The following is a 127,234-nucleotide window of genomic DNA, read 5'->3' as shown; positions in this document are numbered from 1 at the left end:
GCGGAATCTTAAGAAGTAGCAAGGAGATGCGGCAAGTCCAGTTGCTGGCTTATACCCACCTCCACACTATTTAACTCCCTTCCCCCCCCTTCTCCCTCTTACCACCAATGTCTCCACAATTGCATGCTAATTTACTTTACCACGTTCGACCATTTTTGCAGCTTTTAGATTGTCGTTTTCCGATCTCCTCACTCACAGTTTTTCCCCAGTTCCACCGGGGACTGCTTAAGTGAGATGCCGAGACTTTTTTCGATTTTCGTCGAGCATCCCGCGAGCACCTATTAACGGGACAGAGAACTCAGAAATGTTTTTCTCCCCAGTCCCCATTATCATGGTGCAGAAGCGCTGGGTGTACGACGTAGATGTGTGTCACAACTATCTTCGTGCAATTGGACAAAGAATTTTCAAAGCCACAGCTGTCCTACAGACGCGTTTTTCTTCAGCCGGACAAACGTACAATGGAATTCCTCCTCACCCAGTGCCATGTAAAAGTGCTAAAGAAAAGGCATATCGTCATTTAATAAAAGGAGGGAAAACTAAGAATATTCAGTGTCAGCTATAAATTCATTAGGCTCGTCCAAATCTTATAACGAGTTATTCAATGCTATCTGAAATCTTAATTATTCTTTGGTGCTGTCTTAGGAGTGATGGCCTCATCAGCGCTAGCAAGCTAAAACTTTTCACGCTTGGAAACGTTTTTAGAGGTGCATTAGAGATAGTTGTGTGGAGGTCATGCGTCTATGGAAGCCGAAACTAAAGACGACGTGGGCTTTATCCAGCGTTCACCACGGGGGCTAGACAGTTTTAGCACGTCAGTCCTGCATTTCTCGTCTATGCATAGGGCGGGGAAAGGGAATGGTGCCGTAAAACACGTGGCTGAACTGCCAGGGGATGGACTCGGGTCAACGCGATTGAAAGCGACGCGGTTTTAGGGCTGCAGAACGAGGGCATACTGTAACTAAACGGACGAGTTGTCGAGACTTCGGTTAACCTCCACTGCCTCTAACAGTTTGCCTAGATAAGAGTAATTAATATCCCTTCAGATTCAGTTTTAGTTAAAACTATATTGCTGTACCAGTAAAATCATTATCATGATTTTTTTCATGCAAATATGTTTGATGCATATACGTATATGCAACCAATAAAAAACAAGCTTCGCTTTTAAAACAAGGCGGCAAGTACATAAATCGTTTGGCGTATAAATTATATATTAAAATAAAATATTTCATTTTAAAGAATTAATGAAATCCTAATGCTAAGCAAGTACATACTTTTACTGTGGCAAACGTTAAAATTTCGAAAAAAAAAAAAAGTAACACAAAAAGCTAAGTGAAGTTAAAAAGTTCAGTTTTCGGATTTGCCCGGGCAGGTTCTCTGGCCCCGACAACACCGCCATCTTGTTTTTTTTTGGAAACGGCTGTTGCAATGTTGGTTTGAAATTTTTAACCGCGAGTGAGAGTAACCGGATCTTTTAGTTTTATCGTGCGCGAGTGCAATTATACGGAAAGAGGTTAAACGTCCATCATTTTGCTATTATTGCATAAAAATGGATAGTTTTAATTCAAACGACAGTCACACCCATACTGAGCCTAAAATTCTCTCGATTTAATGTTTTGTATCATTTTTCATTATAAAGCATCAACGCTGTTGACATTGGTATGGTGGGAAGGGTGCTATGCGAATACTACCATTCTTAATAAGTTTATAATGTAAATTTAAGTGAGACTAAAATTTTTATTTCATATACATTTTTCAAGAGTGTTTGTATTGAACGTTAAAAGGTTCACAATAATATCAATTATAAAGACTATACAAAATTCCCAAAAACAGTTAATTTTTCGGGCGTATAAAATGGAATGAACCCTTAATACAGTTAACTCCTTATTAAAAATTAATAATATAATTGATTAAACACGCAAAATACAGTAAATAAAAACATCTGATTGCTACTGATTGTTATTGTGATAATAAACTGAGCAGGAGGCGAAAATAGCCTTGTTGTTAGTTTAGCCAGTATAAAAATTATTCTAATGTTTACTGTAACATACAAATTTAATTGATAAAAAATCATTGCGTATATTCCAGTGGCTGAATTGGGTTATTGAAAGTTTTAAAAAATATTTTCCGAATTTAGGCCAAGTCATGTTGCAGAAAGTACAGTTGTGAGTTATACGCATTTGCTGCTATAAAAATAAAAATATAGTTTATAAGGCCAATTAAAACTATGATTATGAGTAAAAAGTACATTACCTTTAACCATGCAAAGGTAAAAGCTTTAAACGTTCATTCAAAACTAGTATTGAGTTTATATTGCGATATTTATATTGTGATACTTAAATATAGACTTTATTAAAAAATGATGATACTCTTCAAGGCGCATTAAACCTTTCACCGTACTTCAAAGTTCGATATCCTCTTATGGAGTGTGAGTAAAGTTGTAATGAAGAACATAAGACGTTATTCGTTTTCAAAGCACGTTTATGCGAGATTTGCATAAAGTTATAAAATTATTCTGGAAAAAGTTGCAAAGTTCCTAAAGTAACTAGGAACGTAATAGTAAAAAATTTCCGAGAACAAGGGAAGTCCTACTGCTACCAATGCTACAAGAAACTATAATTAGTGAATTTAAATTAAAAACATTGTCTTTGTAAGAAATAAAAATTTAACGAAAACGTGAGTCAATAAAATGTATTTAGATCGTGTTGAGAAGCTCGAAAATAAATTATATAAACTAGTTATACTATATACATTGGGGTGAGAATTGGAGTTCTTGTGAATTGTCACGTAAAGTCCAGCGAATGATATAATTGTAAGCCTGCAGGAAAATCCTACGTATTTACAAGGATTCAGACAGTACTAAAACATATCTGCAGAGAATATCTAATCAGAATTCCAGATAGAGACCACCACATAATTGCCTCTGGTTTCTGCAGATGGATAATAATAAGTAGCAACAGCCAAGGATCTCCAGTTTTCATTTTCCTTACATTTTATGGATCGTAAATATTAGCTCGTAAATGCAGTTTATATAGAAATATATACAAGGGATGAGTCAGAGTATGTGTATGTGTAAAGGGCAGAGAGAGATCCGAGAAAAGTATCAGAAAAATTTGAAATAAAGCTGTCTCCGGGGTACAAGCAAAGGGAGGATTAGCCAGTATCGTGAGTAAACACTTGAAAAGATTAAATACGTCATTACGTGATGGATGAAAACAACGAGAGACCAAATGCATCGGGTATAGGTGTAGGCCATCCGTAAAGTGGCGAATCACACATTTCGCCTATCGATTTTCTGGACGAATGGAAAGCGTGCAAGAAAGACGAGACCGCAAATGTGCCTGGATCCAAACTTACGATACAAATTATCCCGTCACAGGAGAGGTCACTAATCTTGTGGAACCTTCCAGGAATTCCAAAATCCAACCAGATATATATAATATGTATACATACAACACAGTAGATTTATTTATTCCCCTCTCGCGCTTGTGTAAGACCCATAATTAGAATCTGCTACTATTACTTGTAATACTCATCAAACTAAGTTCTAAAACTAAATATTCAACAGCAGCAAAGTTTATAATCACAATATAACTATCCATGGGCAGTAACGAAAATATATTGCAAATACATGTATTGATCCGAGCAAAATTTGTATTTCTTTATAAAATTGTAATAAAATTATGACGAGAAAAGGCATGGAAACGCGCAGGGGAACAATTTCCATGAGAATCATGCACAGGATTGTATCGAGAAAGCCGAATTAAAGAAGTCCCCTGACAATGTTGCAAAGTTTGAACGTTTATTATCGCTTTACATTCGGTTGCTGGTTGGACATGGACCGCGTGGATGACTGGCTTAAAGGCTGGCTCATCAGCATAAATCCATTCGCAAAAGTTATGACTACAATGGAAACTCGAGGCAGGTAGTAACGAAGTAACGCTTTCTTGCTTAGACAGTACTATCGCGCCTTGTGGAAACTTTCTGCTAGAAGTTCACTTTTTATCGGATAAAGTTGACCGCGCCCATGAGGCTTGCAATTTGGTGAAAAAAAAAAAAATGCTCGCGCTTCCTTTGGTTTACAGACACAATCTTCGCCAAACGCATACACAACGTCATGTTGTTTTCGCGCTAATTAAAGTAGCATCAACACTGCAGGTGTAAAAAAAACATGTTAAACAGACCGCGCGTTCGTAAAACAGTCCCTTTAATTATTTCGCAATTGCTCGTCATAATAGAATTATGACTCGTCGCCCCTCATCGTTGAAATGTAGCCGGTTTTCGACATTTATTGAGCTTTTAAGCGAGCTTTATTTCGTTAATTAATTGCGCCCGGAGAAATAAGCATCAAAGAGCGCAAGAAAAATGATGGATATCAATTTGCATGAATTGCGATAAATGGCTAATATAATACGCGTATACTTTGTTGAAGCTCAACTGGATTTAACGGGAATCACATCGAGTCTTTGCACGAGCCGCGTGAATACAACGACAACTGTCACCGAATCTGTTGAACGTCCGACAAAAACATGGAATGCGTGATTCCAGCAGGATGCAATTAGCTTTGCGTTCATGGCCAGTTTAGGATCCCTTCGAATTTGCTGCTAGTATTCCAATATATATATATGAGAGAGAGAGAGAGAGAAGTACGGTCGCAATAAACCTATAGTCCATCCGGGTACGCTACACTTTCTCGCGAAACTTGCGTCTCATTTATGAGAGTTTACTTTGAAATTAACGTTGTTTTTGGCTCTTCCATCTCCATCGCATTAATTATCAGAGTTTCCCTATTTCTCCGTTAATACCTATAATATAATATTTCCCATTTGGTTAATGAGCTATTTATCCTTGACAAATGCTACAAAAAATTTAGCCTTTTTCGAGTTCGTATCCCTCCTCGTCAAGCGAGAAGATTTATCATCGCGTAGAATCAAATGATCATATATCACGGTTATTATTCACGTTACACGAGTTATTCTGCATCTCCGCTATTTTTCCTCGTGTTTCACTTATCTCTCAGCCTTTGCGTCGCACACAGGTGTGTATGTGTGTGCTCCATGTCGGCACTCCATTCTATTCCGACATTTACGTTTTATCTCCGCCTTAACCACGCTATCCATTTATTTGTCTATTTACCTCTCCTTTGCAAACATTGCTTTCATGTTCCGACTGGCATTCATTTTACACTTTAAACCGTGTCAAGTAGACATTCAACAATCTAAAGCTTAACCAAAAGCTACGTACCTCACTAATACGAACAACAGACGTTTCATTCATCACGAAGCAAGGAGATGCTTAATCGTGCTTGCCTATTCTACAATAGAATATTTCACAAAGCGGCTTAAAAACGTCGAAAAGTGTTAAACCGGGGGAAAAAACGGCTTATTAAAATGGCGTGGCGAGGTGATAGAACATTCGAAGCTAACGTTTTTTCTAGGCTTAATCAATCAGGATAAAAGTTTTTGCGACGTTATTATACGAACGCGCGGTGGCAAAGATGGGCGTGGAAGAATAGGAATATATATTTGTATATATACATATATATATATATATATATATGTATACTACATGGAAGAGGGTGTGAGTGAGAGAGACAGCTGAGAGCGGAGAGCAAGCGAAATGTGCTGTGAGCTTTTTATCAGAACGGTGCAGTTGGTGGTCAGTTTCAGCAGCGGTTTGGTGTGGTTCGGGGACAGATATAAATATACGCGCGCAGACTTTATCCCTGGCAATCGACGGAGGACGGTCTGGAAAAAGACTCATTTATCGCCGTCCAGACGGGAAAGGACGACTACACGCTGGAATTTATAGCAGAGGTGGAGAAAGGGACGAAATTTTCGACTACCTTGTCCGAAGTACGCGCTTGTTTGTGTCAGCGAGTGTATGCAAATGATTGCCAACGCTGAAGGTGTAAAAAAGGAGAAACTCGCGTCGATGTCGACTCGGCTGTACGCGACTTGACAATGACGCAGCTGTTAAGCGTTACTAGCCAAGAATATGTTACACTTCAACCATCTCCCCCCGTCGTGCAACACTTTTGCAAATATTCTGTTTCTCTTGCGAATTTACCAGTACCATTTTCCAAAAGCTTCCACGTAAATTCACACTCAGCGATAACGAAATCGTTGATGCTTGTGTAGAGTGGTTTATGCAGATCCCGTGTTCGCTCGAGCAATTCGTTGGTCAAGGTTGGAACGGTACTAATTATTTTACATCGTGGACGCTCGCATTAATAAATGTTGTACAAAGGTACGCTGCAAGGGATGGCGAAATGTGTAGACTGGAGAAAGCTCCTGTATTTTGAGCTTATAGTTTGTAGTTGGTATAGGTTAGAAGGAAAGAGAGCGAGAAGTAGAAGCTCGTATATTTGAAGAGAAGAAGCAGTAGTGCAGGAGCAACTATATAGGGATAGATAAATAGTGTACTATATAGAGAAAATAGAGCAAGTTGGCTGCGGCGAGAGGTCGCGTAGGGCTGCGGAAACAAGTTACATGCGGTCTGCGAGTGACTGCACGGATGCTTGAGAGTAAGCGCAAGTTCATTAAGCAGCTTTATCTAGATCGTTTGAAAATTATGGCGCGAATGTACCGGCTATTAATTGAAGAGACAACGCGAGGCAGAAAGACCATGCACCCCTTGGCCCTTAGAACTTTCTGGGCCTTCGCGCCAGAGAAACATTTATATTTCGTCGGATAATATTAACCTCGGTGTCCTTGACGTTAATAATCTCTGTCGTTGGACTGTAATGAGGTATTTTCAACGTATACAACAGCTTAAATTTATGGATATTATATACGCTACTTAAACATCTGCTGCGTGCACTAAAAAATATCTCATCGTTCATTCATTAAAATAAGGTCTGACGCGCGTGGCTTCGTGATTGTTGCAAGCCTTTTTTTGCTGTTTTACATTTTTTCATCGATGGCAAATTGAAAGATTTTTTTATATAAATCTGAAATTTAGTTGAAATATCTGACTTTGGTCCGAGAGAAACTCTTTGCTTTTGACCGATAATGGAAGTTTATGATCACGATAGCCGGGTAATTCATTACACACACACTTTGCGTAATCAGTCTGAAATGAGTTATGGGGATAATTGTTTCTGGTATTAACTCTCATGTGCAGTAAATTACTAACAATTTTTAAAATTTAAGCAATTACATGGTTTTAATCGGGAATGCTGGCAAATTATTCATTCATTTCTGAACTCACCGTGATCTCTTATTTCTCCTTACTATATTCAAGGTTGATATTTACATTACTCATAAGTCCCAAAATATATATCGTTAAAAATCCCCAAATTCTGCTGTTTTAATAATAGACCAAGCATCATTGATATGCTGTATAACAAAAAATAATTTACCAGCATTTATCGTACAGTTTTCACGACATTTATTCGAACAAATAAAGTACCAGATTATGAAACGATGCAAAGCGATGCCGTGTTTAATGGTAGCTCGTAAAATATATTAATTCATGGCATAATTACATCAACGTTACTTGTGGTGGTAAATGGTTAACGCGCTAATTAAAGGTAACTAATGAGAAATGTGTAGTACCCAACAAAGTATGTTAATTCTTCGATTCATAAAATTTTCATCAAAGTGCAATTAAATATAATTGCATTATGTTTTGTATAAATAATTATAAAATGGATGGATTTCGGTGTACAACATATAGTATATGGGATTATGCAAATTTTTCGTATCGTTACAATTCTGTTTCGGTGTTCAAAGCATTCATTACTATCTTTCTTTCTCTCTCTCTCTCTCTCTCTCTCTCTCTTTCTCTTTCTCTTTCTCTTTCTCTTTCTCTTTCTCTTTCTCTTGGCAAAACCAACGTTTGCCAACGTTTCGTGAAGAGAGCCGAACGCAAATCACTGGCGCGTAAATGTATTCCGCGCCAGTGCATGCAGTATAACAGTCAATCTACTCTACTCGTTCGGGATTTTGGGGAGAGCACGTTTCTCACTTAACTCGAAAAGTGACCATTTAATACCTTTTTTTATAATGGAATTTAGCGTTATTCATCGCTCGTACATATATGTATGATCCCGTCGAATCAACGCATTACAGAATTTTGACGTGAAAACCGAGTAGGTTATTGCCAAGTCTCTTTGGAGTAAATCAATCAAAGTCGAAAAAGAGTATGAAAAATTGGCAGTTGCCGGAGTCGAAGCGGAGTTTAGCTTTTCAATAATAAAGATAAACCTTGTTGGGATTGCTCGGCAGGTGCGCACGCGAGAGCTGTTCGTTGGTTAGCAATATTCTTAAACTGAACGGGGATGACGCGACGCGCATACACGTGTGATCGCTGTGTATGGATAAATCTGTGGTAGCTTTGTTAAGTAAAAGCAGTGATAGAGGAAGGGGGTACGTGGCAAGGATGGGTTTCTCCGTTATTTTTAAAGCACGTATAATGTTTGGAGAGACAACTAGAATCCGTTGGTATACGTTGCAGGCTGCTGTGACGCAAGAAGTTATGGAGCTTGGGTGCAAAGAGTATACGATCCGTGCTATTGGTATCTGCCGGTAGTAGCGTAACTTCGTAGTTTGTTTACCTAGCGATGCGGCTAAAAATTGGATCATACGTGAGCGCAGAAGTGGGGTGTACGGAGGATGGGGCGGGAAAAGGGGATTCGGCTAGCTCTCCGTCGAGCCGAGTAGAACGCGTATCGTCCGCTATGACCTGACACGAACGTTATTACACGACCGGTCGCTCTCCTTCCTTTCCAACAACAGCCCTGTCTCGCCTCATGACTTTTCTCAAAGTCTTAAAAAACTTTGCCAATCGAATCTTATCCAAAGAAAATTCTCTCAACAAATAAGCGTATCTTCGCGTTCTTCTGAGCATAACGCACAAGCAAACAGTTTGCTACGAAAACAAAAATAAAAAATCTAAATATGAATTTTGCTAAACAGGAAAGATGAGACTCTCGAGCATTTATTTGCTTCACCTATGTATACATGAAGCACCGCTGCACTTTTGAAACCTCTCTTTCGCCCTCCCCCCCCCCCCCTCCCTCTCTCCCTCTTCATTTTCGAGAAAGTAAGACTTTCATTTCGCAAGGAACGTGCTCTCGGTTGAAATGGTCGTTGCTAGATATCAAGCGTTGAATCTTGTTATATCGCCTCGTTTCGAAAGTTAGACGTTAAATCGCAAGTGAACGAGCCTTTCTCGAGCAAAATTTCATCTTGGCAGTAGCCACAAAATTTTCTTAGAATTACAGGTGCTGCAGAGGTAGAACCTACTATTTTTGGCATCTCTCTACACAACTGTTTCTTTGCTAATGGTGAACCGTCGTGAATTGCTGTTCGTACTTTAACTATATATTAGGTTGGTCGTTGAAAATAGTGTTTTTTATTTTTACCTAGATACATTTCAAATCTACTAACAAAAATCCCTGAAATCTGCGCGCTAAGAAAAAATTCTAAAATACCCTGCGAGTTGTTTAGTATTTCCTAATTAAATAGAATTTTGATGGACTATGGAAATTGATTTTGGATCTTCTGTATCTGTAGAAATATTTTATGAATTTTCTACAAATACATGCACATCAACTTGACAGTTTTATATGATTAAAACATTATTAAGATAACAAATACGGAAAATCCAAAAGTAATTTCCACAGTTCGTCAAAATCCTATGTTATTGAAATGGGAAGAAGTAAACGGCTCAGGGAGTACTTTAGGATTTTTTCTCAACGCCCAGATTTCAGGGATAGCTCTTTTTATTTATTTGATGTAGATTTGGAGGGTGCCTCGGTCAAAATGAAGAAGCAGCATTTTTAACAATCATCCTAGTATATACATATAGTGTTTTTCTAATAGTGGAAAGTAGGATCGTGTTATTTAAATAATAAGTATAATGAAGCACCTATTGTACCTTATCATGTGTAAAAAAATATATTGGCTATTTTGATTTAATTGCCTCCATATTATTCATTATAAATACACAATTTGTTCTCAAATAATCTCGTTCACTGTACATATTTAATTCTTGAATTGGTAGAAAGTGCCATAGTCAAATAACACAAAATCCCTGTTATTTCGCCATTAGGAAAGAACCTAGTCTATATAAATAACTGTGTCTCTTCTCGATTCTTTTTCCTCGCCAATAATGCAACAATGCAGTCTAATAATAACTGGTAGTTCATCTGGATAGCTAGCAAAGAAAAATAGAGCTTTTTTAGCCTTAACCAATACAGCGTGCAAAAATAATGAGCAATTGGAGTGACATTTTAAATTGACAATACTTCACGCGAAGGTTGGATAATTTAAAATACCACTCGGAGATCTCTGGTCCGACTCGAATACGATATAAGATATAATTGTGACTAGAAATTATTAACGTTTGTGGTAAAGTTTCAAGATATACGAGTCTATATTCGCGAGCGTTGCGAGTCTCGCTGTATCCAAAAGCGTGCCTATATTCAGCACGTGCCTAGGAAACATGAAAGCATCGTTGAGTCATTCAACGAATCACGTGTATGCGAGTTTGACGATAAAGCTGCAGTAACGTAACGACTGCATTCGAGACTCGTGACTGCCATATAGCGCTGTTTCGATTTTAAGCAAAATCACGAGCTTAAATCTTCGTTGTCGTTGAGCTCGGCAGGGGCGAGCATTCGTTCGAGCTTAAACCAAGCCGAATGCAAGTGCTCTAGAGACTCGTTGAATTTCAGAGCATTCCGTCGAGTTGGCTAAGGACACCGACGAAGAGCGAGTTGAAGGAGAAGAAGGAGTACTGGGGTATAGGGTTAGGAAACGTCAGATTGGGTACAGTAGAGGGGAAGAGTCAGAGGCCGAATGAGAGCACTAAGGATACGAGGCGACAAAAATGCCTGGTTACAAGTTGAACACCCTCATTACACGCTTCTCACTGGAACTTCCCACACAGTCCTCGATCCCTCCGGTTTCCCTCTGTAGTATTTTCTTGGTCAAATCGTAGTACTTGGACGAGATGGACAATCCCGCCGAGGCAGCGAAATGAGCTCGATGACAGAAGTGCTCAAAACCGCAGTGCGGATATCGGCGGTGCTCTTAGGGGTCAAGTGGGTCGTCGTTCCTATAAAATAAAGTGATGCGCCATTTTCTAAGAGGACTGCAATCGGCTGAAATAGCAACAGTTTTATGTGTACAAGCAATGTAATTGCGTCCAAATCGAGAGAAGAAGTCGCATTACCGAAGCTAAATCGCATTATACAAACTTGGATGAGTATAGAGAAGAGCAAGCAAATTGAAATTATTTTCACTATATTTTATAAATATTGCAACGGTTCAGTTAGAGTATTTATTTCGTTCTTATGGAACAACAAGCTCGTTTATATGTTTTTTATGTTGTATAAGAAAATGTGAATGATGCTGTGTAGCAGTGCGTAAGTTTAGTTAAACGATGCTGCAAGGTTCAATGGTGCGTTGAGTAACGCAGTCGTTGCGCTGTAATCGTTGACGGAAGTGTTGTTAAGTAGTCTTACTCCCTTCACTGAATATCGGCTTCTACGAGAGACAGGTCGGCCCAAATTTCCAGATCCAATCTGCATTAGCTTTTCAGCAGGATGATATCACACGTAATAAATCAAATGGATGAAGATTCTCAGCTGTGCTTGATAGCAGTAAATCTACGGGACTGTAATCGCTATACGTTTTCTACCAATGGAGTTAGATGAAACTATCTACTGCTGACAGATTAACTTTGACTTAATGGCTCTCAATGAACCTTCATCGTCCTTCAATTAAATTCTGCTAAATGAAAACCAGCGAAAATAATATGTAAAACACGTATAATAGAGCTCGGTTTAATGCATTCATACTAATTTCAATATCAACTCTGAATAAATAAACTGCAAAAATTACAGAAATTTAAGCACGCAACAAATTAAAATAAAAATTTTTATTCACCGGCAGGTATTTCAGATGTAAAATTATTTTTTAATGGAAGTTTATTAATTTGTCTCTATTTATTAGTACTTCCGTCTTAAGAGTAAAAGGCTTAGCGACAATTGTGGTATTTCAAAACAATCGAACGTTTACAACAATTTTTATGTCACATAACTATTTTTTATAGGTATTTAACCTTTTGCACTCTGCTGTTTTCACACAGAAAACATTATGTTCTCTGAGAGGGGACAGCGAAGTCCAAAGGATTAAAAGACAAACATGTGAACATTCAAAATGCTATTTACGCCAAAATCAGAAAGGTATTAATATAGGGGAAAAAAGGTAGCTGAAACCGGATCGCTTATACAGATCCTGAAACCTGTGTCTCTGATCCTCTAGCGGTGTAGCAATAGCACAACCTCTGTTAGTCAAATTTTGATTCCCTGCCCAGTGTCCAGTCTTTGAAGGGGAGAGGGAGGCGTTCACCTTCACGTCACTATACAAATAATACAAAAATATTATTCTATATACTGACTCTATTTTTTGATTTTTAGTCATTATATACCTTTTACATTATTTCTTAGCTTTAAGAAGTCTGGATTGGCTTTTCTCACATATTTTTCCACAATCTGCAAATTATTCAATCACGACTATTAATTTGCCAAGCCGCTTTGTCTGTCCTACTTTGCCCGAGAGTTAACTTTTTAGTTAAATAATTGAAACTTCTAAGAACATTACTAAAAATAATTCTTTCGCGTATCATCTTAAACTTTAATAATACTAATTCGAAATATTACCAAGAATAAAGAAATAGCTGCAACAGCTTTTGAGTTATCAAGATAAACTTACCATCGAAAATTTTACTGACGTCGGTAAAAGTAATTTATTGCAAAAACTTTTATACAATCCAACTTCTCCAACATAATGCAACTAATTTACACTCGTGCATATTGGACTAATGTAACCAAATGAAAATATTGACACTAAATGTTTAAATAAAAGTTTAAGAGCAATGACCTTCCTTAGGCGGAGTATCCTGCACTTTAATAATATTTCCCTAAGTATTTTGTACAATAAAATGTCGGTTGCAATATAATGTTTGAAGCGATGCAACTTTGACTCTTTTAATACAGTAGAGTAATTGTTTCAAGTTCTTCTGTAAATGTAGGATATAAAACGAGAATACAATAAATGGTTGTTTGTTTTTCATTTAATTTATAGAATTTAAATTAAAGTAGTAATTTCGAAAGACCTCTGGCTAAAAGTCGAGAGAATGGATTATAGAGGATGGCGTGTACGTTTGTGAAAAGGTGGATGGCAACAAATAATCATGCTGATGAACCACCGAGCGTACAGAGTAGTGTCACCCTGTCAAACAGTGAGGAATACAGTTGTGTATGTGGATGCACAAGAAATGTATGTATAACGGTACACACATGGTGGAAAGTGCGCGCGCGCGTGCAAATTCTCGTGTCAAGTGGCACAAGTTGTACCAAGCCTTCAATGATGCAACATTAGCAAATGTGCTAATCTGCTTTATGTTGGTTTCGGATTGCGTCGATGCATTCGTACGGACTATCCCACCAGAATACGACGATACAGCCCCATCGTCATTATTTGCCCTAGATAACGACGTCTACGTAGTTACATACAGTAATACGCGATAGCTTCACGTTAGTTTACATTTTAATTTGTTCCTCTACAAACAAATCGCATTTACCTAGAAAAAGAAAAAAATTAATTAAAAAAAATTTAATTATCGAGATTACTTGAATAAAAAGTCAATGTTTCTTGTGTTTATTCAGTATTTTATATTATATATTTAGTTGATGACTACATAGTTTTTAAAAAACGTATAATAGACCGTGTTATGTACATGGGATAATAATAATGAAAGCCTTCCGGCGCAGCGCTTGTTCAAAGATTTCATTATCAAACTACGCTATCACAGCCACTGAAAATTCAAATCACCGTTTAATTGTCATGGTCCATTTAGGAGCTGCTATATGTATTTCAATTAGACTCTTTTAAGCTGGTATGCTATAATATTACCATTAGGCCTAGAGTTTCGAGCTATCGAAAGGAAGAAATGTTTTCAATGAAATGGGACTGATTGTGTGGGAAATAGCAAATGGCCTTTGGCTGAATTTTCAAGGCTTTTTGGAGTGAGTTAGTCGGACAATAACTTCCGAGGCTTATAAATTATGGATGGGAATAAGGGCGAGGTTGCCTGTGGGGATCGCGACAGGATGCTCCATGTTTCTCAACGAGGTCCCTCTCGGCTCGAGCTGGCTAGAGCTCCTTTTGGCCGCCTGGCGCAGCACTTCGCGGGGTTTGCCGAGATGTTTACTCGTTTACTTTGGCTCTCGCCTTTTCTCGCGGTTTCAGAAAAATCGCCGGTCCGCTCCGAAACGGAGCAACGCGCCACTTTCAAATGAATGCGACTCACGGACGACTAACCCGACAAAAACGAAAGTAATAGAAACGCCAAACGATCGGCCGGCACGTTCTTTCTACTTTATTGCACTGCACTTTTTTTATTTTATCCCAACTATGATCCACAGCCGACTATAAACTTGGACTACGCGGTGAACGCTATACATATATATGGATCTGAAAATCGTTCTTGTTCTCAAACGCTTGGGTTCACTTGGCACGCTCCATGAATCAAATTAATTGTTATAAATCCTGCACCAACGGTTTCCCCAAAGCAGAGGGATCTTACGTAAAGAGTATTTGCTTTCTAGAAGCATTTCAACCATTCGTATCGAGTCGACCGAGCGCTTTTGTTTTCCTATACACATTCGATTGTGCAATATACAAGTTTTTAAGAAGCCCACGTTCAACCGCAATACCTACTCATTCGAGCCTAATTAAGTTAGAAATTCTCATTGTTAGCTTGAAGCTTTATGGCTTCTTTGTCCTCTTGAAACTTGAATTCCTAAATATATTGCTATAGCAGCCACTAGCCGAGCTTTTATACCTTCCTTTGCTTCCAGTGATAGCAGCTTCTACCATCTTAAAATTAATTAATCAGCGTTCCGGAAAAGGTAATTAAGTCGTTCTTTCTTCAAGTACGCCCTTAGTTATATGATACTTGTCGCTGACACAAGTTTTTTCGGATTAAAAAATAGCTGGAGAGTTAAATGGAACAATTTTTATCACACTATACCACAATTTCAATGATTCAATCCCACCAAACTGAACTTTCTCGTTTTGATCTTCGCATTTCAGTGGAATAAGTATGAAATAAATCAGACATTCGACTAGGAACGATGAAAAGGTGCTCGAATTTTATGAGAGTCCATTTTACGTGCTTTCCAGCAGGAGCATATCCTAAATTTTTTATAGTTAGTATATATGCTGACGTTTTTGACCGGTAATATAAACCGAAGCACACAGGCCAAACACGAAATGCGTAAATTCACCTATCGACTTCGTCGTAAATTTTATTTCTTCATCGATATTGTAGTGAAGATTGCATGTATATGCAACGAAAAAGGTTAGTAACAGGAGCTATGCACTTATTCCGAAGATTGGCTAAAAGAGCACCGTAATTTTCACGCCACATCTCATATTAATGCATAACTTGTAAGTGTAACCGTATAAACAGTAAAGCTGAAGGGCGTGGGCTATTTTCTTCGAGTACCTACTTTTTCCCTAGCCTTTTTCACCCTTTCCTTCCTTATTACACTTTTCAAGCTGTTTTCCTTTTAACTACTATTACACCATATTACTCTTGTATATCTCACAACGAAATCTAATCCTAATACATTTAAAAAAAAATGAAACCTCTGATGCAAAGCTGCTTTAATTTGTATCTGTATATATATATTAAAGCAAGTTAGCCTTGAGTTTCCTTGACACGATTCTGCTGGTCTGCGCACGAACATTCTTTTTGACCTCGTTAAACCTAGAAGAAAAAAAAACCTGGAGTCTCTTTGGTCACTATGGAAAAATAGAGTAAAGCTGCAGGAAGCAAATGAGGGAAAATATTATGGTATGTGTGCTTGATACAAGTACGCTTATATAAACATATAAAAAGAATGTTTTCCTGAAGACCGCGTACTTACCAAGAACATACAATATCTCTAGCAAGAAGGACAATGTCATAGGACTGCCGTTAGTCTGTGGTAATTTACGTTCCATGGCATGAATAACGATGCGCCTAAGTCTTGGGACTCGACAATTGGTTCTCCCACAATTAATTAATTACTTCAAAGTCCTCCCGACACCTCTAGATTAGGCTCTGCAAGAACTCATCTAACTTTCTACCGATGAGCTTATGGAGATTAGGCATACACATATAACGTAATGTTTCTCAATTTACGTTCATAGTCCTTCTTGTTGACTGATACTACTGTGAATAACTGCGAATGAATCAGCTAAGCTAGCGAGACCTTATCACAACATTGATTTATTTCCTTCGGATATACAATTGGAAGATTCGGAGACTTTGTAAAAGCACATGCCTTCAAAATATTGTGACTTTCCTTGCAGTACTGCAAACAATATTTCTCGAACATTACATTGACCATACAAACGAAAGTTATGACGGGCCTCTTTGGAAAATTGATTATTTGCAAGAATCTTGAGCTTTGGTTCACCCAGTGTGACCTAATTTTCAAAACCACTAACCTTAACGGTGCAACTATATATACCGACCACCACTACAGTCTCCCTGTTAGCCTTATAAAGGTACGTACAAGGCTTGGCTAAAGTGGCCAGCACACAATCACACCGAAGCTCGTGCGAAGGATTGCAGCGATACATCAACGAGAGTATAGTACACATGCACCGAAACATGCACACTATCGACATGTGAAAGATCAGCTCGCTGACAGGGGTGTGTAAGCGCGGCAAACACATGGGACGTAAATACGTCGCGGCCTTAGCTTGGCTTCAATATCCGTGCTAGAACGGCATTTAGGTGGTTAGGCGAGTGCTACGACGGAAATTTGAGGTAGACCAAGCAGTCTCTCAGTAAGCCACATGTAACAGCTCTCAGAATATCCTTCACTCTCACCAGCGACGAGACATCGTTCCTGCTCGAATCACCTGATCCATATCCCCGCTCACTTCCGGCGAACCAACCAAATCGAATCGTAAAATGCGCTATATTGCTCCAGCGGCAAAGTCGGTAAAGTCTGCTGTATTAGTCGATCAGATGCGCGGTCACGATGGAAAACCTGGATACATTTGCCCACTGCCAAGACTTTTATTTCAGCACTTGAGCTCATAACCATGTTCGTGAATCCATCTTGCAAAACGTGACCTTAAGGCACTTTGTTACTGCCATCCGAGAACTGGATTGTGTATCCTGGCCTGGCAAGCAAACTCATCTACCATACACTGGATACTGTACGCGAACGATTTCCTTTCTCGTAGCAGCATCATCCTTGCTGACTTGGACGAAAAACTCCTTCGTTTCCCTTATATCCCATCATACCACTTTTCATAACTCAATATATTTCGTTTTTTATCACTTGGGGCTTGGACTACTATACTGAGAAAAAAAATTGTATTACCAAACAAAACGTAGTTGGCTGAACTACGTCACGAGATTAAATGCAGGGAAACAAATGTGGTGCTTTGCTTTACCGATAAATATAGTTCAGAGATTCCGTTCGCTCAACGCTACGCGAATGAATTAGCAGAATTTATTACGAATTAGTAGATATTCTTTAAAATGTTTGCATGAAATAAAGTTAAAATGATTTGATATTACTTTATAAACGGGTAATTCAAATATAAAGTTTATTAACTTAATTATACGCGAGCTTCGTGTGCTATATGATAATTAGTGCAATTTGTGCAGATTATTGTAAAAATTTTATTAATGCATTTATTATATGTCTGATTGTGAGTTTGGATAAATTATGCGCTGTGCAGATTTCCCTTCACATATATACTTATGTTTTAGACAAATATGCTTTAGTTAATGGTATTAAATATTGACTTATTTATATACAATTATGTCGTGCATTTATCTCAATTTAATGGAGCATATGAATTAAGAAAAACTTTACGTTATTATTATTGTAATTCAAATTAGTTTAGTGCGACTAAACATAAGTCAACTTTATAGTTGAGTTGATATGTTTTTTCTCACTATAAACAGGCTGTAGAGCTTACAAGTAGCTCTATCATGTTAAATATTTATATGAGAAGGAATATTAAGCTAGCATACATATTTGGACTTTTATTGCCTGCTCTAAACTTCATATCGAATTTGGTCGGCAGATGTAGGCAAGGAAAGCTTGTTTGAGCTGTAGGTAAAGGTACAAGATCATGGTTCCACTTCGAGTGGTCTACTTACGTATTCGCTAGGCAAAACGTTTCTTGCTATAAGTAATTCTTGATATTCGCTAAGTGCACTCGCATCCACTTCATAAATCATTTGGAAACGTAATTCGAAAATTCAACGTGCGTTTACCGACGTAGAGAGAGTTAAAATGGTTTCGTTCAAATTAATTCCAGTATCGTTGTATAGCTTTAACCTCCATCCGGTATTTCTATTTCCATGCTTGGCACATAACTAAAACAATAGGTTCGACTTTCAAAAGTTGTTAAATGCAACCTAAGTACAGTTGTACTCACTTCGTTTATTCTACGAAACACACAGATAAGTATAGTTAGAGGTTCGCAAATTCGGAAATAAAACGCGCAGTACGTTTTGTAAAGTCAATTGTATATGTACGCTGGCCATTATCTAATCTACTGAGAAAATTTCTAAAATCTTCTCAATCAATTTAAAAGGATTAGATAGAAAAGCAAACAGAGAATAATGGATTAAAACTTTGGTTGTAATTAAAACGGCGACCCAAATATTTTACGTTTCACTTAAATTTCCAATGCATTGGTAAGTGGTAAAAGGTAGTGCGGTGGGTCGAAATGGGTGGTGATGTTGGTCGCAATCAGCAACCCGAGGAAGAATTTTATTCGCCTCTTGTTCAAGTTAACTGTCCATTATAATTATAATTCGGAATATACCACTGGCCTCGAGACTTTGACACTTTTAATTTAACAGAAACATGACGCAGTTGAGAGCATCGAACAGTAACACGGTCAAGCTTCGTGCGATATACTGCGAAATAAGCTGTTCTACGTTAGTGGAGGATTCGTTCGATAGAGAACTTGATTTTCTACAAAAATTGGTGTTCTACATTGGTTTTTTTATATAGAGGAGAGACAAGAGACAAGGATAAAACTGGCTTTAGCCGACGCGGTGTTTCTGTGAAATTGGGCCACTCTTCATCGATGGAAGAATGCGAGACGCTCGCGAGAGAAAATCGTGAGGAGGTGTCGAGGAGGGAGAGGGGCGTTCCACCGGTGCTTCATAACTTCATCACCTGCAGAAAAATATGCTCTCGCGAATTGGTCTGGAGGTGCCTATGCTGTAGTTTAGGACGGGGCGTGGACGCGAATGATGAAGAAACGGCGGTATCGCGCGGAGCTGCGAGAAAGAAGAAAAGAGGAAAAGGTGGAAGAAAAGGGGGGTGTATGTATGGTGCACGGAGAAATGCGAAATGAGAGCTGCAGTGGAACGAGTGAGAAAGGAGGGAGGTATGGGGATAGAGAAAAGAAGAGAAATTGTGGGAATGAAGCGAAAAGGGTGAAAGAGAGCGCGTAGCGAGTGATATGAGTGTGAAGCGAGAGAGGAAAACATTGCCGAATGGAGTGACAGAGCGAGAGCGCGCGCACGATAGAAAGGGTGGGAGACTTACTGTCAGATAGAGAGAGGAAAGTGGAGGTTTGGTTTGGTTTGCCGAGCTCAGTTTCGCCGCGCCCCTTGCGATGAGCGCTGCACTCTCCGAGTGAGATCGCGAATCTTCTTCCTTCAATTATTTTTTTCAATGGTTATTCCATACCTAGCCATTAATAGATTCTACCAATTTTTTTAAGTCTAGCTATAACAGAGCCTCATTGCCGCAGTCATGGACGCTCTTTATTTTCCTTCCTTCGCCTTTCGATCTAATTTAATCAGATCAATTTGACAATGGCCTCCGATCGATGTCATGCCACGCGTCAGAAATGAGCGTAACAAACTTGTGGATAAACCAAACTTTGTACAATTAGTGTCAGTGAAATGCAAATATTATGCACGATTTAATTGTATGTGTACGATACAATTATTATCGGTATAATGCTACAATATTGTTGCAAAATGTTGGTGTAATATTTGAGCGCTGCCTGTGACAGCAGTTTGATTGTTTCCTCGTGCATTGTTCGCCGATAACTGCGGAACCACGAGTGTGAAACAGCACAAATGTCTGCAATTTTTATTTCCCGAGTAAACATTAGTTGGAAATTGTGTTTATGTATGGGGTGGAGATAAAATAGTGATAGGACGAAACATCCGAGTGGGTTAGAAGGGACACGAGATATTTGAATAGTTCCAAAGACTTTCGAGACGAAGATGACTGGTACCTGTGGCTATTAGTAGGGAATATAGGGATCAAGAAACGCGATATAACTGGGTTACACTGAAATTTCAATGAAACTTAGCAATGCGAATATTAGTCTTGTAGTCAGGTCATATCCAGATAGAACAAACAATCCGAATTCATAGAGAAGCGTGGTCTAAACTATCAAGTCATGGAAGTCACACTCTGAAATTACCTCCCAAGGTAAGTGTGATAAAATAAAGTGGGAAGCAAAAATAACACATGATATCAGGATTAAGTGAATTCCAAAATTCTGGATACTATAAATATATCCTTCAATTACAATCCTACTTCGATTACCATATGCCAGTGTTTTTCTTTTTATTTTTCCAACATCAACGCTAAACCATTACGCAATAATTAATCAAATTTTTTTACGTGAAAATGCTTAACAAAAAATGTTTGTAAATAATAGATATTTTAATAATTGTTATCTGATAGCAAGAAGCTGTTTATCATGTAGAAATAAAGCAATTGTTAGCAGCTTGTGCTTTTGAATATGATCAAGATTAATGTCACGTCTGAGTAGCTAGCATGGGAAAAGCTAAAATAATAGTTAGAAATTATCAGAAAACAGTTTCTACTTAAAATAACACTGAAATAAAATATGCATGACAAAGGAAATCAAATTATATCCTATTATGCGCACATTAAAATTATTCCAACTTTGTGTAAAACTGTAAAAAGATCTATAGTTAGATGGAAGAGAATAATGATTTTTTAATTATTCCTCCCGCAGTGGACACTATGTCGTTCATGATTGGAAATTGAGCGACCATTTAGCTTAACGATCGCTAACGAAAAGAAAATTATATCTGCCTTCAATTATCATTTAACAATCACTGTTTTGCTAAATTATTAGCATGCTGCACAGCATATTATCATTTACGTGTCAATCGGCAAAATTGCGTTTGATAGTTTGGAGTGGCTGCAGGGGTAGTTTGATTGTTTTCTCTTTCTTTTTCTTTTTATGCGAAGACGATAAAATTAAAGCATTTTCCAGAGAATTGGCAAAGGCACGCGCATAGTATAAAATTTGGTCGCATAGACTTTAGGGGAATCGAGACGGAAGCTCGAACGAGCTTTTAAGTGTCTAGGCCGACACGGCGAGAATGCAGCTGGTCTTTCTTCTTTCGAGTGTAGTATGTCGACACTCTCGATTCGAACGGCTCGAAGTTGCGAGCTTACGGTGACCAGGCAAACGCAAGCAGAACTTTTAAAAGTCGTACTGTGCAAGCTTTAGTCTGCCAAACTTTAGGAAAATCAACGAATGCTCCGATTATCCGCTTAGATACATGGATGTAGATATTAGATTGTGTTAGCGCGTACCCCACCCATTGCTCGTTCGTCTGGGTCAAATGTGCTCGGACAAAGAACTTGAACTCTCAGGACGACTTTCTCCTGGTACAAAACTGGTCTTTACTACTTGCCTGACTCTAGGTTAACTTTTCTACTGTCTTTCTATCTCGTAGGACATACGATGACGCACGCGCGATTCTAAAACACTTTTCTTACCGCTATAAACCTATTGTCAGACGAATGTCATATGTTTCTATGTAGGATGTTCCCTTAATAACGCGGCAAAAATTCAGAAAACTATTCTCTGGGATAAATAATGAATTTTTGCTCTTGCATTAGTTTTGGAAGACTTTTGTGTGTTTCGAAAATATCAGGATTTCTTATTATATCTATTTATAGCAGTATACAGAACTTTCCGGTTAGGAGTCTACTATTTGAGATCCTGGACCAACATATACAGCTAACCGGAAAAGATCTCTTTTTTGACTATGGAACCATTTGAAGATATTGGTGTATAGCTCCAATGGAAAAGAAAAATTTGAAAAAAACCATATAATTAAAAAGACTGTAATATAACAAAAAGAAATTCTAATTTGTTTGAAAGAGTGCGACAACAAGGAAAGAGAAGATTAGATTTGTTTATTCTTACCAGTATGTCATTTTCAATAGTTAATATAGATCAAGAATATTTACGTTTACTGATTCTTAGGAAATAAAAATGTAACATTTTTCATTTTTTTGAAAAATCTTCATTACTGTATATCTTTGAAACAGCGTCCTTTTACAGAAACACAAATTCCAGAATATCTTTATTTAAAACAGTTAAAGAATAACTCTTAAAATTTTTGGTATTTGTTTAGTAAATACTTTATTTGAAAATGTATACATATTATAGTGATTAATTATTTTTCTTAAAAAAATTATTCAGCTTTACAAATAATGTTTATTTCAATATTGTATCAAATAAGGTAGAATGCAATAAAATTAAACCGCTTCAGAATGTTAATGTTAAAATATTTAACCAGAGATTAAAGGTTAAATAATATAATAAGAAAAATGTTACAATAAATTAAAGTTAACTTATGCCAAGGTAACATACGCTATATCAATTTAATTTATCTCCAGTATATTTAAACATTGGAATTCGGATTATTAATTCAAACTAGGAGAGCTTGAAAAGCTACAGTATCTAACAAGCAAACAAACATGACTTTCGTTTGGTCAAAATTTACATTGTTTCTTTAATGAAATAAATGTCATAAGCGCAATACGTAAATAAATCCGGAAGCGCAACGTTAAAAATGCTTTAAAACGATCGCGATATACTCGATGCACGTATTTCACTCTGATGAATAGATACTTGTATCTTTTCACAAAAACTGTTATCTACGTTTTTACATTTCCAACCATAGCTTGCGAGTTTAAAGATTCGGGTAAAATAAACAAGCGAACCAATTTTGCATTTAAATAGTATGATACTGATAGATGAGCTGAAACTAAGCATTCCAAGACAATCTTTGTCTATATCATTTTATATAACCAATAGTAAAACGAATTAACCTCATTATTTACTAAAATTTTTATATACAATCAGAAAACATTAAACTCCTTTCAAGAAGCAACGGAGAACAATGATACAAGGGATTGGTAGCTCGAGATTTCGATACACTTTATAAAGAGGAAGGGAAAGAAAAAAAAATGAAATTTGGCAGAGAAGATGAAGTTATTTTAGATGTGTCGAGTCATCATTCGCACGCGGCACGATCCATCCTGAAGGATCTATTTGCGAGGGCTTTCCGTAGCATCCGCTGTGAAATCGATTATAAACGAATCAACCCTTGTTACTTTCCCGGCAACGCGAGGCGAAGGAAACGTCTACGCTGAGGAAATCCGGAGAGCATTCCGCCCTTTGTCAAAGGATTCGATGATTAATCACTGCTGTTACCACACGCGCGCGCGCATCCTACCTGGTATATTCTGCGTGCCACAAAGGATACATATGCGGCTCTTGTAATAAGCAAAAGGTGAGATAGCGGGAAGAGAATGCGCAAAGAGGGCTGACATACGTGAATTCGTCAACGTCGTCGTTTCGAAAGCATCGCAGCAACTTTGATCGATCACGGTCAAACTTCCTCTCATGTTATTTCGTCCTGTGCTCGTATAAGCTATCTACGCCAAAAGAACATAACAGGGAAAATTAAATTTTTCAAAAGTCAACGCCAGGAACATTCTAACTCTAATAGCGGAATCCCAGAGAAAGCTTCCAGCAGTGGAAGGCTCGACAAATTATTAAATTGTTAAAACTTCTCGTAATTTTTGTAATCCATGGACAACTGCCTTGAATTGCAGGACAGCGTTTGCTAAAATTATCTTCTTTGCATGATAAGTCGTTGCTCCCGATTAAAGTTTTTATTCATGGGAGATTTTTAGAGAGGTATATAGAGAGTAATTTCTGTCAAAAGGATAAAAAGTTCGAGGCAGATTGAAGAGGGTCACCATAAACTAAATGGGAGTAATGATCGATTTAACCGAAGATATATATACATAATGATATTATATAGGTATATTATCAATCATAAGAGAGACGGTTTGACCCACGTACCTACTGTCCAGTTATGTATCGGCGATAAATTATCCTTTGATTAAACTTTATGTGTATAAAAATTAACCTCCTGGTTTTAACTCGTATTGTGTTCTATAGGAAAATGGTAATATTAATTGTGAAACACCTCCAATTAGTAACGCAGCTCAATGTGTCCTTTTTTCAGGAAACGTCAATTTTGGTGCTTGCTAATTTGAATGGCATAAAGCTCCCGTCGTTTTGCCTCGATCCTATAGCAAGTCATTAGCGATATATCGGACTACAATAATAGGTGTCAAGGTAGTGGTAGGTTTTTTTCGCACTGAGCAATTCAACTGCAATAATCGTTCATGCATGTACAATAGCTATATAGAATTGCGTGTAATCCTTTAGCAAGTTCCGTAATTTTGACTAAGTTTGAACTGTTCACGTGAATTGTCGGTCTTGTCGAGAAATCGGTCACAGTGTTCCCATTATACAAAAATGGGTTTGCAATCTCCTTTATTTACTTCAATTAAATTTTCTCATTCATCGTTACGATTTTATCTGAAATTTCTATTTTGTTGCAATCAAATTTATTTCATGTTGCTCATTAGTACCAGCTAAATACTCAAGGATCAAGCGCTTTTAGCTGTAGGCCCGCTTATTTCAGCTAAGTAAGACAGAAGCGAATAAAGGATCGTATAATCCTTTCTGCAGCCGGTAGACGAAAAGAGATTTCATTAACGAAAAGTTGCATCAGTGTTGGAGTCACTCGAGCTTCTCCGGAATCTACGAAGCGTAGCACATGGAACGTCCATCGATTTCACTGAGAGGCTGAATGAGATATTACGTTAATTTTTCTTTCCTAAAATATTAAATGTTTTTAAAAAAACACTCAAACTCATCTCGTTTGGTAAAAATTGAAAACGATTTTTCTACGCAAAAATCACTCGTAAAATCATCCCGTATATTTATTTTGTATTATATTATGACGATAAAACGAGTAAAACTACTCTATACTTTAGAAACGGATCTCAATTTATTTCGGTTTTAAAAGGAGATTTTTTTCTCCAAAAGGGAATATTATCCTGTAACAATAATTGTGTCAGGTTATTGATTCGAAATTCATTTTTCACGGGAAATACACGTACTGCCAAAAATAATAATTATGCATTTCCTTTTTAAAATACGAACGATGGAGGGAACATGGATAGAGCTTTAGAAGAAATATGATCAAGCTGTTACATATTCCGTAAGGATGGCGTAATTTATGGAGAAACGTAAGCGGGCTGGATACTCTGACCCCGTTCGATCGTTTCTCGTTTAATCCGCCCTAGATAGGTACGTACGATTAGACGATTTGACAGGACCAAAAGCCATTCACCAAGTCCGTTTGCCAGGCCGATTTACCACAAATTCGGATTGTAGACTCTCTCCCCCCTTCCCTTTCTTTACGAAGTTATCAACCTTTCGTCGTAGATTTCAATGAGATCATAGCCGTGTTGCTAGCAGCTTTCGAGCTGTACCTTCATTCTCCGAGTCACTCCTGACTAAACTTATTTTAATTAAACAACTTTATCCCGATACAATGTTTACGTATATTTAGCTCGTTATCCGGGAATACTTTTTATATTCTTTTTAATTGCTCATATGTGGAAAATTCGTAATTAGCGTTAATTACCGAGGAGAGCCTGTTCTGATACAGTTAACCATTAACCTAAGCAAACTTCATAATCGTCCTAGGTACTCTAGGATAGCAAGCGATACTGCCACCGAGCCTTTGCTCGTTTATAATCTCTTGGTAAACATTGGAGGAGCAATGTTGGACAAGATCTAGTTTGCGATATGATCAGGCCAGCCCGCAAGCCTGTCAAGTTGATTGTACTAAAGACGACACTAGTAATGGACTATGAACCGACACCTATGGTGTATCCTGAGATCAGATATTGATCGATTTGGTATACGTGTGTATGTACGCGTATAATTGCGCCCATGTGCGTGACACTGCTTAATGGGTGCAGTTTAGATTAACCGGTTGCAACAGATGATAATACAACACCAGGGACTGGATAAGCTTGAATACAGTAGGAAGTATAAATCGTAACAATCGATAATGCCACAGAGGAATGGGTTGGCTTTTCATCGAAATCTCCACTTTTGTCTTCCTGACACTTCTCCTGGTATTTAACATATTTTATATACCTGTGCATGCAAGTTGAAAAGTATCCTCGTTCCAGTAATTTTTAGTGAAATAGTATACCGATATCTCAATAGTTATATCAGAATTTGATGTTACCCTTGCTCGATCTACATATACCTATATATACGATAAAAGTGATGTCGTTCCTAATTTTCATTTGACACTCGCTTATGCGCTTGATTTATGGTGCCTACAAGTGATTCTTCCTCACCTCGCTCCCTCTTTTCATAAATGGCGCAATGATTTTTCGACGTTTACCGTATTTGCACCCAGATGCGACGCTCGTTTCTCTTTAAGGTGAACGTTATCGGCTCCACTCTGCACTCCGGATTCTCACTTTGCTTTACGGTTATTTCATACTATTACCTTTCGCCCGCAGAACGCCATACATATACATGCTGCTTTGTTCTCTTCGTGATTATTTTTCATGCTGCCATCTATATCGCACACTGCGAAATTGATTTTTTCTTATTTCGACCGAGGCACACGGTTTTTTCCTATAAATTATTCACTTCGCTTTAAAGGAATGATTAAGAACCAGCTCGACTTAAACCAATGCAAGAGAATTATTCAGATTCTTATGAGCAAAATAGTTTTCACTCATTGTTGACACCGGTGAATGTACTGTAGGGATAAGTGTTGGGGATTTGCGTTATTCTTGCTCGAAGGCTTAAACGCTGTCCACACAGCCTGTTTAAGACATTAAATGTGAGCAATATGCTTAATGCTATAATCGTCTCGAAGCTTCATTGGTTCATCACGGCTACGTGATCGTTAGTTGAATCTTCAAGAGATGTCTATAAGGCTTAACTAGGATTATTCACGAGTGGGCAAATTTAATACTAGGTATTATTCGAGAATCTCTCGGGCGTACGAAACATATGGAGCGACCCAGCCATACGAATTGTAAGATTAACGAACCACGTTCGAGCCGTTAGACGAATGCAGCGACCGGGAAGAGCAGCTCTGTTGGCAGAGCGCCGCACATGCACTATACCATCTGTATATATTTATAATTTAATACGGCTTGAAATAATTTCGCTTCGAAAATTTCACGAAATAAATTCCACTTGCTCGCGCCTTTTCTACGCGTCACAGTGACGGGATTCACGGGCTAAATGGCCTATTTATTAGAATGGAAATCCCTAGGACTTTGCGCAACGACTGTTTTTCCTTTGCCACCTTCTGCCGTAAATCTGTCTACCTTGTTTTTGTTTTCTTTGATTATTCTTTATTTTGCTTTTTTTTTCTTCATCTGGCATCAGCTCGCCTCTGCTAAGTCTACCCGATACTACGAGAGAGGTGAAGAATTTTCATACCACGATACGATGATGAAAAGAAGAGACTGGAGTCTCTGGGAAACTGATAGTAGTATTCGTTACTTTAAATGGAAAGTGATAACGTTAGGTATATAGGGGAAGCCCGGGCAAAGCGGGTACCCCGCCTAAAGCGGGTCACTGTCCTTACACTTTTATGTAAACAATAAGTGTTAATATTTTGATTTGGTGATATTGATACAACAGTAATGAATGTAAATTAGTAGCATTTCGTCGGCAGAGACGTATTCTATAAAAGTCCTGGCAATTAAATCAGTTTTGTTGATGCCGATAAAAATTTTAAAGGTTAGTTTTCTCTAGATCATTTAAAAAGTATTATAATTATTTCTTTATTCTTGATACTATTTCGAACCAGCGTTATTTAGCTTTAAAATAATATGCGAAAATATTGTTTTGGATAATTTTCTTAAAAGTTATAATTATTTAACTAAAAAGTGTACTCGCGGGCCGGGCAAAGCGGGTCAAGTAAATTGATAGCTTTTGTTGAATAATTTACAGATGGTGAATAAATACCAAAGGAAAAAACAAATCAGGCGTCTTGGAGTCAAGACATAATGCAAAAGGCAATGGACGAAAGTAAAAAAGTTCTATTAGAACCGCCTCAAGAAAATATAATATAAACTCCCATACAGCACACTTGACTAAACGTTATCTTATAGACTTCTTTTAGTCATCCAATTGACTAAAAGACACCTAAAAGTTGTCTTAATGCTATACTAGGTGCTCTATGGGTACTCCACTTTACAAAGATATATCAAAAAAGGGAACTTGTGAAAAAAAGCTCGGTAGATTTCATAGGGTATTCAATGACGCTGAAGAAATTGAATTGTTGAAATATGCGTTGCAAATTACTATGGTCGAGGATCTTATTTTTGTAGTTTTTGCCAAGAATGAAATTAAACTTAGAAACTTCGTTCAATAATATACTTCATGTTAATGTTAATATTCCATTAACTTAAAATTTGATAAAATAATTATAACATAAAGTCAAATATTTAAATTGGTTTTTTTTATGTATCTAATAACATTTGTATGGTTTATTATAGCGGTAATCCGCTTTGCCCAAAAGACTGACCCGCTTTAGGCTTACTTATGGGGCAAAACGGGTCAAAAACACTTTTTTTTATTTTTCGCATAAACAAAAATTATGAAATTAAATGTTGTTGATTGTTTTATTACTTTATAGTCAGATAATTACCCTGACTAATGACACCGAGAATGTTTGATTATCAATTAAAAACGCAGTTTTCTTGATCTACAAAGCTTAAGTGGACCGCTTTGGGCTACCTTCCCCCATACCATGTATAGGTATATGTATACAGTGTACTTTGCGATCACAGAGAACAGAAGAATAGAGGCGAGACTTTGTGTAATCTCAAAGTCTTACCATTGACACAAAGATCTAATGAGAGTACTCAGTGTAAGAAACAACTGGGAAATAAAATTTTACTGGAGATGTACATACACGTAATGATGGGATAGAAAAAAATATAAGGTATAGTGGATGAAAAAAAAATCATCTTTCAGAAAGGGAAGAATGAAGCGAAGGGAATCATTTTATCTTCGTGGCTGCCTCACTTGATTGCTCTGAATTTAAATATCGGGCGTTTTCCTGCAGCTCTGCTCCCTCTCTTCCTATCTCATACTTACGCTGGTTGATGCTTATTTTTCTTCACCGAGTGAAAATTTCGCATTGCCGCAAAGAGGGGAAGAAGAGCCTACTACTATATTCACATTGATAACTGAACGGCTCGCACAAGCACATTCAATCTAGATTTTAATCCACGGAGTGTATAATTGATCGAAGAAAACTTATTACACATTTATTAGGAATATATACATCATAAAATAAAACATTTTCCCTTAGTCCACAAATTTCTTGTATTATAAGTCAATGATGTTTCAGTGCCAACGAGTTAAAATCAACGATAACTCTATATAAAATTATCCCCGGACATTTATTTCTAATAGCGGAGCTATAAAACATTTGCCAGTAAAAGAGAGATTTCTATTATATCTTATTACCATGAATTCTTTTCCGTTATGACTTTTATCCTTAATGAGATTTTTCAGGAATACAGAATTTTATGTACCGACGGACAGCTCGTGATATGAATAATCTCATTAATTCGGTATTGATTAATTTCGGAAATAGTTGAGTTTGAACCAATAATGTGCGTTGAAATGAAAACAGCGTGTACATTCGAATTAACGTTATCTTTGTAACTTGTGCATTAGATATCGTAGAACTCGCTCGGAGAAGCGACAACTAATATACTGTGTTAACTTAATGATCAAAGTTTCCCGATCTGTACGTGCTTGTACGTAATAAATATTTCATAACTATGTACCTTGGATGATGCCAACCAAATAAATATGACAGCGTAATCAGTTAACTGACTGCATGATCCATCAGTTCTATTTCAATTACAGACGCTAAATTTGTCTCACTAATTTCATCAATAATGAGAATTATTATCATAACTGCTTCTGTTTCTCTCATAATTTTAATATTCTAATCTCTATACGTATATAACTCCATTATATATTTACCATTAATTAAGATTACACAGATAATTAATGCTATTAAATTAAAATTTCAGAGCGGTGTTTCTATTTTAGCATACTGCCATCTACAAAATGTAATATAAGATTGAAATGAGATTCGTAGGATTTACTAAAATTATGGTTGAATACATTTTGGTCCAATTGAGCTGTCATTTATATTGTAGACACTTATTTATCAAACGTTTAATGCACTTACCCTTGGTAAGAATTTAATTTTGAAATATAATGTGTATTACTATGTTGACTTTACCATGAATTGCTATATAACTCCCTCACTCAGGGCTCCTGTAGCTCGATGTCAATCGCACAAAACCTAGGAAAAATACGACGCACATAAATTTTCATTCTTGTATTGTAGGTATACTACATAAAGAGAGACATAAAGATACGTTTTTCTTTTTATTTCAATCAAACAATACGTCTAATAAAACAATAAAAACTATAATATTAGAATGTCCATCAGTATACGTTTATCAATTTAAGTGCTTTCAAATTTGTTGTAAAAACATAAAGGTCTGAAGAATTAATAGCTTTTTTAAGTCCAAAAGGTTTCCTAACGAAAATAAAAAGTATGACAAAATTCCTCCAAAGCATTTAATTTAATAATTGAGAACTCGGATGTGAAAATAAAAGTCTCTCTTATACAAAACTAATATCCGTAAGCTTTCAAATACAAATCTGATTGAAATCTCCCTTAAAAATCATAAAAATAGTAATAATCAATGTTTACTGATTTATTCCTCCAGTTGGAGTAGTGATTAGCTATCATTTATATTCAGAAATATCCAAATATTGGAAATTTGCAAATTGAAGTAAATGGGTAACAGATGTATGCAGCAAAGCAAAAGCTCAACCTCGCTGAAATATAACGTAGATTATGGGATACTCAGAATAGAATATGAAGAAGAGAGGACTTTACAGAATCCAAAGAAGTTTCGTAATGAATTTTGAGGCATAATTTTCGCATTAAATCCCTCGACGTTTTATTGTTCGTTCCTTCATCACTTTTCAAATATCCAACTGTCTGATTTTATCACTGTCCTTCTTTCTGCTGTCGCGAACACGTCTCCGCTTTCGTGCTAAGGGTAACACGTACATACATATACATAGATAAAACTCGTCATCTAGCATCTCGGTCTCACCAAGTACTATTCCCCCACTGAAAGCTTCCCTGCACGCTGTGCTTTCCTGCAGTGCCCTTTCGAGTTCTTCTCACGCCCACCTCGTAGTTCTCCTTACAGTCTGGAATACAAATTGCCCAGTAGCATGTCGCGTCGCGAGCAAAGTGGATAACGACAATTAGAACATCATTCCGCGTGCGACGAAGCGGATGGATCCTATAAGCTAACGTCAGAGGGGCCTTTTTTCGTTGGCAAATTACTAATTCAATAGCCTTTCATCAGGATGAAATCTCAACGGAACTATTACCGACCCTCCACAACCATACTCCATCACTGTCCTCGTTTCCGATAGAGTCGTTACTGTGTTGTTTCCGTTCTTATCGCTTACTTAATTATAACGTTCTAACTTTCGACTTTCATACTAACCAGTTTATCACCGACTGACACCACTTTCGTGTAACGTGTATATATATATATGTATATTTACTAATTGATACTATTTCAGCTCTAATGAAATTTTAAAACGAATATTATTTTTGCATCGTTCTTTCAGTGAGATTTAGCATGTGTAAAAATCAGCAACTAATTGTAGAGAATCCGAATGTAACCACTGAATTACCAGCATCATTACGAGAATGCTTGTACGAACGTGCTTCACCAGCAAGGTAAAGCCTATCAAGAATATTGGTGTGTTTAATTACTCGGTAGAGACACAAATACGTATACGCTTTGCAATCTGCGCGTGGCGAATAGGATAGGATTCGAAACACGTACACGATCCCCCCTTTCCATTGCTCCAAAAACGGTCTGAACGCATACGATGTATGTACAAAATAGGAGAAATACTTTTACGCCAAACCTTTGATTTACAGCGAATGTTGGTTGCTCCAAATAGCTTTTAAAACTTACAAAAAATTTAATTCTCAATTATTAAATCTGGTTGCATCGTGTATCGAGGAGTGATTATTTTTTTTCCTTTTTCTTTCCATCTCCTACTATGTATTTTTCACTTTCTTTTATTTTACTGCAGTGCTTACTATCGTGAATAGAAAAAGCTGGTTTTTATTCCTTTGCTTCGAGGATTATTGAAGTCACATCCGGCGCGACAACAATGTTTTTCTTAGAAAGTCTGGAGTTGGTTTTCAGGTGACAATATACTTTGTAAATAAAAACAGAGCGGCTTGAGAAAACAATTATTATTGTACAAAGGAACGAATGTCTTTCGCGTTGCACACAAAGTATTATGGCGAGACGATTCGCTGCTTTTTTGAGTTATTGCAGAATGTACAAGATCGACGCGTGGTAGTGGTACGAGGTGTAATTTTCAAAAGGAACGCGAGAAGGCAGGCAGGTAGGTATAGGCTGATAGGTGTACGTAGCATCTTAGATATTTCCGAACGAGACCATTCACGAGTTGGACGATGCTTCGACTATGCGGGGTAGAGCCGAGTCGGCAACTTTTGCAGACTAACTCCCTTCTCACGTGAGAGTCTGAGAGTTTCATCGATAGTTTTGATTTTCCGGTTTCCCTGGTAACTAGCTGGCAAACGCAGTGACGCTTCACTACGAAACTTACTTCATCTTGAAGAGTTACGATTTTTCAACGTACGTGCCCTTCCTTATTTGCCGCATTTCAAGCCGTAGATAGAAACTAAGCTCCAGCCGAATGAGCGTGCGTGTCAGCAGAACTTTGACAGTAACTAATTCGCGTCGTTATTGTTCCTATATATACAGTATAGCGAGCAACTTATCGAAACTGTTCATATTATATACGATACAAATTATTACGAAATTTCACTTTAACGATAAATGCTGTAATGCGTCACTATTAGCGATTATAATAACAGCGTCGTATTAACTTTTGCTATTTAAACGATGGATTTTCAAATAAATAGCCAGTTGATTGTATGATAAATGGAAAAACTTAAAACAAAAATTGATGATATTTCTTGAAAAGCTAATATACAAGTGGTGGAGAAGAAACTTTGATCAAATTTTACGATTGACTTTTATTAGTACGAGTTTTAGAGATATTGCAGTACATACTTCGCTGCCAATAAAAGTCAACCTTTTTAAAGAGTCGTATGAGAGATTGATCAAGTACAGTGTTAAGGTTATGGATTTACCGTGCAGAGCACGTTGCGCAAGGGTTCGCAAGCACGCATAATACAATTGTTACAATAGTATTCTACAACGCATGATCCTTCGAACCCATGACCATGAACCACGTACGCATCGTTAACGACAAGTGTACTCCTCACGTAATATAGTGCATTCCATGTGCATTATGCTTTATCAAGAGCCTCTCGTCCGTAATACACAACATGTCTAATATCACCAAGAAAAAGCACGAATAGCACAAACAATCAATGATAGATAGATAGATATATATATATATACGACCTGGCTGATCAAAATAGGTTCGTCTCTTATTTACGTTTTGTAATCAACAGCTTTTAAAGTAGCTTTAATTGAGTTTCTACATTAACCGTTATTTGCATTTTAAAACCAGGCAGAGCTTTAAATACGTGGAACGTTTAAAATAAAATCTGCAAAACATATTACTGTAATTATAAATTGCCCCAATTTCTCTTCTCCTGTAATCCGGATGAATCCATTTTGCATGGTAACAAAAGGCAGGGTTTAACGCTACAATTGGGATTGATGTATTTCTCTATCGAGAGACTAATCCCTATATGAATAAAATAATTAGCTTATACGGTGTATATTATGCCATATCAAATAAAGTAAAAAAATATGTTGAAAGATGAATGGTAGAAGCGATGAAGAGTACGAAATGGAAAATGTTCAATTCGAAAAAATCCTAGTAAGCTAAATGTGGATTTCTATGTGATCTGTGTTCTTTGGTTACGCGTACGAATAATCGACGGATGATGTAGGTGCTGACGTAGGTATCTGTAGGTACTAAATTGCTGAGAAAAGCGATACTTGTAACGAATAATTGGTAACCAACGGAAACGGACCAATATCGGAGACACGACTGATATATGTGCAAAGACAATTTAATGCAATATCGACTTATGCTATAGCACAGAACAGGCATTAGATCATTAGTCGATAGCTTTCGACGCGAACAAAAGCTTTAAACTTAAATTAAAAACCCTATATCAGCATCCATACATTGCTAGTTTATAAAAATAAAATATATAGCTTTTTTAAGTATTTCATTCTTAAAAATATAGTTACAGTATCATTCGTACTAGTATTTATTACGAACTTGTTTGAACAAACTATAAAATATAGCCAATGTTTCTCTCCGAGAGTTTTTTTGAAATGCATATAATGAGGAAGAACCGCAGATATTCATCAAGAGAGACGAAAGCAAGAAGAGGGAAACTAGCCGCTTATAAGAGAAGGAACAATGCAATCACTTGGTTTTGAAGTGCTACCAAGAAATCCAAAACGAACACCAACATTTTCTTCGCAACAATGCTATCCTAACAATGCCTGTTCACGATGGTAGTGAAAGCCCATTACTCATGTTCAGTTTTATAAAACGCACAAAATGTTTCCTCCTTTGGTGCAAACAAATGGATAAAAAATATTTTAGCTTAGAATTAGATTTAATAGATATATAAAATAATCTGTCATAGAATTTTGTAACAAATTTTTGTAGTAAATAAATTATTATTTCAATAGACAAATATTTATTCGAGTTAAGTAGATATTGCTTATAGCTAGCAGACAAGATCGAGAATCTGTGGTACTTAGTAGAAATGGCCAAGGCGTAGCATATAGACTGATTTATTTGTATAGGATAAGAAAATTGTCAGAGACAATTTCAATTGATCTTGGGTAAAATTGTGGCGTATTCACGGGTCTCATGTCGACAGGTTGAATTTCGAGGTGAGCATATTTACTTCGTAAGTCCCAGTGGAACAGGGGATTGGGAGCAAATGCGGGGGGATGAGAGAGAAAGAGAGGAAAACAGAAGGCGCTTTGCAGGAGAGCTATATATAGGATAGGAATCGGGAAGAGGGTTTGGGGCGAGGTGAAGCAGTGGAAAGAATCGGTGGAGGAAAGGCAAGCGGTCGAGGCAGCTGGGAATCGTTCGGGATCGAGAGACTTCTGGCCGGAGAAATGTATAGAAGTGGATGGAGATCTCGGCCGAGGGCAAAATAGTTGGCGAAAGGATCGGTAAACGCATGCTACTGAGTACCCGGCAGCAGCGTAGCACGCTACCTACTACTGACAGACTCCATTTCAAACTCAGAGACGGATGAATGTTTGATGGGGTGCGCGCGTATACGCGGTTGCTGCTCCCTCATACTCCACGCGTTGATCTCCAAGTCAAGTAGTGTACGTAGGGACATGTGCATATATACTTTACTTCGCAAGCTCCCCTGTCCACCCTCTCCCTTTACCCGCTTTGCACTCCTTTTCCTCCGCTCTATATATATAGATATATATATATATATATATATCCGAACGCGCCGCGACACAGGACTACGAGTTTTCGAGTTTCTGCAAGACTTGGCTGCGCTGCTTCGACAAGTTGGTACAACCCCATCGCTACCCGGTTACCTACCTAACACACTTTACTTCTGCGTACCCTTCATTGTAACCCTCTCCTGGGAACAACTATTTAAAAATGCATCGAGGAATTTCCGACGCTTCGCGCACAATACCGTGTCAGACCCTCGCAAAACTGTCCCGGAAAATCCCCATTATACATATACCTCCTTCGTTTATCCCGCGATTTTCCACCTAACGTGATTTAACCTCGTTACTACGCTTCCACGGTTGATCGTGATTCAATAACGAAATATGTCGTTCATATTTTGGTAGATTGAAAATTATGTTTGCACCTAATTAGGACGAGCTGCTGTAAGCTTCGTTAACTATTGTTAAACATTCTTTTGTGAATGATGCATTTACAAAATGTTCCCTTAATTAGGTACTGAACGACATCGACATTTATTAATAGCACAGCGGACGTGTCTCTTGGAATCACTTCATTATTCACGCGATTCGCTGTGACCCGTATAACATTTTCCACACCATTACGTTACGTCCCATTACTCGAATAAAGAAAACGGTTAAAAGTTCATAGCTATACCTATTGTATTTCTTAAACTGTTTTCGTATACTTTCCCATTCGCCAGCCGTTCATTTTCTCCTTTTAATTAATAGATTAAATATTGGTCAATCCAATGCTTTCACTGGAACTATTTTCATTCTATATTGGCTGGAATAATAAAACCTAATCGAGTAGCAGAACCTTAAGGTCGTTACTGCATGAAGCAGATGAAATCTAGTTTGATTTTAATCGAACTTCGTAAAAATCCACGTTCAGTCTCGACTTTGTCATGAATTATCAATAATGGAATTCTACCAAAATTCTTTGAAAATAGGAAAAGCAAATCTTACGGTAAGGAGAATCAGTCGTTCTTTTGACGTGTCATAAATTTAAGAAACCCCTTTACGATAAGCGACTGCCAACTCCCCGTAGATTTGGATAACGTATTCATAACTTATGTTAAATCTAGAAAAAATGAGCTATCCGTCCGTCTTTTGACGTTTCTATGCAACTCAATCAGCTTTGCGGTAAAAGCTTGGCTTCTAAACGAACGGAAAATTTCATGTAATTTTTTAGAATTCAATAGTGCGCCTTTGTTAAATTGTACATTATATACATATACCATATGGCATGTATACAAGGCAAAGCCATCTCGTCGTCTTATCGACTTTTACGAGATAAGATTAACAGGAAGGAGGCTATGAATATAGGTCGTTAAATAGGAAACAAAACTTTGCCAGGTCTGTATTGTCCTCCAGAGAGAATATGTCCCAATGTTCTTGAAGTACCTATAGTCGACGAAAATTGCAATCTGACGGTCGATGTATGCAGATGTTAAATCTCAAACGACACGTAAAACACGAAAGTAAGAATACCAAAGTGATAATAACGTAATTATATTAAAGAGATTGTCATTCCAGTAATTGTTTATTTCGAGTGCCTTTATACCCTGCTACAATTTCTCATTAACACAGTATGCTCAGTCGGTAGATCAAATGTTTATCTGCCATGGGCATTGTAATAGTAAATTATTCGTAGTGTATATTGTACAGAACTATTGTTAGTCATAATTTCTTAGATGTATTCAGTCAAAAGTCTTTTCCGTTAATCGAAGAGTCTTGGCTCTCTGATGTTACTGTACTTTGTGTCATCAAAGAGCCACAGTGTTTTTACGAAAATTGAATTCGCTTAACGGATTTCCGTTCCACTCCGGTCGATTCCTCTATTTGGTTCAAAGTCTGAATCTATCCATCTACTTCCTCTTTTCACTCTCCACTTCCAACTTGAACCCCCCTTTGGCCCTCTTATATCCTCCATTTTCATATCGCTTCTCAGGACCTGGTCTATACCTATTATATCCCTTCTAACTTTACGAAACATTCTTTCTTTTTTGTCACGAAATTATTATTCGAATTAAAACTGTGCAGCAGTCGCAAGAACGATTGCGAATACGGACGATCTCTGGATCGATTTAACCTTCTCTGACTACGATATACTGATTATTATAGTTGTGGCCTCTTCTTAACAACAGTATCGTGGAAGATATGTCGTAATATATAGTTTTATTTGTATGTCGAACTGTTATGCTTGTGGAAAACTTTTAATCTTCGCGCGGCTAACAGTTGAAGTCTGTATGATAAAATACTCTCCTCCCGTAATTTAGGCCAAAGTCGAAGGCTGAACGTAAAACCATGTAATAGCAGAATTTATTGCATGTAAAATTTGCGCTGAAAATTTAGTAGCTGAGATATACGTTTTGGAAATGGCAGAGGAGGGTAGGAAAGTTCATTAATTTCGTAATTCGACATGCATCGATGAAACCAATAAAATAAATGATTTTTTGGAAGGTATGAGAAGGCAAATGGAATAAGCAGTCATTGGACTGTGTTTCGAATACACTATCAGATTGCGCCATTGTAAAATGGAGGTGGTAATGGGCCGGCGGGGATTCTCGAGAGCACCGATATGCATTTGAGCCCTGGCGCTGGTCCAGTTCGGATAAAACTTAATATTTTTGCTCAACGAGCCACGCTTTATGGTCGCAATGTCCCAGTTTTCCTAATTGGCTCACGGGGATTAAGTCTCCTTTGGGATATCTTCGCTCTGTGAATCGACGAGAACTTTCACCCCCTACGCTTCTAAGGGCTTACTTACATTCAATGTCCTCCCAAGCTGCAGGTGCTACCAATCAGAGAACTGATCAAGCAATTCAAATCTGCATATCAGCCGCCTCATATCCAGCGCAAACTGTCTTGGCTCACTGGAAAATTGTTGAAGATGCTCGGGAACAGGGTCATACTTGCGGTTATTACTTAACAGGCGTTGGCTAAATATTTCATTATATTCAACCTCGCGCGCCAACGATTCGCTGTGGAAATAAGAGGAATTCTTTCAACTATGCGACCGACTAATTAATGCACTAATTAACTTTTTACGATTTAGTTTCTTTCTTGACTACCTACCAACAATTTTTTTATTATTTCCCCGTGCTCGTTAAACACGAGAATAAAACTCTGGCTAATTTCAATTATCTATTCGCGCATTTGCGTGTGTTTCATTCTGCTTGAAGAGATAGATTCTTAAGAGTCCCGATCGAAATTAATGAAGCTCAGTACGAAAGTTTTAGTCACTTTTGGAGAATGGTGCATTGGTGCAGCCGACGTTGTGGAATATGAATGAAATATTACCGTCGCATTATCGCAAAGTATATACATTATGTCTTTTCTTTATGCCAATGTAACGTAGCCGTGGCCAAAGAGTAAGAAAACCGAAGTGATATAGGAAAAATTCATTCAGTCGTTAGGTTATATTTCCTGGCTGAGTTTGAATGTGGAAGGGTTAAAGGAGGTTGAGTAAGAATGAGAAGAAAAGGAAGAAGAAACGCTACGTTTTATGCCGACGTAAGGAGGATATATGGACGAGGAGTGGAAAGAAGTGACCCAAATCGATTTTCTTCAACGAAGGTCGTGCTCGGCTTCGACACGGACCCGCCAAGGACGAGCTTTGCTCTTTTCAGAACGATCTCAGTCGCCCTCTCGCACTCTTCGTCGAACGGCCTTACGCTTATTATCATGACAATGAAATACCAGAGCGTCTCTAGTGGAATCTCGATGAAATATCTCTCGCGACGGCACCTGCAAGATTCGAATGACAATGCGCAAGGAGGTTATCCGGTAGTTGGTCGTTGTCGGCTTACGAAAGACGATGAATCCAAGTCCGGATATATCTGATTGCGATTCCCTCCATTCGTGCTAGCCTGCCACGGATTAGTCGGAGCACGTTTCAAACCGATCGCAAAATATCTGCTTTTTAATACCTCAATCGACACAACTTTGTTTTCGCTCTCTCGCACGGAGAGCTACATAAAATTCGTACCGAGTGTTCAAATCTGCAGCTTAAGAGCCACAACACTCTCTCTCTCTCTCTCTCTCTCTCTCTCTCTCTCTGAAATATGGTTATAATTTGGGAGTCTATTATGAAACTCAAACTAATTTTCCGATTTCTTCTTAACAATATTGAGGAATAGTTGGAGCACGTAACTTGAAGTTGATCCGCCGAGTAACGAGAACCTAATGGATAAATTTATGCTGATATGAAGTAAGTCACTTTTAGATGGTTTGGTGAGATGAGGCTATATGGAAGTTGAGGTAGAGAGAAGGGTACAAAAGCAATTGTATTAACGTTAACCGCGTTGCATTTAAGGTTTATCTGAAATGGAAGTCGCTAGGAAATTAACGCCTAACGTTCACATAGGTGCAATTAACTATAACTCGATATTGCATCGTGTAGGTACCTATATCTCGTGATTTATAACAAAGCATTGGACCATATGATAGCTCTGGTTTCTAATTCGAAAGGTAATCGAGTGAAAAGTAATAGGACCTGAAATAATTTAAAGCATTAATTTTAGCAAATGGCGGCTTACCTCTCATTTTCTTTTTCCTTTAGTAAAAACTGCGTGTATTAGTCGATTCAAGCTCTGCGCGGGTATAACTGCAGTAATAACTTATTGCCACAATGAGGATGAAACAATAGGCTATGAATTCTACGGCTGAAGCACTTCAACCACCCCAAGGAAGTAGATATTATCACGACCATCACCGATATTAAGTACCGACCGATAAGTAATTATCAAACCTCGGTGGATTACATGTTTAAGGAAAAGTGCTCTTACGTAAAATTGATAATCATATATACTAAAATTAACATTCTTTTATTTTCATATATCGCTCTTCACATTTTGCATAAGCTTGGGTGGGGAGTTAACTTAATAAACATCTCATGTTTTATAGCACGTGCCAGTAATAATTTAAGATTATTCGAGGTACTATCGTAAATTTTTGAACGAGCCTGATGGATGAAGAGGGATGATAAGAGAAGATTTGATGGGAAGAACCAGTAAGAACGAGTCAGGAATTTCGTTTCAGCGGGCTCTGATACTCACTTTAAAATTTACTCCTTCCTGGTCCGTAGAAAAACATTGTGCAGTACCTTATACTTTTAAAAAGAAAGCAAAATTTAAACTCGACGAAACTACGTAATCAGTGCTACTTGCTTGTTCTATAATTAGGAACATTGGACAAACTGTTACTAATTTTGGAGATCTTCCGCTTTTAATGTTCGACGAAAAAAAAAAAAAAAAAAAAAACTTGAAAAACTAAAGTAAAAAAGGGAAAACTTATAGTTTAAAATAAATATCCTAAGTTTGTTGATGAAGGGCGGCGAAAAGAAAGATGATAAATTTGTTGAAATAGTAGGTATGAAAGAATGCATTATCACGCTTACGCAGATATATGCTCGTAACATGAATAGCTTGCTTTAAAATTTGCTTGCCTCCTATCCGTAGTCTCCAGTGCTCGTTTCGAAGTGTTTGCATGTACCAAGTTTTGCAGCTGACAGGACTGAAGGTTCTATGGTTCTCGAGATGTCCTCTCCCCTCGCACTGGTGTGCCGTCCCACTTACCATTTCTCATTTTACTCAGGACAAAATCACTACAGTAGATCCGTTCCGACATTATATCACTCGCTCCCGGAGAAAAAATTGAGCCACACCATTTTCGAGAAACCAGTAACACAAACGCTGCTCGCGTTGTTATAAATGGAAAGAAGCGTTTAATATACACCATTAAACCTATATAGTCGAGCAGCTAATAAAGATACGCAATCTGTTTAATACACGACCTAACGTCTTACACCATAATGTGATTTACAGTTAAAACTTGCTCAACATTGTTTTCAGCGAGCAGCGTGTTTACTAGCATACGCGCACACGCTTCCAGCAGTACTTCATAATTAGATCACTTACCTTCTATCGCCAGAACACCGAGACTACCTAAAAAGCTAGAGTTGCAATGTAAATCTTGGCCGCAATAAACGTCGCGCAGTTATCTTAGCAGTTTTTCATCAGACTTTTCAACGACGGAGCCACTGGACTATATCGAGAAATGTAAATGACCGTATTAAAGCATTTTCGCTTCGTCAGCAATGTAAGTTATAATTATATCTCTCTCTCTCGCGACTCTCGGCGGATGCTAAAACTCCGAAACTTGATCAAATCTGCCTATCTGCCACACCACGCGATGTTCCGAGCTTTCAATGAATTAAAGAAAATAAGCAAAAGCATCATCCCACGAACGCGAATTACTAAGGGAGCGAAGAGTTGAATTAACTCGGAGATAAATTAATTGATGCGACGTCCTTAAGACCTGCAAACATGCAAACATGTGCGATATTGCCTGTGAATAGAATTGAGCCTGTTTGCAAGAATCAAAGGATTAATTTCTCGTGGCACACTTGGTAACTATTTATGAAAATTATTCCTGCGGTATGGCACAAATTATATGCACGTAAAGGACGCAAAAGGACGCGTAATTAAAACAGATTTAATCTACTTAAAGCAACATGCTCTGGTATTTTCTACTTGTAAGGCAAGAGAGCTGCAACGAAAATCCCAATCGTACCAGTGTAAACATTTGCATGAAGCAGCAGTATGGGAAGTTTTGCAATTTTTTGAAAACGCACTTGCGCTCAAAAGAGAGATGCAGTACGCCACGCTCTCTAACGTGCTTTTTCGATAGAACGTATTGGAAGCGTATGCATATACATACATGAATGTGAAATACGTATTGTTGATGGTTACAAACTTTTGTAGAAAAAATGGTAAAATGTGTAAAAACGAAGGTGAAATAGAATACAGAATTTAAGGAAAAACAAGTCCAATAATAGTATTTACGATTGATTCGATACTCGCTAAAGCCGTGAAATTGCTCACGGATAATATTCGATGCATTTGATAAACTGTTAGCCAATAATACAAAATAATCATATTGATTCGCAGCGAGTATAAACAATAAACGTCGCATAAAAGGGGGAAAGATGCAAAAGTCCAATAAAATTTCTAGGCTTTCAATTTGGATCTAATAAAAAAAAGGTGAATATTGGGAAAAGGTACAATAGGTAGAAGCATAGATGTATCAGACTTTTATATAGTGAAGGTGTTCGGGCATGGAAAGAGCAGCATTCTTATCCAATGGTTTAGCAGCGTCGTGTCTGCCTGAACGAAAATGGTAGTCCGAAGAACCGGCGAAAAGATTCGAACGAGGCTCAATCGCGCGTAAGAGTGCTGGCCTGAGTGGAGCCGTGCTTCGATTTACATGCCATTTGAAAGTGTCATCCACACACGTCCAGCTTACCATCGAAACTCATATCGGGCTTTTAGCAATACTGTCTGACCTAAAAAGGCGAGCTCCTACGTCCTGCGAGCGTATATATACGAACCACACGCGGAAAATTAGCTTTGCAATATTAATTCAGGAAACGAGCAACTAAGCACCTCGAGACTAAATCAACCCTCATTCTTCTACCACTTTTTAATCTTTTCTACTAAATTCTACGTATTTTTTTTCTTACGAAAAATATTACCTTATAGTTATTTTATTATCCAAGCTTACCAGCAGATATCTCAGTCGCAGCGAATTTTCACATGTAAACCTGCCAGACAAGAAGCTCTACCATTTACCAGTAATAAATCAAACCACTTTTCTCCTCCCTTTTGGAATGTGTATCCTTATACAGTTTAATTTTCCACGCAAGGCTTCTCGTGCGGAAATTTGGTCTCTCTCCCATTGCCATCAACGAGAAAACATTTAGCAGCTCTGGGTCAACTTTATGACATGGGGGAGGAAATTAAATCAGAGCTTGAAATTCCTGGTGAATCGAATGGATTGATCAGAATTCCCAAACGATTAATTGTTACACGCATGAAGGACATCGAATCGTGACAGGGATGTGGACGCGCATTGAGGCAGCGGGATGAGGAAAAGGCAAAGCGATTCTCTATTCGCAGAGGGGATGGAAACTGGGCGTAGTATTAGGCTAGTAGAGTGGGATCGTAGGGTAGCAGTAACGGTCGTTATCGGTCAGAGCCGGTACGTTGGGTTAGGTAGGTAGAGGAAGCAGCGAGGTCACAGCTATTATGCAAATATAGTTGCGCGGTTGGTCTTCTATAGCTAAATGCATCGGAGTATTTAACCATTTACATACTCAGCACCGAAAGCTATTTACGGGTCACTGTCATTTGTTTACTATTTAAGGTGCGGTGCTTAATTATCTTAGTGGGCAATTAGCCCCTTTGAATAACGATTAATTGCTAGACGGAAAGGACATCGTCGGGAAGAACGGCGTTCTCCTTATCGCCATGCTGCAGTTATTATGCTGGTGATATATAGCTACGCAGAAAAGCACATTATCTTGCAGTAGTGGCTGTATGGCTATAGTCGGACTATATACGTGTACGTATATATCGTTCTGGCAGAACGCGAGCATTTGCGTTACCCTACCCTAACCTCTATCCTATCTTAACTTACTCTGCAAGTGTCACGGGGGCTATACCTACCAATACATTCTGCCGCTACGCATATATGTATACATATACATATACAATATACCTATATACAGTTTGCTAGAGAGACGTGCTGAATATTCTCACGAGTAGCCAAACCGTCCCATTGTCCTTCGTTCAGCCTGTTTAGACTGCAATCCTTAATTAGCCTAATAAGCAATTAACCGTATTTGAATAACAGTCAAATGCACTGTGAAATTAAACCTTCTGACATACGTGTGGTATATATAGGATATATACACATACACACGGCTGCATCTCGTTGGCTAACCGTGCTTTAGAAAGAGCTATCGATGAAGAACACTGCAATATTTGGCATCCCAGCATTGCATTTGCTTCACGGATTAATGCGATTTAAACGTGGCAATAATCAGAGAGCTTTACAATTAACACGTCTGAACACTTGGAATTGAGCTAATGCGCGGTTAAAATCACGATGGTTTTTAATCGTTTTCTGTATTCTCGCTCTCTCTCTCTCTCTCTCTCTCTCTCTCTCTCTTGCATATGTTAAATGCTTTGGCATACATTTACTCGCGAGTCCATTATCCTTAAACTCAAATATTTATGCCCATATAAGTTTCAGCCATATATATATATTCACGAATGGGGTGCATGAGCCAACTGGATCTTAAGAGAAGTTAATTGGGGTCACCTTCGTAGCCATCAACCTGTTTACTTATTTATTATAAACGGTTTAACGATATTGGCGCACTTCCTTAAGGGGCAATATTCCAGAGACTAACATAAGTGGAATAAGGAATATCGCCCATCAAGGAAGTGTGCCAATATTGTTACACTCTAGCTGTATATCCAAGCACCTCACTGTTAGCCCACCAAACCCAAAACCTACAGATATTAATTCTTTGTTACGATCGCGCTAGAATCTTGTCCTAGCTATTACTATATATATATATATATAGCAGTAATTTTAATCTCGTAAACAGAAACAGAGTAATTATGTGTAAGCACCGACTAATAAGCGTCGATTGCAAATTCGATAATAATAGTCTTCTCTCATTAAGGCTGCACGTTATCTCCCGATAATGAATTTATAATACACCCTGTTTCAATGGAATCGGAATTATAAAACAAGATAAAAGTTTGGTCATTGAAATTGGATATACTTTTTATTTCTTTTTAATATTTCCATGTTTTACAGAAAGGCTTTATAATTGTACATATAGCTCAATTTCAGCTGAAGAGTTTTAAGAATGTAGAAAACGAAAGTAGCTGAGGAAGTCCTCCGAATTCATGGATCTTCTTCTTTACTTTTTCTGCAAGATTTTCGATATTCGTTACGGCAAATTGTTCCCCGAATCAAGCGTCATACTCTGACACTATATACACGGTCAAAAGTACAAGATGTAAATGTTTTATATTCTTTGAAAAGTTTTAATTTGAATTTGAAAGAGGTATCCGTTCCTTTTCTTATACTTCCTTAAAGTTATCCTTTTCTGGTTCGTGCAAGGAATAAAAAGGAGTCTCGATCGATGCTTAATCTTCGGGAACAAGATACAATTAGTGTGCGCGTATTCCGCTGCACCAAGCAACGATAACTCGGTGGATGGTAACTCCCGCTTCGTAGTCTCTTAACGACCCATTCAGGGAGCAAGACGATGCTTATTCGGAGTCTCACCTCACCTCACTTCATTTCGTATCCAGTCTTGTTCCAGCTTAGTCTTTAGCGATAAGCAATTCCGTTTCTCCTTTTACTCAAATCCTCGTTCCACTTTTCTTCGGATTGTCCATTGACGTTCCGTTCCGACCTTTCCGGCCCGAGCACACCTGTCCGCCTAAGCTTGCACAAATTCACGGGAGTAAAACTTGCTAAGCTATCGGAATCCTTGAAATCTCCAAACTTTGCGTGTTCCACTTCTCTTCTATCAGAGCCTTCCTCGATCCTTGATCACGAAGCAACGTCAGCTCTTTACGAAATTTGATATTGATAACGATCTATCTTGTACTTTCTTATGCCAGAGCGTGCATCGACCTATAATATATTAACGTTTTATTTAATCTCCCTGCAAACGAAGCAGATTTCTTTCACATGTTTTCTTCTACTATATTGGAAAAAGACACGGTAGAATCTTGAACGATCGACTCTTGCATTCGCGAGCGTGCAAATATTGCTTTATCCAAAGCTTGTGACTATACTCTTAAACTTTGTACAACAGAGGTAGGAATAGGATCTAGAGAAAGGTTGCTCTGGAGGGGTACGTTTCATCTGTACTGCCTCGATAGCCTTTTTCGTGGAAAAGGTACGATTCGGGACAGTATCGACTATGCTAGATTCGAGTCTGGGTCGCCTATGATGCGCCGCCGCTGCGCCGATTCCCCCTGGCAAACTGCCAGAGCCGTTTCCGTAGACAAATGTCCATTCAGCCACGAGGAAGTAAGCCTGTTTACACTGTACTTTCTTTGGAACGCCGGCTTTTTATATCCGATTCCCTATATATTGGCCAAGTGAGCGAAAATCGGTCACGAGCACCGGCACGCCCACACACGTACGTACGCTCGGAATAGCCTTTAATCGAAATAAGGTCAAATGCACACGATTTCCAAGATGCGCTTTTCATTGTCTTCGCGAAATAGCACCACTTTTTTCTCTCATCCATGTCTATTTAAACGAATGTACTTTTCGAAAAAGAGAGCAAATTGTATACAAACCTCCCTATTCAACTTCGGTACAACGCTGAGATTAATGAAATTTAAAGCGTCATTTCTGTATAAACGTTGAGAAGAAATTTACTTATATATATATATATACATACATTGTGAGATTAGGATTAGTAGAGTTGCATATTTAGCACACTGTAATCTCGCAAATGGCATTCCCCATTGAAATCTACGTTCTCCCATTCGCCATTATGATGCGATTCCACTTTCCGAGTGACCAATGACACAGATCGCATGGTTCGATTAGCGTGGCCGTGTCCTTGACACAGCACGCATCGCTGTTTCAAAGAGTTCCGATAATGGAAGAGAGCGAAAACTGGGTGGGTCTTTTGATAGAACGATCTTAGGTGTCGTTTTCTGTAAGGAAGGAAAACGAGTGTATCGCGAGGGTGTCTTGCTCGGGGGCAGATCAGACGCCACGAGAAAATCACTGTGCGGTTGCCGGCGACCGCAAGGAGAGAATGCCGTGGTAAAGGGTCGACTTTATCGAAAGCCATGATTTATGGTTTTGCTAGAGGGGGGATCAGCAGGAGGAACAGAAAATTACAGAGCTTCAAAATTCAGTCCAGCGGAGAAGGAAAACTGAGTTAAAAGTATAGTAGCATGCACGGTGAGAAAATACATCTTGATTTTGTGTTATACTTGCTAGCATGTGTATATAAGTATTTTGAACATATATAATTAGAAGTTTATTCACTTGTTATTAAGCTACCGAATGCTAGAAATGCAGACAAACTCGGTGTACTGAGCTATACAGCTTTCTTTGGTCTTACATGGAATTTTAGAGAATTACCGTACCTTGGGTACTTCATTCGTTGGTCGCTTTGTACGCTGAGCGGCTCAAGGTTTCTTATCTCCACGGCTCCCTTTAGCTCCTTTGTGCGAGGCGAACAGATTCGATCGAACTACTGAAATTCCAAAGCCAGTTTTTCTCGCTTCTAGTTTAGCTTCTTTGGAACAAAGTTCTCCTGTAGCTTACACCTTCCTCGTTTTTCAATATCAGCCTACGTCAGCCACGGGGCCTCGCTCTATCCTTTCAATCATTAGCCGGGATGACGGGGATCCGGGCCGATATAAAAAATTGCGGGCAAAACTCGAGGCCACTGGGACGAGTACAGAAATATAAGCTATATCGGTGAAGTATTTAGAAAAGAGGTGAGAAAGGACATAGAAGTATTTTCGTTGAAGCAATTGTAAGCGTGAAACCATCTTTCGTGAAAAGTCGGGGGAAAAGGGGAAAACTCGAATGAAACTTGACAAGGTTGGTCATGGAGAGACGTTACGCGACTCACAATTCGATTTTCAGCCCTTGTCGTCCGATAATTGGCTACAGTGTCCCGCTCGAATTTCTCGAGGGGCGTCTCGTATGCTCTTTTCTTTCCTTCGCTCCCTCAAGACTCTCTACTCTACCGAGATACACGTTGTTGCCCTTTTCAACTTGGTTAGAGAGCACGCTCGCTCGCTGCTATAATGTTGCTATTGCTGCTTTTACTCCACTTCCATTTCCACACGTATACATATGGAACCACCGCATCTGGGATTGAATATAAACAAAGTCTGCTAGCCTGCAAAATCAGTTGTATGCATAATCAGACTTGATTAGCAGAGGCTTTTTCCTTCTCGATTTTCCCAATAACATATATAACTAACCTCTCGCCGGAAAACTGGACAAAATATATATATATATATATGCGTGTATTACTTCCAGTAGGTATTTTTTACAGCGAAAGATAATATATGATTTTGGAGACTAGTCAGTGATTTATAGGGATGTTATTCAGTGGATATTACAGTTGGAGTTGGGAAAGTCAATGGGAGATAAGCTTGGAAGGTAAGATGCAGTTTGAGGTATAGGAATGACGGCAATCGTGTAGGCTGGTCTACAACCCTACGGGGGTTAGCCCGGTTAGCCACGTTTGGCCAGTGTGTTATTCGAGAAGCAGAAATCGTTCTAGTGGTGGTAGTGAGGCACATGCACCACAAGGAGAGCGTACAAACGACGTCGTTTATTTAAGCGCCGTGAAGGATTACTCCTCTCGAAGCCTTGAGTTTCAGTCCAGCACCTGCCACGAGCTCTACCTTCCTCATGCTCTTCCCCATCCTACCACCCCAGTTCACTTCTACGCTTTGTCCGAGATTTTCTCTCTCTCTCTCTCTCTCTCTCTCTCTCTCTCTCTCCCCTATACCCTCATTCATTTTACCAATTTTCTACCTCCTCGCACACCGCATACATATGCATTTATATATTTATTTATTCACTTTACCCATCGACGCAAACTCGCCATCAACATTAAATTTTCTTATTCTCCGGTTCAATCTACATCCTGCAGAAACGATTTAATGCTACGGTCGAAAATCTTAATCCAACTAAAGCTGCGTCACTCGAACCCCCGAGCTTATTGTTAATTTTTCAACTTTCCATTTAGACGGAATTTGCGAGAATTTCAATTTCAGATCCAGTTATGTACATAGGATATAACCGCATTTTATTCTAGACGTCCAGAAGTAGGAAATTCTGATTAATTCTGTAGTTCGCGGGTAGAAAAGGTGTAGAGCACTGATTTATTCGTTCCTCTTGGCAGGATTTGTCCGACGAGTGGTAAAAAATATGATGCAAAATTAGGTGAAGCACGGGAGAAGATGCTGCTCGAAATGTACTCGTAGACTCAGCTGCGAGGGATGAATTGATGTCCGGCACTGTATGTGGCACCCTAACAAGCCTCTACCTACCGTACCGTGACGCGCCGCGCCGCCATGTGAAGCATAACCTACGGGCACTGCGAATTCGTTGGGCTCATTCCGCTAGCATCATTTTGACCCCAAAGTCAAGTAAATCACCGAAGAATTTGTGGAAAAACGAAAAAGCTGTGGTATCTCGTTATTTTCTGTCTTAAATCTTGCTCGTATCTCATTTAATCTCCCGAGCGATCCTCCTTCTTCTAACATAGTTATAGTCGATAAAGTTTCTTGATCAAGGACTAAACTTATATACGTAGCCACTGTTAGTTTTTTAAGTTTCGCGTAAGACAAATAGTTGCTAATTTCTGAGGAATAAAAAAAATATAGTCGCTTGGCCGAGTAAACGGCAGTGTAATAATATTGATTGATCATCATTGGTACAATATTATGCTTTCCTATAAGATATTAACTGTATCGTAAAACTTCCTGCAGAATTATATTCAGCTGGATCAATTAGAAAATTGTTTTAAAAGTATGATAACTGCTGGCCATAGGGTTTAATAAGGAAACTTTAGCATTAAGACATTAATCTAAATAGATGGTGGTAATCTTGATTAATGTATGGAATCACAAATCATGGTGTCAAGTAAGGCGTTCGCATTTTTCGCGAGGGGCGCCGAAAGTTTCCGCGGCTAATCGAAAAGTGCTGTAAGAAAATTCGACGGTCATCTATCTTCGCGAAAAAGAATGAGTCGAAAGAAGTGTGAGCGCATCTGAAAATACTTCGCTTCTCTCACTCGGCGTATTTCAAAGAGTTTTAAGCATAATTTAAGATAGAGGTTAATATGCTTCGGTGCCAAATTACTTGGTTCTCCAGTGGTCTGCTCTATAGACCAATACAGGCCGATCAAACATTACAAAGCACGTCACAGCGATTGGTCCTAGTCGGCCGCAAAGTTCCGTACTCAATTAAAAGTTATAAATGAGTCTGTTCCTTCGTAAGCACGCCCTTCCGATATCGGCAAGTCGTATTAGACGTGATCGCGCATCCGACGCTAAGTATCACAGCAGAGAGAGAGAGAGTCCAACTCTCTCGCCTTATTGGAAATGTATATTCCTTTCTATATATTCTTTTAAAATCCAACTAGAACTTGCCAGGGTAAAAAATAGCTCAACAAGTAAATCGAGTGCCCAATTAAAACTTTCATACTCCCGTAAAAAGTAATAATTTTATCCTATAATTATTAACTGTGTAATATTTAGTAGTTGGCAATTCGACAAACTTTTATTTCCTTCTTTTCTCCCACTGCTCGTTGAAAAAAACTTTATTTACTCTTTTTTTCCTTTTGGAATGGAACACCCAGTTCAACCAAAACAGGACCAAAACTGAATTTATCGATGGATCTCTGGCGACACTATTAAGCTCGGGACAGGCGAAGTATCGGCTGTTTCAGGATGCAAGTGGCTCGTAATCATTGCCAGTACCATTTGGATTAAATCGATCGGGCTTTCAAGTAGTGGGTCCAGACGCGTTCGCTGCGTGTTATTATCTGATTAGAGAATGATGCATTCCGGATACATCATTGCAGGTCAGTACATCACCGGTATATTGTTACGCGTAATCAGTTCAATCCTATAATAATGTGCTATATACATACTAGAGGGATTTTGGATATTCTCCCATGCAAAATTGAAATCCCTCGATATATTATAGCGACGAAAGAACCATGTATAAGGACCGTTTCGTAAATTTCATTAGTTGCTGACACGTATATTCATTCTTTTTTTGGCCACCGCGATTGCGCGTGGTCTTGTTTAAAATTACAATAATATTTCTGCTTTCCTATGCTAATATTGAATGGAGTATTCATTCTATGCAAATAGATGCCTCGAAACGTTATTCTCACTCTGCTCAACATTGTTTTAGCTTGCGGTAGGGGTTTGTAGCACTGAGAGGGGGTGGTATAAAAAAATGTAATAAACGAACCAAGGCGTTTATTAACTTTACACGTCTAGAAGGAAGGTTAGGTGGGCGTCCGTCAGGGAAGATCATTAGGGCTTATTGGACAGCAAAGGCCGCTTTAGCCTTTTACGCTTATAATTTATGGGGAGAATTATCGAAATATAGGGTTATACTGTTTATCACTATCCTCTCTCTCTCTCTCTCTCTCTCTCTCTCTCTCTCTCTCTCTCTCTCTCTCCCTCTAGACAGCTGTAGATAACAGGCTCCTTCAACGATACAGTATAACGTCCACGTATACTATAATATAAATGTAGCGGCGCATGTGTGGCAATGAACGCGAGACTTGTTATTAACTTCCATGAAGGTGGAGGTTGAAAAAGGTAGGCTACCTAATGAAATATTAACGACGTAGACGATATGGGTTTTCACAGAGTTTAAACCATGTAATGAACGCTCCTACCTAACCCACAGCTATCTACATTGCGGTAGTGGTCTGAGAGTTCTCGCTCGTTGCGTTCAACCCTTACATAGCTACTTTTATGTTAGCACCCCCTTCCCCGCCAGTTCGCACACCTAAACTCTCCAGCACCTTAGCTGGAACAGCATCGAGATAAGAGTGTGCACTTTTATTCAACGCTCCACAGTCTTTCCCACCGAAGGATCTTTAATGCTACTGCGTTACTTGTACCAGAATGTATTCCGTAGCAAGGTGCCAGGCAACCGAGCTCTCGTTTAAATTCTTTCACCTGAAGAAACGACGACTCAAGCGTACTGACAATCTTCCGCTTTTCCGAAAACGTGATCGACCCTTTTGCACCATTCCATTGTGCGCCGTAGTACTTCCCATGCATTCCGAACTACATTCCTCTGCAATTCTGCTCAAAATGTTGCTCGCCTCTTCAAGAAGCACGCGGTGTTTGTGCTTACGTACTATCGAAAAAGTAAGAACGCAAAGAGTAACTCGCTTAACGTATTAAGTTACTTTAAAACTGTCCTATGTGTTTTATTTATTCACGCCATTATTACCGCATCAGTACTTACTACCAATTTATTATTAAGTACTTCATTCCCAAAGTGTGATTGCAAAATAATTCATTTATGTGGCGTTCATTTTATATCAGATAAAGCTCGTTAGTTATGTATTAATGTTTTAAATTTAGAAAGTCAGAGGTGTGACTCTCGCTTTGACAAAGGATCTGCGACGGAAGATTGGAAATTGAGGGAGTAGAAAAGTAGTGGTAAAGATGTTATACGGTTAAAGATGAACCTACAAAATAGTAATGTAATTCAAGAGAATAGTACTTTTACACGAATGGGTCTATACAAATCTCGTATAAACGTCGTAGTTTTTGTGTCAGCAGTATTATTTTTCTTGGTTGACAAGTTTCTGAGTAGAACGATGCCAATAGCATGTCTATCTAACATAAATAATGCCGTACGTTATTATAAAGTATCGCAATGTAAATGGTTGTTCCTATTGTTCCTTCATATATATTGTCTCTATATGATGCTTTTATCTTTAAGCACTTTAAGGTACATTATAATAGAATATATTGTGTAATAAGTGTAATGTGCGTAGCTAATTTAATTTGGTATAATTTATTCCATAAGTATTTGCATGGTTGGTGATTTTACTAAGTGAAAAGAAAAAAAAAACGAATGTGTAGAATTTCGTGACACTGGTTGTTTAGGAAATAGATTTTTTGAGACGATTATGAAACAGAGACGTGACTTGTAACCAAGTTGCACGTAGGAGTGAATAAATTCTATGTTAAATTTTGTAAACCAAGTTATTATTTCTGACTTTAGTTAATTTTAAAGCCCTACATAAGCAATAAATAACTATATCGACACACGTGGGTTGCCAACTGGGTCTCCAAATTCTCTCTCTCTCTCTCTCTCTCTCTCTCTCTCTCTCTCTCTCTCTCTCTCTCTCTCTCTCTCTCTCTCTCTCTCTCTCTCTCTCTCTCTGTCAGTTGCGTATCACGCGTTAAATCCCCCGTGATTTATATGTGGACCAACTTTTTTCACTCAAACTGTGAAAAAGTACCATAACCGAGGTATAACAAATCTGCGATTGAGATATCGTTGCTGCTACTGTCACAAAATGTCTTGAAATGACGACTTTCCTTTTTAGATAAAACAACAGAGCGACATTAAAGCACAAATGGAACGAAATTGTCGTTTTCGCACGAAAAATAAAACTTACGATTACTGTCATTAGTCAAATCAGAAGAGTGAGTTTCGAGTGTCAAAGAGAAAAATGGATTTTAGCCATTTTATCAACTATGATAATATTCACGTAGCTTACTGAAATGGGAAAGTTTTAATGAATGACGAATAGATTTAATTTTTGGCGGAACATTTTAGTAGTTGGCTATATAACGCACAGCTGTAGAGCCATTGTAACCTGCCGTTATGAATTCGTTCGATACAAATTTTTCATCGCCAGTCTATTTCTCTCTCGGTGTATAATAAATTGACGCCGCATTGGAAATTGGGGAATAGCTGAAATCACGCGGCCGTGTCATAATTCACACATGGAGCATCGCGCAGTATTGAATCAGCTGGAGATACGAGTTTGCCAAGCAAAAAGTGCTTTTCACAATTGCATCGCACAATATCACGACCGTCGCGCGATTGTCACCCTCCTGTCGCCCTTTATCCATTTCGTCTGAAATTGAACAGCATTAATCGTAATGATGTAGGCTATAAATTTAGCGCCGCAGGCACTTATTAACGTGTTAATTGCTCGCTTGATCGTGCGAGGTGTTTCAATCGAGTATTCAGGATGCACGATACCGCATATTCACATAGCTTCCTGAATATGTATCGTGGTTAGCTAACAGCAAATTGTTAAGCATAATAAAGATTGAACTTTTGCCTATATGTGTATATATTTATATTGTCAATCATCGACAGCTTTAATGAAATCCATCTTATTCATTTCAACGAAGAGATTGCTAGAATGATTGTCGTGATAATTCATTTACTCTTTGAATGTGTATAAGGATATAGGTATATACTTATATGTTTCCCCATGCTAGCAAGGTTAGGGCTTATCTCTTTATCTATCTACTTATCTACCGAGTTACGTCAGCATCTCCTTCCTTCCTCTCTACGGTATATCCTATTGTGCGATTCTCCCTCACCTCTTAACTAACAATAGATCAGTGCTAGTAACAATATGACAGATATATTATCTGGTATACCCCTATTGATTGATTCTCGACGACCAATTCGGTTCATTGAATTGATCAACCACCTCGATTGAGCTCGCGACATCTATGATCTTCACCAGCCACTTTACTATTCCGCAGACTTTGTCTCTGCCAAACTCTATCTCTATTTCTCTTCAACTTCCTAAACTACTATACATCAGTTTTATTATTTGGAAGAAAGCATCAAGTTTTTTATCATTCAAAGCTCTCCAACTTTACCACAGTTTACAGTGCTCCAAGCAAATTTCTTGGAAAATTCTTGTTCACGGTATATATAAGGCTACGTATCAGTCGTTCGTCAATTAAGATGCTCCAGGGAGTTTCGAATAAGCTAACGAGTACGAGTACGGCACTCTCGAATCATTAATGCCAATTTGACGCGCGGAGACAATGGTCAAAACGCTATATATACGCACGTGACTACCAATACCACATCAGAGTTCTCGTCGACGATAATCACTGTAATGTGATTGCCGTTTCCATTCCTGCGGTCGAAAGGTCGTCGTAGTGAAAATTTATTATGTACCGACGACGTACTAGCGAACTGAACTGCTCGTGTATGTCCGTCGCCAGCGACGCCTGACTCAATTAATGCCACGCTAATTGGTACCGCGGTTATGCAGCCGTTAGTAATTTCATTTTGCATTTTGCATGATGCTCCAGCCCCCCAAAATAGAAACTTCCCCATACTTCCCCTCCTTTTCCATTCTTTCAGATATATCCGTAAAGGTTTGCCGACCAAGCGCGTAAACTACATGTAAATGCTCAATTTCTATACAGGAGAATTAATAAAAACAACCATGTTTACTTTTATTTATCCCAACGAATTAAAACATCATGCCAGTCAAAACATTTTCCGTAAAAAATCAATTTTCCTTTTATTGACAAAAGAAAACATTAAAGTGATATTATAGGATTTTTCAATTACGAAAAAATTTGCTAAGAATATAAATTCTTCCAATTATTACTTAAGTATAATGGCTTGAAAGTTTCGATGAAAAATATTATACTTTGTACAGTAGGAATGAAGGAATATTATAACTCATCCTTATTCTATATTTCATAAGGAGACAAGGACGCTGCCCTCATTAAAGAGTAAATTAAGAGGAAAAATGTTCAATTTTACAAAATGATAATTGCCTCCATGAGCATCGTAAGGACAGAATAAAAAGAGGCGTAGAATTAACGACGTGTCATTAATTACTGAAGATAATTGTAAAATGCAGAGGGAAGAAGGAAAGAAGGAAGGAGACTAGAAAGTTATCTGAATCGCGCAGCAAAGGAAACGTTATAGGTAGAATTGAGATGAAGGTCGGATCGGTCTGTATGGGGTAAAATGAGATAGACGCGGTATAGCACCTCGTTTGACGAAAAGGGTGGCGGCTTGCTTTGCTTAAGATCTTAAGCAAAGACATCTTGTAATACTCGAAAATTCTATTTAGTGGGTTGAATCGGACGGAAGTAACGAGTCAACGAGCTTAAAAAACCAGGTCTCTCTGCCGAAGTACCTACTGCTTCATTACTTTATCGCTTTCATCATATCAAACGTATATATGTACATTTACTTATTTTACTTGATTTACACGATAACTAGAGAAAACTTGTTTTAACTTAGTAAGAAAAGATCCGGGCTAATCGTTATTTCGATAAAAAGTAATGCTTTGAAAAAAATATTAAAGAAACTTATCATGGGAGAACATAAACAGTGTGCACAAATGCTTGGAATAGCGTCCGCTAACACTTTGTACATTTATATAGTCACGCTGTACCAACAATCATCCACCAATACCAAGAGCAGCTGTATAACTTTTTAGCAAAGTAAACAAGCAGCCCTGGTTCCCTCTGCAATTGTTGAATTTACTGATTTAGAACAAGTGAAAGTGTTATTCTCCAAATGATCGATAGAATTGAGAGAAGGTATAGTTAGCAAAACGATAGTATCCAACTTTAAAGTGCAATCTTTTCCACGTTGTTGGTCGTGTAACATACGAACTTTGTCTAAAAACGCCTTAAGCGCGAAATAAAAGTATAGGTGTTGACCGAAATTAATGCGCAAAGTTGGAAACCACTAAAGCCTGCAGACGAACTTACTAAAGTTGCCCTTAAAGCGAACGACGTGATTTACGAATCCAATATATTCGATGCGCATATACAGTACGTGGTTCGCTAAAGATGCGATTCTATTGCATTATCGACGTCGCGTATGGGGATTCGTGCGCATTGGGGTAAACATTATTTATTCCGCGATATCGGGACACGAAAATGAAAATAACCGTTAGTCGGATAAATGTATATAGAAGGGTAGCAGATTGAATGCTATCAATAATTAAGTGGCCGTTCACGCGACGGATGGCAAGATAAGTTGCTGCGCATATAATTATGCAGATCGGTATCGCGACGACAGAATTATCGAGAGGCTCTCAGTCTTCGAGCAAATAACTGCATAAATTTTTCTCCCTCATTATGCATGCTTCTTTTTTACAAACCTAGAGTTCCGGAAAAGGCCAGTTTTTTTGCTGCATATTTACGCAAGTTTACGTAGCCTGGAACGTGGTAGACATCTCGAAAACTGGCACAGCGCCAAATCGTTTCGATGTAACCCTTTTCTGCGCGATGGTGGTAATATTTCAATTTCCAAATAGTTGCTTCGTCGTAAGGAGAAGGAACGGAGAGTGCACATCCAAAGAACAGAATAAGGGAGAAAAAGAAAGAGGAGTCTAGAATGAGGATAAAGAGGAGTGAGAGTTATAGATATAGGGGGAAGGGGAGGGGAGGGGTACATTGGCACAGAGAGAAAACGTGGCAAGAGCAGAAGAGAAGAAAGCAAGTTCCGGTTGCACCATATACGTACGAAGAAAGAAAAGGCACGAATCTCAGTTGCAGAAGATATCGGGCTTGTACTTTTGACTTTTCAGGCATTTGTAAAAGTCGGTTCTGGCGAAAGGTTTGCCAGAGAGTAAAACTCGACTATAGTGCTGCCGAACTTTCAGACGTACTTTCGTATTTATCTACTTACACGCTTATTTGTCGAATCGTTTCCTATACGATTTTTAATCTCGACCAGGCTACTCGTAACGCTACCGTGAAGAAGACTAACCTGAATTTCAAGAAACCGTCTTGCTGGATGTAAAATTACGTCGTTTCGTATCTCTTCCATCCAGCTCTGTTACCACAACCGCAATTCACCTGTTTGCGTCTTTACAGTCTGCTCTCGAGTATTTGTTTACATGCCGCACGCTTCGTTAAGCAAGAAACAACGTTGCTTATTACTCATGAAAGCATCGTATTAAAAGTGCACAACGCACCACCATTGTGTGCTGAGAAAGAACCAAGCCAAGATTGTTTTGGTTTACATACGTCTTTCTCGTTTGTTTCCGCAGTGTAAAAACTTAATTCAAAGGTGTTGCAAGCGATATAGTTGAGCGTTATTTTTCACCGAGTGCTTTGCTTTACCACAAGATCATCCTGTAAAAGATTCGCGCGATGGTTTTTAATGATCCTTGTACATCGTGGTTCTGTAGATTTTCCTAAAAGGTGGCGTGATTATTTAGTTTGGTCCAATTTAATAGATTAAAGGGGTTGTTGCATTGGGTTATCCAGAAACCTGAGGACTATTTATATTAGTATACATATATATACATAAATAAGGTACACATACGGGGATGTCGATGTGAGAAGACGAATTGGACGTTCAAGCTATTATCAATTGCCAATAGATAGATGAGGAAGCTTTGTACCAGTCTGTTGGTTCGTCTCTTCAGTCTTGCTGATGCCATCGAAGCTTCGAAATACGTTGTGTCTCGTGGCTTTCGGTCATATTCGCCCGGAGGTGGTCAGTCTCGCCTCGAAATCACCTAAATTGCTCTGCGCTATTCACTCTAATCACTCGTAATTAGCGGCTCCTGCATCTTGGCACACGTGAGAGCAATCGGAAGCACCAACTCTAGATGAGAACCTTGTCGCTTAATTCGATATTCCCTTTACTGCATTTGTGCGCCGTTGCAAACCCAATGAATATGTATGTCTGTCTGTCTCTCTCTCTCTCTCTCTCTTTTAGGAGCCGACGAGAAATCGGTTCGGACCAAATGTTTCACCAAGCTCTACCAGCATCGCTTTAATCACTTTAATCGATCAGCGCCGTTTTTAAGTGGTCTGTCATTCGTTCATTGATAAAGCTGTTAAAGAGTAGCTAGTAAAGCAAATTAGATTTTAGTCAATCTCTACGGGGTTGGCTTATACGCTATTACTACGCGCGTATTGTGTAAATAGATTTTATTTCCAGAAATGGAATACTGTCCATGACGCGAGATGCAACGAAGAAGAAGCTACGTTTGCTTCCCGTTTGGATATAAAGCAATAATACGTGCATGCAATACACTTACATCTGTGCATCTCTACACTGTCTCCATACGTTGAAACAGTTTTGCAATCCCAGTTTCATCTTTTCGTCCTTCTACCCCCCTTACCCCTGGCTACTGTCCAAGGACAGTTTGCTTCGGTGCTGCCTCAGAATACGAAGTTTTTCATCCCCACCACTATACACGTCCTTTTTTGCATCACTGGACACCGTGCATGCAGTTACACTGGAACCTATAATACTGTATTACGTCAGATCGTGCTTTGGATTTTTGCACGTGAAAGAATATTACGCTATAAGCCATTTCAGCCTGCTCTTAAAAGCACGCGCTTCTAAACAATTCTATATATATATAGCTATATAGTTTTGTCCTAGTCAGGATACAACTATTGTTCGGGAAACGAAGAAAGGAATTTAATCTAAAAATGGATATATTGCTTTACTGTTTACATACCATACCTAAAACATGTAAAGCTCATGACTGATCCTGTTATAAGTTGCTTCTGGCGATATGGGGGAATGGATAAGAAAGTATTGCCATCGGTATGACCGTTTGAAAATGCGGGTCCAGAAATCGAGAGAATTTTTCCGTGGCGCCTTCAATAAAATGGAAGTGGCGCCTCAATACCCGATGAAGGTGGTGCCAAAGAGTTGAGCAGGGAATAGTATAGTATATCTATTGTGGTTGCGCACCAGTTGCGTATTATAGACCATACGTAGAAACGTACAATTACGCGATAGAAAATGTAATGAAATCTTGAATTGTCGAACGCTGTAAAACGTCACAGCTCTATTGGTACGAGCGAATGATATTTAGCTGTTTATATAACTGATTATGTTGAAAGCGATGTAACAGAACTTTTTAACAATGTGCGTCACGATTTTAGAGAATTTTTATAAAAAACGTGCATTTATCGCTCTTGGCACGTAGAGAAACACACTGGAGTTAACTCTATTATAAATATTGCTCGCACGTTTAATCAGAGTTAAAATTAAACCCACGATTATACGAGAGCAGTGGGGCTACTTTTGCAGAAAAGTTGTCTGAAAAATGTGTGCTTTGCCGAAGGTCGAAAGGTCTACGCTATACGCGGATGAAATCGAATGTAGCTAGTCGTGGGTTGAATTTTAATACGAGAGCCTCCTGCTTCGATATAAGGGGATAGTGTCTTTCGTTCGTAAACAAATGGATCTGCGTGCATACGTATGGAAAGCGAGGGATCGATGGGCGTTTTCAAAGTTAGCTTTTTCTTAAGACGACTGAGCACGTTCTTCTGTCTCTCGTTATCCTATGCCAAACTTGAAAATCATGCTGCTGGATTTAAAAGTAGCCGTCAAGAAGCTTGAACAAGTTCAAAACTAGTAGCGCCTTTGGTCGACTAGGATATTCAGCAGAGCGTCTTAAAATTGTAGAAAAAGTGATCGGAATATAGCTTTTGCGATAGAAGCAATTTTAAATAATCTTGCACATATCATTGTTTTTCTCTGATTTATTTAAATACTTTTTGTTACGAAGGAGTCCATTATACATAATATATTACTGTCAACAGAAAAATAGGGTGTTTGCAGCAAACAGTCCTGAAAATTGAAATTTAAATTATTCTCAACATTTTCATTATATATTGTTAGCAAAACGTACATCTAGCATATTCAATATCTTATGCATGAAGAGCAATTGTTATTAATATTTTAATCAATGTTAGTAATAATTTACGATTCATTTCTTTATCGATTTCGCGTTTGCTACTGATTTGTCACATTTTCATGGTACGGTAATAAACTCTAGTGTGTGTGAAAAATAAAACTTTGAAACTAGTTTAATGAAACTATCAATAAAATTGACGATTGAAAAGGGTATTTAAAATTTACCACATAAAATATGTACGATATACATCAAGACTGTCCCAGTTACGACAAGTCATAAAAAAATATGTAGCAGGATATTATCCACCAATTTATAATGATAATAGTTAAGCGATACTATATAGGTATATATATAGGTACTCAAGTATATTGTGTTCGTATAATCTGAGAAAGTTAAATTTCCAGTTTAGTGATGCGACTTATAGCTCGCTCGAGTGCTTCGTGTTGGATGGGTCATATAGAGTACGACACAATTCAAGAGGATTGATAAAAGCTTGTTGGAGAAAGGGAAAGATTCGTTTTTGGATATAAGAGGCAGAATGGTGGGCCAGATTGAGAATTGACTACGGAGGAGACTAACGGCGGCTGGCGCCACAGAGATGCAAATTTCTCTTTAAACTCCTAGCTGGTACTAGCGAACGAATGAAACGATTGAAAGGAGGGGGCGATACGGGTGTAGAATTCAACTACTAACGCGGCAATCCGGCTCGGAGGTGCACGTGCGCACGGAAACTTTACACTATAGAGAGTTGGATGGGAGAAGGGGAAGGGGGAGCAGAGAAATAGGGATAGGGGTGGGAATGGGTGACGGGAACAGAAAGCAAGAGATGCCACGAAAGGAGACAAGAATCGAGAAAACCATTTCACACGGAGTCCGAACGACTCGGTAAATATCGGACGGAACCTACCGATTGAGTTTGCCCGAACGGAGACACAAATTGGACCGAATTCCGTCCCTCTCTGGATCCCGCTCTCTGAAAGTCCTTCACGAAAAATGATGGCGCCCGCTCAAACCCTCTCTATCCCCATCCCGCTCTTGTTTTCATTGTCAACTATCCTCTTCCATCATTCGCTGCTTCTCCAATCCTAACTCGCAATCAGACTCTTGGAAAAAGCAAAAAAAGCGCCTTGACAGAAAATACGAGTGAAATATAAAAAGGCGAATTTCGCGATAAGGTGGCGGTCCGTCCAAGTATGATATGTAGCCTGCGAATGATTTGGAAAAAAAGGTAAGGACGTTTCAATGGAGCCAACAAATCGTGACTTTCCTCGGCTATTTCCTCTCTTACGTATATCCAGGAAATGTGTATCAGCCGCTTTCAAAGTGTGCGTCGCGCCAGAGTCGCGAAGGAACGTCCCAGCCAGAAGCAATAACTCTTTTCACGCTGTCTTTATATAAGTATATTCAATTTTAACCTTAATTTCGATTATTGGAAGCGCCAAATTGCGTTTCTGCTTCGGAATGCCATTTCATCAAAACTGAGAATTTTAAATATATGAGAGATCGATCAATTTTCGGATCGTGCAACTTAATCATTGTACTTAGACGTTGACACACAAACACATGCATATATGTGGAGCGTGTATTCGCACAGGAGCTTATTCTACCCAGTTGGCCGTAGTTTACGAGTACGAACCATGTCAAAGGACATTTCAAGTCCAACTTACGAGCAGCAACAACTTAAAGTTGGTTCGTTCCCGATATGTAAGCTAGTAATTAATCTATCTAAGAGTGGTCCGTACAAAATGGACTTTCCACTCGATTTATCATATCTGCAAGAATTGTTCCTTTGGAAAACCACGAAGAACCAAATACAGCCAAGCATATATATAGTACAAAATGGAACTAGACGGCGACGCGATGTCTCTCGCGTCGACCAACTAAATCTTGCTGAAAGCTGACAAGGCCGAAACAAAGGTATCACTTCCCGTTTCTCTTCTAGCTTTGTAAAATCAATTACAATAAGCTTTTCATTGTAGTGAAGAAACTTAAAATATTTTTCAAATTGATAGTAATCGATTACCTGCAGCAGTATTGGGAAAAAGTTTATCCCTAGAATAACGTCGAGAAATAAAATTATTAAGTGAACCAATAGCTTCTGGTGTAGGATTAATAGTTAATTCCTTGACTTACATCGAAAATCAATCGATTTTTATTACTATTTGTTCTTATACAGTGTTTTAGTAAATCGTGTAGTGCTTTGTTGAGTCCATATGAAACGCTTTGAATAAATAATTGTTCCAGAGTGCATTATAGTGTTAAGTCGTGGTAGAAGCGGTAATTCATGGTTAGCCAATTTACTGTCGCTAGCACTATATCCATAAAAACATTTGCATTGGATGCTCTTCATCAAGTTAAATCTATCGCCCTGCTGATCGGTCATTTAACTTGTGGAATATCATCTTCCTTTTAGCAATGGATCATATCTGGCTCTGTTCTATTTCATTATCCGTACTTCTCTGTAATGTTTCAAACTTGGTCGTGATAGTTCCCAGAGGGTAAAGAGATATACAGCGCTGCTTAAAATTAGAAATGTCTGCTCCGATAAAGTGCGTTTTATTAAATGTTCGTTGCCTCTGTCAAAAGTAGGAAAGGCAGGGATATGAAACTGCAGATATTAAGATGTCACCGCAACGAGATTTCTAAATCCCTGAGAAATTTTCCTCCTAAAATCAAATAATTACCCTCCAAACCATTTTTATACTAAAAATTGTATAAGGACGAAAGGACGCTGAAAAAGGCAAGCGTTTTATTTCTTTAATTAATTAGTCGCATTGAATGTCATAAAGAAATGTACTTGTAAAAAATTCTATGTAACGTTACATTATCATTCCAGCTTGGCAATATAAAACAGAGTGGTACACTTTAACTCTATTTACCTGAGTACTGCGGCCACTAATATTGCAGTAAAATATGGAACCGAGGTAATGGTAAAAGTTAAACGACGGGGATTTAATTACTGGCTCCTAACCTTTTCTGTATTGCCATAGCCGTTTGATGATGATATTTACAGTAAATCTATTCCCTCGCTGGCGAGCAGTTATATGGCATAGTTAACTCAATGACGGCACCGGTTAGTGTCTTCTGAAGAAGCAAAATTAATTTTCCAATGCATATAAAATCAATTTCAATTACACCGCAGAGTTCTTTGATGACCGAGAAAATCGTTATACTTTAAAATATCCTTATTCTGGTTCACTTTTAATTAAGTATAAAATATGCAATATGAATTCGCAATAAATATCCCGAATGACAGATTGAAATTATTATTGCAGAGGAGCAAATTGTTGGCAGCTTCTAGCAAAACCAATGGGTGAATAGAGAAATTCTAGGTAAAGGAAGGAAGAGATAGGCGAGTTTCGCGAAACCACAAACCATATTGGCGTGTCATGGTAGGTTAGTTTAACCGGTGATGAAGGAAGCGTGCACCGTGCAGCGTGTTAGGAGAGAACGAAGGGTGTACGTATAGGCGACAGAAGAAGAACGGTGTGCTGTCGGTGGTACGAGGATATCATGTACACAGGAACCCTGACAAACGGGTAGCGGAAACTCGGCGCGGAAGCGTATCCCTTTGTAAGAGCCACTAGCTAATTATATATCTATTTACGACTATACCATTTTAGTCTATTCCACATATACCATATATATATCCATATGTATGTAGTACATATAGACAATTCTCTTACGGGCGACGTACTATTAAGCGTGAAACGTCGACGCGGATCCAGCCAAAAAGGCGCAACCACTGCGCATGTCGTATCTATACATATATATAGAGGACACCGCTGTTTGTACGAGTAAGATAGGTTAACGCGAGGTTAACGACGGATAAGCACCAGGATAGATAGGCAAGCAAGAACGACCGTACACGTAACAGCGCTACGGGTTTGGAAAATTTTATCAAAGTAGGTGCTTTGGAAAATGTCCTCGGAAACTTTAGATCCCTTTTCCCCGAGATCGTGCTCTGTTCCCCGACACCGGCTTATCCTGAAAGCGCCACTTTCTCACGGTATGCAACGCAGGACTCGATGCGACCGATTCTGGCTACATCGCCGATACCGCTTCACGCCTCAGAATTTCATAAAACTTAACGACGCTAAAGGGTCGACGCAAAGAATTTGGCCAATAAGTTTAGCGCGCGAGTTTTATTCAACGGCAGAATTCGTCTCATATCTAATCATCGTCGCGGTTGATGAGCAAAAAGCTGAAGAAATATCTGCTCGGTACAGTCGTGATTAGGCGCGCTCATAATCGTCAAAGGGTACGACGTCGTGTGCGAGGGATCGAAATTGGAATTCCACAGAGGCTCGATTCTTAAATGCTCGATTCGTGATGGTATTTCAATAACCTGTCGTTCGTTTCCAGACCCGTAGCATCCCTTGCGAAGCTTGATCGCGTTTCTATTCCGAAGCTGCAGCAGTTCGCTCGACGACGACGTTATATGTATAGAAAGATGCACACACATCGAGCGCTGCGTCCATGGACACTTTGCGAAGCAACGCGCACTTGAAAACCCCTCGACTTTCTCGAATGACTCTTCCTGGAATTATATTGCCTGCTATATTTCCCTCGAGCGTGTGCAGCGTCCACCCAAAACGCTCCAGCGTCACAAGTCTAACGTGCGAAATTCTGACGGCTCGCTCACTCAGATAAATACCTGGAGTGGAATTTTATATCCACGCAAGGTGTCTCGATACGATCATCGTTATTGCGATCGCTAACTGCGGTAAAAATTGTCTATCTCGGATGGGACTGCTGTGATCTTCCGTGCTCACGGTTCACTCTTCGAGCCACCTTCATTTCCGAAGCATCGTAGCGCTATTCGCGCCATAAAACTCGGCATAAAAGCTATATCCGGTAAGCGCGCGATTGCAGATGATAATAATAACAACGGGGAGTATCGTGTTAAAAACTTATCAAGGCCGTTTGCAATGGCTCTCTCTCTCTCTCTCCCTCTCTCTCTCTCTCTCCCTTTTTTCTCTACTCTCCCTGCTGAATATCCGAGTGTGCACTCAACGTTTCTGCACTCATGAACAGCCTTCGCTTTACCTCGTAAACTGGTTAAACGTGGCACGATCGTACACACGTGTACCCCCGTGCTCGAGTAGACATTCGATAGGACGCACTCGTATTCATCGAGGGCTTCTTGTCGTCTACAAGAATATTGCACTTCTCGCTCTCAGATAACGAGAGTATCGCTCCTTCAAGCTCTTTGATACTTTCTGTATATGTATGTCGGATCTTCTAGATTCAAAATTTCAAAGACCTCATTGGAAATCCATGTCTTTACACTGTATCAATCAGATAAAAGTAGGAATTGTAAAAAATTTGTAATTCTTTTAACTAAATTAAAAATTTAACGATGAAGGCGACATAAAAAATCTGAATTTTTAATAAATTATGAAAAAATCATAAGGAAGCAATTTTGCATTACACGAAGATGAGAGAAAATTTACTTCCGTTTTAGTACTATATATACTTTCCTTTCCTTACATTTCAAGCCATTTGAATAAGCATCGCGAATTCTCTCCGACAGTTTGCTATAACATTATTTTCGTGACAAATTTCCACGCGAAACATTATAATTTCTCTATAAGGCCTTAAAGTGTCAGAAAAGTGATTAAAAGTCTTGACTTAATCTGAATACACAAGAGTGTAGGTAGCTGGTGCGGAGTTGATACGAGCGTAAAGGAGGAATATCAATATTAAGGGAAACCGGAAACACGAAAAAATTCTAGCCGAAGAGCTTTGGTAACCGTGTAAGTGTCAAGATAAGAGAAACTAATTGTTGAGAGGATAAAAAATGTGTTATTTTCTTCGTGCAGTATACATCGTGTCCGAGTTACGAGGACACCACCCTCTTATGTCTCTCTCTCTCTCTCTCTCTCTCTTTCCCTGGACATTTCGCGTTTAGCTTTAATCACACACGTATAACGATAGCTGTTACTACCTGTGGTAAATAGAGAACACTTTAAAAGCCCCTCAAAACTTGCCACGTATAGAGGCGCCCAGCTGCCATCGGCTACTAACACTTATACCATTATTACTTTGCATGACTAAGGTTAATGCGTGTGTCCTGCTCTTCCGGTTTAATGTGCTGCATAAAGTCCAGTGGAACTTACTTAACACCAACCGGTGCACGTGTTCTCGTAATATTTGATCTTGTATACAGTAGCCACGTACACAAATGATGCTTATAGCATATCGTGCATCCATATGGAGCATGCGGATGGTTTTATCCACGTGGTCTACAAGTCGATCGGCATCCAACACGCTTCAGTAATTCTCAATCGGTGGCCATTTCGCATTATCCTCGCGTGAAGCCGTTCGTGGCTACGATTATGATAGCTACTAGGGAAAAGGAGCCTTCCAATTTCGCCATGTTACATTCAACGACTTTACATCGACCGAACGACGCGTAAACCTCATTGGGTGTATACGCTTATCGAGTCCACTACAACGATCGTTCAGACTCCATTTTCCCCTTTTGCAAACGCTTTTTCGACATCAACGGGATCCCACTACGACCATCCAGATTGCAGATACCTTGCACGCTATCCGCAGGAAGATTCTACCAAGTCGCTCTTTCGTGACTGTGCTTCTTTAGCCTATATATTTTACTCGAGGCAACAGGAACAAACACCTGATACTTAGCAATGGATATTAAAGAGATTCGTGAGTGCCCTAAAGCACGCAGCATCCGCTGGCAGTTTTACAAAGTCTTAATCCGGCTCGAAAGTAGGAAAGAGAGTGTCGTATGCAAATACAATTGGAGCCACGGAAACGTCTTGAATTATCTTGACTTGAAACAATAAAGAAGATGGGAATGAAACTTGGGGGAAAAAAAAGTAGACGTGCCGTGGAGTTGGAGTAGAGACCTCGCCTTGCTTGCTCGTCTTGGGAGTTAGGTAAGGGAAAAAGAAATGGGGGAAATGTCGAAATTGAATGAATATCAGAAAACTGTTGGCCGCCTTGTGCAAAGCTGCGACGCAGACACAGTACAAGCGAAGAGATAAATACCATTGTACCTAAGTTGAATATATATATATATATATATCTACAAAATATAATTGAACGATAATTCCTTTTTGTAATAAGAATTTACAATATTGAAATATATAATAAAAAATGTTTCCATGTTGGAGCGCATCTAATCTTGTAAAAGAGGGGTGTGTCTCATCGGTGTACGTACTATATCTACTTGCCATCGAGAAACTCTCGATCTCGTGATTCCTGATAAATTAATCTTGGCTAATTTATTTCTAGTCAAATGTATACTACACAATAGAATATGAAAATTAAACTAATTTTTACTTATTTCTCTTCTCTCTTCAGCGTTAAACATCGCTATTGCTCGTATAACTTTATGACATTCACGCGACTCTTCCAGCGAGTATTCCGGTGATAAAAGCTTGCAGGAGAATAAAATTGTTGGTAGAGATTAATTCAAGAAGAGCGGTTAAGTGAGATTTATGTTTTTAACTGGTTGATGCATGCATAATTTAGAAAGTGACATATTAGAAGGAGCGGCGTGGTAGCTAGGAGGAAAGAGAAGGACGGTAAGTGGAATGAGTCAGCGTGGCGCCAGGCGAGAACGTACAAATTAGTGCCAACATTAATAAACCAAGAGCCCCTTTAATCCGGTCTTTGGCCTGGCCGACAAGCTGTGAGCAGGCTTCGCCGCTATCTACGGCCTCTTATTCTCTCGGAAAGCTCGACGTTCCCTTTCGGCTAGTTCGGCATAGCACAGGGACAACCACTACTCGCCCCGCAGCGCGGTTCTGTCTACAGTCTAGATCGCAAGGATCCTACTGTTCCATTTCTCTTGGTGCAGCAGCGCCAGCGACGCTAGCGACATCGTTGGCAAGAGAAAGATATCTTCTTTCCGGAAAGTTTCTGCAAACCTCGGCTACTTCCTTCACTGCTCACGTAACCCCCTATCAAGGTGAAAGCTCTTAATCTCGGAATTTGTTGGAAAACAACGGAAACTGAGGCAAACCGTTTCTTCTTGTGGCCACTCCGGGTCCACGAAACTATACGCAGACACAAGGATGCGACAACTGCCAACTGCCCAAACCAGGCCGTTTGCTCACATTGTTTCGTTTTTGGGTTAGTGTCACGACCGTATGGCCAGGAATACCAGCTACAGTGCGCTAAAATGTAATGACCAAGGACATTTGCTTGTGTAACGATTCTTACTTTAGAGCCAACAAAACACGTGAAATGTCAGCTCTGATTATTTAACTATTTGTCTGCTTTTGCATCGTTCGCTTTTTACTCCCCTATTACATACGTCATTCCTCATTCTTTATCCATTGGTACTGTAATAACCGGTCTCTTACGGTTTAGGGGAATAGCCGTCATTTTAGGCAGCATCGTTGAACATTCCTGGAAAATAACTTGGACAATTTTAAATATTAAAAGACCAATTATCATACGTATAGCTTGGGTATTAGAATTAATTTCATTTTCTTGCTTCTTTTAGCGTCCAATGCAGAAACGTGCTATTAGCGGGCACAATTTCCTCTTACGAGCTCAATAACTTAGAGCGTAATGCAGCATATATGCCAGAACGGATCATACTACAATTTCTTTCACCTAAAAGTAATCCTCCAATTTTAAAATCAATACAATACGAGTATCCAGAAAAGTAAGGTCCGGCACGTATACTCAATAGTATTGGTAGGAACATCGATAAATTTAATTCCTATAATAAAAGCTTTTACGAGCCTAAAAGAATTTAATTCGAAATAGATGCTATCTTTTTACAAAAATTATCGCCACTCCATCAAATCACTGCCATTCGGCCACACTATTCAAAGTTTTCACCATAATTTAAAATTCGAGTAACAAAGGGAAGTTTGATTCTCTTTCGAACCTTTAGAAAGATCGTAGTTACAAGTCTGAGTTTATTCGTCCTAATAAAAGATATACTATAATAATATTATCCATCTTTCACTCAGAAACAATTAAACCAAGCTGATGCTTAAATTGTAGCATGTTATCCCTTGCGAATAGGATGCTTCTGAAGGAAAGTGTTACATTATGTTCTTCAACAATGTAAGACGATACGAGTGATACAGTGCAGCTAGTTGAGCCGAGGCTGTAAAAAATATAAGCTCGGAGAAAACCGACGTAAAAGCTTTTTCCGGTAGGGAAAAAGAAGGGACGTAAAATTTCTGCATCGACCGAGTGGTGGATCCCCTTCCCCTTCGTTTCCTCATCACCACTGGCCGGAGTAAGACGGGTTAATTATTTTTCTGGAGTATCCGAGTCGAGTTGGATGGGGTATAAATTTGCCGCTTCGCCTTCTGTTTCAGAATCTCCAGTTGAAACCAGACGAGGAAGGAAAAAGCAGCGGCTCGTAATTGCTCGCCGCGAAAAAATAGATACTGGCAACAGACCGCGTCAGGAGTCTTCCCAGTGGCCATATTCTGCAGCATGGTAAACGAAGCGCATTGCATTATTATACCTACTAATTTACCAGCAAAACAATGCTACTCAATTTCTGCCGTATTTTAATTGAACATGTAAATTCCACCCATTCGCCAATCTTCTTTTACATCAGGAATAAATTTTCAACCGTAGCAATTTTAATTTTCCACCCACGTAGATGAGCGTTTTAGAAGGAGATGTCGGGCAACGATAATGCAACAACGTTAGTATATTTCTAAGTCGGACGAGCGATTCATCATTTAGACCGACCAGCTTGGTCTTCTCTAATCAGTGTCACGATATTGCCGTGCAGCAGCAGAGAGCGCGCGTTAGATTGCGAACACGTCCATCCATTCTGCTTGAGGGAGTTCACTCGGACAGAAAGGACACACCGCAGGGGTGCACAGCATCCTTCCTTCTCGCATCTCTTTTGGCAACTCCTGCCCCCTCCCCCCCCCTCTCTCTCTCTCTCTCTCTCGCTCCTTCTTAACTTTGCCATGCCTCCTACCTTACCCGGATGAGTTATAGCGCTAGACAAGCTGTCACTTCATTTTCGAGAAAACGCCAAGGAACGCAACGGCCATAACACACGGCTTGGCTTTTGCTCTTAAGTATGCCTCGCGAGGCTGACCACGTGTGACGCAAACTCGCAAACTTTATCAACGAATATGTCATAGATGATACATACGTACGAGCTCCAGCTACCTGGCACCGAACCAGCTCGTTTCCATAAATCTCACCTCTTCCTCTATCTGCCTTTTATTCCCACTCTCTAGCTGATACGCTCACAGCCAGCAACCCCACATCTCGTATCCTCCATTGATTCCACCGTACTGCAAACCCTCTTACTTTGCAAATTAAACGGAATTACTTAGCTAACTAATGTGACACGAAACGGAAGAGTAAATTGTACCGACAGGAGAGAGGGAAGAAAATTAGTTATAAATAACGAATGATGCATTCATAAAGATTCAGACGGCGCAGCTGTCATGACGTATTAGGAGACGGAGTGACGTCTTTCCGTACGTTTATGTATTTTCATGAGCAGTCTTCGTAAAGAAGTTTCCCTGGAGTTTTATATAGGAGATATGGTACAGTGTTGCGCGCAACGCTGTACTATACATGCTACATATCCCGAGAAAAACTCGAAACGTACACGGCAACCCAAGCCCTAGACGTACCAATTTTCTCAATATTTTTTCTATTCGATTCTTGCGTCAGAGGTGAAGACGGCGAAATGGGAGTTTGGGCTTCTCGATGGGTGAGAGAATACGTGCGCTTTAGGAAGCCTCTCTTCGGCACGTGCTTTAAAAGTGATTTCGCGCGAAGCATTGCGAGTAGGGAAAAGCAGCCGAGCCTGCGCTTACCCCCACTCAATGTCTCAACCCAAAAAGCTACGTAGTAAGAGACTAGACTACTCGCTCGACCGGTAGTGGTAAATTCACTTCCCCGAACGATTGCTACCTCAAAGTATACACGTGGATTCCCCGGCTCTTAGAATCTAACCCCCGCAACCTCTTTAAGTTCCTCGATGCCCTCCCCGTACAAAGATCTGCAACGACTTGGATAGAAATCGAGTCGTTCGCGTCAGCCTCACTCCAATTCGCCTTGGCTCATCATTTTATTCGCCATGCTCCTCTTTTGGATCCCCCACTGTATTAGCCCACCACCTGCTATTTTGCAATCATCCACACTTTTTAATCTTTTATATACTAAATGTTATAAACATTCCATTCGCTTTTAACTCATTCATATATATAAAAATCAATAAAGGTAGATTGCTTTCTTCAACTCGCTACCCTTTCAATTTTAATATAGCAGCAAAATGAACAGTGTCGAGTTAGAAATGCAAGAGTCATTGGTATTGTAAGAGTTATATGTAAAACATTGCGATAAAAGTAGCTTGCGGTTACTTGGCGTAGCATTGAAAGTATGCAAATATGGGTTAGTGCGAAAGTGGGATGTTGCTGGACTTTTGTAGCAGCATCAACAGAACCGTGCTTGTAGTATGCCGGCGGGAGAAAAGATATGAACCATTTGCGTGCGTATAGCTGTTGCGACTTTTCACATGGTGGCCAGTGTGGACGACCCAGCTCGGTCTACCGAGTTGTAGTCGAGACTGAGTGAGATATCCCGTTTTCTCTATTTTTTTTTTACGCGGTCTGCTGCCGTTTCGCGAGATAATGACGATCTATGGTTGCTTCGTTATTCGCCTTTTTTTGCAAGCTGCGGTCCCCGAGCGTAAAGTACAGAAATACACGCGGCGGTACATGCGCATCCAGCTGTGCAGAGGGCAGATACGAAAACTGCCAGCGGATGCCAAACCGTACGTGTATTTCAGTGTTTTCATGCCGGAAGCATTATGAGGACAGTTTATCCGATGCGTAAGACAACATGGTGAATAGTGGCGTAAAATAGTGGCTGAGCATCGGTATAGATAAGCATATACATTTATCTAATTAATACAACTTGTCTGAATAGGCCAAATTAGCAGCTGTCCCTCTCCATCCCTTACAAAGTTTTCTCTTTCCAAGCTTCACGTTCTCATAGAAACTTTGGCTCCATGGAGAATTGGGATTTTACCTCATCCCTTTCTCATCTCTATCATGTGCACGTGCGCTATCTTCATATTCGCTGTCCCCGAGAATTTCTCAACAACGCGGAAGCTCGCACGCGCATATTCATATACATAATACACTTGAACGGTTTGTTCAAGAATAATGGAGTTCCTCTCTAATCGTTTAATTAACACAATTCTTGTGTGGTTTAAATCAATACTCGCGACTAAAGGAATTAAGCTTAGAGTTAGCTACTGTGCTTTTGCTTCGTCCCTCAAGTGCCACTCGAGCGCCGAGCTGCAATTATAACGGTGAACAGCAAAGTTTTGTTTTTGAAAATTCCTCTTTCATAATAATTCATTGCTCCCTTCCATTTGCGAATAAGATTTGCAGCGTTGCTGCGACGTTTTAGTCGAGGTTTCCACCGTTGTTGATGCAGTTACAAGAATTGTTTTTATTACAATTCTCTCTTCTCAGTGGAGAAAGGATTGGACAAAACTGAGTTTAGTTAATAGAGGAAGCTTTCACCAAGCGGTGAGATGCTTTAAGAAGTTTAATCGTCACGTATTCGCGAGCTCCCACCTCCCGAGATCGTTAAATACAAGAATATCCAGTTTCTTCAACATCCATCCCATTTTGGAAACGGAAGGCAATTCTCGTGGGGAATCGTGATGCACACGATGCAGGTTTACTACTGCACATCAAGAAAGCTAGGTTAAGAAACGCGAACAATGAGGCAAAACGATTCTTAGAAACTACTTCGTACTTGGGGAAGAAACCTACCTGTTTTATAAGCGGAAGATTTTCTGTCGGTTTCCCAGCTGTGGACTCTCAGCATTAATCGCGTCGTTGTCGCTAACCGTGCCAAATTCCCGTGAAATTCTTAAACGACGACTCAATTTTCCACGCGAATTCGATTCAATACCAATAAATTTAATTGCATTCGATAACCAGCTGAATTTTGTCCTCTGTTTCTCTTCTATACATTTTTCCGTTTTGCTGCACGTATAACAAACGTCACTTAACGGGACGAACGTTATAGGCTGTCGCATAACAGGAATGGATAATTTGAAAATTGGTATGCAGCAGAATATTTACTGAATTATGAGCAATATTTAGTCCACTGACAATTAGAATCAAGGCATACGAGCATCAATTTTTAGCAAAATCCAAAACTGCCAACGAAGGGAATTAATGATACGCGAACATCTGGGTTAAGCATCACTTTTTGTATTTATTGTATACGATACAACCGGAGCATTAATAAATTGAAAATATTCTCGTCTACCGCACGGAAAGAATTATTCAGCTATTATCGAGAGAATAATTTTATCAATATCGGAAATATAGAATTTATTCTTCATCTTGCTGAAACCATAATTAGCTTCGAAATTTAACCTTAAATGTTCATAACTTGGGTCAATTGTGATTCAAATGATCAACATTTGTTATTTGCAATCAGATATTTTCTTCGTACCAATTGATAATTGCTCAATTTGATTATGTACGGTTTTTCAATTAATATTGTCTAATATTTCTGTCAGTGCGTCAGTTGTCTACGGCGGGTCAACGATGAGAGGGCAATAAGATGATTGGTGTGTAGTTGGCAAGACCTCTCGTGGTAATCGACCAGTATACGCTGACGGATACGAATGGAAGTGAGAACATCCGAGTAACGAGAGTTGTTCGGACAGCAGTGAAACAACTTTGACCACGATTGATCGCTTTAATGCAGCCCCTTCATTACCCCGCATGTTTCCTATCTCTATATTCGCTCTCTGTCTATATTACCGTTTCATCATAAAGATTATAACTTTGTCATTTCGGATTTTAGAGGAAAAGAACAAATTTCGTTATGACGACCATTTGATTTGATAGCCAAAATTCGACGCAGTCCGATGAGAAAAGAAACGCAAACGCGAGAATATTTGAGTTCAAGCAGCGAAACAGGAACGGATGCATGTCGATGCGCGCTGTCGATACTCGGTCGATCGTGAGAAAAAGTGAAAAAAGAGAATAAACGTAGTAGTGAAAGAGGCAACAAAAACATTTCAGTGTCAGTATGAGTGGGGGCGAGAGAAGAGAAAGAGAGAAAGAGTGAGAGGAGGGGGGAGGGGTGAAAGAGAGATGTCCGAAAGCTCATAGGGTGTATTGACACGTATCGACGTTCCGTGTTCATGCAACGTCACTTCGAAACTACGAATATCAAAGCCACAAATATAACATTAAATCCCTGGTAAGAAGCGTAACGTTTATTCCGTTCCCTATGAATTTATAAAATCGAACTTGATAACCTCTGAAAGCCGAGATTGGACACAATAAAACCACGTGACTTAATATCATGAATATAATCTTCTTTCGTGTATTGTTTATTTTTCCAACCGAAGTAGTACTATACATACAGGCTCTTATTTTATAATATATTATTATAAGTATTTTAGTGAATTCCAGAGATAGAACTAAAACATTTTTTTTACTTTATTAATTTTAAAGTCTGTTTTACCTCTCGCGTAATCTTTTTCTATATTACTTATAGCCAGAAAAAGTTTGAAATGACGTGCTAAAAATACGAGACAAAATCTATTTATTTGGTTAGATGTACTTTTAAAACACTAAATAAACTTTTAGTATAGTCAACTGTTTTTGTATTTGCTTTCATAAAAGAAAGTTATATTCAGTGATGCCATAATTGGCTCTGTGTAGTCAAAACACAATCACGTAGGTCTCATGTAGATGTCCGTTGAGATGCATGCATGTATCCCCCTTCATTCGATTGTTTGGTGAAAAAAAGAGCCAATTGTGACAATTCTGGCATCACTGGTCATATTTGTACCAAAAATTGAAATATTGATTTTTTCAAAGTTACCGAGTGCAGGTAAACTTTTAGGAATCGAATGGAAATGCAAAATAATGATGATGGTAGTGTGAAGTTTGGTTTAAACGTAAGAGTTTTAGTGGGAAGGATGTACTCGTTAGGAAGCTGCGAAATGTACGAATACATAGATCAAAGCATATACGCTTGTATATAGATGGACGAAGCGTTACACTTCGACTACGGTACGCCATTTCCAAGCCAGTGGACTGAGGACGGTATATACGTATAGCCTACAAGCATCCTTGCCTCAACGTTAAAAGCCGCTCAAAGCTGCCAAACGGTTGAGGAGGATCGTATCAGGGTACCTCGGTCTGCTTACCGGACTGTACGTGGCTGGTCACACGCGAATCGATTCTACTCCACGTTCGAACACCCATTTGCCCACATTTTTTTTCATGCACACCATCTCGCGTTTCCACTAGTTTTTCTTCCCTGTTTTAGTACAAAGTGCCACTTTTAGTCATTCGCATTACATTTCGTTGTTCGCATCACGAATTTATGGAACGCGAAAAAGGATGCGTGAAACGGGAGGAAGTGGTCGGCGAACGAGCAAGTAAAACAGGAAATAGGAAGTATTTGTCTTTTCCGCGGTTCCTGCTTTTCTTGAAGCCCTGGCCACAAATAAACTCGTTTTCCCCAGGCTTCCGCTCACACCGGGCTCTTTGCTGTCACATTCAATTTTCCAGTAGCTTGGCAATATCGGACCACTATGCTTGAAAATTTCCCAACGAAAGAGAGACGGCTTGCTTAAGTAATCAATGAGAAGGGACAAAACGACATCTTATTTTCTAGTTGAGAGTGCAACCATACTTCGAGTCTCTGGATGAATTACGATTAACGTTATTACTTCAATGTAACTATTAGTTTATCATCTGACAAATTTCTAACTGCAGCTTTTTATCCTTTCGACATTTGCCTCATCAAAGTTATTCGTCGCTTCTATCCGAATCAGCCAATTAATTTTGCATTCAATGCAAATTACGAAGTTCGTATCTCTCACGGGGACATTGAGTGAGAGGGCATGCGATTGAAGAGTATTTGTCTTTGCCGTATAGAGCCTCTCGTTCCGTCCTCCATCTACACCTGTAAATAAACTCAGCCGGTCCCGCTAATGCTTGTCTTACGTAGCGAAATGTAGCAAGCACCTTGAGCCACCAAGAAAAACGCGTCCCGCTTCTTCAACTGGATCGTGAGAAAACGCTGATGTACCGTCATTCGTAAGTTTCCACTTATTCTTACCAATTCCGCGCATGTGATTGCACCTCCCCTACATATACATACATATATAATATCTATCGATAAAGACGCGAGCGAGCTTCTTCTATAGATCAAAGGAAACATTCTCAGTAATAGATAACGATTGATCAAGTTGGCAAAGAGTGCCACAGTACACAGTAATAAAATTAAATTCCTCAAAGCAGAAACCAACTTCTGGTCTCATCTCGTTTACCTTAGCTTTGTGGGAAGGCAAGGGAGGAAGCGTAGTTTAATTTGGAGAATTGACAGATGCTCGAGGTTTTTAATTTCTCGTGCGATTGTTTGTTCGCGATTGTTAAAGCACGCTTAACGCGTTCCTCGAATATATATATATATATATATATCGATATACGACGACCCTGGTGTTTTTTACAACCTCTTTGATAAAGCTATAAATGTAAACGTGATAGGGGTGTAGATGCGATGGAATTTTTACGGATCTGAAAAGTTTCCTATACTCTGTGTGGCTTTGCGTAGATCGCTCGGCTTGGTGTAGCGCGAGAATAATGGCAAGTGTGTAGCAACAATCTGTCGCCTCTGTTCTCTGTATCACCAATCTGTCCGATAGTGTCCCGTGGGTAGAAGGAAGCAATAAAAAAGCGAGATCGACTGGAAGTAAAGGCAGTCTCACTGGCACAATGTTGTAAGCCACGCTCCTGTCTGGATAGGACAGAGCAAATTGAATTTGTTCCCGTAGTTATATGGATTATATCTAGTTTAGTTAAATCGTCTCTATATTTTCAAACACACGTACATTGTTCCGTGATACGTGATAGCATTTCAACCGAATTGGGCTGAGTAATAAGTTTTAGACACGCATGAAATAAAATTTTACGACTCGAGAAGTAAACTATTCAGCGTTACGATATTCTCCTGGTTTTGGTGGGCGAGGTGCATGACAATCATTAAATGCGCAAAGTTATATAGAGAGCTGCCGGAAACAGTGTCGAAACATGCAAATAGGTATTTTCGAGAGTCGCAGTGCATTTTAATAACAAAGTTTTGAGTCATGAATGTAAAATACATATAAGTGGAGCGGCTGAAAATGGAATATATGCTGTTGGCTTTGAAAGGCAATCCGAATTGGATGGCAGAAGAGTCGCGCATGTGTGTCGCAAAGATATTCTCTGCAAAAGACGAAAAGGTCGCACGAGTCTTCAAGGTCCCGTGGGTACTGGTAGTCGTAGGCATCTACCAAATTCACCTCTGCAAATCTTACGCTCCCCTTACAGCTTTCGACAGCCATTCGTGAAGCGACACGTAAGAAATCCCAGAAAACAGATGAGTCCGCCTGTCCGTACATGCGGGTTTGCCAGGGTGAATAGACGCATGCTCCGGCGACAGTTGTAAAAATGGTTTAACGACGCCCGGGACGACGTGCGTTCTGGTATTTCCGATGTCAAACGACTTCCCTACCCAGACAAGATTTACTAAGTTTGTCAACTATATAGCTAAAGACGGTTTCTTGACAACGCGAGCTCCCCGATTCACGAAATACTTCGCAGTCTACATCTGCTGGCCTTATTATACTCCTTATTACTGCATCTTGTTACAGCCGAGCAAAAATGTTAAGCCTTTGAATCTGCCAGATTACTCGGCTCACAATCTTATAGTCAGGAATTTTAGAATGCACTAAAATTCATAAGACTCCCCTGCGCACCCAGCTATCGTCTCGACCCACTTGAACTACCAACTAAATCACATTTAACATACCCTCCCTACTCCATTAAGCTCAAGATATTTAAATTAATTTCCCACGGCAGATTTGTCAAGGAAGATCGGGTTACCAATATCGAGCCCTCGCATATCGCCCCTTGTGAAATATTAATTAACAACTTTGTTTACCTCAACATCGTTTAAATATGGATTATAATTATTATATTAGATTGAAAGCAACGATAAACTATGCAATGTACCTAATATAAATTAAGCGGCATGGAAAAAGAGCGGTTCACTTAAGGGAGTAATCATCTTTTTTTGTATTTTCAACAACCCTCGAGGTCATCAAACCGAAAGCTGATTAATTAGAGGTCATCGGCTAATTGTCAATTGTAGTTTGCGTGTACGCATATCTGCTCGGTATCGATGATTGGCGTGAATATCTACACAAGAGGGAGAGATAACGGGGAGGGACATCTATAAAGTTTGCTCAGTTAAATGAGCACAATCAATTCAAATTAATGTACTTATTCTCAGCACTATTTATATACTACCTAAGTGCTCTAATTAAAATTTTTCTGCTCTTTTACGAATTTCTAAAAAAGCACCTGCATAATTTTATAAAAGTCAGCAAAGTCATATGAAAAGTAAAGTTCGTTAACCTGTACAAAGAGCCGGCATTTTTCTATAGAAATTTAACAATTTTTTCGTGTAAAAAATATGTAACCTACATGATTATAATAATGCCAACTGCAAGCTTGTTACTGACCAAATGTGTGGCCTCTCCGGCTTTAAAAGTTGCAAGTAACAAATAATTCGATCGTTTATTTATTCAACACCCTTTACATGTTAATTAATTTCTTAATTAAAAATTTAATTGCTCTCAGTGTTTTCGAAAAAATAGCTGACAGTGCCACGGTTAACTCTAGGAATGGGAGTGATTTTATGTATCCTTTTTTTAAGATAGCTCTATATAGTCATCTGTCGGGGCGAGGAAAGGGACGTCCCCTCTCACCGTGCACCACCTCGCATAGCCATCAACCTCGACGTTTTCTTTACATTTTACTGGATTACTCGGAAATTCATTTAGTAACTCATACTGAATTTTAACGTACAGCTTCTGAAGGTTGAAAACCATAATTTCGATGTTTTTTTTTTATCTCTTTGCATTTTTACAACATCGCACTTTATGTCCATCGATTATGAACGTTTTACCGCGTCCCTATAAGAGCCTGTGTTTAATCTGCAAACTTTGGATTTGAATATCATCGAAATATAGTCAACAAAAAATATAGAAGAAAATAAAGGTGTGATTCGAATATACTAAAACATCATAATCTCTTAGTGTCACTTAATTCTCCCCATCTTTATATTACCCATGAACTTCTCCTTAACTCCAGGATAAGCCGAGCGTAAAGCAAGTAGGTATGCGACGAGTAGCCAGTTCCACCCCTCAATTGGGTAAAGTCCTACCCTTTCAACATACGCATACTTCTCACAAGGATGTGTCATTCAGCAGTATACATATATGGGTACCCCCACCACTGCGGAAAACATAGCACGCTGCTCTACTCCATCCGCTTTCTGACATCATTGCGCACGTGTCCATATCTAGTCTTAACGGTTTGAAGCTAAGCTTGGGTCGGTTTGACGTTGGCTCTGCTATATATGCATCCATCGCAACTCGTGTTGGTTTGGTTTACTGCCTCGAGGGAGACGTAGCTTGTGCGCACGTGTCACATCCAAACGATTGTGGCTGTGCGAACTGCCGGGTTAAGCCGCGAAGCTATATCGCCTAGAGAAAAGTAGTGAAATTCATTACTCTCATTGCTCGCAGCTTAAAAGCGTTCACCTCGCAATATGAAATATGACTATTTTAACACTCAACCAACTTTGTATGCACGTGTGAACATCAGACCCATCGTATTTGCACTGCTTGCAATTTTCTCCTTTGTAATACATATGGCAAAAATGCGCTTGCAACAGTCACGATATTTCTGGTTTAAGGATAATACTGCTCGATTGTACTCGTTATACGAAGCTCGTAATTTCACACATCGATCAAATTTATATATACTACTGCATTTTTCTCAGAATTCTTCATAAAAATAATGTGCTAAACTTAAAATAACTGATGGTTCACGGAACAATATTGATCGAACTTTCTCTATATAAATACTACATTTATTATGAATTTCATATAATTCTGTTACTTTATACTCGTTCAATTAACCCAGTTATAAAATATTGGTTTTCACAGGAGTAGTTGTAAATTCAACGGAGTATAACGATAAACGCGCGATATCACTTTGTTGCTGCGTATCTGTTGATTTTGCTTTAACGCCGTGTTTACACTATTCTCCAGACAAAGGAAGATTTTATAAAGGTAGAGGTAGAGTATATGCTGTAATGTTTTTGTTGATTAGTGGATGGAAGTGCACAACAGGAAAGCTACTGGCGTTAACCAAATGACGCTTCTAAAGTGGGCAGGATAGATTGGAAATTCCAGACTGTTTATGAAGGTACGCTCGCATATATAGGAAACATCTTTGAATATTGGCAAGGCTCGTAGGTCAATCATACCAGAAACCGCATAATGCAAATGCCACGGGTGCGATGTTATATCGACAGGGAGTGCAAAATGGAAACTCCTCTATTATGTTCATGGTGAACACTGTCGAGGCACGAAAAGTAAGTGCGACATTAATGGCAAAAGAAATGACTATGTAATAATTCGGCGTCGCTGCGCTAATCCATTCTGATGTCATCGTAACATCTTTCTTAATGTCCCGGAGCGCTCGTTAGATACGGAAAAAGAGGTAATTGACCAAAAACCAACGCTGCTCGAATACCTACTGCAATTGCTATTAGCTCTTAGCCGAAAAACTTTTGAAATCTTCCGAAGCTACTTCACTAGCTTAATATTGTAACTGATTGCGCAACATTAATCGACATTAATCGCCGATCAAGCTAATCTCCATTTTAAACTTTAATTGCCATCTTATCTTAATGAAATTTGTGCGTTCCAGCTTTTTAGGCTATAATTAAAGATTTTGCTCGAGAGGTTTTTACAGTAAAAAAAAAAAAAAAAAATGTAGATACGCAAAGGTGTCGGGAAAAAGGAAGCGAGGAAAAAAGAGGGATGCAAAAAATAGAGCTCCGAGTCAGTCAATCGATGTCGCTTCTTTAATAAATCGAAGGTAATGCGTAACCAAGACTCCTTCATCGAAAAGGAATACAACTCAGTTGACTTTTTGCTAAGAAGAGAAAAAGGTGGAAACATTTATAACGTCACGGCAAGAATAATTGGAAGTGTTAGAAGCGCAATCGCTAAACGACAACGTTGATGAATTGGCGCAGCGACGCCGATATTATTGATAGCTGTGTCACGAGAAGTGCCATCGTTCGATGCATCAATTTAAATAAAAATATTTGCAGGAGATCCAGCGAGGTATACTAGGGCGGAAAATTGCAGAGTTCTAAAAAGTTGAGCAAAAAACAACTTTAATATTTCGAACCACAAGACTATATGACAAATTTATAACGGGACAGAGCGGAACTATAATTTTTAGCTTCTGCTTGCAATAAAATAAATAAGAGTAAGAAATGAGGGTTGACCAAAAGCTCACAGGTGTATCGTAGTGCGACCTTTTGGTCCATCCGTGAAATACCATCACGCTTCACGCGTTTACGGCACTCTGACTCAGTTCAACCACCATACTTTTTGCTACCACACGAAGGTATGAAAAATATAACTGACCCGACTCTGATAAGCTAGCTGTTTTTGCCTAATTTTAATTAGCATAGTGATTGTGATGTCTAGGTGGGCTAGAAAAAATGAAAACTCCAAAAAGTTGTATAATTAAATTGTACTTTGCTTGTGCGAAATTTAATAATATGCTTTCTCAGTATTGAAATCGAGGTCCAGCAAAAAACATACGATTTTAAAATGCCGACAAAATTTTCCTCTCAACGCAAACACTTTTATAACGAACTTTTTTAATGAGATTTATTTCTACCGTTTGCAATGCGTAATATCAATACTGCGCGCGATGCAACAAAACTGCGTTTGTTGAATCTATATAACGCTGCAGAGGAATAATTGCCATCACTTTTAAGCAAAGCATATTAAACTGACAGGAAATCCACATTTCGCCAAAGCTCCTGGCCCATTTGTGGCTGCAGCATTAAGCTTGATAAAACAGGTCACTTCAACTCGTTATTCTTCTCCCATTCGTTTCTTGTAAATAAATACAATTTATGAAACCGGAGAAAAGCTGTAGGTCAACTTGATATCGAAATCGTAGATAAACATTCTTTAATTCCTTTTATTTCGACTAACCAACGGATACAGTAAAGCACAATTGATGATTGGCCGTTTAATATCGGAAAGTCCAGGATTTTTAAAGCCTATTCGGTGTGTGTACCGTTCGCAAAAAAAAAGCTCGGTGCTGCTGCAGCCATTCATTATTTGCAGTATCGATTAACATCCAATATATCAAACAATACTTCAATATGTCTTAATACCTTGTTAAATGAACCCTGAATTACGCCAATATAGGACCAATTACCAGCAACATTCATCTTACTTCAGTAGTTGGTATTTTATTCCCACAGGCTTTGTTCGGATCTCTAATAGAACTATTACACCTGTTAAAACTGAATCACTTTAAGCTTCAGACACCAAGGCGTATCGCGTAATATCAAATAATGTCCAAATTGTCATATATTAAATCTAGATCGGTATAGTTGTTACGTCAATTATGTAATTACTGAGAAATTCAAATAAAAGTCTAAATGTAGACAATTAGATATCATGTTTGTTAATTCGTAATTGTTTGTAATGGCTGCGATAAATTTAACACTGCATTGAAAAATGGTGGAGAAAAGTGGAGCATAGCTTTCCATTGCATTTAACGCCCATTAAGGTTCTTGACTCAAGTGAGCATATCACAGTAATGTCAATCCCGATTAATGCTCGTTTTCGTACATTTACAGCACAGATCGTATAATTCATTGTTTCGCAAAATTTCTCGAATGCGGCCGGATTTTAAAATATTCCATTATCATTCTTGGCGAATCTTAAAAAGATAAAGCATGTACTATAACAATGTTAAGTGGAAAAATTCTAGACTTTTTTCCAAAGGGGCTCTCAAAACGAAGTGCTGCTTCTGGCACATCCAAAGCTGTTACGAGCTTTTAAATTTTATCTCGTCAAGCTATCCCATTATCATAATAAAACTACCGATTAATTCGTCCAAGAAGCGCGGGTCTACTACGGTAATATTTTAAAGGAAAGGGTGACATTCTTTAATAAGATTCCTGCTAAAATAGACTTTTCATTTAATAACCAAATAGATTTGAAGAGTTTGTGGGGGTATAGCCAGATCCTATATACATACATGCATATATATATATGTAAAATTTGAGATTAATTTACATATCGTCGACGATTAACCGATTTACATTGGATCCGAATCCGCAGAAGTAGAAATGCAGAAACGGTTGTAGTAAATATCAGAGAGCGTAATTGGCGCTCAACGACGTTGGATATACGATCGTAAACTGGAATCGTAAAAGTTAACAGGCAACGAATTCGTCCGATATTGTGTATTCGCGTGCTGCGAATACGGATTATAATAATCGACCTTGCAAGGCAGCGTAGCAGTTTTCTCATTTACCAACCCTGCACAGTAAATCTTCTTCTTCCTTTTTCCCTGCCCCAGATCCCCTAACCTTAAACATATCTATCCACGTTATTCCACTTTTGTTCTTTACTACGATTTTATCTTTCTTTTTCCTTTCTACAGCGTTGCTGCTTTCGCATGGAAAGTCACGGCATGTAATTTTCCGGACTATGCGTTATTTTCGCTCGTAGGACGTGTGCGCTGTTTCAGCTCGCATTAGAAACGTATGCTAGCATCGTCAACACTGCGATAGTCCTTCGTGTGAAAATCGCGCGTAACGCGCATCTGCCGCATGCTCGCTCCTTTGTCTAAACTCTTCCCTTCCCGATTTTGTCACTTCCTCGAATTTCTGTCGAATTCCTGCTCTTCCTAGAATAGACCAGTGCTACGAGAGCTACAACATACGCCAAATACTTTCTATCGAATTTACTGTGAAGCCTTCGCAGTACGCGCTGTCTACTCGAAAGTAAACGAGTGTTGGCGTATCTGCAGTGAAAACGTTTATCCATTTATCTTTAGCCACTTTCAAATGGAAGCATCCAAATAAAATTGTTTCAACCCAAGTTATACCGCTTTCAGCATTTTGTTCGGAAAATCACAGTATTCGTTCGAAAAGAGAATTCTTCTATTTTAATCGACTCGACTATTTTAACTACTATGAAATATTAAGTGTATTCTGCATAAATTATATATCGAATTCTATTTGGTGAACCGATATTTAAATTTCTACGTTTAAAACTTTTAAAACGGCTTATTTGCTTGAAATATATAGATTAGGATTATGGGCCTCCTCCCGTAAGTTGGAGAGGAATGAATATGAAATGGGGATGGTATTCCTATCTCACAGGAACATAAGTAGAAAATTTCTTTTACTTAGCATAGGACATGCGTTGCACGTTAGCCAAGTTTACGGAACTGCTTACATACCAGTTCTCGAACGATAAATTGCACTTTTTCTACTAAACCCAGCTGCGATTACTCAGATCGAAATTTCTATCTCCATATTGCAGTAGAGGTTTGAAACTCATTTTTATGGGAAACCAAACCGCACAATCCTTGATTTAAAAAATGGTGCTAATAATGTAATTAAAGTGACTGGTAGAAATATACTATACCCTTGGGGTTAAATTTTTACCAAACGGAAAATATTTTCACAGAATTTAAGCTGACTTTAACTGTGAAAATGTATAAAATATTATAGCGAATGCACAACTAAATGCCACGAGCGTCTTCTGTAAACCTTCAAAGTTGAAGGACAGAAATCTCTGTATTACAATTAAACTGAAATATTCTCGAGTTATATTGCCCCTGCTTGGTGAGATAGATATTTCACAGCTGGCAAGGCTGTCCGTACAGCAATAGATAATATCCACCTTCATCAGTTGTAATTTGTAATTTTGCTCAAGTTACCATCTGGAGGGGCAATAGCTATATACACTCGGTTGCCTAAAGTTTCCTATTCTAAGCGAATTAGTGCACCCTTCACGTTGCAATAAGCGACCTGCTTACGATTGAACTTTACTGCATTTTAAACGATATATACTCGCGACATAGAATTTAGCATTTAACATACACGTCAATACTGAATAAAAATTGAATTTTTCACAATTGACTAATTATACTTCCTGCGAGAACTTCAGCATCGTACTGTTCACGTGGAAATTTTGATTCGAATGTAGAGAAGCTAGGAAACTGGGAGTATAATTTCACTAGTGTTGCGAAGTTGACTAGGCTAGTCCGTATCAACACTTGCAATGGTGTATGCATGATGACAAGTTGGAGGAGAAGACGTATATATATATAGTTCGTTAGACCAAACGCTTCTGTAGACCCATCGTGACTCACACACACACACACACACACACACACACACACACACCTGGTCTCCCTCTCCGTCTCTTCCTCTCTCGCACGCGCACTTTCCTCCTTTCATTTGTGCTAGCTGCCCATGCTCCGTCTCATTTCTCTCCTGAGAGACGGCACACCCAGCAAGTTCCCTAACACTCCCGAGAGTTCTGCGATTTAATATTCGAGCGTGTCGGCTTGATATTCAGTGGCCAGATATTAGCATGTAAAGCAGGCCTGCCTCCCCCCGCTCTGTCCTCGGAACCCCTTCGCGCTAGCAAATTAAGAGAGCGTACCATTACTTTCAATGAATCTTTCATGATCGTTCTTTCGTCGTTTTCTTTCTCCAAATTGCGTTGCTGTCTTTTCTCAACTCTTCGATAAATTAACATCAACTGGAACGCGGATGATAGTTGTTTTTTTTAACGTGTTTTTTTGTTCGAATGGCTCCGAAAGAATGAGTGGTCACTTGCCAAGTCAAACAATGATGGAACACAACAATCGGGACTATCTCGTGCGCGGTTAGAGAGGTAAAATAGAAGTAGGAATTCAGCAACGCGGATAACGGCAGAGATTTTGGGATATGGCGCAGTTTACGGGTGATTAATCGGAGCAGTTTTCCCAATCATTTATACCGCGGAAAATTTCACGCACGCGTCCAACGAACGTTTTAGACGCGTATTGCGCAACCTGTGTGAATGCTGCATGTCGCGTTAAAATCGCTATATACGAGGTTTGCCGAAAGAGGTTCCATGATGGAAAGGGAAACACCAGGAAGAGGAATAGGTGGCACGATACAGGGGATTACAAGGGACGAGGTTCGGTACTCCGGGAATTTATGGGTGAACGTGCGCATCGTACGACCCATGCTCGTGGCAAAAGGTACTAGGCTTGGCTATACGAAATCCGCTGGACGGACATTGTTCAGGAAGACACGGATAATCCTTTCATTCCTATTTCCCGTAGACAGGAGGATGTTGGCTGAGGTGGGGAGGGGGGTAGGGGGAGGCAACAAATGATCCAACCGTGCGAGACTTCCTGTCCTGTTTGTATCGGCTAAATATCAAGGACCTCCCTCGGACCATAACAAATCTAACCTGACCCCGAACGTTTTGGTATTTTGGGAGCAGTTATCTCGGCCGTTGATAAACGATCTTTCGCGACTGCCTGACATTCCAACTGCCCGGTGACCGCCAATATTTAATGACACGTGCGGATGGGTATTATTCCTAGCGAAAGTCACGCCAAGTACAATTGCATACATAGAAAGGTCCGAATTGTCTTGACGTCTGGAAAAACGCTCCCTTCTCCAGCCAATACGAAGAAACGCAGTTCGTGAAATAAGCTGTGATGTTTCCCTTTCCGATTTCAAGCTACTTCATATTCAAAGGTAGCTCATATGATATTCAGTGATGGGGCATTAGCATGTAAAGAATGTACCAAGAAGGGAGGAAGGACCTTCGGTAAGAATGATAGAGTTGGAAACCGCCCCCACTTACCTACAATAATCCCATTAGATCGCGAACGTTCGGTTTACCAATTCGATCACTCATCCATACCTTAATAACACTAGCCATTATGTCGTTTACTTTTAGCTCCTTTTAATCGAAATCTGTAACGATGATATATGCTTACGGTGCGATAGGATTTACTTCCTTTCTCTTGCAATTATAAATTTTATTCTTATTAAAAATCACCGATTTCTATAAGCTGCGTCACATTTTGCAAGGTTTGAAAACAGAAAGCGTGTTACTCATGGCTGATTCGATTTTGACGAAGCAACTGCAACGACTACTGCATTTCGGAATGGAGATTCTGAAATTTATGGTTTTCATTTCTTGGCCAATGTCGGACATGTTGCCGGAAAAAGTACGTGATGAAAATATTCAACTAGTCATGCGATGCTTCTTTCAGTTCTTTTAGTATACAAGTTTAAAGATGCCAGCTGTATTGGACTGTTGCATTAGTTGCTCGTAACATGTTCATTACTAGTTGACCTACTGGCCGAATACCAAAAGGCAGGGAAGCAATTGCTGAGGGACCGACCCTCCGAAATAGTTATTTCTTATCCTTTCAGCCTTCCTTAGGTTCTTTGATAAAATTATAACTTTTTAAACCATATATACTACATAGGGATCGTTTTCCATCGCTTCGCGTAGTTTATAGTCTTCAATTATTATCGAATACTTCTTCGAATAAATAATGGCGAAAGCTCTGCATGATAAATCAAACTTTTTGAAGTATTATCCTTTATAAATAATTTATTTGTAAATTTCTCTCTATAGCGTGTTCACGTCCTCTGAACTTTGAGTGATTCTTTTGCTGTTTGCTCTTCTCGATCGATTTCCGTTACTACCTGAAGGTTCAGTGGCCAGCGGCTACGCCCTTTCTAACTTCTTCTCTCCTTCAGACATTCGATATCAATAATTGCGGCCAAAGCCTCGCATCTTCAAAGTAAATATACATGTATCTATAGGAAAGCTGCTTCATTGAAAGGAGGTAAAAAAAGGTCATCTGTTACGAAACGAAATATTTACTACTGAAATGTTAAGACCTGCAGAATAAGCGATACACGAAGATTTATTTTCAAAGTCATCGTTTCTAGAGAGCTCGATCGCGATTTAGACGAAAAAAGTATATTCTTCGTTTCGCTGGGTCGATCGAGAATTGAACAAAGCTGTGTTCCATCGAACGAAGTTCAAAGTTCATTGGACGGCGGGATAACCCTTAGAGAGAGAAGATTATCACCACGAGACACCTTCGACGTACTTTGGAAAATCAATGCCGGTCTCAATATCCACGAGGAAAGACTGAATAACCTTTTTCTGCACCAAGAAGAAACCTCTCATCTACGATTAATTGATCTCTCAGCACGAAGATATACGACCTTCCTCTAGCTAGATTGAACAGATTTTTATTTTATCTTGCGAGCGGATGACACTCAAAAATTTATAAATTTATCTTTCTGAAAACGTTCGAAAGTTGATCCTGTTGACCGTATAGCACTCATGAGAAAGCTTATATCCGGGCCCTGTTACGCTCTTAAAACGAAATTCGTAAAGTATAAAATTACTAAAGTCCTGGAGCAAAAGGAGAGATATCCGATATATTAAACGGCTGGTTCAACGGAACCTGATTTCGCGACGTTCCATTTAAGCATGATTTGCGCTCCAATTTCATTTCCTTTTGGGCCCATCATCTGTATGCTGCACTATAGCTTTATACGTAGGTATATATCCGGAGCTATAAGCTTAAATGTGTAAATTCACGTGTGTATGTTCGATAAGGTATATATGCACATACGTAGGGCTTATACATGGCCGGTTACGAACGTGTGAGTAAGAACACACATATATATATATATATATATATATATTTTCAGAATGGTATACGGCTAAACGAGAGACCGTAGAGAAACCATCGAGTCCTCAAGGGAGACTGGAAGTAAAAGCAATTGCTCTCGGTACCAAGCAAACGCGTCTCATTTCAACTGCAGGTGCAGGCAGTGAGAAACTTGGACGATCCGAGAAAAGGTTATTATTCGTGCAAACCCATCGGAACAGCGTAGCGCGTAGAGTGTGATGAGGAAAATGAACGCGAGGAAGAGAACTGGGAAGGAGAAGTGAGTGAATGGTAAGAAAAGGTAGGAAGAAGCAAAGAAAGAAGGAAGCTAACAAGGAGAAACTTGGTAGCATTGTCAACCTCGTTGTCGACGTGGTTGTACATCATAAAGCAACCTATTCTTTCCCTTTCTTGCTCTTCGAACCGAAGCCACCAAGCGCTCGAATTTGAGATCCTTGAGAGCAAAATGTACGTGCCACGAGCAAAGTTAAAATCGAGCTGAAATGGTTTATGAAGATGCAACGGAAACGATATAAGCAAGGAGCTGACGTGCTGAAACGAAACTACGTGGATGTAGAATGGAGAAGAAGGGAGTATACATCAACCCCCCCCCCCCCCCCCTCGCATAAGTCTTACAAGGCTAGCCTATATGCCCTACAGTCGTCTAAATGAAGACATACTATAGCCACGACACATATATATTTCTTTATGTAAATATAGCAGTGAGTTCTCTGCTCTGTCAATTTCGAATTTTCCAATGCCCACACACTAGTTTACACTTACGTACAGTTGTCGTACTACGATCACCAAGGCTGCTTGATCGAAATATGCCTACATATATATACATATACAGCGACATTCAAATGAAATCCCTTTTGCTACTACAGTCCTTTGTTGCTTGCAACTTTAAGTGGACTAATTCGACGCTTTTAGCATTATCCCGGATGAAATTAGCGCTTGGAAAAATCTCTGACGATCAGGCCGAATGAAATGAGAAAAGGGAGAAGTTTTGGAAGAATAGAAGCTTATTCACCGTAAAATCCCGAAGATCTAGTTTTTGCGGCGAGAGCTGGCGAATGGGCTTGCAGGGGGAAAGCGATAGCCGATTAACTGTTCTGTTTTCTTTTTGTCTCGTACCACTGGCGGAAGGTAGAACGATGATCGAAAAACGTGTGAGTGGAATCAGTTTGGGATACGATGAGTGGAAGGGAGAAAGTAAGAGAGGATGTATGGGAGAAGGAGGGGTAAACAGGGTGACGTTTAAAAGTCCCATTAAAGTCAGCTATTGCTGTACTACGAAACTCTTTGAAGGAGGACAGCACGTGCACATAAGAGTGCATCTCGATAGGACGATCGAGTAGCTTGCAGGAGAAACTCGGACGACATCACCGTGCCCTGGGACAATGACTCGTAATTAAGATAAAGGTCATCCTTTCGAAGCAGGCAGCTGCCACAATGTTCCAAAGTTTCAGAGTGAGCCTTTTAGTCAACTTAGGGGTAAGCCGATCGTCCACCAGTCCCAATGTACGAATAAAGACTAAATACCAATAACATCAGCATTTTCCCCTGAGAAATTAAGTAAAATTAGTGACTTTAATGCCACGTTATAAATATAAATGATACTCTCACTGTGACGCGATTGCAACGAATATTCGACCTTCCGGGATGCACGAATTACTCGTAATTGATTCGCTAATTGAAAGTTGCTCAACAAGCATCGAACAGTTTTACGTGTATCTGAACCATTGTGGAATTTTTCCTTTCAATATTGCAGAAATATTACTTCATCGATTGGCAACTCCTATAAAACGGAAACAGCTTTACGAGCCAGCTCTGATGAAATCGTACGTTCGCTGCCGAAAGAGAAAATTAGCGGTTGTGAAAGAGCTAAATAAATAAAGCAAGAGGAACATTCGTTCATTTTTCAAAATAATACTTTTCGCGTTGTCCACAATGAAAGCGTTGATGGGAATTGTGGTGAGAATCAGGAGAATATATAGGGGAAGAGCAGAGAGAGAGAGAGAGAGGGAGACAAAGAGAGAGAACGAGAGGGGTATACAAGATTGATCGTTCCACTAGGCCACTTCATCAGCTGCAACTGAAATCGAGTTGAGATTAGAAAATGTGTGGATCCAGAGAGATTTAAAAGTATCTCGTACATGATATAGTGTGAAATAAAGTACAAGAATTCGATATGTTGACGTATATGCACGAGTGGACTGAGTGGATGGAAAATAGTAGAGGGAAAACGGGGGATGGCCGAAGAAAGAGAAGAATGAAAAGTAAAGAGGGATTGCATGAAAGGAGAAGAAGAAGTGCAGGTTGTGAAGTATGAACAAGGAAATCGGAAGAGGAAAAGCACTGGCAACTAGATAGAGACACGTGGCATTGGTTGCTTGGCGCGTGACTGAAATGCAGAAACCATTTGGCCTCTCCAGCTTCTAGTTCCAATCCCAGTGTCGCAGCTCGTTCAGTTAGTTCGACACGGAGGAAGGACGTTGTACGCATCGGAAAACTTCGTTGGAATCAAAGCGCGTAATTCTTGCCAATATAGAATCTTTACAGTAAACCATCCCCAACGCTCGAAATGCCACCACGAAATTCCATACGTACGAGGCTCTTCAATCTTTCACTCTACAGATCAATCGCTCAGAGAAGTTCGATCGGCTCCGATTAACTTCTTTACGATCAGATCGTGCGAATGACTTGGATCACCTACGCTTCATGGCTTATACCGCGATTTCCTCCAGTACGACATTATCTTCACCGACCGCCTACAATTCTTCTCCATTTCATTCGATCTCTTTTTATTTTTTCCCTTGACCCAAATCTCATCTCTGCCGTATCTCTAAATATGACCTGAAATATTGCGAGAGAGAGAGAGAGAGAGAGTCAGGAAAAAACAAAACGCAGCATGATCTTCGGTATCCGTGCTGCTTTCTGTATGCAGGAAGTGCGCCATAAGATTTCGAATAAATTTACCGACCAACCTGGCTACGGTCCAGAATCCATGACTTGCTGAATTTCTATTTATAGCCATTTTAAAATTTAATTGCACAGCCTGCAAACGAATTTTGCGGTAAGCCATGAATTATTTCAAGATATAGATATAGCATGATAGTCGATTAGAATATCGTCTGTTTCTCGTAGAATCAATGAAGGGAAAGGATGCTTATCGTTTTTATATGAATTCCCATTGGGGATTCGCGTGTCGATGTGTACACGAGTCATTGCAAATAACATCGGTCACCATAAATATCTGAAAGGGAAGATTTATTATCGGAAAAAACAAGGGGGTTACCTATAAGAAGGTATTAGGTGGGTTGAAAGACTGGAATGGACGTGAGTGGGCGTTGGCGACGCTCGGGCTACCACTGCGTGCCACTGGAACAGACTTCCAAGAAGACAAGCGTTTCGCTGCTTCATCTCCTCGCCCCTCACCCACGCTCTCTCTCTCTCTCTCTCTCTCTCTCTCTCTCTCTCTCTCTCTCTCTCTCTCTCTCTCTCTTGCTCTATTCTTTTCTTTCGCTCGCTCTTTCTCCCAAACCAGGAAAACCTCGTCCGCATTGGCTCCGACCTATTTCTTCCAATCCCTTCTATAGCGACTTCCATACCCCTCCATTTTCTCAGAGCTTTCACAAGTAAAAGTATTCTTCGAGAGTTGCAAAAAATCAGATAGGACGAGAAGAGCCACAGAAATAGTTGTCTAGCCTGTCCTTCCGAACGGAAATCAGACACCCCAATGGTTCGAAAATTTTTGCAACAAAGTCAGCGATAAGCATTCTATAATGGTGATAGTTATGACATTACAATAAGCGAATCGTTTAATTTTAAATTTATCATCTCCACGTGATACCGTAACTCTCGTAACTCGTTCATTCAATGCTCGAATCGTGTAATTCTGTCGTATTCATTCTTCAAAAATTCAACTGTCTTCGGCTTTGCCGAGAGAGACAACGGAGACGTGAGAAATGAAAGGGTGTATTTTACGAGAACAACTTTTTTATATTGACATCGGATAGAGATATACTTATTTTGTACGCAAATAGCAGCGAAGCTAGTCTGGCGCCAACGTGTCGCCTTTGGCGGCTTTGGTAAGCCCAGCCATCTTCCACTGTTTCATTCCTCTTTCTCCCTCGTATATTCGACGATCCTGGCTATCGAGTACGTAATTTACGAAAAGCAGCAACGCATTTACGTCGCCTGCTTGGCCGACTTATCGATTTCTTACTTTACATACGCAATGGTCGTAGGTCTCTCGGAAGTAATTGAAACTTCTCTCATTCCCAGAATGCAAAAGTGCGAGAATGCTCGAATGAATGGGAAGTGGTGCGAAGAAGCTAAGGAAAACGATTCTGTTTTAAACGAGATAGCGATTGTGAAATGAGAGAAGTAAAGCGGTCGAGAGAGAGAATGCAGCAGGGATACCTAACGAGCGGCTTACTAAAAACCACCAACGAAAGCAGCCTGGCAATAATTGGTATAAGCAAGCGTGAGGGGTATGAGGGTGAGAAAAACACAGATGGAAACTGGAACGTGGGAAAAGGGTGGAGGAGGCATTTAAAACGAGAGACGTTAAGGGTCAAAGGAATGAGTCAAGCATCGGGGTAATTACCTACCTTCCCTTGCGCGATAAACCGAATCACGGAATTTTCTGGGAAAGCGCCTATAAATTTCGTTATAATCCAAAATCTGGGCTATACCATTACTCCATTCCCACCAACAACAAATTTACTTGCTGTATATTTATTGGTGCAAATTAAAATTGATAAAAAATCATATTTCTTTGTAATTGCTTCACGTTTTATCAATTCTAAACTATAGCTTGACTTAAAGAAAATTGCAAACAAGATCGGAGAAGCTCGAGTAAATTTTTATAGATTGAATTCCCTCAAAATGTAATAATATGCAGTATTTCCTTGTAAATAACCCGATTTACAAATAGAGATTTTTAGGTGCAGCAGGTGGATTCTGATGGTTACATAGTATACAAATCAAACATAGCTTCAATATACGCGAATGAAATTTACAGATTCAGACAGCTCAACAATCACGATGACAATAAAGTGAAAAATTGCTATTTTTTCGTGCAATATTTTATTTATGTTATGTAGATACCTATATAGAAGAGTACTGAATTTTTTTTAAAGTGGATTGGGTGGCCCTTAAAATATATGTAGCGAAATATAGCTTTGTTGTAAAAAACGATATGCCGCCTTATTATTGTGGACAGTAAAGAAGTTTGACGACAATTTTCTCAATCTATAAAATTAATTTGATTTGGACGTTCCAAGACTAAATTTGAAAGTAATTAAAAGAAAATAACACGGATTTTGTCGTCCTTTCAGCCAGTATACGTAATCGAGAGTAATTCAGAGGGACCCGTGTACGTTAAATTCATTTGCGTACGCAGAGCACTTTGAAGAAAATTAAATCGAACTCACGCTACATTTTCTGAAAACTCCACTTAAGCTTGCTTTCTGTAATTAAATCGAGAGCAATATTAATAAGAAAGAGAAATGAATGTGCCACGAGCAAACAAGCAGAACAATTAATACAGGAATACTTTATCACGGAAAAATACTTTATTGTACACATTACTAATGAAATATCTTAACATTTAAAAACACAAAGGATAAACATTTTTCATCACAAAAATACTTCCTTTTAATAGCAACGATTTTTCACAATAATCTCGCGTATAATGAATGGTATAATCAGAGGCGTTCAGCATCTGAAAAAAATTCAAATTTTATCCAGGGATGATTTTAGAGAATAAAATATTAATTTACAAGAAGCTAAAAGAAAAATAGATAAGGTTTTGACATGGCTATTTATTATTGAAGAGGGTTATGTTCGACTAAATTTAACAAGATCGTTACACTAGGTACATTGCTGGTGCAATTCAGCTTGGTACGTCACGCTGGCTGGTAAAAGTAATTATGTACGTTTTATCCAAGCTTTATTCCGCATCGTGACCAAGCGTTAATAATATCTGATATTATAGTAGCGCAGCAATATAGCGGGCTAGCATTAATGTGCCTGCCTAGTGTAAATCGACGTTAATATTTTAATCGAGTCAGCTTAATCTTCAGGATTCATCCCTTCTTTCCTTATAAACTCTTTATACATAAACAAGCACTGTTTGCTCAGATCCACACTGGCCTTTGCCGCTCTTTCTTTCACAAATATAGGACAATGCGTTTAACGCACCAACTAATCGTGAAATATTTGTAGAAAATTATGAAAGCTTTTTAGTCCACGCGCGCGTTACGCTTATCTAGTACATTACTTGCTAGTCTTCCATCTTCTTTCTCGCCTGATAAAGGTGCCTACAATTCTGTCAGTATTGCTTGGCAGCTTTTTCTTAAGGTAGTCAGTCTATAGCTGCGTTTATAAATACCCTACTCTTATAATGTGATTTATTGCCCCTAAGCATCCTTGTCCCACGGTGCATGTTGATCCTTTCGCTCATTCTTCTTGCCCTCATCCACCTTATTATACTAGCCGTTTCTTCTGCACGCTCTTTACGAACGGCAATGAAGATCATTAGCATCGTCCATCAAGGTAATAATAAATGTATTCTTTTTATTCAAAAAAGTGTTACGTAAAAATGCTACAATAACTCTGTGAAATAAAGATCCGAGGGTTCAAGGCTGGATATGTTTTAAGCGCTTAGCGGAGTCAGAGTGGGATTCTGGTCAGTGAATTTTGAAACTGAGGCCATTTAAAATCTATAGGAAGATTATAAGAGAGCTATTCCAGTATCCACGTGCCCGTTGGGCATAATTGCAGCACTCCCATCGAGTTTATTATATCCCTTTGAGGATCTTAACGAGCACCCTCGAGCTACGGCAAGATCTGTCGAGGCTCATCGATGTTCCTTCGACAGGATCACTGACATCCGTTCATTAGTGACATACACGCCGAAAAAATTCTACCAACTCGTATCTTCGACTTATCGAAATACTCTCGTATTTCTTTTTCCCCTTTAAATCAAGTTGGCTCTCGCTATATCCATAGCAGCAGCGCGCGTTTATATAGCGACAGGAGTCTCAGTCCCGTTGCTCGAGCTCCACGAGCGCCTGCGGATGGAGGGGTGTTGAAACTTCAATCGTTGAAAAGTAAAGGAAAGGCGCGAGATTAAAAAGAGAGGACAGGAATGAAATAAGAGAGGAAGAAGAAAGAGAGGTAGAGGATAGACGACTGCAAGAAGGCCTCGATTTTCTTGATTTTCCTAGCACGAGCAGAAGCAGATGTAATTTACCTCGGCACCGGGGCGAAGGAGATTAAACTGTAAAAAACGTACGGACAGTTTAATCATAATAATTCTAATTACTACGGGACAAAGTGTGCGGAATTCTGAAAATATCTGTGTGTGTGTGTGTGTGTGTGTGTGCGCGCGCGAGAGGGAGGGAGAGTGAGGGGTAGAGGAGGTAAGGGTGTATATATAGAGGCAAGTAGAAAACAGTACGTAGAAAAGAACGGTAGGGTCGAGCGTAACGTCGTTTGCTCTCTCGCTAGCCATACGAAGCCGTGGAAGTGTAAGTATACGAGAATGCCAGCACGTGCCGCTCATCTAATGCACTTGCCGCTACTCAGCTGTGCGGGTTATTGCTTGCAATGAACGTAAAAAAGCAAACCCAACCATGTCACGGTATGAATATTGGAACCAAGCTGCCAATTTACGCCTACCAAAAGCTAAAACACTTTTTCTTTAAATGATATATTTTATATATGGAATTCTAGGAGTAGATATACATATATACTCCATCTCCTCCGACATTGCAAACTCTCTTGACAAAACTGCGGTGGTAAACTGGCCGATTAATTATAATGGTTTCACGAAGCTCTGTTATTAGCCCGCCACGACTCGGTTTCGTGAACACGTCGTGGTTTTCACATTGGATCCAGAGCACGTCATCTCGAACTAAATAAGCTTCAAGCTACGAGCTACCTGTCTACCGAGTCGGCCTGCTAGCGAACTCTTGTTTCCTAAACTAGAACTTCGCCAGGATTCTCGCCAAGCTGATATTTAAATGCTAAGCAGACTCACGATCGACCCTTTGCATCCCCCATCCAAGAGAGTAATCACGGAATACATTTGGACAGTGGTTCTCTTATCTCGTCAACTCCGGAAAACTTCCTTAATGCTTTGTATGCATTCTAAAACACGTCCAAATTGAATTCTTCATGGGATTCTTCTTTATTGAACTTGCTCATTTCCTATATATGATATTCCTTATTCCATAAAATAGCGCGATTCACTAAGTTTTATGACATCAATAAACGCGTGGATACGATCGATAAACCATCTCAATCTTTTAAGAGCGTTTTTTTCTCATAAAGTTAAGAGCGTTAGAAGGTTTTTTGGAGTTCATGCTTATCTTGGTTATACTTTTTACCAACTAATATATTATGAGTCGACAATGCATCTGGTGCGCATTCTTCACAGATACTGAGGTAATAGAACATATATCAAGTATCTTTTTAACGATACACAAAGTTTGTATAGCACTTTTTATGTAGAATATATATATATATATATATATATATATATGATTTATAGACTAGTGAAATATATTCTATACCGTATACAAATATTTTAGCCGATCACCCTCCCCCCCTCTCCCCCTCTACTTCTAAACGTATTACTTTGTAAACGCCTTATCTTCGAAATCCAATTTGGCCAAATGCTCGGCCAGGCGGCTAAACTGGAAGTTTCAAGGATCTGAATAGTCCCGATCATCGCATCGAAGGACTCCACTACGTCTATGCGTGTTTCTACAAGCATCCAACTTCGACTTTCTCAGCTTGATAAGAGAACCGAGAAATTGCACATCGAACTGATGGATAACAAGTAGTTCCCACAATATTTCGTAAGGTATCTATACCTACAAACACCCGACCAGTCAAGATCATTTCGTTGTTACCACTTGTTCATCATTAAAAACTTTAATTATACGCCAGTCTATATTTATCAATCACTTTATTTTATAAACAAAAAAGAAGGAAATGCTTCTCTATATCGCTCATTGTACTACATATTACTTAATATAAGAAATATTAGAATATCGATCGGTATAGCTATAGTTGGTACAATGTGTGTCAAAATGTAGCGTTGTGTATATATATAGATACCGTCTATAATACGATGTATCGGATGGATCAGCATAACGTTATATTGACGCATATTTAGTATAACCAATATGCCTTGTATAAGTGAGGGAAAATTACAAGCTACCTACGAGTTAAACATACGTAATCGAGATGCCTGTATTAGCATATTTTTGCCCTCATTCAATTTGCATTATAGTTATTTCTTTGTTTAACATAGAGTCGAAGCCAGGAGAATCTAATAATAATTTATACGTTTTAAACGAAGATTGAATTTTCTCTCTTTATATAATCAGATGGTTATCATTGGTGATAAAAGTTACACGTGATAATTTAATTAGCGAGAGTTTCTGGGGAAGAGCGGGGAGAACTGAGTTCAATCTCTCCACTAGCTGTCTGATAAATGAATCCAGTGTGTAATACTGTAGAAGAATTCCAGAGGAAGAGTTGGCGAGTTCTGGTTCACTACTGTAAGCTGATATTCGTGTGATTTGGTAAGTTTGGAGGACATTGCGCTATAGTCGTTGGCCGTCGCGGTCGACGAGTTTATTCGGGGATCGAATCGATCGGAGAAGTCGTGAACTCTCGTGGGCGATAATAGCAGCCCGTTGCGGCTATGGTGGTCGGTGCTCGACATGTTGGTTAACCCAACAGAGAGATCGTGGTCGGTGACTCAACGAAGCGTGGCTGAGATGAATTAAGTTTTCTCAATATTTTTGTTTTGACTATATCCTTATCGTGTCTCGAGTCTCGAGGATGGTTTATGGCTCGTCCGTCAGGAAGAAATTTCTTCGCTCAATTCAGGACAATAATGAACTTAATGGCCAACTACTGAAATACTCACCACTTTATTCAAATTATATCCATGCAAGTAACGCCGAGTAAGTATATAATCATTGAAATATAAAGTCCTTATAAACAGGTATTATATAATGATTTACATCACTGCTATATGTTATTAGAAAGTTAAACATCTTCGTACATAAATCACTTGTAGTTATGATTTATCTACCACTCTTTCCAACATCTACATAGCTTTTTAATGAGTTAAGTCACGAGCAATAAGGAGTGTCTTTTGTGACTGATTACTTAATCTTTGTCACAAAGTACCAATTTTCTTTAAAAAATAGTGTAACTTTTAATAAGCTGTGTAGCGTGTCTAAAAATTGTAGATTATTTTTCCAAGGCACGGCCATTGGATTTTTTTAAGCAAACAAAAAGGGTTGGGAGAGGTAAGAAAAAGGGAAGATTTTGTTAGAGTTAACACGGAAAGTGAGCCGAGGAAAGGATGCCGCGAGCGAATGAACAAATTTTCAAGCGACGTTATGCAAAGTTCATTAAAAGCAACCTCTCGGACCAGTGGCATGATTTCATGATAACGTGGTTTTCACCGGACTAGTATCATTTCTAGAGCCGAAAGAGTACAGTTTTAACCAAAACATTAAAGTTGGCCAACTTTACGTCTCTCTCTCTCTCTATTTTCTCGTCCATTCTATTTACTCTCGGCAAGCTCTATCAACTATCTTTCTTTTCTAGTCCATTCTCATTGTCGGTTCTCTCCTGGTTTCTTAGACCTATAGTCCTTAGCGATGGCTAAAAAGTTTCAGCAGCTCCATCTATTTAGATCCTACGGCAGGTAAAGCCTTCTGTTCATTCTCCTCTCCAAATGTCTTTGCAATCCCTTTTCTACAGTTTTGTTGGTGCACTTGAACGTACCAGGTTTACCAGTAGCACGCAAGCTAAACCATCCTCTCACCATTGGCAGTAGTAGAGTCCATCGAATACTCGACGCTAACGCCATTGTAACTATCGATGGAAGAGGTAGCATCGAGAACGATCCTTTCTACAAGGGCTGGCTACAGATATACGAGATAAAGGGTAAAGCGACTTTAGCAAATCTTTTAGCGTGATCGATGTACAAACCGAGGAAGCGAATAGGTCTAAAGATTTCCGCCCAGATAAACTGTTGACCGAAGATTTATTATCCTGAAAGGTCGTCTGATGTCTTACTACCAATCGTTAATACCTACTGGATAAGTGATACTATCGATTCTCCTGATCAGTTTCGGTAAAGAATTTTCCTTGGAATAATTTTTTAATTTAAGCCCCAATTAAATTATATGAAAAGTCGATAGACGTCGACGAGTATCATTATTGATGAGTGCCCACAGATATGACGGAAGGTTATTCCTTAATTAGTAATTTGTATGTACCAAACGCTTTTATACAGCAACTTTGTCGTTATAGTGTTAATTTACTGTCCTATGAAACACCAAAGTCATTCAGGAAGGAGCGTTATTATTAGATGACGCCGATAATATCAGCGCAGAGAATTTCCACTAACGCCCGTTTGAGCCATGTTTATGCGGGCAAGGCTTTACGGAAAGTGGGCCAGTGAGGCACATGCGAAAATGGAAAGAGTGCAATTTGAAGCTTATGAAAAGCATGTCAGCTAAGTTAGAGAACAATAATTTTTCATAAGTCCGTAAATTTTTCTCCCGTAAAGTACTGCAAGTTATTATTCGGGTGTACGTGCGTGCACTGTTATAGCATACAATGGAGCACACAACATTAATAATAATAGAATAGAGAGCGCAAAAAGGTATACAAAATTACTTTGTGAAACGCAGGCGAAAAAAGGGGAGATAAGTGGTGGAGCCCATGAAATATTGTGAAGGCATCAACGGTGAAGAAATCTAAAGTAGGGCGAAAAAAAGTAAAAAAAAATATAAGGACATATCCGAGGCTTATTCAAGAATGAAGCAGAACAAAAGGTTAGTTTGACGCAAGAGACAGGCTACATTGTAAATGGAAGGGTGCGCGTCTCTGTGAGGATTTCCAGAAAAGTCTGGAATATCGCCGCAGTGTAAAGACATTGTAAAAGGCGTATGTTCGCGAAGCACACTATTGTACAAATGCATTTCTCTTTCTCTCTAAGACTATATACAAGAAATTCAATGTTTTTCTCTTGTTTTTCTGTTTGTACTAAGGTTTACTTATAATTTAGGAAAGTAACAAACTATTACTATTGCGGATATCCCACACGAGAGATTTAAAAATTTATAGGGATATGGAGTTGAGTCTAAGCTACGTCTGGAGATATATGTATGCTATTTTAGATGATCGATCGAACACAAAATTGTGGTATTGAACGTAAAAGAATAAAAATCAACGGGAGAGTAAGTGTATGAAAGGTCGGGTAAGACGGCATGTAAAATTCCAGAGATGTAAATACGATGGATATATATATATATATATATACGCACGAGAGACGGTTTGGCAATGGCTAGCCAGGAATCGGTAGAGCAATTGCTGTGTTAGTGGAACAGTGTAGTGCTGTAGAATATGGGATGGCGTGTAGAGACAAATAAATTTGAACGGCAAGGGAGCCGTCTCAAGCTCCTTCGCTTTCACCCTCTCTCCCTCTCTCTCTCTCTCTCTCGCTCTTTCTCCTAACAAGATGAAAAGCTTGCTCTCCTTTGCACGTTCGTACCATTTCCACGAAGGTTTCGAATATTTTTCATAGAATTAATAGCACGTGAAGCTACATAACCTCGTGAAACTTATACTAAACAACAACGCTTGCAATATTTTCATTCAAATGTTATTTCACACTTTCATTCTCTAGCTTTTAATAATAGCTTTATCAGTAGGTCCGCAAAATTGATGGTACGTTAATCGGCAAACGGAAACAAACCGGTTTTAACTGAATATTTTTCTAGGCAGATCCGAAATTACATGCCGCAGAACATTTCGTATTCATACTATACGCGTATGAACGAAAAACATATAGTCGGTAGAAGTTTCCGTAGCTGCAATGCGGCTAAAAATTATTCGAATTCCGCGGAAGCTTTATCAGTGGAGGGTAAAGGAGGGAAGAGAGGGTACGGGAAGATTCCATTAACAAAAGTAGAAGAATTCAAGATTATAAACAATGAGCGCGCGGTTTTAAAGAGATCAAAAATCAATGGGATATATGGCATAGGAAGGAGACAATGAAAAGGGATAAAGGTGACCGAGGATGTACAAGGATTGTGAAAGACGTGACTTGGGTACAACAAGAACACCGTCGTTATATTAGCTGGATTCGCATTTGCTATGACTCAGATCCTCGGCACCCTCGTTAAAAGGGTTAACTATGGCATTTAATTTGAACAGGCCGTCCACTAGAACTCACAATAAACGATCCTCAAAGATTACTCTATTTCTTGCTAGGTTAGAAAAATTAAGCCGATGAAAGATAATCATTTGGCAGCTTGCAATTCTGCAGATTTTTACCGAGTAATCTCTTTCGTATAAGCCCAGGACCGTCCCTTTGAAATCGCCTATAACACTCGGCACAAGCGACTACTTCTCACTTACTTTAACACTAACGCAGCAGAGAACAAAGCGAGAGAGGGAAAACAAGCTTCCGCGATTCTTTGTTTCATTCAATTAATTTCCCATCTACCCGCTTAATTATAGTTTAATTAAAATCCCTCACCCACGCGCCCGTGGGAAAGTTTGAGAAGTTAATCCCTGCAGACTGGGCGATACTTTCATATTACTGAGCTGGCCGCCTGTCGTACTCACCAAAATAAAACGAATTAATTATATTATGGTACCGCGACTACTCTGCATACTTTTATTCGAAAATGCTGCTCATTCGCGCACCAACGATTCCGATCTTGCGCCCCGTTTCCTTTGCTAAGAACAAAAGGCCTATTAAATTTTTGTTCGAATGAATGCGTGCTGAACTATTCAAGACTAAAGCCTTCCCAGGTGCGAACAAAGCTTGGATCGTTATTAAGTGGAATTCCAGCTCGAAATAGCGAAAAGAGTGTAATAAGTTAGGTTTTCCTTTGTTTTTTTTTCAGATGAGTGCAAGGCGCGGAGCGAGGAATGCGTCGCGGCGCAACGGCAGAAGATAAAGAAGCGCCGGACGCGGGACGCCGGGCAGTCATGTGCAGTGACATGTGGCTCCACCGGCTCCTGATGGTGTGCTGTTATTTTACTCTACTCTCTGCAACGGATTCTCGCACAGGTACGTAGAGCAAAACTTCATCTAGATAGAATAAAAGTAAAAAATGGTCTCCTTTCATCAATTTAATACCTACGGTACCTAATAGAATTGCTCAGGATTATATGAATTCTCTTGAATTACGTAATATAGGATAGGACAAATCTCACTAATTTCCAGGAAAAAGTTACTCCGTGAAAAGTTGAAGCCTAGTTAGCCTACTTAGCATGAGGGTGCGGGCTTTTGCTACATTTACTATTTCTGGCAACGTGCTCTTAGATTTTGCCATTCAAAGTAAAATCAGTTATAACACTGACGACCATGAAGATTGTATCTGTAGCAGCTAACATGCTTCCTCGTCTAAGCCTTGCACGAAATGTATTCTCTAGCACTTCCAGCTGTTCGTTGCGTGACGCAACTGATTAAACGAAAATCTCCAGAGTACAATTACAGACTACTACTAAAATTGAGCATTTCTTTATCATGTGTATGTGTGTGTGTGTGTGTGTGTAATCACATTCACCTTAAAACTGTGAACAATAGACAGTTTCACTTACACTACTATTAATTTCATTTCATTTTCGATATTCAGGTATTGGGTCAGTCTTGCTTATCGTATATAAATTTACTTTGTATAACGTGAATATTTATTGATTGTTAATACTGCATTAATGCTTATGCAATGCGTATAACGCGTTAACTTTGATTTTCAGGCTGTACGGCTGTAACTGGTAAACAGTAAATAATTAATGCTCATATAAATCACTGCCAAGTTGTGGAAAATAACGGTTTATTAATGTCGATATGCGTAAATACACACTGATAACCAATTAGTTTTTAACTGTGATTAATTTTAGATTCACAAACCAATGTACGCAAATAATTAGCACAATCGAATTCATAGAAAAGAGATATTAAATCAAACCTGTTTTCGCGATAAAACTTGTTTCGGCACTTCCATTGGCACAATTATAATTAAATACTTAAAATTATTTTAGCTAAATGAAGTTTAATCAAATAAATGGAGCTAACTGTTAACGAAACCGATGGGAGATATGATGAGAATGTATTGTTAATCGCGCGGATTTTCCGAAAAGTCATCCATGAAATAGCAAATGCAGCGCATAATCCTGCTGTGAAATGACCAAGCTCAATATTTTCATTGCATTTGGTAAGCCATCATTATTCGATTATAATCATTTAATAAATCCCATCGTCCACATCGAATATAATTGGTTATTAAAATACTTTCGTAGCAGTTTAAGATTAATTTCCCAGTAAAATAGGAGATTATCTCTCAAAGCTATTATTTTATATAAATTATGTATAGGCATTCCAAAGCGTTATAACTATTAATGATATGTATTTGTCGTGATTATAGCTATAGTATAAACGGTGTTAATGATTGTGCAGCAGCGCTGGCGAATACAGCTTACACAACGTTTATCAAAACGAACCCCACCATCTCATGGCTGTGATCCGCTCACGAAGCGGGGACTACCATCCAGATTACCTTATCTCTCGATAGGGTTGTCACCAGCCTCGCTTACGGAAATACACTAAACGATCCTCTGTTTCCGTTTCCACTTTTAGATACGGCTCTATCGACATCTGCGGTTAACTTCATTTTTCCATCATGACTCACACCACGCCATGCTTCGATTATAATAAAGACAATTGCATTTAAAACTTACAAGTACAAGCATGCCACTCACAAATGCTTTCATTTTTTATAACAACTCTAAACTTCTATTTCTATCATTAATATAACAATTTATTCCAAGTCGAAACGTCTAAATAGAAAATCTGACTAGTATACCAATAAAATTTGTCAGCATGGGAATAGTAATTATAAAAGACATCTTTTAATGAAACAAAGCCATGCTATATTTCAAATGAATGAATAATGGGAAAATAATGAGAAACTACACCAGGGCGTCACAGAAATCGTCCGTTATATGTGAAGAGGAAAATCCGAAATGCAGCTCATCCATAACAAAAATTTCATGCACGGAATGATGACAAAGGTTAATTAAAATATAAACGTATTTTTTTTCACCAACGAGGTGAAAAGTAAAAACTAATATAGTGAATACGTTAAGGCCTTTGTGAACGTCTGGCTGTAGTAGCATGTATATTATATTTCGTGCCCCGTCAGTCCCGTCACTGTACGTGGTGTTGAAATTTTGGTGGATAGCAGCTTCCGCTTATAGGATCTTGCATTGTCAAAGCAGAGGTAAGCATAGAACTAAATTCAGCTTCCTGAGAAATGTTGGCAATCTGTATCGAATGCTTCTTGCTTACCCCTTTTTAACGTTAGAGCAGCTTTGCGTGGCAGTGACTCGGTGAAATTTCTTGCACTTCGTGTTGCAGTGGCTATGTCTTCTCGCATGAGCGCATTGGTTCGCAAGTCGGGTGTAAATAATGCTGAACGAAGGACCGTAATTTGAGGCTTCTGAATTTAATGGATGAAATGGCAAATGGCGCAATTGGTCGAGACAGTATAGATATAGTCCTAAGTACCCGTATTCTCTATTTATAATATATCTTCTCTTCTTAACCGGTTTTACAAATCTACAGCACTCAAGCACAGGATTAATTCGTAAAGAATACTGTGCTACTTCAATTACTGTACATTTTAAAAATGCAATCAATTACGAGTCAGAAAAGTAGTTTTTACATTTTATGAAATATTAAGTTTTAATTACTAATGTATGCGCATTATGCAACGACAAAGACCTCTGCGACTATGTAAATTTGAGAAAAAAAGAACTCGTAGTTGGACAACAGAATAAAGCTCATTAACTTATACCTTCATGACAAAGAATATACAGTATAGTTTTATGCAAAGATTATTTATCACTTCTTTCATATACACAAAAACTATAACTATTCAGACGATAATTAACACTTTAATATAGTAAATAAATATATAAATAGGGTATTATAAAGAAAACGATATTTTAATACAATCTTTAACTTAGCTCACTACATCTTTTGTCCAAAATAGTGTATACAGATCTAATAAAATCAAATTATAATACATTAGCGAAATTAATTCAAAGAAAATCCAATCTCGGACGTATCAATAAATAGTACCTTCAAATTTCCACATTCCAACTAATCAGTAAATATTATATCTAGTAATATTATTAAATTGAGCTCCAATTTCTTGGTTAGTAAATTTACGCTTTCAAATTTTACTTGCAAAGGGCTTCTATCCTGGTTCTCTTGCTTTTCGAAAAGCTACATATCACTCGACTGTAAGCTGTAATTTATCGCTCTGCCGTTTTCTAATCATACTTCTTCGGTAATGGTCTCCATAAGGCGCCTCTAGGAGAATTTAAAATAGCTTTCGTCTACGTATTACGACCCTAAATTAATTACGATCATCTCTAGTGGATAATCAGCGCGCCAAGAGGAAGACACACACAAAATCCATTTGATTCAAATGCAAAAAAAAGCTCGCATTGCAATCCTGGCTGGCATGATATACTCTACGTGATATAATTTTTTGTTCTTATCTATAACGCAGCTTATACACACAGCAATACACGTATGTACGATCGTTAGATATAAAAGTACATAAATTGGTGGAATTACAGTGAAGATAAACAACGTGTATTTTAGCGATGGTTTCGCTATGCTTCCCTACCACGTTAGAGTCGAAAGTAACAGCACTTTGCAGTGTAGGCCGCCGGATAGGAAAGATATCAAGGTGTAATAAATCTAGCAAATGATCTACCGCGCGATGTGTATGGTTGGGAGTGGCTTACCTACTGTTAAAGCATATATTGGGTGCACGTAAAAGGTGAACCGCGCCGGAGGGGTTGGCGCACGAGAAGTCATCGAAGCTTCGACGTAGTAAGTGGGCTGCAGTTTAGATATACACGATGTAACGCCTGCCACCGTTAGGGATACCGGTCGGCGACGATAGCGGCGCTATAGGTATGCATAAAACATGAGAATACCGGTGTGGACTGTGCTTCCAATCGGAATTATTTACCGTGGTTACCTGGCTCGCTGAAATTACGCCGAGCGACGGCCGCCAACGTCCTACCAAGCGGTAGAATCCTGGAGAGCGTGCCGCCCGCATAGCCGCACATTCTCCACATGAAACGAGCCAACAACGCTTATAGCCACACTACGCGCGCCTATATATATATATATATATATATGTATGTATGTATATACAATAAACCGAAAGCTCTGGCACATCCACACAAACGCGAACGCGCCGAAGAGTGGAAACACGCGGAAATCCTTCCGCCGCCGCCCATCGGTCCGTCATCACCACAGCTAGTTTCCCCCCTCCAACCCACCCAACTCCCTTAACCGCACAACGCCACATGCATTCTACAGTATTTTCTATTCGACCAAATCCTCCCCTAATCTGTCTCAACAGATTTTTAATACTCCAAATCGATCCCTGCCCAATCATCATTCTCCCTCCATCATATCCCAAACTCTTCGTATTCCCATTTCATTCATTTCGGATGAATTCCATTCCAGCGCGTATGACAAACAGATTTTTTCATATTTTGCTCCCTTTCATCGACGCTACACTCTATTTTTCTTTTGGGATGCTTCGCTCCATTATTTGACCAGCGGAACGCAATTAACCTATAACATCAATAACTGGAACTATTTGCTATTTTGTCCTTGAGACTCGGGACTAAAATTATGAAAGCCCGTATAATATACGCGTTGTGCGACTGCTTGCGGCCTAGTTTCCACACCAGTTTGTGTTCTTGTTTCCTCCTGCATATACAATTCCTGGCTGCGTGGCTTACTCGTATAATCCCGCAGTTTGTCTAACACCATCTAATTCTATAATTAGACGCTAAAACTACGACATTCTGACACGCGCTTTATCTGTGCAATAAAATACGATGGCCTTTTGCATTCCACAGATTCCTATCATCCGAAACCACACGTTATGGTACGTAAAACGCAGCAAGCATAAAGGTAAAAACATAAGATTTGCATGTCAAAGAATAAACTCGGTCATAGAGAGAATAATCGTACTCTGTATAACTCGAATGATCTGAAGCTTCATAATATTTTCCTATAAAGCAGCCATAAATTTTCATTCCCATAAAATCGCTCTCCACCTTTAATACGAGGCCGACGCATGCACATTGGGGTAAATAGACATTAATCAGAATAATCTATCGACTCTTTTTGCCATTCATTCAAATGTCACCAAGTCCAATGGAGCAAGTAGTACAAATACGCCATAAATCCGACGACTGTAAATTCAAATCGGATTCTTTTGGTTTTTCCTGCCAAGCTTCGCATAGGGTTTTAATCGTAACAGTATCTTCTTCCTTCGTTTACAAACGAAATACATATCTCTCTCTCTCTCTCTCTATATATATATATATAGTGCAGGAACATGCACTCACAACAATAACAATCGAAATCATTTTTATTGCATATGGACGGCAAGTCCTGAGGCGATATCTTGAAAGATTTCACTTTGAAATATCGACAAGTACGTTTTTGCATCCCTGCGGCTCTCGCATATGAGTTTTGTCGAGCGGGTACAGATGGTATACGTCATAGGAAAAAAAAACTGCATAGTCAGGTATCTGAAGTGTTTGCGGAGAGCACACGAGTGAACTAGCAGCACGACCAAGAAACACAAGGAAAATCCGCGAAGAGGAACGGGTCGATCGCGACTCACGCGATAAAGATAGCCGCTTTTTAGCACAAAGAGGCCAGTGATAATAGCATCGAGTGTCGAGGGAGAATTATTTTCGATATTCGCGTCAAGCCTGTGGAGCTGAAGTTCTATTACATTAGCCGAGAGTAACCCTGCAAAGCGATGACCTCGATTATCGAACCGTGACGCGGCCCGAATTCCAGCCTCGCTGCTTAAGCTCATCGTTGCGCTTAGCAAATTCAGAATACGTGCTAAAATGAGCGGAAAGACACATGGATCGATTGAGGAATCGAGCGAGTAAATTCGTCAAGAGTATAATGGCGAAGTTGAAATTTGTCGAAGGGGATCGAGTCTGCAGGAGATGAAACCTATAGCTGGGAGAAAAATGGTCACGTAATTGACAAAGTGTAGGGTATTGACAATGAAATCTGTGGAAAACTTGAAGAAACGAAATATAAGCGAGAAAAAGAGGATCGTTACTCGTTTAGACTGTTGTATTTGAAGTAGTACAACTCGATACATAAATGCATAGGGAGGTGGCATACGAAAGTTTTGGAAGCGCGCGATGCGCGAAACGTTTGCCTACACGTCGATATGCGAATCGTACTCGCAGCTGGTGCCAGTGAAAGCAACGGGAAGACAACAGCCGATCTCGGAGGATACCAATGTCAATACGAACTATAACGATTTTCATATTCGAGAAGAAGTCAGAGCAACGAACGAGAGCTACCCACGCCTCTATTAGGTATCCTGAACACGCTTTCGACAGTTCCACCGGAATCCCTGATCAGTTTTTCTTCCCTGCGGCGCGTAGAAATTTCTACGTTGGAAACGGGTTTGTGCTGCTGCACGTCGAAAAGAAAAGAGTTGAATCGTGAGGAGACAAAAATATAGAGTAAGAGACTGATGAGAGTAGAAGACAGAAACGTGAAGAGAAAACTCGAGGAAAGGCGAACGAGAGCGGACATGCCAAGAGAAAAATAGGTAAGGAAAAGAGGCAAGATTGCAAAAAGAAGAAAATTCAAGGAAAAGAAGGGAGGGGGGCAGAGGGGACGGGGTCCTCTCTTGCGCGCAAAGAAAATTTCTCGTTTCGTGGCATATAGCTTCTTTCTGACGTGTGACTTCGTCTTAACGTTTACTTTTTGCCTTACTTGTTTTCGTCGCTTACGCTTCAAGCTCGTCAAAGAAAGAGAAATCTCCGAGTTCGGTAGGATTAATAAAATTTGGTGCAACCACTTTTCACCGACTCTCAATGTCTTTTTACTTCGAGGAATCGCCAATCCTATTTATTTCATCCTTTCTTTTTATTCTTTGCACAAATCTTCGCACCTACGAACTATCGCGAATTGAGAAATGGCTCAGCGACAGGAAAGGAGATAATAATCAAATGATTAATGAGTTCTATCGAGATATCCAACTGGTTCAATTTACTTGGTCGGTAAAGCCCTGTCTTTTCGGGGATGGCTATTGGTATCTTTTGTAAACGGGATCGTTTAGCCGACGGTGTGCCTTGCAGTTTGTGGAACTCTGTTGAGTATCAATCTTAAAGCACTTCGTGGAAAGGGTAAATCAATAACCCACTACCATGTGGCTGCGATAAAAAGATTTCGCTTTCCTTCCACACATGTCTTTTACTTCAGGATCTTTCAAATGTCAGATTAAAATATTAATAATTAACGTACGTGTCATCATCGTACCATAAAGTCTAAAAAATTTATACTACACGTCATAAACCTGTTCGCATCGTACTCAATTAAATCATGCATGTCACAAAAGTTTCAGCAATGCTGCATCACCTATTATGTGATAGTCTCAAACAGTATAGACAGAAATAACAGACAAACTGCGAAAGTAGTATTAACATTTTCCACCTGGCTTGTTTATCTTCCAAGTTTAGTTTCACGGTCAGGGACTCGGGAAGCGACCTATATCTCTTCAAGACATTATTTTATCATTTCTTAAGAAACTTTGGACAATGCGTTCGATTGCAATGTTTCATCTGCGGATTCGACAGCACAATCGAGCTACGTATAACCACATCTACAGCATCTTGTGGTAAACCAAAACTCGGCCGGATGAGTTCGAGGTTGAACTTTGCAACTCACGAAACTCAACAACGCGACGTGACTTTATCTCGCTCACCAGTTTAGCATAGAAATCATTCTGCTGCCATTACACCTCGATCGTTAGGCATTCCAAGCTTATTCACTCTCAATACCATGTAACATTCAAATATTCCCGCCACTTCCGCTCCCTGATGGTGCTACTCTCGTCAGATGCATTAAATGACCAATACGTGCAAGGGGCAATGAATATTTGCATTACAAAATTCATTCTAACTGGAATAGAATCCGAATTTGCCCGAACCAATTAACTGCATTCGAGCTCCGGCAAATTATCAACAACAAAGCAGAGGTATTATATTCGTTAATTGAAATTTCGCTCTATCCCTGAACAATGTGTTTTATCAACGTGTCAAAACTATCAATGAATATGCTTAAAATCGATGAAAAAAATATCTCGAAACAATCCACCATAGGCCGTGTATCGTTGCACTATGCCTTCTCCTATTATGCATTGCTGCCTGTGACATATCAGGGTCAGTATAAAAAGGGGAAATGCATTCTCGCGTAAAAACCGTGGCGACGAATGAGCCAACGCTACTGATTGTTGAGTTATCGCAGCGGTTCCTGTCAATTGTTATTGCTAAAATTAAAAATAAAATCACGCTCCTATCGTTAGTAAATATATACACAGGTACTTGTCGCGTTGAATTATATCGCATGGCATGATCTCTTGATTGCAGATTCTCCCCTAAGCACGGAACGAATCACCACAAAGTCAACGACGATTGTAAAACGTTTGACAACAACGGTGAAACGTTCGATGCCAACCGATGCGCCAATGCTCAATTACATTTTTGACACCCACAGCAGTTACAACAAACACCAACACCACCATGATCACAGGTATGGTCCGCATTTCGAGGGGGAGAGCAAAAACATCACCGTACAAGCTGGCGCCACAGTCACTCTCGACTGTAGGATATCTTTATTACAGGACAAAACCGTGAGTATATTTCTTCTTTAAACTGTAAATCCACCCAAGTCCGACTTCGCGTTTCCTTTCCTGGCTTTTCAACCTTTCTCCATGAGACAGGACGTTACCCTAGGTCAACCATTCGCCATTTACAATCCATCTGAAAGATTAACGATAGGTTATCACGGATAATATAGGTTAAATGTTAACATTAGTTACACTTACTTTTATTGTTGCAAAATAAAATATCATGATCCGTTATAATTACGTGGGAAACTTTAAACCAAAAATATTTTCTTCATTAAGCACAGCTTAACCAGTTCCCCTCTCTAAAAACGAGGTTGGGTTTCAAGGATTTTCTAGTATAGTAACTTAAAAGTAAAATATTTTACATTTTTAAGCTCACATTTAGTACTACTTTATAAAGCCGCGCAATTTTTTTGTATAAAATAATATTCAATAGCGGAGAAGCGATCCATTGTTTTTAGATTCTTTGAAACAATTTCAATCTTGGAAAAAGGCTGCCACTGTAGATATCTTTAAACTACGTTAAATAAATAAAACCAAAAACGGTTTTAAAGTAGTTGATATTCTCTTATTACTATATGAATAAGAATTTTTCAAAATCAACCAATGATATATAGAATTAAAAACAAAACTTGATTTTTGCGAAAGAAAAACATTGGTTATTGCATGTCAAGTTTGGCATTGTTAAAGGGATTGAAAAGACCTTTAGTTCATGCTCTGGAGAATATCATTTGATTTAACGTTACCGCTCTTTCAATTTTTGTCTATTTCAAACATTTTGATGTATCTGCAATTGCAGTTGTCGTAAGATTTTTCTGAAGGAAAATTGCTTAAATATTTTCATATAACAAATAATTTAACACCAATAAAATGTACCTAACAATATCAAATAGTATTAAATATTACTTTAAAATGTCAAAACATTCAGTTTAATAGCATTTTATTAATATCCAAAAATCCGAATCAATTTTAGAAATAGAAACTAGTTAAACTCTCTCCTTAAGTAAGGTACAGTCAAATTGCATCAACCAATGATGCCCTACTTAATACTTCCCATCAAAAAGCGGGTGTGTTGAAGATTGGATAAAATAGATTTCGACGTTATTAGCATATATCTCTCGCTATTGGTTAAGGCAAACCAAATTGTATATGTGTATGTGTGTGAGTGAAAGAGAGAGAGAGGTGGGAGGAGGGGGAGGAGCAGGAGAAAAGGGAGTTCTTGTATTAGGGTAATATATAGACGCGCGCTGGCCATCAATACACCGTCCACGTGCAAATTTCGATGCTTCGGGTGCTAATCAAACACTGGCGACTGCGAATCAGGCACGTCTGAATAATTAAATGATTCACGTTGCTCGCTATGCCGATGATACGTCAGACTGCCTTTCAATCGATCCTGACGCGTATATCGCCTGCCAAACGTAATTAAATTTAAATGCGCGAAACTTTGACGAACATGTCGCGGGCTCAATTTTTTTGACATATTAACATAACAACGAATATATCCTTTGTTAGGTTTATAGCATACATGCATATATTGCATAAAAATTTACATGACACGAATGTAATATCAGAGAAAAGTGCAGAGAATTCACAAAAATCTTTTCTACGCACGTTTAAAAAAAATCCGTTGGATAACACGAGCCGAAAGTGATAAAATTTATTTAAATTACTTAACAGTTCGTCTGTACCAGCCGGTATAGCCTCGAGGACTCTAGCTCGTCTAATATCTGAATGCATTTTAAATATTCTTGTATGCATCATTTTCCCCTCACTGGATTACAGCTATTAGTGTCGTTGCTGAAGCTATTATCGTTAACTGCAACCTCGTGCTATCATTATCCGTGTACGATTATCTTTAAGCTCCTCTATACCGATAATATTAATATTTATTTACAACAGGTATACAGCACATAATGAAGCTGTCGCAACAAGAATTTCAAGCTTGCAAAAAATTCTCTCACCGAGAATGTACCCTTTCAGTGATGTAGGTCAATAAAAGCAGGCCTTTATCACAAGCTTATCATGCTGAACGATAGCCGCGTGCAATTAACTACTACAACGCCCTTTGCACAGTGGCACATAATACAAGCTTCCCTCGATCCAATCTTATGCTAAGTCATCGTAAAAAAATATACAGATTACCCTAAACAATTTCTCACATGGGTTTCTTGGTGAAAAAGATTCGATAAGGATGACAGATTTAAGACCGTGTTTACGTGTGAATTTTCTTGTAGACTGGTAAATTGGAAAGCCTTCGTTATGGCGTTGTCAACATAGACATAGGTACCACGCTTGAACGAACGTTGCACATTGCTCGAATAGGTCGTAGATATCCATGTAGAAGATGTACTGTATCGCGTGCGTTTAATGGCCTTACTCGGAAACACATTATCCAATTCCAGTTACGCGGATAAACTGCAGCCGCGACCCCGTTGCACTCTCGTAGTATACCGATTGGACTGCCCAATTCCCTGTCAATTTGAACTTTGCTACCAATCAGATTATGCGTTTTTGCTCTCTCTTCTTTCGACCTATATATATATATATATATATATATTATATAGGTGCACACACACACACACACACGCGCGCGCGTACAAACTGGGTATATGTACACGGAACGCAGACACGCGATGCAGCCACGCGCAATATGAAAGCCCTCGCTCTCTCGACAAATGATGTACGCGACTTCCCCCTTCCCCCTTTCAGGCCACTATAGCGTGCAACCGACTATCCTGCAGCATATCGGAGAATAATACTGTCCGGAGAGCTGCTTTCTGCAGCGCTCTCTCCTTCCCTCTCGGGAGATATATTTACAAAACACCATCAACGCCGAGCACCCATCTGTCAAGTGAATGTCTCTACTCTAATATCTCCTTTAAAAATTTATCCCTTAATTTACCAGCCCGTCCTTGCTGCGTTTACACCCTTAATCTTCGGACAAAAATAATGCTGCGCATTATCCTTCCACACTGCAGCCGTGTAAATTACGTAGGATATCCGATTACGCGCTACTTTTGCAAGATATATTAAATTTTGTTCTACCTCTTTTTCTTCTCTATTTCTTTTTTATTATAATACAGCTTAAGTTTACGAAGCAATATTTGTTATGTGCAGGTGTCCTGGGTGAGAAGACAGGAGAACGGTGAGAAGATAAACCTCTTAACGTACGGGCAAATCACCTATACCGGAGATCCTAGGTATAATGCAGAGTTTCAGTATCCGGATAACTGGCGTCTACAAATCAAATACGTTAACAGTAGCGATGAGGGCCAGTACGAGTGCCAGATCAGCACCCACCCGCCCAAGTTTATTCACGTAAATTTGCACATCAATGGTGAATATCAACAAGTACAGCAAATCTATTCCAGCAGTTTGCATTTCTAATAAAGATTAGTTCTCGCTGTATCTGAAATTAAACTAAGATACTATACGTTTCTGAAGCAACGCAATTCTGTATTCTTTGGAATTGAGTTTTTCGATTATCTTGATTTATCGTTTTATTTATATTGATTTGACACATTTCATCTGGCAGGCCTTAGTTTGCTTACCGTCTGTGTAACAGCTCAGGCACTTCCATGAAGAAAATATAGACTTATATACACAAAGGAATCGATTGTTCTTTTTTACACGATAGAACTTTGAGTGCTTCACAAGTGTCTCTTGAAAAAATAGTGGAGAATAAAACTTTAACCTGGGGTTTCGATGTAAACTCATGGGGGTAATATAAAAAAGAGCGTTTGCTCAGTTCATAGCACTACTGTAAGAGCTCTCAGCGACATCCACGGTCATCAGATTAGTTAAGAAGAGGGCTGACGTAACGATGGAAAGACGTCAGGAAGAAAAGAGGGTTTAAGAATAAACCGAATGGACGGATACGCAGGAACGAGAAAAGAGCAGACACGTTTAGTGATCGCAGAAGGAAACTGAGTTCAAGTATTCCGCGAACGATCGAGCAAATTAGCTTCGTCCATAAAGTCCTTGTGGTAGGAACCAAAGGCTTGAGAGATAATTGCAGCCGAAGGACCATAATTGGGACTGACGCATTAAAGGAAGAATTTCAAGAATGCCAAGTGCTAGAATTGATGCTGCACGACTAAGCAGGAAGAACCTGATTTCAATGAATAATGAAAACTGATAGAACTAAGTCTTGTAAAAACTCCTCCTTATGTGAAATCCGAAAAACTTGTCAGCCATTATATTTACACTCTCTCCCCCTTCTCCCTTCTCCCTTCACCCTTCTCCCTTCTCCCTTCTCCCTTCTCCCTTCTCCCTTCTCCGTCTAAAAGCAGTAGAATTGACGAAAGCTGGAAAATTAATTATTTTCACTAACAGTGTCTATCTGAAACAGAATTTAATTCACAACGATTGTTAAAACAGTCAAAGAGCTTATATATATATATATATATATATATATATATATATATATATATATATATATATATACGTAAAATATAAATAGTAAACAAAAGTAAATTAATTGTACCAGTAATGGAAATAACGTTCGGTATGAAATAAGAGTGAAAAATATACAGAATAAATTCGTGTTTTCTCAAAACTTAAAAGATATAAAGGTAAAAAATACAATTTTATTAAATTGGATCAAGAGGACAAGAAGGGTATAGTAAAGCATGGAGCTGGTGTTGACCAACGTTCGTCAATTCCCCGAGGCAATCTCGAGTTTGCTCCAGTTGCCTGTGAGCAATATAACAAGGTAACGCATACCTGACGTGCTACCATCGAACGGTTCCTGTTTTTCAAACTATTGTCATAAAATAGTCGTACTTCGAAGGTTATGTTCGATAACAGTCATTACTACCTTAACTTTTGTCAATATAAGTATGATCAAACGTTACAAGCTTTACGTTTATTGATTCCTATAAATCTCTAGTAACTAAAACAAACTTTTATACAGTACCTAATCTTTAATACAAGCATTTACATAAATTACATTGGTAGGAAGTGAAATAATCCGATGTATAAATATATTTTTCATATCTTAAAACTAATTTTTTAAAACCATTTTAATTCCCCTTATAAATGTCTACAATGAATTGTATTAATTGTGTAATTTCTGTGGTTCGTACGAATAATGCTACAAGGGTATTTAAAGGAAGGAGAACGTTTTATTATTAGCATTGGTTGTATAATGAATGAGTTTGATATTTGTTGAGTCTGCTAAACTGCGATGTGTTGCTTCTTTTGTAGGTTTAAATTTATTTCCGAAGCATAAAATGTGGTATAATATTTATATTTGATTTAACAAACTAATATAACATACAATAAATCATTCACATGTTTGTAAAGAAAAAAAAGCACTGAAAACTATGAGTTATGAATATTTTATTGCAAAATCCATGTGGTAAAACGACAAGATTTATTTGGTAAACATTCTGCTATCACGATTCACGCAATCGATAAAGCGACAGAGACCTTTTGAAAATATGATAATTACGTTTTAATTTATCGATTATGCAACAGTACATGTAACATAAATCATTGTCTCGATTTCCAACGTAATTAGATAGATTAAAAAAGGATTGCCATTCCTATATAGTGGGTGTTTTGACTAATCCTGCAGTAAAATGGACAATACAGGTGTGCCGTAGATAATCTTCGTGGAACCAATAACTAAACTACGGGTAATGCAAACCAAAAGTCCTAATAGACTATTTCGGACAATGTAATGCAGGACTGATAGTTGAATGGGAAGCGACGGATCAGCTGCTAATCCGAGCTCAGAAGGCATCGTACAATGAAATACAATCTCCAAAGTTTGGTATTCAGCCGTTAGTCTCCCAGCAAATCTTGCTGACAACCTTTGCAAGCTCTTAGACTCCCAACGTCCTAACGCTCTTGTGCTTTTCTAAGTTTATCCAAAAGGACAGCAGCGACGAATCACTTGTGAAAAATTTCAAAACGAATTGAACATCAAAGAGTAATTTTTGCAAAGCTTTTAAGCTTTCTCCGATTAAGCACAAACTGAAATCTATGGTACTTATGAAAGAAACTAATATTGAGAAAAAGCTTAAGTTCAGAAGTATATAAATCTATGGTAAAAGTAGTGGCTGGTCGCAATGCAAGTAGTGCAAGTCCAGTACAGGCAGACATGCACGCAAGTGGAGAGTGTGGTGAAAGATCAGCAAGGAGAAAAGGCCAAGTTAAGTATCACTCCAAGGCACTTGGATCTATACAGAAAACGTTTCTCTTACTCATCATTTCTTTCCGCGTCCTCGCGTCTTACAGGAATAAAGCTTAACTTTGAAAATCGCTGGAACCGATCCAAAAGATCAAACACGCCAAAAATTCAATCGGGCCAATGGTCGTTAGATCTACCATGATATTTACTGGTAGAGCTCCCTAAAATAATCTCTCGGTCCGAATTCCTATGAGGATTTCACGCAATATTGAAAATACCTTATTGATTAATTTCTGCAGGAGGAAAAACGTTAATGGATCATTTAACACATTAATCTGCGCAGAAATTCATTAGAGCAGGAGGCACGTGTATTCAAAGCTTAACTAATACTTTTGTGCTCAATACATACATTACCTCCATTTAATAACGTCAATGATTAATCATGCCTTTTATCTATTGCGAAAGCTTCTTCGCATTACGCCATTGGAAGTATTCCATCATGGAATAATATTTTTCATTAAGCTTAACGCATCGCTCCCAACGGAACAATGTAATGCAAACCAGTGGAATAGATTTTTCTCCTGCTTTATTTGCATATGTAGCTTTGTTCCATTATACAAAAGTATATGTATATTGTCGTAGGCAGAATAGAATGTTAGTTTCGAAATTAATAACTGTGGAATATTTGGTAGAATGCGATTGTGTAGTCGTGAAAATGGCATTACGTATTGGCTGTTAATTTTATTAACACGTGCGAGTGAATTAATGAAATCGATTGCTTTTCAGCGCCATCCGTCCAAATAGTGGACGCCGTGGGCGAGCCGTTGCGGGACAAGTACTACGAAGCGGACAGCACCATAGAACTCTCCTGCGTGGTACGACACATAGCGATGCAGATGCAGTACAGCACGGTCCAGTGGCTGCACGGAAATAGAATTCTCAATTACGACACGACGAGAGGCGGCATCAGGTAACGCCCAGCATCTTTAATCTTCTTATTCTCAATCGAGAGAACCATATCGATTCGTTGACTCGCCCAGTGCCAGAATTTATCATTCCAGATTTGCATAACGCTTACCCCTCGCTCTCCTCCTCTTCCCCCCCCCCCTCCATCCCCACCCAAACTTCGATGACTCTTTGAATAATACAAGGAAGAACTTTACGATCCATCACGAGAGCACCGCGCAAATCTCTGTATATCCGCGTTAAATAACGCAAAGTAGAACGACGTCTTAACGTTAAGCCATCTCTCTCTCAGTTTGGGAAGATCTTTCAGTGAAAGCATAAGTAGAACAAGAGGAAGAGATTGAAAGAGAAGCTGGCCAAAATCTTGCAGAGAGTGGAAGTTTCGAGTTGTGTGTTTTGTATATCTATATATATATAAATTATCCCTATATAACAGAGCGTGATAAAAGTGACTTGGGTCAATTGAACTTCTACTTCGATTCCATTATGGACAAACATGCTTACCGGATACCACACGCAGTCAAACGAACGACCAGGAGAATTTGGCTGGAAAGAGACATCGAACCCGCCGGGCAAACTCAAGGGGATAAGTCTCTGTTAACGAAGAGAGATCAGGTTACGGTCCTTAGGCGAAAGTTATAATCCAGTGTCAACAATTGGGGGATGCGCTGCTTCCATGGCAGAAATGCCGCGGTTCAGGTACGGTCGCGAAAGCTTCCAGGAAGTGAAAACATATAGGAGAGGGGGGGGGGGGGAGCAGTGTCTTGAGAAATAACGTCGGTGTGGTGGGTACTCCACTTCCTCGAACTCAGCTGGCAAACGAAGAGACGCGGTCGCCGGGGCTGCTGGAGAATAAAGTTAGCACATCGTAGACACCGTCGTCGTTTGGTAAATGGAATTAGTTCGCCATGTGCATCTCAACTGCATACATGCATATATATATATATATATATATATATGTGCGAGAACACTGAATCAGTGTAGGAGGGAGAAACGCTTTACTATCGTAACGTACCACGTGGCATACGTAAAAACCACGCAGGACACTGGCAGAATAAAATCGACATGACTATAATTTCACCTCCAATATTACTTTCCATCTCTCACTCATGAAAACTTAATTTTAAGTGCTTTAGCTGAAATATAAGGATTAATTCGGTACGGGCGAGTTAAATACGTATAATGCTATTGCTAAACTTTACTGTATACCTATAGCTAACTCAAATTTATGCAACCAGAATTCAGTGCATTAAAAAATTATTTCGTTCTAATAAACACGAAGTACACGAGCTAAATCTTTAAAATTATAACATGCGCGGTGCAAATTTAATGCATCCTGAAAATATGGCATTTTCTGTAATGAAAGATTTTACTTTTAAATTTTCCGTGTGTCTTATTTGTAACTGAAATTATAACAGTAATGGCTACGTTCCGTTATTAACTGCTATTATTGAAAATCTATAATTTATAAACACATCTTATAGAGCTCAGTATTGGCAGTAAATATCGGAACGCAACCAATATTGTGTATTAATCGTGGAAAAGTCTCCTGATTTGTAGGACTTATCAAAAGCTGAATTTAAAACTAGGGTAAATTTAAAAGAATTTTTGGTCGAACGATTAAAAGATTCGACGGCGCGAAGAACTGAAAGACAAATGCTCGAAGAGGTGTGTAAAGCAACTAAGAAGGAAAGTAGCAAAAAGCATCGTCGATAAACGGGCAATCGTCAAGCTTCCAACCACCCGGAGATAACGAACGGACAAATTGCACACGAACTTTTTCAATTAAAGTATCGACCTTTACCCGCGGCATCCTTCCTGCTTTCCCCCTTTTCAATCCTGCAACATTTTAGTTCCTGTCACAAATAAAATTAGATCGTGCTAAATAACAGCCATACAGCTACAAAATTGTACACCATACACTATATACACTAAACATGAGTCCAATAAAGTCGATTTTATAGTGACATAACATTTCAATCTGCTTTGAACTTGGACTTAAACAACCTTATGATGCAAGAAAGATGTGGCATTGAGGTATAGCTGCAATTTTTCCGTACGATATCAGTCGACTCGACGACAATATTTATGGAAATTTCATTTATACAGTTATACAATTTCATCAATTATTAGGCTACTTTCGTAAATATGCTATGTTTTGGCAGAGCAGCAAAGCGTATAATGAAATTCGGAAAAAATACACATTGATGATAAACGTGTAACACAGCGGCTGATCACAGGCGTGGAAAGCTTGTCGAAACGTATAAAATGTTGTGGGTATATGAGAGTTGAAATATTTCGTTAAAAATTTATGACATCGTGACTTTCCAATGCATTTTATGAAAACAGAATAAAACATTTATACGCAAAAATATCTACCGAAACAGGAAAATTACGAAAGCTTCGTGCATTGTATGCACTTTTCAGCATCGTCGTCTTCCAGTCTGCAACTCTCTGGAATTGCATGGTCGGGGATTCGTCTCGAGAGACGATGAAGGCGCCACTGCAAAATTAAAATTCGCAATTAGCGCACTTCCACTAAACTTCCGCCATTCTTAAGAACTTACGGGAAGGCAAAGTCTCATGTACAACGAGTTTCTTCTATTTATATTTCAATATTACGGTTGTCGCATAGTATATAATCAGACGCTGCTGTTTCCCCCTTTACATAGCATCATCACACGAATAAAAATTGCAACATTTATACTAAAAAAAAAGAACGTGCTTTTTATAATTACAATCACAGATCAGAATTTTGTTCAATGAAGAGACAAAAAGAGGAAAAAGAGAGGAAAAAATAGATTATTTCTGTAAGGATAAGAAAAGTCGTGATCAAACATGAGAGCTAGGTATAGGGGAAGCGGAGGGAGGGGTTGTGGGGCAAAAGATAGCGGTATACCAAAAGAAATAACTTATAAGGGATTAAGCGCTAGTGATTAATGACTGAGCAGGAAGCTCGGCTGGGAATAAGTACAAGTTTGCAAGATATAATTAAAGAGTTCTCTTTAACCCTCGGCCAACTTAAGCTAGCCACTGAACGTCGAATTTAGAAATCTCCTTTCTGAACAAATTCCACTAATTGATACTCATAAAATCCCTGCGTCACAAGATGCATTGTATACATGAAGAGTAGAAAGAACGTTCTTTCAAATCTGAAGTCTACGATGAGAATACATATTGCATATTATAGATGTACTGATAAAAGAGTGTATCGTTTGTACAAAACGTAATGGACGTCTAAAGTATTTAGTATAGAATGTGACAGCAAACGAGCATGTTAAAATTTAAATGCGGCCTCCAGCTACTAAATGTTTCAGTGTAAAAACCGAGCTGATGGAAGAAGGGGCCAATTCGACTCTGAGTATAGCGCGGGTTGGACCAGCGGACAGTGGGAACTACACCTGTGTACTGGTAACTATGCCGGACCAACCAAGCACAGTACACGTGCACGTGCTAAACGGTGAGTATCCATTCAACAAACTTTGCTTCCTCTGTAATCCTTTACAAATGTTATCAAGCAAAAATTGTACAAACAAAATAAGGCTACAAGCTTTGCTTACGGCTAAACGTTAAACTATAAAAAGTCTTGTAGTTAAGAAGAAAAACATTAATTAATCTTACTACACCGCGCAGGGGAAGAGATTTAACGCGAATAATCAGACCGTTAATAACGAATTAGTGATTTCAGCGTGACAAACTAGCGAGTTTTTTTTAGCGGTATAACCAGCGTCCTGGCATGTTTCCTCGCTATATAATTGATAATACATTTAAAAAACCTCACTAACTCTGTTTGCATTTATGAATTTTCGTTCTGCTGGCTATTCGGTATGCAAGGTTTAACGTCGAGAAATAAAAAAATGTAAATATCATAGTAAAAACGTAGCAAATAAACGGGACTGTAATAAAAGTAAATGGATGCGATATACTATGCGCTTTGCGAAAGGAAAGTACAGTGGTTATCTAGTGGGCACTATGGCGATCAGAGTTCTCAAATAAAAGTAAAAGTAAGATTTTCCTCGAGCATTTGCTGGTAGTGGTGATGGTGGTGGTAGTGGTGGTGGTGGCGATGAGTAAAAAGCTTGATTGCCCGATCAATACGTTCAAGCAATTATCTGGCGTGATATGTGCCACAAGAAGTAACGGATTCAACGAATAAAATTAGAGATTTTGCCAAGTCGCTTGTCATTGATAAACTTTGGTTCTTTGCCAAAGATTCAATTCTATTAATAAAGTAATAATATATGTAAAGCATACCGAGGCCAAAACACATGGCCCGTGATGATAAGGGCATATATAGTAGAATTAACTATGTTGAACGAGTCGAGAATCACGATTGCATCCTTGGCTCGTGACTTTCAGAAACAATTTGCTGCTCGTCGTACTCTGCACGCATACGTGTGCAGTCGCATATCAATGTTCCAAGTATTAACAATTAATCCTTTTAAAGAATTTCTACCACTATTGTACTCGCAGATTTCATTTCAAAATTTTGTTCTATAAAATTGTTTGTTACTACAACGAGTTAAACGAAATTATACCGTTAGACAATTACCAATTCGAAACATGCTGATGCTTCTATGAGATAGAAAAGCTAACCGTCTATCCATTCGCTCGATAAATGCTATTGTGGAAATAAGAGAAAGAGAGGAAAAATAAATTTTGACATTACAATTGGTCGTTATTGAGTCAGTCGAGAATAAGTTAAAAGTTAGAAAGAGGACAATTGGCACGAAGATTTTAGTAAAGAAGGAAGAATGAAAAGTTTGAATTGAGAAAGGTCGTGGTATTTGAGTGTACGACACTGTTTCAGGAGAAAGCTTAGCCGAGCTGCATCATGGAAAAGCGGATAGGATGGGGAGTTGTTGGACAACGGCGCTAATATTGTCAGCGTTGTCCATGCTGACGCGGCTGCAGGTGCTCAGATGAAGACTCGATGGAGCAGCAGCACGTTTGCAAAGCGCTGTTCGCCACATCAATCGAGACACGAACCGGCCAGCTGAGACGAATCGAGTGGTGTGAAAAGCACGAGACCATCAGAGGACTTCTAGCCCTAGCATCATCGCGAGATACAAGGGCAAATGACGGAGCTGAGCCAACGAGGGACGACGGGTTGTCGACTGCTGTACAAGTTGCATTGTTTTTTTCTTCTGGTTACGCTCGACCCTGATGGAAAATTACAACTGCGTCTCCGAAGCGTCTGAGTGGACCGAGCCTGAACAAATGGCATTGTGCTTTCGATTTGGATCGATCCATGGTTGGAGCTCACTGCGTTACAAACGTACGTTTCAATCAGCCAGCTCGGAAATTTTTCCGCTCTCGTACTTTCCCAGCGTAGTAACGCGGGATAATTTCTTGTGCTCTGCCTACACTCGCGACATCCTTCCTTTCCAGCCACCGAAAGTCGTCTGGAGCGAACAGTAACTGCGAGAATCAAAACTCTCTTCGTGCTAAAAACACTGGTTCTATGAAAGAAAGTGGCGCCATGCTGACCGGGAAGTGTTAATTTTAGCTTACGGACGCATCTTATAGTTATTATTCGAGAATTATAGGCGAATAAGTTCGGAAATCAGAAAGTGGAGGATCGACCACACGCAATATAAGTGATAGGTGTATAAAGTTCGAGAACGTCATATACATATACAAATTGTGCCATTTTGAAAGAAGGTACTTTATTTTATTAATTTCGTTGATTGATTCGGGCTGCCATCCAGTCGAGATCGATACGTACCATTGGAGCACACTCGTTTTGTGATTTACGATTAAATTTCATGTGATAAGAAGAACGTGATATCGCTTCGACTCGCTATGCTCGGCATTTCTTCATCGGAACTTTGGCGAGTACCTTAATAACGTTAAATGCGAATCGAAATGGCTAAACGATTTAGGAATAATACACGCAATATTTAATCGGAGAAATAAGGAAACCAACACTCAAAGTGTTCAAATATTCACGCAAACATACACACACACACATTGACACATGTATACATTCGACATTATAAGAAAACTTAAGAAACGTGATACGAATCAAGTGACATACTTTTTCTTATTGCGATAGCAACACAATGTACGTTTGTTCTTATAAAATATGCTTTTTGGTGAAACAGAGTTTATCACACGGCCAATTATTACGATACGGAAGAATTTCAAGTAATTCAAAGTACTCGTTAAAGCGTGATTACAAAGAAATAAAATATAAACGTTTTACAAGAATATCAGCTGTTCTTATTCTTACTCTGTGTTAGCTTTTTCATTTTCCCCTAGCTAGAAAGCTGGCGCAAGTCTCGAATACAGACTGCGAAGAACATTGCGATAAGATCTCAGGTAAGTTTTCTTTCTTATTTGTGGAAGTTATTATTTCTTAAGCAAATAATATCAGAGCTGAAGGAATTAACGAAACAATGCAATCCTATTTCACATTCATGGCACGAATGCATTGTCAAAGATATCAACGTCAAATTATACTTTTAACATTCGAACCGTCTTGTTTTTTGCAAATTTCAGTAATGCGAGAATAAGAAGCATGGTTATACAATGTCACCTGATTAGCTCATTTCTGTATTTACCAAACCTTATTTGCCTCCTCGTTATTATGCGCTGTAAAGTGCTCGGCTTAACGTTAACTGTAGCTGCCATTTTGGGCGGTCCCTTGCACCTATATATATATATATGTATATATATACGGATTGCCACCGGAGATTGAAGCTAGATGATATTCATATCTCAGCTTTCTTGGCCACAAGCCCTCGCTCAAACATCTCAAAATGTTTACTCCATAAATTACAATTCAAAAGCTCCGAGCTTTTGTTGTAATACAAAGCCCACCAACTATTTACATATACACACGAAATTTGTCGAATAGTTTAGTGGGCTGTTTCGGCTAGCTTTAGGTTGGTTATAGGTGGTGAGATTATTATTAAGAAAAATCCTGTGGTGGAGAATTTATGCAAAGTCCATTTAAACGAGGGAAAATTCATTAGCAAAGGAATGTGGATGGATGAGTCTATCAAAAGATCAATTCTATAATTTCAAATGAAAATATTAATTTCGAGATGAACAAATCACACATGTTTATAGAATTTTGTCAGGTCTGTGATTGGGTATTTTGAGGGAAAAGTGAGGATTTTTAGGTGAATCCACATACAGAATCGAGTCCCAGGGACTCATTTCCGAAAATAACTTGAAATGGTACAGCGAATGACTGGAAAAAGGGAAGGTGGACTGGGAACGTTCCCATGACTGTCCGAAGAGTTTCAGATCTTTTGGCCGTGTCGGACTTCTCGTTAAGTTGGAAAATACGTGGCTGCGGTGTTCAGGTTCGTTCGACTATCGTTATTGCGTCTGTGAAGAGAGGTTGTTTGAAATAGCGAGCGTGGGGTAGCGGAGATTGGAGACGGAGAAACGCATAACGGTCGCCATGGGGGATAGGGTGGTGGATTGGGTTGGTATATAGAGGAAAGTAGCTACACGTGCAGGAATTACGCGAGGCGTGTGTTCAAGTGAGCACGGTGACGCTCCGACAGATTGGACGAGTCTACATCGATCCTCTTTACTCCTTCCGAAACTCTATTTATTTCCCCACGAAATGCAAGCTACTTCCCCAGCAGCCTGCGAAACCCACACCGCCTACCCATTTCCACGTCCACTTTACTCGCCTGTTCTTTCCAAACTAGTCGACTGACTAGTCAGTTTTGAATGTCAGCGATTCGTCACGGCGCACTTTGC

At 39.0% G+C, this 127,234-nt stretch overlaps 1 protein-coding gene across 3 annotated transcripts; it reads left to right on the top strand.

The window, feature by feature from the left end:
- Positions 1-19,677: 19,677 nt before the first annotated feature.
- LOC136785705 (zwei Ig domain protein zig-8-like) lies at positions 19,678-125,708 on the top strand. Of its 3 annotated transcripts, none has more exons than XM_066746930.1 (8): positions 19,678-20,506; positions 70,214-70,337; positions 103,525-103,691; positions 112,142-112,404; positions 115,522-115,741; positions 119,330-119,513; positions 122,827-122,969; positions 124,323-125,708. In XM_066746930.1, exons 3-8 carry the CDS (start codon positions 103,550-103,552, stop codon positions 124,433-124,435), a joined length of 1,065 nt encoding a protein of 354 aa, XP_066603027.1. In that variant the 5' UTR covers positions 19,678-20,506; positions 70,214-70,337; positions 103,525-103,549; the 3' UTR covers positions 124,436-125,708. The 3 variants fall into 3 exon arrangements, with proteins under 3 accessions (XP_066603027.1, XP_066603025.1, XP_066603026.1); XM_066746928.1 differs by having other exon boundaries at positions 124,320-125,708; XM_066746929.1 differs by lacking the exon at positions 70,214-70,337 and having other exon boundaries at positions 124,320-125,708.
- The last annotated feature ends 1,526 nt before the right edge of the window (positions 125,709-127,234 follow it).

This window comes from Prorops nasuta, unplaced genomic scaffold, assembly GCF_024137725.1.
Source record: "Prorops nasuta isolate Cenicafe-Biocafe unplaced genomic scaffold, Cenicafe_Pnas_1.2 PNAS00003, whole genome shotgun sequence".
Lineage (NCBI taxonomy): Eukaryota > Metazoa > Arthropoda > Insecta > Hymenoptera > Bethylidae > Prorops > Prorops nasuta.
The sequence above is the reverse complement of the archived record's forward strand: the minus strand, read 5'-3'. Positions and strand labels throughout refer to the sequence as shown.

Excerpts from the sequence above, each read along its gene's own strand:
- LOC136785705 (XM_066746929.1), top strand. The coding sequence starts at position 103,550 with ATGCGTCGCGGCGCAACGGCAGAAGATAAAGAAGCGCCGGACGCGGGA. Across the intron at positions 119,514-122,826 it reads ACGACGAGAGGCGGCATCAG|TGTAAAAACCGAGCTGATGG; the intron begins GTAACGCCCAGC and ends TAAATGTTTCAG. Across the intron at positions 122,970-124,319 it reads ACACGTGCACGTGCTAAACG|GAGAAAGCTTAGCCGAGCTG; the intron begins GTGAGTATCCAT and ends ACACTGTTTCAG.